The 105,361-nt window shown below is 43.9% G+C and overlaps 2 protein-coding genes across 10 annotated transcripts; one reads left to right on the top strand and one right to left on the bottom strand.

Annotated features, from left to right (window-relative positions):
• Positions 1-6,178: 6,178 nt before the first annotated feature.
• Positions 6,179-18,108, bottom strand: ALDH6A1 (aldehyde dehydrogenase 6 family member A1). Of its 2 annotated transcripts, XM_055794161.1 has the most exons (12): positions 17,998-18,108; positions 17,672-17,737; positions 15,275-15,349; positions 13,724-13,885; positions 13,075-13,153; positions 12,212-12,514; positions 11,472-11,593; positions 11,033-11,222; positions 10,145-10,326; positions 8,473-8,652; positions 8,176-8,274; positions 6,179-7,724 (listed from the first exon to the last, which is right to left on the bottom strand). In XM_055794161.1, the coding sequence occupies exons 1-12, from the start codon at positions 18,052-18,054 to the stop codon at positions 7,620-7,622; spliced, it is 1,620 nt and encodes a 539-aa protein (XP_055650136.1). In that variant the 5' UTR covers positions 18,055-18,108; the 3' UTR covers positions 6,179-7,619. The 2 variants fall into 2 exon arrangements, with proteins under 2 accessions (XP_055650136.1, XP_013159912.2); XM_013304458.3 differs by lacking the exons at positions 15,275-15,349; positions 17,672-17,737; positions 17,998-18,108 and adding an exon at positions 14,861-14,972.
• Positions 18,109-18,315: 207 nt separating this feature from the next.
• On the top strand, positions 18,316-80,485 carry LIN52 (lin-52 DREAM MuvB core complex component). Of its 8 annotated transcripts, none has more exons than XM_055794316.1 (7): positions 18,324-18,517; positions 18,610-18,684; positions 18,840-18,877; positions 19,354-19,420; positions 20,677-20,760; positions 60,721-60,774; positions 62,085-65,079. In XM_055794316.1, exons 1-7 carry the CDS (start codon positions 18,499-18,501, stop codon positions 62,138-62,140), a joined length of 393 nt encoding a protein of 130 aa, XP_055650291.1. In that variant the 5' UTR covers positions 18,324-18,498; the 3' UTR covers positions 62,141-65,079. The 8 variants fall into 8 exon arrangements, 7 of the variants coding, with proteins under 7 accessions (XP_055650362.1, XP_055650421.1, XP_055650291.1 ...); XR_008745592.1 differs by lacking the exon at positions 60,721-60,774 and adding an exon at positions 22,647-24,289 and having other exon boundaries at positions 18,328-18,517; positions 62,085-62,133; XM_055794760.1 differs by lacking the exon at positions 60,721-60,774 and adding an exon at positions 28,659-28,693 and having other exon boundaries at positions 18,329-18,517.
• The last annotated feature ends 24,876 nt before the right edge of the window (positions 80,486-105,361 follow it).

Here is a 105,361-nt window from a genome sequence, read left to right as displayed (position 1 = left end):
CGCACCGGTCGGGCCGCCCTCCCCGCCGCCAGACACAGCGACATACGGAGCGGCAGGTCCTGCCCGCGCCCCGCCCCGTGGCCCGGTGCCCGCGGCCCAAGATGGAGGCAGGCGAGCTCCCGGCTGGCCTGAGGCAGCAGTGCAGCCCTGCGGCGGGGACGGGCCGTGCCGCTGGTGCCCTTCCGCCCGGGGCCTGCCCCTCCCCGCCCCCCCCCCCCCCCCCCCCAGGAATACTGGACGGTCCCGTGGGGGAGAGCGATATCCCGCAACGAATAGCGCGGAGGAGGCACTGACGTGGTCGGCGGCTCCAGCGCACGGTGTCCGAGAAGAGGCCGAGGCATTTGTTCAGCCTGGGAAAAAAAAAAAAAAACCCAAAAAAGCTAAGCGGAAACCCGCGGGTGTTGGCTACCTGGAGAAGGCTTTAGAGAAAATAGAGCCAAACTGTTTTCAGAAAACAATGAAGAGAAAGAAGCTTTAGAGTGTGGCTTCCATTTCCTCTGTTGCAGGTTATTTCACTTTAGTCCTAGTCCTACTTTTCTAAATACAAGTACCAAGCAAACCCCTTTTTTAAGTTAGAAAAAACCGACTGAAAAATGGAGGCTAAAATTACTTTCCACATCCTATTGATTGAATAAGGAGATACAAAGCTCTGCTCCCCAGGTCATCAGTGAGGTCAAACGGTAGGAGACGATTTTCTTGCTCACATGCCACCATTTTTTTCCAGCCTATCCAGTATGGAAGATCTTACACCTTTTTCCAGCTGCCAGTTTTTCTCTCTGTATCTTTTTTTTTTTTCTCCTTCTTTTCTAAACTACTTCTCTAACACTGGACCGCTATCCAAAACACTAAGGAAGAAAGCCCTCTGTGCACATAGTTTTAATTCTTCAGTAGATACAAATAGATCTGTGACTAATATACTTAGGGTTTTATAGTTTAAGCTTATGTTATTTCCTATGCTTAACACAAATCAGTTTTAAACATGTTTTAATATTCCTGAACACTCTCAATGAAGGACTTCTCTTTCTGTGTGTTCTCATAATTAAATTTGAAGAGAAGCACACAGCAAGGATACTTCCCCCCCTCCAGCCCCAGTTACTGTTTCTTGATTTCTCTTTTCACAGATTGAGAAACTGAAGCAGAAGCTGATTGATTTGAAACAGTGAGTGCAAGAAGAGAAGCAGCAGCTGGTGAATTAACTTTTCTCTTTGTCCTCAGAACAGTGGGATCCTTGAAGCAGGCTGAATAGTTCCGTTTTTACTACGAGGAACAAGCTAGGGCAGTAAACAGTTACAGGTTTTGATGCAAAAATATTGCATTAAGAAGGCACTTGAAAAAGCCACTGGGTGATGTGGGAATTATCCCGTGACTCTCCAGTATTATTTCAAATAGTAGTACTAATATTTTATAGCATCTGAAATAGTATTAGGAACCAGCTGGGTAATGATGGGTGCGGCCAGAGGCACAGCAAATGTATGTTTCATTTTCACTCATAAACAGTAACTACTTTGAATATGTCTTCATTCATTACTGTTGAATCAAGAATTCTTGCAAAGAACTGAGAATCAGGCTTTAATAAGAAACAGAACTGTGCTCATCTGCACTTCAAGACAGTTATCTCCCATCAAGCAGACTCGACAAAGAACTTTGTCTTGCCCTCAGATCATAAGGAGCAGAAAAAGCTATAAGTGATAGATGTGTGTTGACCTTGGATGGACTCCAGGTGCCCACCAAGCCACTCTATCACTCCCCCCTTCCTCAGCTGGACATGGGGAGAGAAAATATCTCAACCCACAAGCCTTTTGTCATAAGGACAGGGAAATCACTCAGCAATTACCATCACAACAAAACAGATTCAACTTGGGGAAACAAATTTATTACCAATCAGAATAGGATAATAAGAAAACCAAATCTTAAAATACCTTTCTCCCACCCCTCCCCTCTTCCCCCAGGCTCAACTTCACTCCTGAATTCTCTACCTCCTCCCCCCTCACAGAAATGCAGAGGGAGAGAGAACAGGTGTTGTGGTTGTTTCGTCACACTTCTGCCTCCTCGCACCCTTCCCCTGCTAACAGCTCTTTACTATGCTGCTGATCTTTTTAACAGAAACATCCAGTAGATGGCAAATCCAGTCTTTTTTCAGTTGTTCTTCCATATGTCAGAAGCCCCTGCTTTGCATTGTGCTTTTCAAAGGCTGTTTTCCTCAAGCTTCATAATAATCTCAAAATTAAGTGTTTACATGAAATAGACTGACATATCAAAACTGAGATCACATGCAGCACATCACTGATTGACAGGATCACATTTTATAGTGACTAAAACAAAATCTCAGCTTTGTGAGTGAGTATCTTAGAATCCATATTAGAATGCAGCTTAATTTAAGTTAGGGCTACACACGCTGCAGTGGCCAGGACTACAGGTCTCCAACCTCCTGCTAGAAGTCAGTGCCTACAAACTGCAGCGGTGTCCAGGCACTTGGATTTTAAACCATAAGAGTTAAGGCCCCCTATAGCTGTAGCTTGCATACATCCTTGGTAAGAGGTCAAAATTGCCCTACTCCCAAGCAAAGTGTTTGCTTAGTATGCACTGGCTATTGAATAACTTGGCGACACAGTCAGAATGCTTTGTTCAGTTCAGGTTATCTTACCTCAAAAATGATAACAGCAGAAACATTTCATGAAAAATCAGAGCTGAAAGTAGTTACTGAGATCTAAGGAAGCTACTCCTTGGAGCAAGAGAAGGGGGAGACCGGAACTGAGAATAAAAATTGGTTATACATATTGACCCTTTTATGTATGAACAGGAGAAGCAAGGGAAGGACAATGTACTTGAAACTAATATGTTAGTATTACCCTCCCCCTCCCAGTATTCATTACACATGTAACAGAAACCAATGGTTTTGTTCTTCTTAGTTTAGAGAGCCATAGATTTAGAAGTTGACAAGACAGCACTGTGTGCTCAGATCTATTTTTTTAATTTACATGCTATGAACAGCTGAACAAGAGCAACGCAGAGCTAGAATTTAAAACCTGTTTTACATGTACAGAACCCAAGAGAGATGCTTTTGAAATTTTCATCATTGATCTTTTCTTTGTTTTCCAGAGAAAAAAAACCAGGTTGAAAAAGTGGTTATCAGTGAGTTGACATAGGAACAAAAATAATGTGTTCTGCAGTTGCTTTTTACCAAAATGAACGGCACAAATCCACGGTAATATTCTGTTTCCTCAGTAGGTGAATGCTGATTTTTCCCTGTTACAGGAGCTGGGCTGGTAACTCCAGTTCAGGCGATTCCAAGGAACTCTGAATCTAACTGCGTGGCTCGGTGTGAGATACATTAACCTTTGAAAAAGTTGATAGACTATATACTAATTTTGGACATACACCAGACTGTACTGTTAGATCTTTATGTGTATCAAAAGAAAAGCAAGTGGAAGTAAATTTCAGTAGTGATGAGGAAGGGAGGAGCGGGGTGGAGAATTAACTTTGCTCAGTGCAGTGGGATTAATTTTGTTCAGCCATTAATGAATCTCTATCCACCTTGACCAAACAACTAAATAACATATATTGTGACAGTAGCACTCCTCATATACGTAAGAGTACCGTAAAGCCATCTGCCTGGTATTAAAAAGTACAAATATCCACAACCAGATTATTAAAAGTGTGCTTTAGCTCATTGCTGTCTGCACAAGAAACTTGGGAGCATGACCTTAGAGATACCTAAAATACGCCTTACACCGGGAATTCAATGTTCAAACAGCATTAAATATATTATAAGCCATGAACTGGGACATAGGAGGGCCCAAAGGGAAACCTAGAATGCTATGATTTTTAATGTAGTTTGGGGAGACCTAAGGCTTGGGGTGGAATATCAGTTTCTCTCTGTTAAAAGTTTATTTTGGCAAATTTTATTGAGGTTATGACAATGGATATAAGAAATGTATAATTGAATGATTTACTCCTCAGTTTCTATGGTTCTAATTTATGCATGGATTTAACTCCTTTTATCAGTATTTGCCAACAAATAAGAGCACACATAAAGCTGCAGAGTATGAAAGTTTGAGGAATGGAATACAAACACAAGTTGACTTATGATTAAAATAAATCCTGTAAAAAATTGTTTCTCCTCATTCCCTTTTAATTGTAACGATTTTGCCACAAAATACAGAATTCCGTAGCAAACTGAACTCACGTTTGATTCCTAGTGCTGATTTTGGAGAGTGTACTGCAATAGCTCAGGTGCCCTGGCATTCTTGCTTGCTGTTAATTTTAGAAAACAAGTTTGGTGTGGAATTAGAAACCTGGCTGAGGGTAAATCACCATTAGATGAGGATTATGTTGCTCTTACGTCTTCCTCACAGGAAATACACCAGTTTTGGCTACTTCAGCTCCAGCTCCTGACAATACTAAAGAATAAAGCAAAACTTGGTAAAATACTAAATTACACCACACCATCTAACATCTCCTCAGTCCTGGTTGTATGTAACGGATGCCACTGTCATCCCTCCCACTTTAGAATACTTCAGAATATGCAGGGAGGGGTTCTGGCACACCATCAATGTCAGACACAAGGCAGTTAAGCACGCAAAACAAAATAATACTCAGACATCAAATAACCAGATAAAAAATAGTTATCAGGAGCCCTGGAGGGATTTATACAGAAAGATGAGAGACACCTCCTTTGGAGAGGCAGACCACCACTTGCAGAAACGGGGGTGGGAGTTGTAGCCTTTTTTTACACAGCCTTTTAAAAAACCCAGAAGTGAAAGTCACAGGGTCCAATTCTCAAAGATGGTTAAACTATTTTAACATAATTTTTGGACTTAAGAGTATCAAATAGCTTTGACAATCTAGATTTCAGTGCCTTCCAGGCAAGAAATAACTTAATAGGAGACAAATGGTTGACTATAAAATTGTATTTTAATATAGTCTAAGGAAATTTATTATGAGATACTTCATATTAGATTTGTATAATATAAAAGATTATTCTTTAGCTTAATTTTTATAGTGAATATTGAATAAAGAAGTGGAAAGCAGTAAGCAGTGAGATAAGGCAGGTACATCATGATCAGTCAATATCTGCAGCTTGAACTGAAGAGGTGTTTCATTAATTAAAAAAGGCAGATAAAAGGTTTGTATTTCTAGTACCATTACCTAAAACCATCTGTTCAAAAAATGCTGCTGGAAATGCAGATAATCAGAAAAGATGTCTGCACACAAATGAAAAGATTAAATGAGTGTCTGGATCAGGTGAGGAGAACGCGCAGGGATACTCCTGCAATTCTTCAGGGACCAGGTAAGCTTGATAATAGACTGCTTTTGTTATGGAAGCTGGATTTTAGAATTGCTAAAGGAAAGATATAATGGGTTTTAATAGGACAACAGAAAAGTCACAATAGCAATACTGATTAGTAAGAAAATTAAGGCATTTTGAAAGTGAATGACTGTAGACAATATTATAGACTGTTAATTAGTATTCCTTTCCCAGGTGCATGAATGAATGCCAGTGTCTTAATGGTGATTTACCTAGAAAATTTTACCTTTGCAGCACAGAAAATCCTTCTCCCAGCACAACATTCATTACACAGCAGGCCAAATTATCAGATGCATTGTCTTCTGTAGTAATACTTCCACATATTCAGATGTTAACACTACAGACAGAATAAGGCAGCTGTACATTTTGCATCAACAACAGCAACAGCAATTACTGACTCATCTGCACTTTTCATTTTGAAAGTTATCCTGTTAGCAAAGCTGTGAATTCTAAATCCCCTGTCTGCTGCACTGCTGCTTTGACTACATGTTTGGAATCCATCTGAAATATATTTTCTTCCTTAAAGATTTTATTCTTTCCCAAGCCAGGAGCTCAGATGACCCTGTACAAAGCACTAGGATTTGGACTAGTGCTTAGAACTCTGTATATATGTGTTGCTATAATTTGATGAAGATGGATTTTCAGTTTGTAATAAAGTCATTTACATGAAGCTTAAGAGTTTTCATGTGTATATGCAAACAGAAGTAAGGCATTCATTGAAATGCTGTATGAGGAAACTGGTACAGAGGTCCTTCAAATACTGTAAAAGGAGTATGTATACATGGGTTACAGAGGTCACAAACCAGCCTCTGCAAAGAAGGAAATAAAGTCAACATCACACCTATAACAACTTCACAAGGAACAGCCATATTCTGCAGAAACGTATTAGCATGTTTTTAATTTGTAATCAAATTGCAAGGTAAGAATTTCCCTCTAGGGTATAGCAGAGGAATAAAAGGATACAAACATTAGTGAATGCAGAGCAACTGCACTAATACATAACTGTCAGTTACAAGGCATCTTTACCAGAAGGCAGGATACAAAGTGTTCACATTCGGGCTGTTTAATGAGAACAAGTAATGGTTATAATCATTAGAATAATATTATTTTCCATGGGTGCTTGAATGAGTTCCCTGCAGATCCCTTGTTGGTTGCATCACCTTCCAGGAACCAGTTATAAAAATACAGGCTCTCCAGCTCCAAATGCACAGATTCTTAAAAACGGGGTATCCCAAGTCTTATCCTTCTCTAGTAATGGGACCTGCAGTCCCTAGAGAACATGACTGTGTTTGAGGAAACATGACGAGTCATCAATAAATCAACATAAGAAATACAGCTAGTCAGGAAAAAGAAGCCAACAGAACAGGCCTGGCTGCTTTGTGATTAAAAAACCTGCTCTTTCTTCCTACTGACCTGTCTACTTACTCTCCCTTCCACCCAGACCCACATGATTGCTGTGATGCAAAGATACATATACATGCTCATGTTTCTTCTTCCACAGTTTCATTATGTTACAGGACCTGTAGGCACATACCTGTTGGCACAGTAAAAAGGCACCAAACAGCTTTCAGGTATAACGGAATTGACAGCAAACTGGAGAATACAAGCCACATGCACAAGAACATTAAGTTTTCAAGCTGTCAGAGGCACAGTGAAGGTCACTGTACCATACAGGGATTTCTTTCACCCTCAGACAAGCAATCAAACATGATTTCCTGAAAAATCCTTAGAAAGCTATTTCCCAAGTGTTTTGGAAACTGCTCAACAGATGAAGACTGACATTTTCAACTCCCAAACTTGCTGTCTTCACTGTATGTAAAGTCACTTCTATGAGACACCCCAGGTGTCCCAGTTATGTCACTCAAAATGAGTACGCGTCTTTCAGTAAGGTGAAATCCAAATCTTAACATGGAAGATAAAGAGGTAAAGAAAACCGCTACAAGATGTAGCCAGGAGTGAGTCACTAAGGCTAAAAGATACTGAAGTGGAAGCAAGAGCGATGTTCATGTTCAGGGGGTCTGGAAAGAAACACACGCTAAGACCAATCTCACTGCCCTTTCAGTTAGATAAGGTCGTTTCATCTGTGATAGGTTGTAGGAGAAAAACCGAGTTCAGCTAGCCAAAAAACACTGACAGCAACAGAAAACCCAGACTGTGCGTTACATGAGCCTGCCTGATCTGCACAGAAACAGAGGTCCTTGAGAAAAATGGAGTTTTCTATTCATTCCCAAGGAAATGATGATAGTCAGGACAAAGCTGGAAAGTGCAGCATAGGAGAAGGGCACCAGGAACAGCGTCTGCAAAGGCTGACTTAGTTTCCCATGGTTGGCATAACCACAGCAGGCTTGGTAACGGTGGCATCTTCCTCTTTCCATTGAGAAATTATAGTTTTCAGCTGTGTGTAGAACTGCACTCCCTGGAGGAGAGACACACAGATCAGATGTCTGGCTTTATGAATTTTTCAGGTCTGCACTAGTGGCGTAACTAACTAGTGGTGTTTTTGCTTTATCTACAGAGGGCTGAGTGTTCCTCTGCAGGAACTGTTTCTGTTAGCCTGTTCTTTTTACCAGTTCCTCAAAGATTCTGGTTTTGTGAGAAAGCCTGCTACTTAGTTTTTGCTCCCTTCTCAGATCTCTGAAAAAAATACTTGATTTTTTTACGTTGGGGGGGGGGGGGGGAAGAAGGAGAAACTGGTTATTGTAATATGCATTATGGTGGCTGTGATCACCAGCTGGTCTTCAGTTTCCTGGTTCAGATGGCTTCAAAGTCTCCTTACTAATGAGGTCCGACGACCATCTCCCCATTGCCATTTATAATGTGATTTATCACAATTTAAGCCAACAGAGTACTCTGATTCAGTAAGTTACCTGCTTGCCATAGAAATTGGTGTCTCCTCTGAAAGAAGCACGGGAGCCGGTGAAAGAGAACATGGGCAGAGGTACTGGGATTGGAACGTTGACACCCACCTAAACCAAAGGAAAGCTGCCATATTAACCACCAGAAATAGCAGACTGCAAAGCACTCTCCAAAATCTACCACATTTTTGTTTCCTTAAATCTGAGGCTGGGTACTGTTGGCTGAGTAGTTACTAATTAGGCATGACAGCTGTATGGCTACCCACTATAAATGGTGAGTACTAAGCAACAATTCTAGCTTCAACATACCTGCCCCACATCTACTAAGTGAGAATATTTCCGAGCTGTGGCTCCATTGGTGGTGAAGATCGCAGTTCCATTTCCATAGGGGTTATTGTTCACCATCTCAATGGCATCGTCCAAAGTCTCTGCTTCCAGAACCACTAAAACAGGCCCAAAGATTTCCTCCTTGTAGCAGGTCATGTGTGGCTGTCAGGACAAACAGCAGAAAAAGCAGCTTATATATACGATACAATGAAGAGGATATAATAAAAAATATCCTAGTAAACAGGATATAATAAAAACACACATGCTGCTGATGCTCAGGGTATTCCTAGGATCACCCACCACACTGCATTGCCACAGGCCATCCTTCAGTCCTCTTTGCCTTTCCGCATTTCCCATGCCCTGCCATCTATCTAGCCCACTAAAGAGGGCACCACTTTTCATCTCTGGAGTGCTTTCTGCTTTTACTGCCTGCCAAACCTCACTTACAGGTCTACTCTGACCAAGGGTGATTAAGACTGGCGTTGATTTAAGATAATTTACTTCAGTTCTCCTTGACAAAGTGACTAGAACATGCTACCCTTTCCAACTCAGTGTCCAGGACTTATTATATATATACTGTCTGATAATTAGCAACATCTGACAAATAGAACCATCAGTTGGTAAGTACTTTAATCACTAACAGCTAATGCAGCAAACTACAAAACATTCATTTGACAAGTAGTAAGTTTTAAGCAGCTCACAATATTATTAACCACTGTACAACAAAACTTAAGAATCACAAAATCTCAGTGAAACTTTTACTTTTGCATACCTAACAATATTTATGACATATCAAAGGAATACTGAAATATTTCAAATGTTTAATAAAAATAAGGCAAGAAAATTCTGTGATAGATTAAAAGCCTGAATTATATAACAGTATAAATGCAACAAAATTAAAAGAATACAAAGTACAGGAATAGAATTACCAAGATTGGTTTACTGTCATGTATTCAACTCACCAAAAAGCCCAACAAGGAATTGCATACTTAAATATTAAGGAAATCATACCAGCTAATTGTATAAACATAACAGAATGAATTTAGGTATAAAAAGTCACGTGGATGTGTACGTGGTAAAGAATATGCCTCTGTAGTGGTGTCCATCTGTTGCACACCATGCACTATATCGAGAGGCTGATTCAATTAAGTTGTGAATATATTCAACAACAAAGAGATTTTGTACCACACCCTATACCATTTTTGTGAAGATTTCCTCAAACATTGAACTTCTGTTCTGCAAGTCCTTAAATTGCAAACCGCAGTAATATATAATGAAGGAAGGAAAATCACAAGTTTGTTCATCATACTCTTCCTCAGGCATCTGCTGCTGGCCATTACTACAGACAGCACACTATGCTCGATGGACATTCAGTTTAACACAGTACAAACTGTCCGTATCTTCTTTTAATTGGCTGCGCTCCATTCACATTAAGGTCATTAACCTTGTTCAGTGTATGCTGCACTACGGCAAATTCTTTTATCACCTCCACAACAGCATTACAATGAGCACTTCATTGGAATGGTGCAAGGGAAGACTGAGCCATTTATGAGCTTTCTACCTGGTGATTATTGATTGCTGACTGATTTGGGTAACCTATTTTTCAACCGACCCTGCAATACACACTGCCAAGCACTGGTTTTGGTCACCTTACCTTGACATTGCCAAGGATCGTTGGCCCAACAAAATTGCCATTTTCATAGCCCTTCACTTTGATACTACGTCCATCCAGAAGAAGGCTGGCACCTTCTTTTACTCCTTTCTCAATCAGATGGCAAACCCGTTCCTTAGCTTGGGGACTGATTAGAGGCCCTAGATCTGCTCCAGGCTGGTCTCCTGTGAAGAGGCAGAGACGCCAAATTTTTAACCCTGACAGCTTCCTCTTCACAGGCATCATAGAGATAACTACACCGGCAGGAAAAATCTGAAAATCCTGATGTTTCTGAGATGCAGAAAATGGTTTGGGAAATTAATGAACAGGAATGATAGCCTGCAAATCTCACAATCAACAAATAAGAGAAGTTGTAAGCATAAGCGTAATTTTAGACCACAGGGAAACCAAAATTCAACAACAGATTCTTCTCAGAGAGGAAACTTTTCCCCTTTGCAGGACTTTATTGAACATAAACAAAAGTTAGTTCTCCTAGAATTAATAATAGTCCAGTTCTTCAAAAGTACTTATTTCCATTTTTCCTTTTTATTGCATGCTTGCCACAAATTGGAAGGATCTTGTCAGTGAGGTTGCTGTATATAAATGGCACATTTGAGTTAAACATAGAACATAACCTCGAAGTTCCAGTTAAAACAAGACTGATCCTGTAAAGCTTATATCACAGTCATACAGCCAAGCCTTCCTACATATTCCTAACTCCAAGTCTAGGGCCGTGTTTCCCAATCCAGACAATCTGCCAGCTCCTACCCCTACACATCAAATCTATGGTGCCAATAGCTCCAAGGGACACACTGTTGTATGGCAGATACACTGACCTAAAAAGCTACAGTTGTACAGAAATACCTTGTAAGAAATTATCATAGTCTGTACCTGCATTTACACGTAGATTTTTGGCTCTGTCCACAAGCTCTGGCAGCCATTTCTGAGCTTCTCCCACCAGAATTGCTGTAGACAGGGCCATGCAGCGTTGGCCAGCTGCTCCAAAAGCAGCTCCAACCAGCTGGTTCAATGTGTTCTCTTTATTGGCATCAGGCATCACCACGCCATGGTTCTTGGCTCCCTGAAATATAACACATACACGGTCTCCTGTTATTAACCATCCCAGTGCTGCTCTTCTCTAGCTCTCTGACAGTATCCTCATATAGCAGCTATGACTCTGCTACCAACAGGCTGGCAAGAAGGGCAGCCTCATCACTTAACTATCAGTAGCAAAGTCAGCTTCTGCTGCTGGGTGGTGCGGTCTCTCTTAACATTCACAGGAGACAGAGGCAGTCTATGTGCTGAAGTGTGCTCCATTCAGAGGCATTACCATGTTGGCCTGGACTCTCTTGCCATTCCGGGATCCTCTCTCATAGATGTACTCTCCAGCCTGATTAGATCCCACAAAGCTGATTGCTCTGATATCCGGATGGTCACAAATGAAATTCACAGCTTCAAATAGGAAATAATACATTATAACTGTGGTGCATAAATGCTTCCCTCTGCTCCCATCCCCACAGTGCTGAATCTGTGTCTCTTTCTTCTGACCAAAATTCTTGCCTCTGCTTCCTACATCCGAGTTCCCCCACTGCCTGTCTGTGTACCTCTCCACCGATTTCTCAGCATGTGTACTCCTTCCTGTCCCTGTCCTCATACACCTGGCCCTCTGCCATCCCTCCACACTTTGGGCGTCGCCTGGGCGATGCTGAAGTGGAGTTACTGTTGTGTATTTGTATCCTGATGCTCTGAAGCTACTTGTGTACTGTAAAAAATACCATGTTAGGAGCTAGAATACTGGCATCCACTGCATATTCAGTGAGGCATTTGAGCACCTACATGTCTCGGGAACTCTAGCCCTAGCCCAACAAATTCTGTCCACCGTATCTCCTGAAAGATTTGGTGCAAGATGGCAAAGAATCTCCCAGTCACCTCCCTTCACCTCCACAGAGGGGTGATATACCTGTCCAGAACTATCTAACAGCAGCAGTATCACACTCTCCAAGGGTACCTCCACTGAGCATATACAACCCTTACACACTCCAGTCATCTCTCAAGAAGGGCTATTATTACCTTCATGTTGTCCATGGATGATATTCAGGGTCCCATCGGGAGCACCAGCATCCTGAAACAGCTTGGCAAGGAACATGAGTGCTCCTGGTACACGCTCAGATGGTTTCATCAAGAAGGTGTTTCCACAGACCATAGCCATGGGGAACATCCAAAGAGGAATCATGGCTGGGAAATTGAATGGTGCAATTCCAGCACACACGCCCAGAGGCAGACGGTAGGTGTAAGTGTCCATGTCTTTAGTGATGGAGGGCATGGTCTCTCCCAGTATGAGGGATGTCACACTGCAAGCATGTTCAACCACCTCTGCAGCAGAAAGGGCAATATGCCACTGGATGATCTGTTAACAATTAGTCCCCAAACTCCCTTCTCACCACTGCCTTGACCCAAGTCTTTTTCTTCCAGACTCTTTTCCCACACCTTAAAACTCATTGTGCTCCAGAAAATCCCTTTGCTAAGCACTGCGAGCCCATCGTGAATGGATTCTCTCTTGAGTGCATTATATGTCATTGCAACAGGAGCAGAGACACAACAGCCCCAGTAAAAGAAGCACAGGTATAGTAGTATCGTACCACCTGGGACTCAACCTCAGACAGCTAAGCCCAAGCAAGAAGGTCTTACCCCTTTACAGCAATTCGTAGTCACTCCTAGGAAAAGGAAGGATCTAACAACTTGGAAGTGTTTTAAGGAAACTCTATCTAAGGGAACTTTCCAGGTTATGGTCACAATTGCCCCTTTTCTTTCAGGAGGAGGCTATGAAAGGAGCTACATATACAGATTCCCAGAGCAATCAGTTGCTCAAGAGACCTCCTCCCTTCCTATGGATTCTCGAAGTCCCTTTTTAACAGGAGGAGCCAGCAGCTTACGGAGGCCTCGGAACACATCTCCCTCAGCATCAGCCAGGGTCTTCCCTTGCTCAAAGGTGATGAGTTTTGAAATTTCTTTCTGAAAATGGAAAACACAACGTTTACAAATGTTAGAAAAGTGCCTGCACATGAAACAGGATGCAGTTTAATAGAGAGATGAATATCACAATGAGCAGACTGAGCAGAATCTGGAAAAGCCTATGCTGACTGATTTGCTCCTTTTTAGACAAGAAACTAATACACCACGCAGGTGACATTTTAGAAAAAATAACTGTGGATTCAGCTTGTACTCTACAGCTTTCAGGTGTCACACCACAAACAAAACAAAACAGCAATCACGGAGATCCAAACACATGGTAACATACTTTTTGCACTTGTCTTTTTCAATAGGCACATTCTCCATCAAGGGTGAAAGTTCCTCTTGTGGTCTTTTGGTAAAGAGACAAATGCAGAACAATATTCCCTAAGAAGCACTGCCTCCCTGTCCGCATTTGATGGAGAGAGCTTTGCTGCACCTCTCAATGACAGTGTCTCAGGTGGCTCCTCAATCATGGCAATGCCTCATCAAGAACTCTGTAAACCCCAAGTCTCTCACTTTAACTCCTACAGTCAACTGCAACAGCCATCACACACAGCCGTGGTGTCTCACCAGATTGTCTTTGATGAGTTGTTGATAACGCAGGAAAATTTGCTGGCGACTCAGAACAGAAGTTTCTGACCAGTTCCAAAAAGCCTTCTTGCAAGAAGCCACAGCTGCTTCCATCTCACTGGCTGTAGCTTTTGGTACACGGCCGACTACTTCATTTGTGGCCTGAAGGAAAAAAAAATACACCCCTGCATCAAAACTCAACTTCTTCCACCTAACCCCGCCACCCATTCAATGGTCCTTCCACACCACACACCTAATATCCCTCTTCTGCAAAGAGCTGTATTTCTGAGGGGAGAGCACAAAAGAGACTCCTTCCTTGGTGCACACAAAAGGCCTGGGCTACAACTGGAATAGTTCTGAAAACCTGCAATCTACACATCTCAAATGAAGCATCCAGAAAACTACAAAAGCATTGCTGATTTCCAACTTGAAGTGATTTGTCTACCTTGAAGCTTCTAGAGCGTATAAGGCAAAGGTTTCTGTGGACTGTGGTCTTTTCCCTCTGCATCCTCTCAGCTCATCTGCTGTCCTTGCGCATTACAGGAGGCAAGGTTCCTTTGGAAAAAGCAGTACATGACTGTGCAATTGGCACTGAAGTTAGTTTACCTAGACCAGTAGGCCAAAGTAAGATTGTTTTACAAGCAACCTTAGTTCTGCAGTATTTTACCTTTAAAAACTTGTATTTGCAGTTTAACCTCCTTCTAATGCACTCTTAAAAATTACGCCTGCTCTGACATGACAAAAACATCAGGTACATCACTAAGAGAGAAACAACCCAAAACAAGAGAAGAAAATTAAACATGAACATTGGATGCCACATAGAGACCAAATGAGCTTCATAAACATGGCCCACTGTTCTGATCACTTCCACAAAGCGTATCAAAGTAGAATTTTATAGAGAAAAGTTTTTAGAAACTGCTGTGCAAGTGCTTACTAGCAGGAGGGTCAGAATTCTGAGCACGATGTCATTTCCATTCATCTTTGGTGGAGGACTCAGACGAGTACAAGTGCTACTAATCTAAGATTATTTTGCACTGCATAGCGTCCAACCTCTAAATCCACTGTGAATATTATGGCTTATTATAGATAGAAGCTCTCTGAAACAACAGGAGCTTCAGAGCTGTCAGGAATTTTTACCTTGGTCTGAGTGAAATCAGTTTCTATCAGGACTTCACATTCAGCTGGCATCAAATCACACCTGGTTGATTTCAATACAGGGTGAAAGAAACCCTTCAGAAATTTGACATACTGATCACAGAGCCTTTCTATGAGCAAAAAAAAAATGTAAGCAGAGTTTAAGCTTCCTTTTCAGGAGATCAGGGTTTTACTACACAGGGGAGATAAAGGAGGTCATTGCTTTCCTAAGACTGACATTTCACGCAAAAAGGAAATTGAAAAGCAATTACACAGTGCTAAATCCATCTTAAGCTCCAAGTTTAAGCCTTTCTCAGGAAATGCATGTACTTTCCCTTCTGCCAAATGCTTGAACAGAGGTGCATACCTGTGCTGCACAGCGATCACTAATATATAAATTAAGACCATTTCACTTACCGGGTTGTGGATATCAATCCATTCGGTAGTTTTGGACTCAACAAACTTCCCATCAATGAAGAGTTTGGTGGTTGGCTGTGGAGGACAAAACACTGGACGGTAAGCCATCTTTATCCAAAGGTGCCTAGATACCAGTGAGCCTTATTACATGCAAATCTTCACCATTTACCACTATGCTGCCCACTGAAGAGTCTAGATCTAGTATTTAGAGGAAGACCCAGCTAAATGCTTAAGCTGAAATTTTTCACGCTCTCTGCCCCGTTTTTCTCTTGCTTCACACTAAAGTGGCCAAAATTATTTCTAAAAGCAGTTATACAAAAAATAAGTTGCTATACTTATGTTCACAACTATTTCAATCTACTTAATCACCCAGTGTTTACTAAGTTAGAAAACTTAAAACCAGCAATTCATAAATGTTCAGAACAAACAGTTAATAATTCACCTTGTGACAATTCCATGTACCCAGTGCACACTGTACTATGTGCTTTCTTCCCGTCAAGCCACTAAGTCTGTCTCTCCAGCTCACTGCTGCGGGCATAAAATTGGACTTTCCCCACTCCCCACTTGATCCTGCAACTAAGAGCAAGGAACCTGCATCTGCCGAGTTCAGTGACTGTCCTGGCAGGCAGCACAGAAAACAGAACTTTCCAACTCAGATGCAGAGGAGAGAAAAGGAAAATTCGGGATAAGGAGTGTTCAGGTAAACAGAGGGCAGAAGGAAAAGTGAGGTAGAAGCTGTAACTAGCACTGGATAGGCAATAGAACTGTACCAGGCAGGAAAACAGATTGAGACTGTATAAATTAAGAAGCCAGAAACTAGGAGTTGATATTGGGAGGTAAGGAGAGAACTAGGAGAGAGCAAGAACCAGTTAATCATGTCACAAACCAGTGGCTTGGGGAGAACAGACAAAAGGAAGGGGAAATGGATCTGCTGTGTAAAGAATAGAAATGGGACACATTCACAGAATGGGATATAACCCCAAATATATCAGGAAACTCTGTGAAGAAATTAGGATGTAGAATTATGAGAGCGAGATGAGGACTGTGATGCTATCCAAGGTATAACGAAGTGAAAGATCAGAGGAAGAATCAGGAATATAAATGGTGTTGCCTGGATAAGTGAGGATAATTGAAAGTGGAAGAGAGTCAAAAAAGTGAATAGCAATGAGAGCTGGGAGATGACAAAACTAGGATAGCAAGTGTAAACTAAGTGTTAATGAATAAGCAAGACCTAGTGATTTGGGAGGTAACACCTGATGTGAATAAAGAATAAAAAGTTGCAGATGATTACATAGCTGGAATTACCCTTGGGAAAGAGAGACAGAAGTCTGTGCCTATGAAAACACAATACCCTCCAGAACCTGCAAGAAAGCGCAGGAAAGCTGAGTCCCTTGACTGAGTTTCCTGACAGAAAAGGCCTTCTAGTGCTGGTCTAAAGAATTACAAAGTCCTACCACTATCAAGTCACTCTGTTAACCCAAGTGCCAGTTATCTGCAGCGGACCTACAAGCTCCAGTGCTCTATAACCCACGTTGACTTTAGTGCAATGGAATTTATGGGGTTTTTTTTTCAAAGTGCTTAAAAGGGATATCTAGAAAACCGCACATACAACGAAAAAATATTTTAAGCAAGTCATGAAATGCTGAATTAAGATTGATTACTCTTTTTCCATAAGATTAACCCTGTTTTTTTCTGCAGAGAAAGAAGCTGCTGCAGGAAAGCAGTCTATTTGGAGATTGATGATTTAGCTGTTCAGGACTTGGAGAGTGTACAGCCATGGATACTAGAAGAAAAAAGGCACTGTAACAGTTCAAGCTGATCGGTATTACCCAAAGGAAATCAGATCCTCTCTCTGCCACAAACAGATGATATGAGGTCAGTCCACACAGCTTGAAACAATCTTTTTTCACACATTAGCATTCGTCATAAATACCATATTAATTCTGCTTATCTTATTGAAGAGCTATTAAATGAAATCGAAAGATCAGGGGAAAAAACGGGCTGGTGTAGCCGTAGCGCTGGAGAAAGCAGCTCGGGACGCGATTAACTGAACACACGCGTCGCCCTCGGGCGCACCCGCCGAGCCAGGGCAGACCCACAAACCTGACGCTGACCTTTCCTTCCTTCCTTTCCCCCCGTGGAGCACGGCGGCCCCCGAGCTCCAGGCACGGGCACTCCCAAGTGTTTGCTCCAGAAATATCACCGCGGAGCCACGGGGAGGGGAGGGGAGCCGGGCGGGCAGAAACGACCCGACAAGAGGAGACCCGAGGGCAACCTTCGGCCGGTTGCAGAGGGCGGCGGCGGCGCCCGGGGCCCCCGCGGCCTCCCCCCAGCCCCGGGCTCCCCCGCGCACCCCCCGCCCGCCCGCCGGTCCCGCTCCGCGGGACGGCCACTCACCACCGAGGACGAAGAGAAGGAGGCGGCGGCTGAGGCGATCCGGGAGGCAGGGGCAATCCGAGGCAGCTGGACAGGAGGGGAAGCACAGACCAGCCCAGTTCCTCAGGGCTCCCGACCGCCCCCACCCCGCGCCACGGGCCCGGCGGGCACCGAACCTCCCCGCCCGTCACCGCCGGGGCGCCGTCAGCTACCCCCTGCCCGGCACCGCCTCACCCGCGGGACCCCGGTGGGCCGCGGGACCCCGGTGGGCCGCGACCCCCCCGCCCCCACGGCCTCCGCCCCCCCGCCCTGAGGGAGCCGCCGCGGCGCCGGGCCCGCCGCCTCACCCTGAGCACCGCGCGCCGCCGCCCGCCCCAGGCGCCGCGCGCCACCGCCGCCGCCATGCCCGCCCCAGGGTCGCTGCAGCCACGGCCCCCGGCGGCGCCCCTCGCCCCGCCCCCGCCCGCCCGGGGCCCCGCCCCCGCGCGCTCATTGGCCTCCCGCTCACCAGCCCCGCGGCTCCGCTCTCCCCTCCGGTGGGGGCCTCGCGGCCCGCAACCAATCGCCGTCAGCAAAGCCCTCCCCCGCCCCCTCCCGCGCCGGGCCGTGGATTGGCCGCCAGAGCTCAGCCGCCCACCGAGCGTCAGAGCCCGGATTGGCCGAGCGGCGCCCGGCGGCGACGCCTCCTGGCGGTGGCGGCGAGAGCGACGCGTGGGGGTCGTGGGCGGGCGGGGGGTTTGTCCCTCCTCTGCCGCGTGGGCGCGGCCGCGAGGGTGGGATCACGTGCTGAGGCGGGGGGGGTCGCGTGTCCCGCGGGCGGCGGCGGCGTGTCACGTGAGGCGGGCGCGATGGCGGCTCCCGCGGACGGTAAGGCGCCGGTAGGCCGCGCCGCTCCCGCTGCCGGTCCCGCTGCCGCCGGCGGGGCCTGGGCCGGGCCTCACACCCCGTCTCTGTTGCAGGCGCCGACCTGGAGGCCTCGCTGCTGAGCTTCGAGAAGCTGGACCGCGCCTCGCCGGACCTGTGGCCCGAGCAGCGTAAGCGCGGCGGGGCCGCGGCCGCTCTGACGGGGGCGGGGGGGGGGAGGCAGCTGCGCAGGCTGGGCCCGCAGGGGCTGGGCCAGGCCGGGGCGGGGGCTGAGTGCTGCCACCCGAGGCCCTCACCCCCCTCACCGTTCGTTTTCTCTCCCCAGTGCCCGGCGTCGCCGAGTTCGCCGCCTCCTTCAAAAGCGTGAGTGAGCGCCGCTGGGCCCCGGCCTCCCCCTGCCCCGGGTGGCAGGGCTGCCCTCGCCTCTTGTGGGCTTTAAGTCTCTGCTCTGTAAAACCTATCTCAGTTATAACGTCAGTATATGCTAGCATGATCCTTTTGGGTTTAGCGTGTCTCTTACATATATATGTATCTCATACCTGGTGCAACTTAATGTGGGAGTTACACCTTGGAAGAAATACATTTTAATCTGTAGGAAATTCCGCTTTTCATCCTGATTTTGGCTTGTGGGTGGGAGCATGTTGTTTTTAACTCAAAAAGTCCAGGGAAAGCTAGAAAACAAGTCTAAACATAAGAACACCTCTACAGAGCACCTGTAACTCTCATATTTTTGCTGTCAGTGTAATGCCATTTGTAGTTTTCAATATGAGATCACACTTCTTTATCTAATTCTAAAAATACACTTGTCTCTGTATGAACATTTGTTTTTTCCAAAACAGCCTATTACAAGTTCTCCTCCCAAGTGGATGGCTGAATTAGAAAATGATGATATCGATATGTTAAAGGGTGAGTGTGGACATTGTGGGTGGGAAGTTTAGTTGCCAATGCAGATGGGAATTTAGTACTCGCTTAAGAGGTTTAAAACACTTCCTCTTTAAACGTCTTGAAGGTGGCCGTGCGGCCTCAGATCTTTAGCCCTCACATTTGCAGAATCTCCAGCTCAGGAGTCTCTTTATCTTGCTAATTTTACACATTTTTCATTAATCCAGTTATCTCCAAGAGAATATTCAAATATCAGTGGCTGGTTGATTTTTCGAGACAAGTATGCAAGAATTAGTTGAGGCAGTGTAACCTTACATATAGTTCAGTTACCTCACTTACCCCTCTCTTGACTGTCGTGGTTTAACCTGGCTGGCAACCAAGCACCACGCAGCTGCTCGCTTGGTGTCCCCCCCACCCAGAGGGATGGGGAGGAGAATCGAAACGGAATATAAAACTTGAGGGTTGAGATAAGAACAATTTAATAATACAAACAGAATAAAAATGAAAGAACAATAATAACAAAAATGACAGTAAAGGTTATAATGAAAGGGTGGGGGAAAAGGATAATAAATGATGTACAATACAACTGCTCATTTTGAGCATAAGTGCAGTGGGTGTCTCCTGTATTTTGAGAAGTGGCATGAGTTTTTTGGTGGCCCTCAGCTGGTCGAACTTGGTGAGCAGCTAGACATATTGATTGACTTGTTCAGAGACTCTCTATGCATGCCTGTTCACTCATACATCCAAGATCGCTAATTGAATGTTAAGGCTGTACGATCAAGTTACAGGAGGGCTAGCTAGCATGCATAATTGCTGCATGTTACAACGAGTAGTTTGCAGTAAACATCCTTGAGCATGCTCTGCCTCTCATGTGAATTCCAGATAAATTGTTACAAAGTGAAAGTGAGACAAATTGACTTGCTACAAGAAATGTGCTTAAACGCGCATTATTCATGTATAGCAAGTCCATTCCTTTGCATACTCTTTTGTTCACATAGCAATGTGAACTTACAAGAGGTTACAAAATATGGGGCAAGTTGCTCATTGCAGTGGTGGCGGGTGACAGTATGGACCAGGTCTGTGGCTGTCTGTTTTAGTAGAGAACACTGGTCTTCTCTTGGTATGTTAAAATTGGGGGTGGCGTCAGTTTGAATTTCAAACATCAAAATAGATCTTGTCAGAAGTATGACTTGAAAGTGCTCTGTGAAGTAGTAAACAGGTAAGCAGTCACTAGAGGGCTGTAGACAGTGTTAAAATTGACACTTTTTCTTTCTTCTTAGAGTTGGGGAGCCTCACTACAGCTAATCTGATGGAAAAAGTTCGTGGTCTGCAGAATCTGGCTTATCAGCTGGGACTGGATGAATGTGAGTGCTGTACATAGATGTAACTGACTGCATTGCAAATCTTCACACTAAAGCGTGTGATCATAGTACATTTGTAGCTGGAAAAGTGTGTTGGTAGATTTGGCAAGTGTCTGACAGTCACAGTTAGTGGCCTTCCAAAACCTGATGAGAGAGCAAGCTTACATCTCCAATTTACAGTTTACCTGCGTGGGGGAAGCATCTTAGCAGAAATAACGAGTGGTCATACGTCAGACTGGTGTTGCCTAATGGCACATAGACTTCTGTTCCTGGCTTAACGTTGCCTTAGATAAATCAGGTCACTTTGCTTAATTTCCCACTCAGACGCTAAATCTATTTCTCAGAATACTTGCGGCAGTACTTCAGCTGAACTTCATGCCCCTGCAGTGAAACTCTCACTTGTATATAGGATTGTCCTGTCACTTAGTGTTCATACTGTTTTCTGCTTATGTAGCTGTTATTTTTTCCATACTCAGTTGTGGCAGAAGGTGAGTACTAAACTTGACCTTCATCCCACTTAAAACCAGCCAGTTTTTATCAGTTTTCTTTGAAGAAGGAGCTGCTTTAATCATGGGATTTAGGACTCTGTTAACAGGTTGATCCAGCTTTGAGGATTTCAAGAGTATTCTGTTTCTTTTAAATGCTACCTGTACATACTGATGTGTAACTTTTCCTGCTTAATTTTACTCTAGCATAGAACTTAGTTGCAGTTGCTCTTGGGCTGCACAGAGCACCAGAAGTTTTAAAACTTACAGGTCTTCCACATTCTTTTCGGTGGATAAGGAAAAGCAGTAATAGACCTTTACAATCTTCCTGACTGTAAACCTAGGATATCCTAATGCTTTCTTTGTTAACAGATCGTTAAGCCTCTTTAATTTTACTAAATTTAGCAAAGTAGAAGTTAAAAGTATAACAATGTAAAACTGTGTCAAATACAAAGATTGGCTGATGACTGGCTTTGTCAGTTAAGTTGTAGGCTTAAATGCCAGACAGCTTTGTCCTGCTAAGTGGGAGTTCGAGCAGAGCCCGAGTTACGTTAAAGCTAACAAAATGGTCGTTTGCTTAGCAATATTTGTTGCCTACATTTCTGTTTATTTTTACTGAGAACAAATAAATAGGGAAAGAAGACAAAGTAAGCGAACAATGAAATAATCTGAGGTCTAACGGTTACAACCTTTAGTCTATAGTAGCAGAAACCTTGAGTTTTCAAGCTTTATGAAAGCTCTCCATGTTTGTAACTTCTTGTTGCTGAAGTGCATTTTCCTTTAAGCAGTAATACATTGAATGCTTTGTCTGTCATAATATAACTTTATCTTAGGAAAATTTTCACAGAAAATTAGGTGCGGAGTTTGAACAGAGCTTCTGAGGACTGGTTTTCCTAATACGGTCTTTAAGTTCTTTTCTTTTACAGACTTAGGTAAGTGAGAGAACAAGAAGAAAAACCCAAAAGATCTGTTCATTAAAGTTAAGGGAAGCTGTGATTTTAGTCCAGAGGTATTGGATTTGATTATGTCTTTGTGTGTAGAAATTTAATAAGTCCCCTTTTGACTCGACTGTTAATTGAAGTCATGATTACAGCGCTGCTGCCCGTCCCCTTCAGGTGGCAGCATGAGGCTTCCCGCAGCAGCCTTGCTGCTTCATAATGAAACCATACCGGTTCAGTCATGGCCTGAAGTTCTTCCTGAGATTGTTTTTGGTGACATAGTTCCTGTTCTGAACGTGCACTGTCTTTTTTAACAGTATTTCCAAACGTTTCAATACGTTTCAAACTGTATTGAGAGTGAGAAACAATTCTGCCTCATTGTGTTAGCAACTTTTCCTTCCAGCTCTCCTCTTCTACATCCTGTCTCAAATCCTTTATATTTTCAAAGACTTCTGTTTTCATCTAGGTTACTGATGAAATGCTGTGCAGGACCAGAGTGATTCCTGGGTGCTCCATGGCAAAACGTATCTATCGAGTGACTTTGTAATTTTGGTGCCAGTCTGTTACTGAACCACGTCACAGCACACTTCATGTTAATTTTGCATTAGAATTCATTAGGCAAAGTGACGTGTGGGACTGGGTACCTTTTGAAAAGTTTTTTCATCAAAGTACTATTTCAACACTGCAGCTGAAATCTAAGCAATGGATTTGATATGATGTAGTTTGATAAATTAATATACTGAATTCAGGCCCTGTTCCTTAAATTCATGTGAACTGTCTTACTATTTTCTCTATATAAGCAGGCCCTTGACAAACTTGGAACAAATGTGTTGAATGCTCTGTCCATCTTTGCTGCTTTCATCTAGGAATGGTTGAATACTATTACCTGGATTCCACATTCTTATTGTATATAATTCCTGAAGTCCCTAACTTTTTGGCCATGGATTTCTCAGTTCCTGTTCTAGTTGCTTGCTTCTCACAGATTTATGTTCTTTACAACTGACTTCTTCCCTCTTTTTTCCATAGGGTTATCTTTACTTTCTATAACCCTGGCTATTTTGTTGAACATCCCATGGCTTCTGTGAATTAAATTAAATTGTTAACATATAACTTAGATTTTCTTTCCAGCTTGTTTGACACCTGGTTTGATTTACAGTTGTCCTCCACTTTTAAAAATAGCCAGTTTTAGGGTCGCTGCTATTTACTGGTCTGCACTTTTGAGCATTATATTCCTGTGTGATTTAAATAATTGTATCTTAGTACAGAGTTCTGTGAAAGTGTTTCTTTATCAGGTGAAACTGGATAGACTTGCACTGCTTGGATTGTAACAATAAGTTCAAAAAACAGTGAACTAGAAACTTCAGAGGTGACTTTTACTGCTAAAAGTCTGAGCTTCCAGCCTGAATGACATTCACTGTATAATGCTAACAGAGCTGGTATTTTATATGGGCATCTGAGGAGTCAGGGTTCTTACCCTCTGTTACGATTTCTGTGCAGTATAGCACATACCTGTTTAGACTGCAGTAGCATTATCTGGTAACACATCAGCCTGAGAATGTGGGATGATAATATCAAAGGAGGCCTTTGACAACTGAAGTGGTTAATGCCATTTTTGATAATGCCAGTTCCCTCCTCCCTGCCTGAGGGTTCAGTCACTTCTTTTTGAATAAGGTAACTGTTGAGCTGTCCAGGCGTGTGTCCAATTCTTCTGGCTTCAGTAGTACCTAATACATTTAGTGTCTATTCAGACAAAATAAATTGCATATTTTTGGTGTTGTTTTACCTTTGCAGTTTAAGAAGGCTTCTGTTTGGTGGATATTTTGCAACTTTGTTATTTCTATTTTTTTTTTAACTAAATGGATAATGCTTTTTAGAAAATATATTTCTGACTGGTGGCTGTATGGTCTCCTGTATTTCCACTTCCCTTTTACTAAGGTGCAGGCCATTAAACTGCCAATAAAAGATGGGGTAGATCACATAAATCAGCATTTCTTATTTGCACCTGTTAATTTGCTGATGACTTTGAACACCTTTGTTGTGGATCAGAAAGCATCTCCAAGGTGATTGTGGGGACTCTCTTCTTCAGCTGTCATCCTAGCATGCTAGTAGGTGGGTATCTTGCTCACTCATGTCTGTTCCTTGCAGAATATTCTTCCGTTCCTTAGCACAGAATTCATCTCAAGGATAGCCTTCCCTGAATGAAGCAGGATTTTTGTAGCATGAGCCAATGATTTAATTTTTTATTTTTTATTTTTACTCTCCTCTTAAAGGATAGGCTATCTTAGATCTCCGGTTTGTGTATTTATTCTTTGCTACAGGGTGGTTCTGGAGTTCTCCAGCAGCTTCCATGCTCAGGACCTCATATCGATAATAATAACAATAATCATAGTAAAATCTTTTAAAAATAAATTGGTTTCAACATCTCTTCCGAGGTCTCAGCTTGTGTTTCCTTGCCTCCTTTTTAAGCTATGCAAAATTCTACCTTGCCCTCTTGCTTGTTACTGCTTTTCTCTTTGCTTTAGTGCTCTTGGAAGAGCTTCTATTTTCCTTCTGTTAAAGAGTTATTTTATTGGTTAAAATACATCAAAACCATGTTTAGTATTAAAGTCCTTCCTTGTGTGGATTTTTTTGTCCCTGTTAATGTGGGTGGGTATTGTAAGGGTGGGAGAAGAGACAGGGCTCAATGAACACACCTACTTTTGGTTCATGTAGTTAGGGTGACTTTGGGAGGTATAGTATCACTGCTGAATGTGAGCTACAGCCAGTGAGTCTCATCTCTGCTGTTGGCAGAAGTCTAGAAAAAGAAAAGGTGTAGGCATATTGCCTTGTTACGGGCTCTTTCACTCCCCATGTCCCTCCAGCTTTGCCTGGAGCAGGGTAGTAAGCACTGCAGAATGAGAAGACCCCAGCTGATGTGGCAAGCAGGTGGGAGGTAGTTGTTACCTGGGAACCCAGTCACAGATCCTGACTCAATGTTTGTGGCCCACAAAGCAGCAAGTTTCAAAACAGTTCGTGTAAATAACTGCAAATCTAGATACCCAGCTCAGTTTTTCCACTTCTATGACCCATTCACAGCAACTGAGTCAAAGCTGACTTTAGGAGATTGTTAAACTCTTGGTTTCATGAGCTAACAGCTCTGGGAAGTACATACGTTGCTAGTAAGCAAACTTAACTTGGTGTTAAGAGGTTTTTATTATCCTTGACTGCGGTTACTTTTAAAGATCTGCTGTGTCATCCCTTTGAGCATACATAGAGAGGTGTATCTGAACTACAGAGAAAAATACATTTTCTTAAAAAAAACCCCAACTGTTTTTTTCCTAAACTTTGGAACAAACCTGTGTGTAAAAGTAACAGATGGGTAGGATGGGGAAGCAGGTAAAGCACCATGTCACCGAAGGAATATGGTTGTCCAGGGACTTTCTAAAGGCCTTGCTATCACCTCCCTGTGAATCTCTGTTATTATTCAGATAACACCTGCTATGACCTGCTATGCTGGTTCAGAAGTCCTAAAATGTGTGTGGGTGTGTGTTTATATCTGGTATCACAACCATGCTTACAAACTCTCTGGCATCAGTGAGATTTTATCTGGCTGCTAAGTTATCGCATTATAGCTTTGATGATATCACTAGTGCAAGACCTCCTGAAAAGCCTGGTCTTTTTAAGCACATATGTTTGTGGAGGTGATGGGACTTTGTGCAGTATCTGCCTTAAATGTTAGAAAATTTGGGATAACTGACCCCATATACGTGAATGCCATTTGTAATTTCCTGGTCAGTGACTTTTGCTAGTCTGCTCTCTTATGTTAAAGTGAATTTTTATTTGGAGTTGAAGCTGTTTTGTGCTTTTCCTCCTGTAAAATTAGGATCGTAAGAATGGCTGTTATCCAGCGTCAAATCCTCACGCTCAAGAGCAACGCGACAGTTACTGAACATGCTCAACCAAGTCTCCCTATTTATAGCCTCCCATAGTTTTGTGTGCCCTGGCTTTCACTGGACTCTAGCCTTTGCTTCTGTTTTCTTTGTGATGCTGATTTGTTTTCCTTATGTTTTCAAGCAAATTAAATACTAAGGGTACAGTGAAAGAGCTATTTGATGCTAGCTATCAAGGGCCCAAGAATTAGACCTGGATGATCTGGGAGGTGTCAGGTGAGCAGCAAAAAGTTGCCCATCTTTTAGCAGCACAGACTGATAAAGGAAAAGTCAGTCAGGGTTTAGTCCGTTAGTGATAATTTTTGTTAATAGGAAGAATGAGTAAATGACTAGGAGTTTTTAGCCTGGAGAGAGACAACTGGTGCAGTATGTGAAAAAGATCTGTAAAACTGATTAATGCAGAGAAAGTGTGAACAGGGAATGGCTCTTCGCTGTTTCTCATAGTACGGGAGTCAGGACAGACATGGGGAGATACTTGCACTGTGCATTAAATTCTGAACTCATCGCCACTGGAGGTTGTGGGCATGGAGTTTATCTCGCTTAATAAATGAGATAAATTATTGGAAGATAAATCCATCAAGAGTGTCCAACTAAGAAAAGTCACCAGTGGTTTGGAAATCTTGGAGATGCAGAAAACTGGGAAAGATTACGAGACAGGTACAGCTATGTGCTTCCCTGCTCTTGTGCTTTCCTATATGCGTTTGCCATTGGCATGTCAGAGTCAAGGTGGTGGACCTTTTGTTTGACAGTGGCTTTTTTTGTTTGTTTATTTATTTTAGTAATAGGCTATACTGCATGGTAGTTAAGCAAACTGCTACCAGAAATCACTGAGGTGTCCCTGTAATGCAGAGACCCTTCCAGAGACAGCAGGAGACAGATAGGTGCGTGAATGAGGAACAGCTACCTTGCTCCCAAGTTAAGCTGTCCTTGGTTGTGAATTGTAGTCCTCTGCAGCCTCAGCAGCCTCTGAAATTTCTGGAAAATCATAAAGGAGTCCTTCTGAACTCCAACCTATTTACAGATTGCCATTCTTTCTCAGATTGGTAGTCTTTGGTTTTTCATTTCTCTCTATGCTGTCTATCGTGATCTCTTGCCTGCAAGTTCAGCTTTTTGTAGGTTCGGAGGGGCAGAGCAGTTCATCTTTTTCCTTAAGCAGGATTTAACTGTAGCATATTTTGAAAAACACATACTAGTTCTGCCTATGATCCTTGCAGGTTACTCTTGACATGGATAATTTCAAAGCTAGGCTATCTCTTCCCTACATGGTAGAATGTGAACTCACTCATTGGGTTGTTGGTTTTTTTGGGGTTGGTTTTTTTTTTAAAATTTTTTGCCTTCCTTTTTTGATGCTGATTGTAGGCAGGTTATGTTTAAATCAGGGGCTCCATCTTTGGTGGACTGAACTTGTATTGCCTATTAAACTGAAAAACAGGGCCTGACAGTTACTAAACTTGAACTTTGTGTAAGTTGTTGAATTGGAATCAAAGTAAGTAAAGGAGGGAGGACAATGTATCTATCCACTTACGGAAACGTCTCTCTTCTGTAGTGGATTGTCTTTTCTAGGGAGTGTCTACAGGTAATGCCGAGAGGCAGCCTTTAGGCTCCATGCAAAACACCTGGACTTCGTACCCAAATAAGCTTGCATCAAAGATGTAATTGATCAGATAAAAATATATCCTGACTGTTAACTACTTTTTCTTTAGTCCTGAGTCAATCAGCAAATGCTTTTTTAAGCTCAGAACCTTTACTTTATGTTTGTGAACATGCCCCCTCCCGCCTCCCCCCCTTCCTGCAGTACAGTTGCCTAGTGCCTTTTCTGATCTGTATATACACTTGTTTGTAACAAAATGTTTCAGATTCTTATATTTGTAGTAAATCAACATATCAACAGGTGTGTGTAAGTAAAGAGTTGTTTAATATTCAGGGTGTCAGTGGGGTGTCTGTCTCAAGGTATCTTCTGAAACCTCTTGGTCCATTTTAGTAAAAGTTGTATGTCCACCCCACAGTCTGGGAAGCTGCTTGAAAAAGTGAACTGGATTGTTTTGGTTTGTGGTTTCTTGTTAGCCAAAATGGTGGTTTAGAATCTATGTAGAAGAGCAGACCCTTTCCTGAACATTAACTCTTTTTCCTTATTTCCTTGGTGAAATAGACTACCTAAAGTGTTGTGGTGGAGCTGGAGAACTGACTTTTAGAGAGGGAAGAAGAAAATAAAGAGGATCATGTAATGTGGATCCAGATCTAGATCCCACAGCAGTAAGATCTCAGTGCCAGTTATTAGAAGGATATAGCAGTGTTCTTAACATCTTGACTGCTGACAAACGAGTAAGGAGGATGCTCACTTTGCCTTTTCTAAAAGCCGGCACCTCCAGAATTATAGTGCTTCTAGCACTAGTATATCTTTATTACTTTGAAACAAGAAGAAAGAAAATATGTTTTGGAGTCACCTACATTGTTCTAAATATGCTTGGCTTGGAAGAGAACATTGTATGCTGAGTCTAGTGCTCTCTATGTCCTTAAACTTAAAATACACGGTTTATTTACTCTTGCAGGATGAGCTGTCCTGCATAGGGGGAAGCAGATTGAGGTACGTGTACTTCAGTTATTTTTGCTCTGCTTAGAATTTTCTTTGTAGCAACTGGTTTTTTTTCTTGTTTCGTTTCTACATTCCCTGCCTTGCTGAATGAATCTTCATCGTGCTTCAGTTTTGCCTGAAAGCATATTTCTCCCTTATTTTGTTATTTAGTACTGTGTTTGGCAAGGACTTTATGCGCAACAGTATACTTCATGTGCTTCAAAGCTTGAAGGCAGAGTTTTATAGCTGGACAACAAAATTATGCTCTTTGGACACTGGATTTCTGTAATATGAAGTTAGCTTAAGGAGTTACTTAGCAGAGTTAGTATCTCCAAGAAAATGTGTCAAATTTTGGTTTGTTCATTTGTGGATTAGGAGATGATCACGGAGTTTTTCAGGAACTACACAATCAGTTGAAATGGTTGTGTTTGTTTCCTTAGTAGGAAAAAATATGGAGGCTCTTTTCAGTTTTCATTCATAGTAATTCTTGGTCCTTATTTGATTGCTTCAGAGAGGTGAAAAGACTGTTTACGTTGTCTGTTCAGGTGTTTATATGGCCCTGTCACTGTGATGTCCAAGCTGCCATGATTCCTAGGTGAAACCTTGGCCTTTCTCCTGATTCTCTTTATACCCTCCTCCCACACTGTACATCTGCTTCTTCATTTTAATGCACAGCGCTATGGTAAGAGATACTCTGCATCTGCAGAGGGACGATGAAATCACCTTACCTTATCCTGCTCACTGGGCGGCTTATTTACAGGCAGGATTCTTCTGGGGCAGCTCCTGTTGGAAGAGCGAGACATCAGAATGCCGGCTTGAAATTGCCATTCATATGTGATCTGTGAATTGGCTAATTTTGACATGTAGGTAGTTAAGAAATGATTACAGTCAGAGGAGTCATGACCTCAACTTTTCATCATCTCCATTGGCTTGTGCCCTGGTTTGGAAGTGAAGAAGGTATAGGAAGTTTTAATTGTACCTGTGTGATTTATCCTCAGTCAGCTCTTTAATTTCTTCTGGCTGTCTGAGGTTTCCGACACGCTGTAAATTTCTCCAACTTTTTCATTATCTGCAATTTCTTTATGACTCATGAATCGGAGTGGAGAGAGAGTGTGGATTTACAGCAGAGATAAACATGTCCATAAAGTCTGTATCTGTGTCAGTAATTGTACTGCTGTCAGTGACTGTCCTGTTTTACAGGTCTCTCTTGGGAGAGGAACACGCTTTGCTACCAGTGTCAGAGAAGTGTTCACTTTGATTTGCATTAACTTGCCAGGAGATTAGGTTGTGATGGTGAGGGTAGAAATTGAGTCTGGACCTTGGCTGCTATTGTTTTTTTTTAAATAAGTGGGTGTGTGGTTGTGTTGCCCTCTCTGTGAAGGAAAAAAAAAAGGAGGTCCAGACTGTTCTTAAATACAAAATCAGGGAGATGCAGTCTACTGATGATATCAAATGTGATACTACCCATATGCATAAATTGTGCATTCTTACCATAAAACAAATGCTGTATCTAGGTAACTGTCATATATGGAAAAAATACTGCATGGATCCTTAGGGTGTTTTCTGTCTGCTGGTGAAGTAGAATAAATATTTCTCTAAGCTTCAAGAAATTTCTGCATCTTCACCTTCTTCCCCCTCCCTTACTCTGAGGGGAAAGTGCTGTTGTGGATTTCGATGGCGAGTACTAATACAGCATCCTAGCCTCCAGGCACTGATGACTCTGCTTGCTGCAGGAGGTATATACTATTGGAGTTTGAGAAAGGGGGAAAAAACCTCTAAAACTCTCCTAAATGTGTCAAAAGTTCAAACTTCTGCAATTTCTCTTTGCTTTTATTTTCTGTTTGATGCCTGTTGTTGATATTTGTGTACGTGGAATCTCCTTTCTTTAGATGATATAGTTTGGGGGTTTGTTTGTGGTTTTTTTTCCTGTGACTTACTAATTTTTTGTCACAGTAATAAGGTAATTATTTTCTCACAGAATTATTTCCGTTATGTCAGGTATGCATTGAGACCACCAAATGCAGTTGATTGAATTTTTCTAAGTCTGCTGGACACCTTTTACAGAAGGGAGATTATCGTAAAAAATGTAAACACCGTGATTGTATAGATAGCTTTTAAATGTGCATAGATGTATGAGTGTTAGAAATGCTAAGATGACATCTGCCATTGCATGGTTGTTAATTCTGGAGCCTGATGTTGGAAATAGCTTTTCAAATGTTAGGCAGCATCCATCTAGCTGGGGTAACGGAGTTTCCAAAGTTAAGTATAAGGTCCATGTGCTAAGTGGCCCAATAGCTGGCAGATTAACTGTGCCCTTAAAACTGCTGTTGATCTTAATGAGTGATGCTCAACACAACAGCCAAATAAAAGCTGAGTTACCATGAGATGCTTTTTACCTGATCTTTATTGAAAGGTCTGTCTTTTTTCCTTTTCTCTTATCTTCCTCCTCTCTTTTTCTATATCCCCATGCCTAGTTTGTGGATCCAATTTTGTTAAAACAAAGGTGACCTGAGTACTTCAACCAGGATGTATGACTTACTTTATTAAAATCAAACCAAACCAAACACACACACACACACCCCCCCAAAAAAGAGAGAAACCCACGCAAAACATTTGTGTTATACCCTAGTATTCCTTCCATAAAAATGTCTTTTCTGAAAGTCCTCTTTGACTCCTATACTTTGTTCAGTAGTAGGAAGAAATGCTGCAATAATTTGATCCTTTCTGGAAAAGAGGAGCTGAATTTATATTGATAAGAGTGAAGGCTGATATAGCTACTTACTAGCTAAGAGAAGGGAGCCTTTTCAGTGTCAGTGGAGAAGAGGAAGAGATCTGATTAATCTGGAGACTAACTGACCAAACTACTTTGAAGACTGAAATCATTCATCTGATCCATCACCGTTAGCTTTTGCAGGATTTTTGCTATGCTACTCAAAGCAGTAATTTGTGCTTTGTGAGGACATCTGGAATATTAGCATTGGTCAGTCAAGCAGTGTAACATGTGCAGCCACCAGGGTGGTTGTGCAGTCTCTGTTGGAAGTTTTCCAGACCTCACTGAATAAATAACTTGAGCAACGTGATCTGACCCCATAATCAATGCTGCTTTGAGTAGGAGACCTCCTGAGCTGTTGTAACCCAAATCATCCAGTGATTTGATGATTCTGTGGTCTAAGATCATTTCTAGAAGTAAGTTCATTCAAAGCTTGCATTCCCCAACCTCAGCTGAACACAGCACCGAACAGCTGGTTCAGCTCATGGGCTTTAAGCAGGAGACCTCAGGTACAACTCCATGGTCTGCCTAAATGTGAGCTACCTGATGAGGAGCTAGAAACACAAGGATTCTTGTATTGCAGTGATGGCTTTCGTGTTTCTTGGGGTTGATGAATGGACTGACTTCTAAATACTTCCATCCACAGAGGTGATGAGTCTATGCAACTTGGGCTGGGGAACCTGTTTTTCTGTGTAGGGAAATGTAGTCCATTCAGTGTCATTCTTTAGGCAGAGGAAGAGAATAGTCCTCAACATACACAGAGGTTCTTGTGTGTCTTGGCTGAAATGAACAGTGAAACCACCATCATCTGTCTAGACAAGCAGGGGGTCAGTGGGGCTTGACGGAGGAGCTTTTAGCCATGAGAGTAAAGGAATGGGCTGTCACATTAAAGCATTTCTACCTGCCACATGCTTGGCACAGAAAGAAACATGACTACAAACAAAATGTTCTTACATTATACTGTCAGAAGCCTATTTTTTGCTACTCTCATTCTGACAGGATAACTTGTAGACTACTGTCAGTGGAGGAATTGAGGATGGGGAAAAGTTTGATCAAGCATAAGGTTATGTGCATTTTTCCATTACGGTTTAAAAACACAGAAATGCCAAACAAATCTCAGGAGATGCTCTGGTAGGGACTCTCAAACCTTTGCAACTGGTCTGTACTTAATATTTAAACTTCTTTCGCCATCTATACTAACCTTTATCCAATTAAAACTTTCTCACTTGTTCTGTGTTAATAGACTGTTTCCTCTGTATTTACAAATATTGGAAAGATGTGTGTATCACCTCTGTCTGAAATGTTTTCCTGTAAATTTTGGCTTGTGGCAGGAGTGAAGAGAGCATTTTCTTCCACAGTGTGGGTAGCTGGACCTATTTGCAGAGCCGCAGCTGATTCTACTGACAATCGCACTAGATTATGGAGACCTTGGATCAGTTTCTGGCACTACCACTGTTCTGCTTGATTGGTTTATTTGCCTTCTCGTGTGTCCCTCCCTATTTCCCTAATTGCGTGGTGGAGTTCACGTTAACTTTCTTTTACAAGACATTGGAAAAAATCACAGATTTTTAAAAAACAGCATATAAAGCCTTTATCGTTAAGTATCCTATCCTGTATGCTGTTTGTTGTTGTCCCCTGCTTGCAGCTATTACATGCCACAGGAAGGCATCATTAGAATATTGTGTATGTCGTCAGTAGAAGTAAAATGAGAATGTGGTGATGAAACAAACAGATCTCAATATCAAGTGCTTTTCAGCCTGGGACCCAAGCAGGGTAACTAAAAAAAAGAAAAGCAAGGTTCGTCTCGGCTGTTTACAGACTTTATATATAAAAATATCTTTATTTGCAAGCAGTGTAAAGGTTAAAAATTACTAGTATGTATCCATACTAATACCAGGGATTATCTGCCTGTTTGGTGGCATGTTTGCACTGCTAGCTCAGAGTCAGTGGAATTACTCAGTATGTAAGGATCAATGTCACTGTTTCATTCAGCAAGCGTTTGTGCTTTGAGAAAGGAAATACACTGTATTTGTCAAATAGACTGAATGTAGGTCGGTGGGTTATTGCTATATTCCTTTTCAGTTATCTGTTTTGAAGCAGGTGATAATGCATACAAGGCTATATGAAAAAATCATCTGGTATTTTGTTGATTTGAGTGGTTTCAGTTGTTCTGAGCATGAAGTCTTCTGGAAGATCAGTAACAGACTTGCCACCTTACCTCTTGCATCCCCAATAAATGCAGCTCTGAACATCCCGGCTGTATAATGTTGCTAGACCAGGTCTGATAGTATCTGTCTCTTATTGCCTCATTAACTTGTGAGCATTAGAACAAGATAAAAATGCCCTAAAGCCTCTTATCTGATGATTGTTGTAACCTTCTGAGTGCCATTAGTTTAAGTTTGCAATCAAATGCTTCCCCTGAGTATAAGGAGCACTGATTAAACCTGAAGTGTCCCCAGAGGCTTTTACAGCTGTCATGGGGGCGGTGGCAGCCCCTCTCCAAAAGGAAGAGGGGGGCTGGAGGTCCCGGTGGGGCGGCCACTCTGCAGACCTCCACGTGGCTGCCCCAGCTGTTCCGCTTTGCCTAATGAATTGTTTTACAAGGAGAGGCTGGATATTGTCATCACAAGCTGCCTTCCCCAGGGACTGAAGCCAGCCTGATAATGACTAATGTTAGTGATAGTAATTGAAGTGTGATGGCTCTCCAGGGACCTGCACACGCGTAGAGCTGTCAGGCACTTGTGGCTGGTACAGTCCCATGAATACCTCAGAAATGCTTTTTAATTGCTTGACTTTCATAACTAGTTCCCATATATCTCCTGCAGAAATACACATTTTATGGGGGAAGGGAAAAAGCTGAGAACTCTGCTATGACCCTGGTTTACACATGTAGTTTACTGCCCTGATGTGTTTCTAATGAGGATGGCTGTGTGTTCTTGCTCCCCTCTGAGGGTCTTGGTGGGGGTCTGCTCAGTGTCTCTGCACAGGCACGTACAACTGATGTCACCTGCACATACCTTTTGTTTTATGTCTAAGCCCCGTCTTCTATAATAACGATCCTTGATGCATGGACATTGTACTTGATTATAAAAGAAGGCAATAGCTTTATTTCAGAATATCAAAGATTTACTGGTATTAATAGCATGGAGGTAATGATAGCTATTTGCAGTTTGTTAGGCACTGAAAACTGGATGTAAGATAGAATAAAACTCTTACAAAAACGTAGCATATCCATGTGTCCCAACAGGACTGGAGTTTACAGCCATGGGCTTTTGGGGGTTTAGGACAGAGAAGTGACTGATCTATATAAAACAGTGATGTTTTTTTTCTCTGAGAATTTTCTGCATTAAAATGGCATTGGTGAATATAGCGGTGAGCTTGATATAAAAATAGCTGGAACAGGGAACTGCACTCCTGACTTCAAGGATAGCATGTTGTGTAGGGGGAGTGTTTTTTGTTGGGTTTTGTTTTGGTTTGGCTTAAGTGCTGTGTTGGGATTGGCAGATGAAGCAACTAATTGAGTTAAATTAATGTTTTCGGCCAGTAATAGCATAGATCATAACATTATATCAATTCAGGAAGCAGCTTTTAACAGGACCATGAGAACTGCCATACTCAGACCAGTACTCTTGTAGTATGTTGCCCCCGACAGCGGACTTTGCCAGGGTGAGAGGTACTTGCTGTCCTGCACAATTGCAGAGGAGCAGGCAAAGGGAGGTTTCTTGCCAACCCTCCCCAACTGCAGTTGGTGTATTCCCAGAAACCTGAAGCTTCTATAGCTCTGTCTATTGAAAATATACCTATTTCTACATTTCTGTGTAATACTTTTCAGGATCTTGTTAAATTTAACAATATAATGTCATATGTTTTTTAATTAAAGAGCTACTAACTTGAGTGCATGGAAGCTTGCATTTCCTCCCCAGCTATATCTATTAGTCTAATAATGTAAGACTTTGTCTCCTTGCAATGTTGCTTTGCCTTTATTTCCTCTTACAGATTTCTTTAGGTCAATTTCATTGTTGCTCTGGGGTTGATGTTTTTTTTTAATTATTATTTCGTTTTCATTAAACAAATCTAACTTTAATGGCTATAAAAGGGCTTCTCATGTATTAGTTGGACCTAGTGTGATACTGTACTGGACTGAGAGCTCTTGTGGCTTACTTTGCTACTTATAAGGCTGGTCTTTTCTAAGAGTCTATAGAGTAAAAATAACAGGTCTCCTCCTCTGGCTTGGTGCTGGCTTGGACAGAGTAAGGGTGAAATTCATGTTGTTGCTACTGCTTGAGGAAGCTGTGAGGGGGAAATGGATTTATTCACAGAGCTGAGTGACCAACACAGGGAGCTTGGAAAAGAGATAGGAAAGAGGAGACCTTGTCAAATGGAAAACATTTTGTTCATCCTAGTTTTTAAGGGTGCTTGGAAGTATATATTTACCAGATACGTAGCAATTGCATAATACTGTGAGATAAAAGGATAGACTGGCTGAAGGTAGGGGTTTTAATACTGGGTTGATCATGAGACTATGGAACAGGTAAGAGATAGGGAACAGAGGTCAGATGGTAGGACAGAAATGTGCAGGGAGGGAAAGGGAACAAACCTCATTTTTTGATACTAAGTCTGATTTTTGTTTCAGCTCTGTATTTAGATGACTCAGTTCAGGCCCCTCTGAAGTCAACATAAAATATCTTAGTAAGTTCAGGATAAGTTAAAATGGATCCTACTAATTAGTTCCAGCCACTTTATAGATCTGAGTGTTGAAAACAGTGTTTTGTTGCTCTTATTCATATGTTACTCTGTAAGTATAAGTCTATTTGGTTTCAGGCCTAAGGGCAATCTTCTGAGAAGACTAGAATTTAAAGAGATCAGTTATTTCCAACGCTTTCAGAGCATCCTAAAAGGCCACTCTAGGAAATGGAGCCAGTAAATGAGACCTAGCCTGAGCTGTGGGAAAGAACTACAGTTTCGAAAGTCACAAGAAAAATTTTGATCATGTGGCTAGGAGGCTGCTTTGAATCAATTTCTGGCCTGAATTCCCTTGTTTAAAAACTGTCTTTTTTAGAAAAAAAAAATAATCCTGCCTCACTAAACCAAATCAATAGTGATGGAGAATTTACTACATACCTATTGCTTACTTCACTATTAAAAATCCTAATTGTGAATTGTTAATCCTAATGTGAATTTGGCCAGGTGCTGAGACATTTTGGATTGTCTCCATCTGTACAGGAGCGTTTTGCTGTGGTTTTTGAGTTCTAGCTGGAGATCAAAAAAGGGTGCTTAATGCCGTTGCCAGCAGAGTAAACATACTACCTCTTCTCATCATATTCATTGCAAGTTTGTTCTTCACCTCCCCCCTCTAGTGAAGTGCTGGCTCTTAGAAATTTATTTTGGTAATAAAACATTACTTTATACTTGCCCATGAAAGCATGTTTGAAGGCTGTTTGTGGGTTCTTTAAAGTGTCCAAGAGATTGTTGTTCCCTGAGCACGCTGCAAACTGGTATCATAATTAAGCCTGATGAATTAACATACAGAAAGTTAAGCTCATAACTTTCAGTGGTTAACTTAAGCTCTTAAAATGTGGAACCAAACCTGTGGTTGGCATGCTGTAATTCAGTTGTCAGTCCCAAAATGTTATGTATTGATGGGTTTTGGTTCTGAGAAAATGGGTGGGTTTATTCTTTCAGAAATTTTATTCTTGCAGAAATTTTTGATCACAATGAGGAGAGAATAAAGTTGTGCTTACTGCTTCTCACAGTTGTAAGTCTTGACAGTAGAGCTAAAGGATACAGTTCAGTTATTTTCCTGTGATTTATGTTACAACTCTTTACTGTAATTGGGGAGAGGGGAATAGGAAACTCCGTGCTGCATAAGTAGAGATTGTCAGTTCATAATTTAATTTTAAGGAGGTATTTTTACTGATGGGTTGCTACAGTGCAGGCGCAGGAGTGGTGGCAACTGAGAAGTGTCTAATAACCAGTTAAACAGATTTTGCTTGGGTTCTGTTTTGAGCACTTGTAGTGAAAGCTGGTGAAGCTTATTGTGATAAAGTTCAGCAGAATATATCTTCTGTGTCGAAATTATTTTACACTGATAGAGCATTTCCTTATGCAGAGCTTTCTGTGCTAGGAGACATATATCCAAATAGCGTTTAAACTGCACAAAGTGCCAATTATTTTGGTGTGAGTATACACTGTCATGTAAAATCTGGCTTTCCAGATATTTGGTGATTTTACAAAGATCTGTTTCATAACTAATACAAGTCTGTCTTTTAAGACCTTGCACAATGTCTCTGAAACCTATCGTTACATTTTAGTTTTTTAGGTTCAGTGGCAATTCAACAGACGTTAGTCCGAAATTGTGACTGTAGGGTTTAATCTCTGTTCTACTGAACCTGGTAAAATCTGATAGCTGGAGGGGAATCTGTGAAGAGCCCAAGTGTTGCAATAAAGTGGTGTTGGTGCCCTTCTCCCGGTGGTCTGCTGAACTGTTATCCTGTGGTAGCTCTAGAGGGCTCTCTGCAGTTGGAAATGTTACGTTTACAATGAATTGCATGACAAAGGTCTTAACAACCTGTTGGTCGTTAAAGAACTCGTAATACTTTTTTTTGGCAAATACTATCCTATTGTCATCAGCAAAATACAGCAAATGCAATTAGTGTCTAATTTTCTCCAGTGTCAATTAGAGATTCTCATTTTTTTTTCTGAATTGTGTTCTGATCTGGGTGTAAATGATTGTCACTTAAGTTACAGCATTTAAGTAGCGTAGGAAATTATTTTTGTGTGTGTGGTTTGTGAAGTTCGTTGTGTAAGTCACTAGAAGTGTGATGTTATCAGCACTGCATGTGTGTGCAAGAAAGACAGGAAATAATTATCCCAGCCTTTATTGTAGCCATGCAGTTGGTTACTGTAGTAACCTTAGAAGTATATGGGCATTGTTGCAGGAGCATTAGAAATAAATGTGTAAGATGGATGACTAGATGAAATGTATTGAAATGGAGAGGATGAAAGTATGAACAGTAATTTTCAGCAGAGTAATAGGCATTTGTCATCAAGTTGTATCAAGTGGCATTTAGAAAGGAAAGAATACCTATATGATACTTCAGGGTTTTATTTCCAAACCCTTCCTTTGGGTGTTACACAGGAACACCAGTCTCAGTTCTGCCTTGGCGCATGTGCAGTATCATGCTGAGTTCAACTGGGAATTCTGTATCAGGCTTGGTTATATTAAAATGCCCTTTAAAATGGTTAGTTTGAAAGTGAGTCAAGTAGTTAAAAGATTGTAATGATGCGTTCTCTGTTATAGTACTAAATTCTATTCTTGTACTGTTTTGTAGTTTTGCTTTTCCAAATGTGTGGTTTTGTACTGACAGTGCATTGCATGAGGGAAGCCGATGGCTTGGGAGGCTGATGGCTTGGGAAGCTAGCGGGTGACATGTGGGGAGTTGACATGTGGATATGAATGCAAGGCAGTTGAGTAGGTAAGCTCTTTCATTGGGTGTGTGTGCTGACATAAGCAGCGTTGTGTAATAATTTCAGTGCAAAACTCTGATGTCTTAAACAGAACCAGAGAAGGAACATCTACTGACATGAATGACAACAGTTTGCATCACCTGGAGGAATTGTCTTTGGTTTCAGAAAGCCAGTGCTGCATTGCTTTCACTTGGTTGTGTTTTGAAAGCTGTGAAGACTAGAAATAACTAGAAATACCACCTGTGAAGACTAGAAATAAGTGCAATGTGATTACAGTTTATATTCTCCAATACTTTTGGGCAGCATGGGTTGGATGTCCATTACGGATGGTGCTGTAGTCTTCTGTATGGTAAGGAACTTATGTATTGAGGGAGTGAAAATAATGTTGAGTTTGGTGCTCAGTGTGCTCCCCAGTAAGGACATGCACGAGTGTCCTGGTCTGTGATGAGTTCTGTCTTGTGTACTCTGCAAAGCCCTCACTTGAAATCAGTTGTGAATTTACAGCTGAAGGGGGAAAAGGTGAGGTATGGCTAGATTGAGGAGGGGAACAGGTGGTTTTACTTTCATTGGTAGCATTTGCAGTTCCCTGAGCAATGAGGGTTGGAGAAACTGCCTGTTGAGAGCTACATCTTGATTAGGTGTTTGGGCCTGTTGTAAAATTCTGTGATGTCTGCCGGCTGTGCCAGTGTGGAAGTCCTTGTGCAATGGAGGAAAGGTACTGAGAAATCTTTCCTGTAAGTTCTTTTTTCCCCTTCTTCTTGGAGCTACTTTTTGTAGTAGGAAAAATTTGCTGAATTACCCTTGTCTGCATAAAACACAAACTAATAACGATTAAGCTATTGATTACTTTTTCAGGCACTGAAAAGATGCTTCTTCCAGGAATTGTTTCCCCATGCCATCCCTGACTGCAAACACCTGCAACACACAAGTTCTGGTCATAGATGAATTTGAACACTCATTCCTCCTAGCATTTTGGATGTATTTATTGCACGTACTATATCTTTTCATGTCTGACCACTGTCATCTGAGAGGAAATCATATCTTTTTTATTTAAGGATATGGGTTGTGCTAGTTTAGTCGAAATGGGGATTTTATATGGGTTTTTATACACTAGTGAAATTTCTGTGTAATGAGATCTTAAGTGAATTAAACCCTTGTATGCAACTATTGAGCTTGTGCTTGCAAATTCAGAGGGTAAACATAGGTGTAGCCAGTTTTAAACTACATAAGATTTTTGTTTGCTTTTTGAAATAATTTTTCAAGTAATTCTGATTGAAGTGAAATAATTTCCGTTAGATACAATATTATGGAGTGGCATACTGAATTAGTGTGACAGAAGTGCTCTCAGTATGTTTAAACATGTTTATGTCTATATTCCATATAACGCTGTACGTTGTTAAACCCTGTCAGTTTTGAGATACAAGTAATGTAGGAAAAAATGAATTAAAAATACTCTTCTGGCTTTGCATCTGCCTGAGGGACATCCTGCTTGCTTGGAGGCTTCAAAAATACAATCCCTATGTTTACTTCCCAGTTGAGCAGTTCAGAAAAGTCACTAAACATAGAGGGGGGGATACAGTGAAAGTTACTTGGCACAAATTTGTGTGGAGAAAAAAAGGAAACAAACATTTTCTATAATCTTTCCTAGTTGTTACATGGTGAAGTAGCTATGGTGGGTAGAATTCAGGTGAACATGAGTTTCAGAGATCTCTGTGCAGCTGAAAGGGATAAAAAGAAAGTGATTTTTCACCAGTGATAGCCTTGAACCTTCAGAGGCCTGTATATAAGCTTTATGTTATCTGAAGCTGTATCTTAATTACCTTAAGATGTATTAAGTGCATGTATAAGTCTTTTCACTTCAAGGTCTGTTTTTTACTGGGTGCTCCATTTCTCTGTTTAAAACAATGGAAAAGTGACTTTTTCATTTGTTTGCTGTTTTCACTTTCTGGTAATCCAGCAGTATCACTGAGCTTCCGTGTCTCAGTTTGAAAGTACAGTGACAGTGTCTGTTGTATTTTAAAATCAGTTGAAATGATTATAGCAAAAGGTTGTAACAGTCTGCAGTTTTCAAAAAGCTGAGCTTCATATGCAAATGCATATATTAGTGTTACCTGGCAGTTGTTTTCATCACTGTTCCGAATGTTTTATTCGGACTTTTAAAAATGCTTCTGTTTTTTTTTTATTGTTATTTTGACCCAGTTTCACCACATGACCTGCTCTGTTTAGAGAACTTTTTTTCAGCCCGTCCACACCCTGAGCCATCAGGATGGTAATTCTCTAGTTGCAAGGGATGGCAATTCCTGCTCTCTGAAGAGCTGGCTTCTGAATGCTCGTGTGAGGTTCTGGCCCTGAATCTATCTATCACGCCAGGGTCACCATAGTGCATTTCCCGGGCTGAAGCTGCAAAGTCCTCAGTCTCCGGGTTGCCTGCTGCTTCCCTGCTAGAATTCACTGTGCCAGACCCATGGCACCCCTGTCTTTCATGAATGGAATTCAAAAAGACACTTACATTTCCATAAATAAATTAGGAATTCAGTGGCTTCTTCCGGCTAATCAGGGCAGGCTGATAAACCTTGCTAGCTGTTTAATAAATGAATTGTGACTGATTACCTATTAATATGGACGCCTCAGGAATTCACCCTGGGGGAAGCAGAGCAGTGAAATAGAGAGGGGCATGGCCCCCTGGGAAATCAGGGCTTCATGTTTGCAGCTTAAATATCTCTGTGAAGTATCAATAAGGAGGTAATTGAATTTTGAACACAAACATGAGCGCCGGATGGATGAAGGAGAGGGGGGCTCTGATCATCTCCTCATGCCCCTTCATACTCCCCTCCCCTTTCCCTTAGAGACCACTCTAGTGAAGATAGATGCTAAATCCATTAAATAAAGATTAGACTCTATCGTGGTAGAAAATGGCAGCTTAGCTAGATCCGTGGGCAAATTGGGACCTTTAGCAATACAGAAAATTGAAATATACATTTTTAACAAGTGTGCTGTCGACACAGTAATAATGACTGTGTGGCTTGTGGGGTTTGCTCACCTTTCAGATCTGCTTTTGTCTGCTTATATCACTTGCTCTTGTTTTGAAAGCAGGCTGCTTGGTCTCTCTGAAGCAGAGAAGACTTAGGGGAAGGAAGGTTTTATTTCCCGCCTTGCTTTCTGCCTTAGGCACTTCTTCTTAGGGTTTTAATAGTATAGAAGATCAGTACTCTTGTATTTCAATATGGAAATAATTAACTTTGGCTCCAGCATGCTCAGTCACACGTCCTGAGAAGTAGTTGGAAATAGTCTAGAGGAAGCATAGAGATGATACTGGAGAGCGAAATGTAAATGTGATTGGGCTTTTTTAAAATGGGGTTTATTCTCTAAGCACATGGCTTTGTTTTTTATTTACTCCAGATCAATTTTTCTGAGTTCTACCATTATAGGAAAGATTAGTATAGGGGTGTGCATTGTAAAATGTCAATGTTTGTTCTTGTCATGCAATAAGCTGTAGAAACACAGTTGAAGTGGCCTTTAATGTGTGACAGTCTTCCTTTATAATGCTGTGCTAGATGCAGAACGCAATCAGGCTTTCATCATAGCCTCCTCGCATGCCCTATCCTCTGCTGCAGAAAGTCAACCGATCCTCCTGGGTTTTGCAGGTAAAACTTCACCTACCTGTACAAGTCGGGGACCAACTGCCATATAAGAGAGGCTACTCCTCTTTTTCCAAGGAAGATGATCATTCTGCATGACAAAATCCAAAATTGTTTCTGTTTAGCGTTTCTTAACAAGAAATGAACCTAAACTAATGTGTTCCTAGGGAAAATTTCTGTTCTTTCCTTCTTGAAATTTTTCTCTTTACTCTAGATATTTTTGAGAATGCAAAAAGGAAAAAAGGATTTATGCTTTGCTGAATTATAGTGGACTGAGATAGTAGTGTAACATGAGGACTTCTGTCTGCTCTTCTGGGACAGTTCCCTGATAACACCACTTAATTTTTTCAGACTCCTCAACTTTTAGCAGTCATGCCTGGAAAACCCTTGATGCTGCATCCTCAGCTTCAGCTGCTAACAACTAAGCCAGCATCGTCTTTTTTGGTTTAGGAAAAACAAAAGTAGATATTAAGTGTAAGAAAATTAATATACATGGGTCCATTCCAGAGACAGTAATGAATGTCCTGGGAATGTCTTGGGTTTCATTAACACAGAGCTGCTACAGATGTGGAAAAGGTTTTCTATCTGTTTCCCAAACTTATCATCTGCTTTCACGTCCCAGAAGTTTACTCACTTGTCTCCTGTCAGAGGTTTTTTTGGTTGGGAATATCTGTATTCTTTCATCCAGCCATGCTTCTAGCAAGGAAAAAAATTTCTAAGCTGGCTCAGCCGCAAGGATTCTCTTTCATGGCGTCGGCACCAAATTGAAAATGAACAGGTACCACCCCTTAGCTAAATTGCAGTAATTGATTCTGTATGTGCTGTAGGCAGTCTCGATTTAAGAAGCAGTCAGATCTCAAGGCTCCCTTGGTAAGGGTATATTACAGCATTGGGTTTACCTTTGGCCAAGCATGTTGATCATGGGCTCCTTCTCTCTTGGGATTTCCTGGCCTTTGTCCCCTTGCAAGAGGACAGTTCCTCTCCTGAACCTCAGACCTCTTTCTCCATTTCTGTCTAACTATTTATAACCCATCTAGTTTTCTTTAACCTTGGCTGACCCCTTTCAAAGAAGTCACCAGTACCTTAACAGCCTATGTTCTTGTTTCTCTCATGCTACTGACATCCTTAGCCTTATTGTATCACCTATCCCTCTGCCTATTTTGGAGATTTTTCTGCTCTCCCTGCATGTAAGCTTAGACTGATTTTCTAGCTCAGGAGTCCTCCTTTTGTATATCCTGAATTAAAAAGGAGACTCTTGCTAATTTGTTCTGTAGCTTCTTCTGAAAGCAGGCATGTGCCAGGAACCTCACAAGCTTATGGCTTTCCACATATTAAGGCACTTAGTGATGCAGCATTTTAATTAAATTAACCAGAATTCGTAAATTGTAGATAGACAGATTTTCCAGATCATCTCAATATGAGCTTTTAGAGTGATCAACACTCTGCTGGTGTTTAATCCATCAGACTGCCATATGGAGCGTTGAAGAGCAGAATATCTGTTTATTAACAATTGTTGTTTTTTCACGTCAGCAAGTACAATTTTCATATTTGAGGACCTGGGAGTGCAATCTGTTGCTGCATCTCATATATGAATTCTATCAGCCTCATGCCAGACTCCGTTTCATGTTTATCCCTGAATTTTTACTGAATCCACGTGACCCAATAGCTGTCTAAATGGCAGGATAGACCTGGAGACTCTGGTGGAATGACCCTCATGAAGTTCCTTGGTTATACTATCACAGGAGGAATGTGTCCAGATGTGCTTTGTGAGAAATTATGGATATCTGTATCATCAGTGGTTTCTGCAGTCAGTTGAGACACATTTAATGAAGCTTTGCAATTTGAATGACCAGAATATAAGTTATAATTCACAGAAGTCAGAATGTTCTTCCTCATCTTCAGGATGAATCCAACCTTTTATTCACCTTGTATTAATAAATACCTGTTCTCAAATTCTAGGGTATTTTCTGCGTTGGACTTGTTATCAGTAGAAGTTACCTGTCTGTTAAAGAGTAGTGGTCTGTTCCATTTTATTGTGACGTACAAGTCTGTTTCTACTCCTTTAGCTGAGTGAACTCTGCCAGTTGTTGGTCTTTCCAATGGGAAAAATACTCTTTAGGCAAGAGGCAAAAAACCTTCTTGTTTTGTGACTTTGTCACTGCTGCTTTCAGAAAGAAGTAGTAGCTGTTCTAGGATGAGAAATGAGATGGGCCCAGTGCAGAAATATGTTTTGCAACCTAGGCATCAGGTATTCTCATCAAATTTAAGATATTTTCCATTGTCAGAACCCCTTGAATTCTCAGCAGGAGTAACATGTAGTAATTTTTATTCATCCAGATGTTTTCATAACTATTAGCTTATTTGTTTTCTTGGATGCTTTGGCAGACTGTGGGGAATAAAATGTTCTTATTAAGACAACTTCATTTTTATCTCTGTTTAGGTAAGGTATGAAGAGGAGGGAACTGTTGGTATGTGCGGATGACGATAGATGGAAAGCAGTGGTTTCTCCCCTATTAAAGTTGTCCATCTTATCCAGCAGATGGCATTGAAAATGTACCTACTGCTCTGTCTTCTTGCTAGGCAATGCCTTAGCTGAAATCTGAAATCCTACAGGCTGTACTCTTCTCTGGTGCATAGCTGCAGATCACTTCCTAATGAGGATTTTGAGTGCCCCCTGCCTAGTGGGTAAAACAAAAGCCAACACACCCATGGATTAATGAGAAAGGAATTTAAGGCTGGTGTGGTGTACGCTGCAACAAAATTCCTTTTCAGTGTTTCAAAGTATTCCTCGAAACATTTAGCATTTGGGCAAGCCCTATTAGTAGTCTTCTCTTTCCTGACTTATATTGTTTGTCCATCTGCTTGTCTGCCAGTCATCGTGGTATTTGTGTCATGTGGGCAAATAAGCAGTGATCTTTCAATAAGCTCAGCACCAAAAGCAACGTGAAGCACTCATCCTTTGGAGCAGTCCTACTGTACTCGCTAGCTCAGACCTGCTGCTGGATTCCTAGAGAAGGCACAAGTTCCGCAAGCCAGTGACAGCATCTGTCCCAGTGATGGGTGTTTCTTTGGCTGCTGACAGGAGGGGTTTGTGGGCCCCTTGCATGTGGGTCACTGGGAGGAGGCGGTACTGTGGGTGCTGGTGATGTTTAGAGTGGGTATCACTTAGCTTCTAATTAAATTGTGAGGATAGTGGGATGTAGATGTCGTGTAATGATTCAAATGGTAACTGGCTATGGCAACTAAGCTGAGAAGTGAAAAATCTTTACTATGCATGATGAAAACGTCAGTTCTGTACCACTTTATCTTTGTTTCCTGTCTTTTCTGTATTCTTGAATCTTCTTTCTTTTCAGTAAATATGCTGTTTAATATAATTTCTGTACAAGCATTACTGTACTAAGGTAGTGTTTTATTCTTCCTGAGCAGCCAAATAATTTGAAAGAAATTATAGAAGTTGTGTACATGAAACAGCTGTCATGTGGAGTCAGCATGAATGCCTACATCACGACTATGTAGCATGGCTTTGTTTGCCTCGTATTGTTTATGTATTGCTCTGTATTGTGACTAAGTTAGCAACATACCCATTTCAGAGTATTTAAACGGCATTGAGAGCTAAGGAACATTGTTACCTGTCTAGAACCTACTGGATTAAAAATGTCTTCTACCAGCACCTTAATTTCTTTTATATCTGAGGACCTGAGTAGATGTGGAAAACTGGAGCTTTTTACACTCTCCTCCTCCAAATCCAGACAAATTGTCTGTGGTTCGTGTTTTGATGACCGTGAACACTGCTGCTGTTCTGTCCCTCACTTAGCCTTGTGACCAAGTATAATGCTTGACTCTCCAGTAAGTCCAGGCATCCAAGCTATAATCTAAATATTCTTCCTTTTTTCTGTATAACACCTGTGGAATAACATCTTTCCTATCTGTCCACACAGCTCTTATCCAAGTTCTTGTAATATTACACCTTTCCCTGAATCTTTTACTCTGATCTTAGCAAACCTTAATCCACTCGCAAAGATGAGCTCATTGTTTTGACTGATCAAGATCTCCATACATTTCTCCACATACACTTTTCTTTCTCTTCATGGTTTTATTTGTGCTTTAACTAATATACTGCCTCCAGTAACAGGAAGAAAGCAGACACTTCTAGTCTGTCAAGAATACAAGTTACTATGAGCCGTTGCTGTGGTTTCTAAGAACCTGGTTTCCCTGCACACTTTTGAGGCATACTCTGTAAACATGCAGGGAGCTAGCTCACCCTCCTTCCAGCTGCTGTACAGCATGTGTAGAAATCTTGATAACTGTTAAGATGATGTGTTGTAAGTATGATACTTTTCAGTGTTGTCTCATTTAACTGTGTACCTCTATTGTCTGTCTGTATTTATATAGTGTCTCTCCTAAGCTCCCTGGGGCAGAAATAACTTGTCCTCTGTTTGTACACCATGTAGCAGAGTGTGTACTTGATCAACAACAAGAACTTCCAGGCATCAAAATAATTATTCAAGACATACATCAGCACTGCTAGCTAGCTGTATTTCTTTAAAGGTATTTGTCAAGTTAGCACCCTGGCTGTTTTCTTCTCTTTTTATTGACACTGTTGAACATGTTGGCTTCCTCCACTTTAGCATGATATGTCCTAATAACAGATATGTTTGAAATAAACTTTGCGGAGTATTCCTTGAAGGGCTTTGATGATATAAAACCAGTGTTCTGCAGGAGTGTTCAAGGCTTTTTTGACCAACTGCTTAAGAAAGCTGTTCTAGGAAATGCCACAAAAAGATATGCCTGACGTTTGGGACCAGTGTCTGTAGCTGTTACATTTTGACACCTACCTGGACCCCCCAAATCAGAAATAGAATCACCCCAAACTGTGGAGGCAGTCAGATCTTAAATAAGATGAGCTGCTGTTTTGGAGGCATTTATATCTTTCTGTAGATTTATATGAGGTTCTCAATTTAAGACACTTCAGTCTGGAACCTTAATTTAGTTGGCATGGATCTAAACCTTGGATATAAAACACTATTCATGAGATTAAAATGGGATTTCCTTGTTTCATAATAATTCTGTTCCCTCAATCTTGGAACTTGACAGAGAAGGATATATAACAATTTGTGTGTATGGGAACCTGAGGGATGGATGGAGATGTTGCATAGCAGGAGGGAATGCATCAGGCCTAGAAACGAAGTTTCCATTTGCACGTTAAAGTGCTGTCTTCTAGGGAATGCTGTCATTCTAGCCCAGTAATTGTATATATTGAAGAAAACTTTACCTTAAGTGACACAACTTTTGCTGTATTTGAGATAATGCTTTCTGAAAACAAATAATATCGTCCAGAACTATTATCAGAAACAGAAGAGGACATACTTGGAGATCAAACATGGCAGCAGTTAGTCACAGCGTTGCTTTTTTCATCTGTTATAAAATGGAAGGGAAGGAGTAGAGGAAAATTCGTTCTCTCGCTTTCTGTATATATTGCAGGCTGCTTGAGGGGCTGTAATATCTGTAAATGTTTTATGTCATGTACGTAAATAGCAAACCCTTTTTTTTCAAGAAGTTGTAAAGTAATTGTAATTTGCTTTTACTTCTGGTTAGGTAAGTCTGAGAAAGTTAACAAACTAAGTATGATCTTTGTATGCATTTGTAATCACAAAGTTTTAGTTAAACTACACTGATGCAGGTTTTTTCCTTAACAAAGGTTTGTCACTTTGATAGGTTTGGAAAGCATAGATTTTAAGATAATTGGCATAAGTTGGCTAGAAGGTGGTGACACAAGGATCTGTACTTGGGCCAATTTCACTTGATAGCTCTTTATACTTGAACTGCTAAGTATAGGGTTTTTTATAATATTGTGATGCTTCTGAGCTCAAAACTTGCGGTTTGGCAGAATCGTCATGACAAATCTATCTGAACTTGCTGGAGAATATAGCTACACAAAGTAATTGAAGTTTGTGTGCAGCTGGTGAATGTGGCAGCATTTAACCATGTTTTGCGCGAGCCCCCCAAGCCTCCTGAGCTCCTGGGATGGTCCGGAACAGCCAGGTGGAAGCACAGTGCCCAGCATGGTGAAGCAGAGCAGATTGCTTTGCCCCTGTACGTCTTCAGGCTTGAGTGTATCCCAAGACACAACGAATTATTGTGCTGTTTGCCACCTCTTCTGCTTGACATTAATAGTTGTTTGTGCTTCATCACCTATATTTCTGCATAAGGTTCCATAATCTTTCCCCAGAAAGGAAGTAAGTCTCGTTCTCTCTTTTGTAACTTCAGATACTCTGTCACTTCAGGCAGTCTTTGGGTGGGAATAATTTTGAGATAGTGTGAAATACACCATTCACTTCAAGAGCTGCTTTTAAATCAAGAGATTTCTTCATGAGAATGTGAAAAAAAGTGAATCTCTTTGATTTTGAAAGGTAGCGCAGTTGTTATTTTACATCTCTACAATCGAGGAGATAAATTGAAAATTCCTATTGACTCCCAACCATGAAAAGAAAGTGGGGGAGAATGCAGGAAAAAAGTAATGGAAGCTCGTCAGATTAAAAGTAGCAAAAAGGAATGCTTCTTATACGATGAATGATTTGATGCAGAACTTTCTGCCACATAGGGAATTTTATTTTTTTTCCCCAGGCCAAGTACTTAGCAGCTATGGAAAAGGAATCAGGCAATTAAATGGATGATGAGAACATTTCTAGTTAGAGCAGTATAAAATCCAAAATTAATAGGAAATATCAACTGCTTCAGGGTACAAAACAAGCGCTTAGGAAGAGAAGTCTTTCGAAGGCGATTATTCCATATGTCTTTATAATGGGGTTCCTTGGGGGTTGTGGTTTTGGGGTTTTTTTTGGGGGGTGGTGTTGGTTTTTTTGTTTTGTTTCTGTGATGCTTCTGATATTTAGTATAGTCAGACAGGATACCTGCTTGGGTAAATCACTGATCTGCCCTGCTTTTTCAATTCCTGTGTTCATTTACAGTTTTTATGACTACAGACCTGACAGATCTTGTTTAATAGGGAATAACGTTTCTACAATCTTTTTTTAGTGACTAGTCTTAGATCCTATCAATTGATAGAATTTTATGTACAAGATTTTAGTCAGTGATAGAGAATGTAAATGCAGAGCATGATCTGAGTTACATCTCTGGAGAGAACATCATTATTAAACCTTTTTGAGGGTGTCCATGGTGGCAGCTCCATAGAGCAGGTGGCCTGCATGGCACAAGCACACAGTGAGTCAGGAGCCTGTATCTTATCAGAGCATATAATCTAAAAATCACTCAGCCTGTTTCTGTCTCCTGGGGAGATGATGACGATGACACAGGACCCTTATGCTAAAAACTAATTGTTAACCTGCAGAAGACGTCATTCAACACAGATCCCAACAGAAAAAGGCTGGGTGATGGATGTTTCTGGGTAGCAGGCCAAACTGTCGTTTGGTTTTCCACAGATAGTTCTCTGGGTTGCCTCAAGATTTTCAAGCCTAGTACCTGGCTTGCTTGAGAATAGAGAACATATACATTTAAAAAAATGCTGACAAATTTTGTTTACTAATGTATGCATAGAAAACTTGGAGGAGCAAACAGTTCCTCTCCCGTCTAAGGGTATGAAATGCACAGCTTTTTGACTGTGGTGCTCCAGTTTCCTGGAACAGTAGGCAAAGCAGTGGCTAGGTGGAGGTTCAAAGGCTAGGAAACAGCGTTGAACAGGAATATAGCAAGTAGGTAGAATTTGGGAAAGGAATGTAGGATTGCATACACATCTGTTGACAGGGGAATAGCCAGCAGATCAAAGGAGGTGATGGTTCACCTCTACTCAGCAGCCATTAGATTGCATCTGCAGTGCCACATCCAGTGGTGTCCTCCATGCCCCAGCATGAGGAAGACGTTGGTTAACTGGAGTGAGTTCAATGGAGGACCACCAAGGCATTCAGGGGGCTGGAGCACTTGCCCTTTGAATAGAGGCTGAGGGAATGGGGCTTGTTCAGCATGGAGCAGAGGTGACTTCACAGGGACCTGATAGCTGTCTGCTAGTACCTGGGAGGAGGTTACTGAGAAGATGGAGTCAGGCTCTGCACAGTGCTGCATGGCGGGAGGACAAGAGAGAACAGTCATAAATTGAAGCAAGAAAGTTGCTGACTGGATTTAAGAGAAAACATTTTTGGCATGGAGCAGTCAGGTATTGAAAGGATTGCCCAGAGACGTTGTGCAGTCTCCATCCACAGTTGTTTTTAAGGCTTGACTGGCTAAAGCCCTGAGCAGCCTGTCTTCCACAGAAGGCTGACTGGAGACTTGCCAAGGTCCTTCCAAATCTGAATGTTTCTCTGATTCTGTATGTTTTCCCTTGTTTGGTATTGTACTGTATGCCTTCTCATGTGATCTGTTTTCTTCTTGTAGATTAAATTTTCTTCACTTACCACTTTTTCCTTATATCTTCTTTTTCCTTACACCTCTTCTACTCCACTGCACCTTCCTCTCTCCAGATACATCTGATAATCCCACTGTCACTGGGTCATGGAGTCTTCTGGGTTCTCTTGGCTTCCAGAGTTTCTTCACTGCCCCTCAACCCTCAGAATAATCTCACCAGTCACTAAGTCGAAGGAGATCCCCATGGCCATCACCACCTTCTGCTTTACTTGCTGAGCTGTCTTGTAGGTGGTTTGCCATCTGCTTTGCCGCAGTGCCTCTGTTCTTCATTTCCAGTAACGGATGACGAACACTAGTCAGCTCATTAAAGCATAATAGCTATGTCACTGTATTCAGTTTTCATAAGAGAAGAAAGTAGTGGTAGACATGGCCTCAGACCACTGGCATACGGACTGAGAATAAACGTGGCAGGCTTTTTGGAAGCAAAAGAGTAGCAAAGCTTGCTGGGCTGCTCTCAGTAGACCTTCTGGAGTGGAGAATAATGTTGTTTTCTTTGTTTTGGCTTCTTTTTTCAGGAATGACGATTGACTAGTATGCTTCATTTCTGGGTTTCAAGAAACTGGAGTTTCTTCTGGCCGCTCCTCTCTTGAGATCTCTGCAGAGTCCAATACCTCTGTACTTCTTGTATTCGAATCATGTCTTTACGTTTTTCTTCCAAGTCCATGGATACTAGAAGCATGAGGGTGTTTATGAAAAATGTTCCCATGTTTTTTCACGGGTCTGGAAGGGTTTATTTTTGAGTGCATCTTTTACATCTGCTTTTACAGCTGGGCCTTGCCTAGTTGACTTTGAGCTCATGAACAGCTGAATTGTGGTAATTGTAGCAGAGCCGGCATTGTTTAGATTTAATATCTATTCCAAACAGCCCAAAGTGGTACTACAATTCTGTTATCAAGTAGGTCAGGTTAAAACTAGTGATAGGTTCTCTTGAGTAACAACAATTTTCCTGTGATTCTTAACTCTTCCATATATATTTTTTTCTCTATATTCATTTGAACTTGACTCTAGTAGCATTTGGGTGCTGTAAAAGCTGTAACATTTCTAAATCAGTGTGTTTCCTCAGATGTCTTGTGACCAGCCTGGAGTTAGTAAAGATGGTTTTGGATCCCCTGAGCCCTCTTCTGGACTTGGAAGTATTCCTCAGCTCAGGGTATTGGTTCCAGGAGAAGAGGATTGTGGCAGGCAGAGTGCATGAAACTGGTCGGTAATACAACTGAAAAAGCTGGACTAAAGCAAGCAGTGAATATACTGGGAAGGATGAGAATAGGGATAAGGGCAGTCGTTAAAGAAAGTGCCTTTGATTCATGTGGAGGAAAGAATAAAATTATGGGGGCAATTGTGAAGGTATTTTCTTAGCCCATAAACTGCACATTGCTGCTTTTTTATAATTCTGGTTTAACTAAGGTTGAGACTTTGGCCTTGAAGCACTGAGATTTCTGTCTTTTACTTGTATTTGGTCATACAATTGGTTTTGGATTTTTGGAAATTATGGGAGTCCTTTATGTAATTTAATGTGTTCTATTGTTGTACTGATGGCAAAAGGAACCTTGGTTGACTTCACATGTCAGTCAAGTAATATTGTTCGGTCATAAAAAGTGTGAATCTTTTTTTCATAGACATCTTCAATATTGGTAATTCGTTGTTGTGTCAAGGGCTGCATTTATCTACATGGAAAAATGTTTCAATAAGGAATCTTGGGATTAGAAACATTTTAAAAATTTAGACTGCTTTTTAAAGTAAAGACATATCTCTGGACAAATAAATACAGACTACCATAGTATCACCTTCTTTCACTCAGATACCTCTTCTTGAAGCTCGTTGACAGAAGTTAAGCTTAAAAATTCAGTTTTGCTTCACAGCTCAAGCCATTAGCTAACCTACTGACGGAGGCTTTGGAGGTCAAGGAAGCCATACCATTCCCGAACCAGAGAACCAGAGCTGCGAGCCTCCCTGTAAACATGCCTTGATGTCTGTGATTGGATTTGTGTGCCCAGGCTTGCATAACGATACAGCTTGTATCCCAACATTATTAGCCAAAAGGAATATAGGGACTTACATAATCATTACACGATTATTTTCAGTAACTGCACTGTAAATATGTAATTCTCTCTACTCCTAATAACTCTTAATCTCTCTGTTCCTGTTGGCTCCAGGGCTCAGATTTTGCCATGGCCTGTGCGCCCTGGCCACCGGTAAGACTTGAAAAAATGGTTAATTTCAAGGTTCGCCTGTTTTGCTCCCAACCAGTAAATACGTGCTCCCCAGCACAGGCAGGGGCACACTGTTCTGTGGGAGCCTGGGCAGCACTGCTGCCTCTGTGCCTTCTGAGAAGGTGCTGGTCACCCCCAGAGACCTTTCATACCCGGCTTTATATTCATTGTAGAGCGTGCCCTCCCAGCTTCTTCATGTGTTTTATGCTCAAGAGTTCTTGAGCAGTTTTGATCTCCTTTCTCTGCGTTGCTCAATAAAGAAGATTCTTCTTTGAGATACTGTCATGGGAAAACCTAAATTATCAAGAGATCTTGGTCCGCTGCAGGGGTTGGGAGGCCAGGAAGAGATTATTTTCCTTTTGGTACAAGCAGGTAGGAAAAAAAAATAACATTTAGGGTGCTTCTTGTTAAAACGTGCCCCCTTTTCTATCCTGCTACTTGCCCCCAGCATCTGTGGATTTTGGTGGTCAGAGCTCTCCCAAGCTGTAGCTGTTCCAGTGACAGCTTACACTAGTAAATTACCTTTCAGGTATACTTGAAAATATCCTCAACTTTGATATAAAATTGCCTTTCATACTGCTTTTAATATTAGAAGCATAACTTAAATTTCTTTAAGCCTTACGAAATACTCAAACATCATTTTTCTGTTTAATTAGCTTCATGAGTCAGCACCTGGTCTTAGGTCTTGACATTTTTGGCATGTGAAATTTTTGTGTGTATTTGACCTTGGCTTTATTCCAGAATAAATATTTTAAGCTGCTAGTTGTGTGTGGGTTTTTTTGTCTTTGGTCTGAGACTAGGGGGCAGACATAAGCAGCACTGAGAGAAGTGAACTGTATAAACCACAATTAGAATTGCAGTGCACAGGTGTCTGAAGATCTCATACAATTGCCAAGCTATTTGTTTCTCAAATGAGAGGAGCTTTGGGAGTATATTTTGGAGAATAAAAGGAGCAGAAGGCCTTTGGTTTTGATGTTAGGGTTGTGGGTTTGGTTTGGTTGTTGTTGGTTGGGGTTTTTTTCCCCCCTCTCTGTTTTTTTAAATTTAATTTATTTCCGAATCCTAGTTTAAATTCTTCCAGACTTGATACATTTGATATCTTTACAGAACCAGCATAATGAATGGTTGGAAGTGATCTGCTGCAGCTGGTGTTGGAATTTATAACTGCCTTCAGATAGGAATCAGCATTTAAGAAGAAAAACTACTTGCACGCTAGCTTTTCTTTGAGCATCAAGTTAGATCTTGCGGTTTTAAAATCTGAAAGCTAGTGTTCGAAGTAATGATATTAAAGGAGAATGGCTTTAGCATCAGGGTTATGGGCGAGTTCTGTTGCAGATAGTTGAGGATCTTTTGGGGAATGTAGGCATCTTAAATCTCTGTGCTAGTCATATACAAAGTATTATTGCAATGAAAAAATAGTGAAGTGAATAAACAGCAGCTTGCAGTGTCAGACACTTGATGTACCTAGAGTCCCAGTGTTCGCTGTATTTTGCAATTTAATGCACAGTAATTTTTTAGTTCTGTATTTCTGTATGCTCCACTGTGTCAGATCTGTATTCTTGGGATGTGAGGTTCCATTAAAAAATAAATAATAATCGCAGCCCCCGCTCCCCCCACATACACTCATTTTCTATAATATGGTAATGATATCACCGTAGCAGTAATTACGGGTCATCTTCATTTCTTTCATCTCTGCTGGTTCTGATGGCTTCATTCCTTTGACGGAGAAGATTTGGCTCTGGGTGCTGTGATTATTTTGTTAAGCATTATTCGAATAGACAGGAGTGAGAGAAATTAATCAATCCAAATGCAATTAGCATCATGTTTAACCCAGTGATGGACGTCTCAAGGTGAAACAGCCAGGGGAGTTTCAGACATTATTATTCAATCCAGTGGCTCTTATCTAAATTATAATCAAGAGAGGTTTTTATTGGCTTCGCAGAGGGAAGATGTAACTCTTTCCTTGCTTTGGGGGTCAAAGGGATCAGGTTTTTGGCCCCACAGGATGTTGGCTGCAGTCAGCTCCTAGAAGTGGGAGGTACTGTATGAATTTCCTTTAATATGGGGGGTCACTCAGGACAAAATATCTGCGGGTCCTAATATCCATGACCTGGAACATGAGTTTAGTAGCTCCCTGGGCATTGGCAGGGATGTCCTTGCCCCTTGTTTCAAGTGTTTTCATTGACTGGCTTTGCCCATCTGTGTGTGAATGAATATGGTTTGTAGTTTTTGCATTCGAAGCTCTGTGAACATCATTGTGTGCAACCGAATGCAAACAGAATGGTACTGCCTTTGGCAAGGCAGGGAAATCTGATTAGGAGAACAAGGTAAATTATTCTGCAGAGAAGGATTCTAATTTTTTTTGAGCGGATATAATTTTAGTATTTATTGATAGCTACAATAACATTTTTTTGAGGATCTCTTAATCTGCATCAGATCTGTTATCACCATTCTGGATAATCCTGAATGATCTCTGAGATCTCTTATCAGGTATATGATAAAACACCACTACTGTGGGTGGAAAAAAACGGTGGAAAGAGGTCACATGAGGATTTCATGACTCAGGAAAGCATTAGGTATTTGCTTCCGATTCTTAAGGCTCTAGCTGACGCTCGCTAACCTGTTTCAGTGGTTTAAAACTTTGTCAGCCTCAGCTGTTTACCACTTCTCTGTCAGAGATGCCTGTTTTCCTAGCACGCTGGGAGGAGCGGTCCATGTGCCTCACCTGCTCTGATTCACAGCCTGGCTTTGTGCAAGCCTCCACCTTCTTTGGCATTGCAAAGCAAGTCATGCCAGACTCCTGAACTACAGCTGAAGTAAGGGCAGATTCTGCTGTCTCATTCACCAAGGGAAGGACCGTGATGTTTTGTACCGAGGGTGGTGTTAATATTTTAAAATGCTGCAGCAAGACTTGACAGAGCTCATCTTTCAGAGCCTGAATTCTAGCGTGGTTGCTGACTCCTTTAGTATACATCTGTACATCACTCCTCACTAAGGCTGTGACCCCATCTGTAAGATGGGAATTAAATCACTGTATGTCTCAAGAATATTGTGAAGCTTGATAAACTTTGCAAGTGCTTTGATATTGATTATTGAAACATGCCACAGCAATGCAAGCTTATTCCACACGGAGGTTTGTGCTGATTCTGTCATCTTACCTGAAAAAATGTGTTTCAGGAATGCTAGATGGTTACGCTGGTCTTCAGTGTAAATGTAACCATTCCTGAAGTACGCATCTGAGTATCTGCATGTGCCAGTTCTACCTTCAGTAAAGGTGACCGACATTGCTTTCACTAATGGCTGCTCTCCCGAGATGGCGCTTGGTGTAGCATTCACTGATAAGTATTTGTCAAAGACCCACAGACAATTCATTTGACAATTACGTCACAGAAATAGGCCATTAGCAGAGTAATTGGAGCCCTTTTTATGAAGGAAGAGGAATGAGCCGGTGCTAGCAGCTATCGAGGCGGTGGTAGGATTTTGGGGTCTGGTCTCAAGACAGAAAGTGGGCCATACAGATCTCTTTCTCTCTGATAGAAGTTCACATTATGTTGGCTGATTAATAATAATCTGTTGGTCTTGTCTGACATAAGCCTCTTTTTTTTTTCTTTGAGGGCTGTTCAGTAATAATGTCAATCTTAAATATTTTTGCTTGGTTTAGATTGCCTTTTTGCCTTCACTCTCCCCCACTCCTGTCACTGATTTTTCTTTTTATTTCCCTTCCAAATGCAATAGTAGTTGAGCCCCTCCAAAAGATGTGGCTTTGCCATTGGCTTTCACAAGTCTAGTCAAGCCAGACTCCCACAGTCCCTCACAGGCAGATTCCTCTAGGCCTTTATGTCCTACCAACTAAGAAAAAGAACGGTTTGGTCGTCTTATCCTAACATTGTGTCTGGGGACAAAAGAAATAATTTTTGATGCAACAGACCTTTGTGACAGAAGGGTTAAAAACCAGAGTAGTGTTCTACTGTCTGTCTGCAATTCCTGCTCTTTGCTCTGAACTGGTAATTTCCACTGATAGTCCTTCAGAAATAAACCCTTTCTAGTTTTGTTTTCTGTGTAGTCCTAAAACAGCAGTAGTTTGAGGGTGCATGATTAGTACTTTAAAGGAATCCTTCCATGTTGAAAACCAAGTTCTTTAGTTACCGTAAATACAGCTGAATGGGAGGAATAACTGATAAGCTAACAAAGTATGACAGTGCCTAAAATAACCTTTTGTAGTCAAGAATGTACCATGCAAAGTGTGATACTATAAGGTATTTCAGGGTAAACCCATGTTCTGTTTGTAGAACATTAATTGTATTTCCAGGGTTTTTTAGTAGTAAGACCTTTATATTTCAACAAGGCTACATTTTCGGGTCAGAGGAGGAGAACAGTCAAATTTATCCCGTAAGTTGTACATCTTGGGGAAAGGCAGAGAAATGCTTCTGTAGTGGGTGGCTTCATTTAAAAATATCTGTGATTTGAAGATGCTCACAGGCTTTGTTTCGAGGCTTTTAGATAAGCCCAGAAATAGTAAGCAGTGAAGGTATAATGTTTATGATAAATGCGTGATAAATACAGTTTGTCACATGCATCTTTTGCGTAGACTATATCACCAAGTGTGTTGTGCTTTTGCATTGAAGTGTATATTGTGTTAAAAAAGTGTTTACATATGTGTGTTGCTTAGGGATTCTCCTGGATGAAAGTTGCTTATGTAAGTGTAAATCACTGTTTTCGTTGCTGATTTTATAGCAGTAAATCCTTCCATTATTTCCTGGCTATCCAGACCTTATGACACAGTATGTCCTGTGCTGTCATACGTGTGAGAAGGCTTTTTATGGGGAGCAATCAGGCTGGACCCCAATCTCCAGTCCAGTGTTTTTTTCTAATTAAATTGTCACCAGAAGGAATATCCGGAACAGCAGTTTTCATTTTCAATCGAGGAAAAAACATTATGAGTCTTTGTCATTTGATTAAAAGTTACTTAACCTTTAAATTGCTACAGATGTAAAGATAGCTCTGAGTTTCCAATGTAATCGCCTCCAAGTTAAAATCGGGAAAATCTTTGTGTAATGAAACCCATATGTCATAGTGAAAGGATGCAAAGCATTGGCAGAGTGGGCTGCTCTAGCAGGAGATTCTGCACCCAATCTTGTTAACCAGGACTGCTTTTGGTAATCCCTCATCTCCTCACTTGTAGGAAATCAATCTGTACTACTGAATCTTTTCAACCAGCAACCACAAAATTTACTGCGGAGGGGCAGCTTGGGGACAATTGTAGTAGAAAAGGAGCCCCAGGCAACAAGGCTAAATGCGGGATTGAGGGATTGAAGTTCTAAAGAGGAGATTATATTAAACCTTATTCTGCTCCCCTATCAAGTAGAAGTGTTTCCTTCTCCTTTCAGCCCCAGCCTCTCCTACCCAATACCTGTTCTTGAGATCGGCTTGGCTGATCTTGCCAGGCAGCAAACTTAATTCATGTTAATTATAATAGCCTGATATCATTTTTCAATACGTTTCTCTGAAAGAGTCTATTCAAGCACTCAATTTCCACTGTAACCAGTGCCGATAACATTTTAAAGTGGTTTTTCTAGGGGCTGCGGTATCGTCTTCCTCCTCCCTGGTAGGTGAGATTAATTTGTATCCAAGCTATTGCGATCGTATCCATTGTTGATTTTTCTATTGTAGTAGATGCTCGGCGTAGGCAAGGTTGTAAATCGTGACTTGACGTGGAGATTCATGTTTCTGTTTCGTGCTGCACAGCCTCTGTAGCGTCTGTTTGCCGGTACAATGAAACCTACACTCAAGCCCTCTCTTCACTTGAAGTCCGTGGTTTAAGCAACCATTTTAAAGAAAAAAAATCCCTAAGGTTTTCACTACAGTTTTGTCCAACCTTTTAATTAAAAAATCCACCTCTGTCTGCTACGCAACTGGCTTCTGCTGATCCCTTGGGTAGTTGTTTAAGGCAGGTTTTACTGTCTCTCTTAGACTGCAATCATATTTAGAATGTGGGTGATGGTTTCTTCATTCACAAGCTCTTCCCTCACTCCAGCAACCTCCAAAAGGCCCCATTGGAAATGATCTTCCCATTATTAAGAATTCATTTATCAGAAGCAATGCTGAGCAGAGGAGTCAGTTTCTAATATTAGAGCCTTTTCTGTGCGAAACCCAAGCTCAAATCATACTCCAGTGCAGATTAAAGAGGAACAAAGGGGAGGGAATAGCCAAGACGTTTGAATGCAATACCATGTAATACATATTTGGCCTGTGTTTACCAGGAACACATTGAACTGTGGTTCTTAGCAGATAAGACAAGCAGCTGAAGCAAGGAAAACAAGATTGTTAATGTTTGTGGAAAGTTGCCTTTAGTTTGGCTGTGATTTTGTTGTTGTTGATGTTGTTGTGATATCACGATGTTATTTCCTGGCCATTTTCATACATATACAAAGATGTAAGGTCCTTTTTTTAGTTTGGCATATCTTTAAAAATAAAGCCCCAATGCAAGCCTGAGTATGTTGGGAGAAGAGGAATACAGAATAGCAGAAGGCTGTCTCTTGCTCCTAATGGGATTTTGTAGCAGCATGTGCGAGTTTGTTTCAGAAGTCAGAAATGAACAGATGTTGGTATAAATTACCTCTGTGTCTGATGTCTTGCAAATTAAAAGCGCGGTTGGCATCACTAAACAATTTCACCGGGTTGGGGGGGGAAACGGGCGGTGATTATTGTAGCAGGTCGGTAAGAATCTTTAAGCTGCAGCAGAACAGGATAGCAAGGATAAAGGAATGAAGAATAAAATGAGAGGTCTGTGAATTAATCAGAAATGTTAACATCTCCGATGACAAGTGAACAGGAGGGCACGTGCTCTGGAGCAACCCCCAACCCACAGTAATTTCACTCAGCGCACAGAAGGAGTCTATGCTCTGCCTGATTTATAGGGTGCAGCCCTCTTTGTGGGAACAGAATTGTCATGCATTCGTATATCTCCTATATGGGACTTGCACTCCAGAAAACTTTCCACTCTATAAACTGCAGTTCAGCTTTGTGCTTTCTCCAATAAGAGTGTTTTAAAACCACGCATTGTTGATGGTGCAAGGTAGGGAGGTGTCAAAGAACCGGCGCTGAAAATCTATTCCTAGCCGAAAATTTTTAAAAATTGCTTTTTTATTTAATAGTGTTCTTTGTGCTAAATTTAGTTCACAAATGAACTAAACAACTTAGTTCCTGGCAAAATAACAATCCCATCCTGCCCTTCTGCAGCATCTTCTATCCATGTGGCACTTCAGCAGCACTGGAAAGATGCAAGCTACCTTGTGTATGGGGAAGTAGAGGTACAAATGAGTACTTTGTGGTGGTTCATGCTGTGAATCAGAAGCAGAGTTGGGAATGGATCCCAGATGATACAGCTCACAGCTGGAGGCACGAACCAAGCGAGTAAAGGAGTGAGCTGCTTGAATTTGCAGCCAGTCTGAAACATGTTCCGCTTACAGCAGTGGACTTTGCAGCCTATGAATATCAATATGTACCAGACAGTTCATAATACCGTTAATTGTTTTACAGGGATCTTGTTGATGACAATACCTTGTGGTACAATTTTGGAAGACAAATTAGAAGGTACTAATTTAAAGAGGCTTTAAGGCACAAATTTCTAACCTTTAGGTAAAGAATAACCCTCTTTACCTGAGGGTGTGTATTGAGTATTTTAAGCTGAACATTTTTATTCCTTTTCAGTTCTGTTCTAACAGATCATCAGTAATGTCAAAAGAAAACCCAACATCAGCAACAAACCCACCTCCAGTTTTTATGCTAATTGTCATTTCTGTTGTTCCTCTCAGTAGAGAGGTCAGGAATTGAATGGATAAAGTAGAAAATGAATTCCCATCTCCTTCCAGAGTCTCTCTAGGCTAGGTGTGGGAAGCATGCATGCCTTCATCAATCCTGTGAATAAAAGCCTCCATGTTTTGATGCCTGTCAGTCCAGCACAAAGCTTACACCTTTATTTAAAAAAAAAAAAAAACAAATGAAGGAGAGCACTGGTGGGAAGGTTGTTTTTCTCTAGGGTTCAATTGCTAATCATGTTGTCTTTGATGCATTGTATTGCTATTGCAAGACAAAGCTACTATTAGGGCTGCTCTGCCAGCCTGTGAGCTTATGGGCTCACAAGTCAGAAGTGTCTCGTGCAGAAAAGTGGCTGTGTAAACCCTGCTGTAATACAGCTACCAGAGATTGATGGTGCCAAGAGTGAGAGAGAGACATATAAACCTTGCCTCGCTGTATTAAACATCGCAGGACTGACAATGCAGAGAGAGAGAGAAGACCAAAGCTCTATAAACTTTACTTTATTACACCATCCATAGATGAACTGCATTGAAGGAATATAAACCCCATTATATTACAGCATCCAGGGACTGACACTGCTCAGAGAGAGAAAATGCTGTCTAATTTCTGTTGAAGATCATAGCATCCAGGGACCAATAATCCTGAAATGGAGAGAGTTCCATAATCTCTGACGGATTATAACATCCAGGAACAATTGCTGTGAGATAGAGTGATGGAAATCTAGATTACATGATTCAGAGATGGATAGTACAGAGAAAAAGAGATGCTCTGAGAGCGTAACACAGTAGGAATAGAAAGCATAGATTGTATGGAATGAGTCAGCCTATGGGAACTGTTGCTGAGTTTAGAGGATTCCAGGCCCTGCCTGCATTTCTGGGATGTCAGGAATTCAGGATGGAATGCAGTTTTATTTATTTTTTGCCTTAAAAACCAAATAAATAAAATAATTCTTACTCACTATTGGTATAAGCACAAATCTAAACTAATTTTTTATCCCCTGGTTAAAATCCATAAATTATACAACTGTTTGCATTTCTTGGCTTTTTAAAAAATACTAATTTCTTTTTTCTCCCTTGTGATTTCAGCTAGAGAGATGACTCGAGGGAAATTCCTGAACATCCTAGAGAAACCCAAAAAATAGCTGCTACATCTGGAGTTTGGACAAAAATACCCCAACTAGATCATTTTCCATACCACGGATCCAGATGAACCCCAGAACTGCTAAGAAGTACAAAGCTCTTGCTCTAGACCTTCAGAAGCAAAGACCTCTTTGTGTTTCCACAGCTCACCCCTCTACGGGGGAGACGTTGCATACACAGGTCACAAGGACCGCAGTGGGCTGCGTTGGAATTCAGATTTCATCTGACCAAAGGTGTCCAACAGGGAGACTTGGCCCTGACACGCTGTGACAGAATTACCTGTTTCAATCAGCTGTTCAAAGCGAACAGCCATAGTGCCCTTAATTCGATGGCTCTCAGTGGCAGCACCTGTGTGAAGCACACAGCAGATCTGACACTGGCCAGTGTGCATCATGAAGCACGTTTTGTGTGTCTTTTGCCTTAGATGCAAGTTTTCTACTTGCAGCTCCTGTGCTAAAAGATTTGAGCATCGTTTGGGCTGTGGATTGACCAGTAACTGTGGTTCAGCAGGAGCATGTGCTTCTAGTGTAGAAGCTGAGTGTGGTCTGAGCATTAAAGCCCAGTTCCTCGCTGCCTTCAGAGAAGCGTGTCTGGTACTCCAAGGAGGACCTCCAGACCTTTGATGTACCAGGAGCTTCATCTCACCGCTAAATGGTTCTCTAGTGAAATAGAGACTGACAGACCGTAAGGAATAAAGAGATGTTACTGTGTCAGGAAGGAAAATGTCCCTGCAGAAACTTTGGCTGGTACACAAAGAAGGAGCTTTGTCAGTCCGCTGCAGTTCTCAGCTTCTTACAGAGCTAGAAACAGGAAGGTTACAGAGTTGAAAGGCAGTAATATTTTCAGTTGGTGCTACAAGAAGGGGCAAGAGGATTGTTAGCCCCATTGCAAGGACGGTCTGCTTATACAGAATCTTAACATTTCTGAAAATAACATTGTGTCATGTTTTTAATTACAAAACACCAACAAACCCAGAATTTTTAAGATAGAATTTTCTGTGACCTGGTATCTTTCAGCACAGTTTTGGGCTTTATTCATCTTACGGTTTAATGGCTTTTCCTTCTGTTAATGTACTTCTGTATCTTCACCCCAGAGAAGAGGTAAGGAGCATGTTTAGACTGCTTGTTTTATTTAAGAGATTAATTATTTTTCATTTCATCCTCTTTCCTTTTCCTAGAAAACAACATTTTAAGCATAAGTAAATACGTTCCTTTCAGAGCACAACATAGTATCGAAACATTGGGTGAAGAGCAGGGTTTTTTCTCTGTTTAGGAATGTTATTTTTAGCATGCAGGCTTTTCAAAACTTGTCGTTTACCAGCGTGCCATCACATCTGGGAGGAGAAATGGCTTGGAAATACTATGTGTAACAGGCTGTCCTTAGAGCATTGCATTTTTCTGTCTTTGCAGAGAGGAGACTCTTTTTAAGGTGCGTGTGCAATAAAGAGGAGGAGATTTTTTTAATCAAACGTACGTCTCTAATTTTTTACTGACATGCTGGTGACCTTTTGGTTTGCAATCTGTGGTCTTGGTTATTACCGGTCAGAACTAGGCTTGTTATGGACAGCTCCTGTTAACTAAGTTTAAGGAGTTAAATTCTGCATCCTGGAAAGACCCTGCACAAATACTGAATATTTAGGAATGTCAGGAGTCTCATTTTAAAGTTAATGGATTTATTTCTGTGCTTCACAGTTTATGCAGGGCTGAGCTTAACAGGAACTCTATCCCTTGAGAACATGAGGGTTAAGACAGATGAATGTGAAGAGAAGCTGAAAGTGGTAATTCAGAGACAGAGGAAAAAACCTGCTGGTGCAAACTGACGTTGATGTAGCTTTAGGTATTGAATTACACATTTTGAATGCAATTTTAAGTTTGTATCCTATGTATATAATATGTATATACATATATAACGTAATGGTATACTTCATCTGTGTCACTGATATGAGTTTGTGCATTTTATAGAGGTTTGTTGGTCCAACACATTAAGGAATTAGGATCTGAAAGGAGAAGGAATATAGGAGAAGATGCAAAAGCCTGGCATGGAAGTATATGTATATTTTCTGACATTTTCAGTAAGGGATTTCAAATTTTAGGTAGTTTTTAGTAACATATATATTTTAAAAACAAACAAAAAACCCCTTTTACCACATGCCTATTACTTTTATTCTATAGGGCAGCCAGTAACACGTGTTATAGAATTGTGATATTTATTGGCTTTGTATTTGTCATCTGTAGAGATTAGTCAGTGACGCATTTTTTATTGGTAATATTTATATGTATTTTTGTGTGTTAGCCAGAGAATTGTAGTCATATCTGTTACTCTTTTCTGGTTTGATAATAAACAAATGGAAAGCTTGCAAATTCATCTGGGTTTCCAAAGTAGTCCTCTGAGATGCAAAAGCTTTTGCTTAGCCACTTAGGTAACGCTCTTCACGCTTCTGCACGCCACCACCTCAGGGTGTTTGGCCTGTGGATGCTCCATTCTCATCAGTAAATAAATATTTGGCAATATCCAAATGATACTAAGGGCTTTCATACCCCATTGAACCCTGTTTTTTTCCTTTAGTGATGTCCTTCTTGACATCTTTGCAGTATATTATCTATACAGGAAATTCTAGGTGACTTTTTGTTGCTGATAACCTTCTGTATTTTCAAACAAAAAAAACCAAAACTTGATTTGGTAATATTAATCAAGCTAATGTATTGCTTTATAAAGTGTTTTCATGTGTTGGTATGTTAAATGGTACTGTGAGGTTCTTGGAAAGAAACCCAGTATGTATTTAGTTCCTTTTAAATGCCAGTGTTAAATGTATTCAGTTGTTAAAGCCTATTTGCTCTTCAGTCTTGGAGTATCAAATGCTTTTCTATTTAATCCAGCTAAGAAGAAATTCTTGTTTGTCATGTTAATCATTATAAAAATAAAACTCTAGTTGCACTGGCAATTGAAGAATGTGATCCTCCATTTAACTCGGTGTTTTGCCATTAATGAAATTAACAATTTCAGAACAATCCTATAACCCACAGTTCACAACTATTGTTCACATTTCCCCACAACAAATCACCTAGAAGTAGCAGATCAGTGAAAACTGACTAATCCAACTTGGAGGTAATGTTTGAACCTTATTCTGGTTTATTTTAGTGATTTTGATGTTACATAAAAATGGAAGGTGCTATTACAAGTCAAAATTGCAAGCCCATCTTATCTGTAATCTTCGCTTTGATTACAAACAGTTGTAGAAGGATAGGTAAGGATATAAACAAAAGGCTTACATGGACTGATTTTGCTTTAGGGTAACTTACACAGCATCCAGCAATCTGTTTTAGTTGAATCTGGTCCACAGTAGATCCTACCCTCCATAAATTTGTCTTAGTCCTAATTTAGTCTGTACTTAGTCTTAGTCTGTACTTCTGGCCTCTCAAATGCCCCTGGACAGTGAGTTCTATAATTCAGTTATACAAAGGATTTAAAAAAAAAAAGGTGGGGGTGGGTGGGTGTAATTGTTTGTTTTAAACCTGCTTACCTGATAATGCCATTTTGAACCTTTAATTTCTTTTATCGTCAGAAACAGTTGTTTGGGCTTTTTTTCTTTGCTGTCTGTGCACTACTCACGATTTTTCAGCTCCTGCTATGTTTTCGGTATCATGGTTATGTTTCACCTTCCTTACATTCACAATGTTCAGCTGTCTTCTGTTACAGCCTGAGATGGCATAACCAAAACTGCAGCGTGTGAGCATACTGTAGAAGTGTCTAAGTCCTAATTACAGCTTGTATTTTTTCCTCTGCTGTTTTGTCCCTCATCATCATGGGCTCAATCATGGTTTGAATATCTCTAAGAATAGGATCGTCACTTATATTTGCAGCCTGGGCATGCAGCTGATCTCTTCCACTCCATCTTCAACCACAGTAATTTGTTTTAGGCAAACAACACTTTTTCCAAATCATGACAACAATTATGCCAACCACTTCATGTTGAGGAAGTGATACCAGATAGTTCCATCATCAACCTATGCAGCATGTAAAAAAGGTAAATTAAATCTTTGTCATATGGCCTGAAATCCTGGACTGTTATTCTGCCACAAGTTCAGTAACACTTCATAAACATTTCTGTAATACTTATAAGCTGATACCGATTTTTAGACATAATGCAATCAAAAGAAAAAGACAACTTGCAAATTACTGTTGCAGAAAATCCACACAGTGATACATACACTCTGCTAGAGCCAGCAGTCGTTCAAAACGCCAGAGGTCCAGTCTTGATAGAGGCGTTTCAGGCATCCTCATGGCTGAGTTCCTCCTAAGCAAGAACTCCAGCCACCAGGGGTACTCGTGATGGGGAAATGCGTCATGTCTTTGAGTGAACTATCTGAACACGGCATGCAAACTTCATGTAACGTGAAAAGAATCCTCGCTTCTTAGTGTTGCACCTCCATTTTCATATGCCATTCTGTAGTGACACTTTTTTAAAAGTCAGTAAATAATCAGTCTTTAGTGATAATTCATTGCAAGACAATTTTCCAGAAGGTCCTCTGTATTTTCAGCCCAGCATGATCACAGTTGGACAGAAACTTCCCGTGAACCAACACTCTGAACTGAACAAATGTGATTAGAACAACAAATGCAAACGTTGTGAACACATTTCTGTAATCACTATAGTAAAAACTTCCCACCACAGAAATACTAGACCCCATGGTTCCTATGTGCACATCCCAGCATATACATCAGCTAGCATACCAAATACTTCCAAACCTGTTGTATGTGTGATGCCAAATATGCATTGCCCTGAGAAGAGTTGAACCTTGATATTTAAAAAGGCAAGAAAATAAAAAAAAAAAAAAAAAAAAAAAGGAAAAAGAAAAGAGAGGAAAAGGAAAGGAAAAAAGAGCTGGATCCTTTTGGTTTGATGTAATACTGTGATTCTTGGAACTGAAGCTGTTCTAGAGATGCATTACCTCTGCGAGCCAATCCTTACATCAGTGCTTTGGGTTTCTTTCAGGAGGATGTGAAATGCAAAATCCTGAAGTCAATTGTGACTAATGATTTGAAGTCCACATAAAGATATTTAAAAGCTTAAGTGAAGTATGGGCTGATCCAGTTTATTCTATAGAGTGTAATCCACACTGAATATGTGCAATAATGCCATTTTTATTTAGATTGTGCTAGATTTTCAGCATGACAGGGTCTCTTCACATTTTGACTTTATCATTCACTGAAACTACCGATTTTTAGACTTGACCTTTTCTGTCATGTCCCTTTGAGCAGGACGACTGACTCCAGGCAGCTGATGCATGTACAGAACAGGCGTTTTCTTGTTGGGTTTGTGTGGCTGACCTCTGGCCTGCCTGCTGATTCCTATAATACAGATCAGTGACCAGTGAAGCCAGAACGCTCCCTGCCTGTCTCTGTTATAGACACCTCAGTAAGGAACAGAAAAGAGGAAGAGGGCTGAGCTTGAAAGCCCTTACTTAATTGCTAGTAGAAAAAATGGGTAATAAGAATGACCTTGCACCTTATTTATTGACCAGATCTCTGGGGGGACAAAGTACTTGACTTGGTTCTGTATCACTTGAAAGGCCGGCTCTGTGGCCAATAGCTGATGAGTAGGTGTAATTATATAGGGTAATTAAATTTTGAGCTTGCAGGCATTTGGATGCCAGGGAGGATTCCCCTCCCCAAAATACAACTTTCCTCGTAATCACAGAATTTGAAAGCTAATTCTGAAGCACCAGGCATTTGCCATTTGGCATCTTTCACTTACTACAACAGCCCGGACGGCAGCAGGTGATGTACGGAAAGGTGGGAAGGGGCTCCTCAGCTGCGTGAGGATGGGGGACGAGACCAGCAAAGTGACCCGAGCGGGCACGGATGCTCAGGTGCTGGGTTCTGTGGCCTTCATTTTGTTTTCCTCCCCCTCTATTAAAATAGCTTATTGGTGATAGCTAGTTTTAATTGGCTTATTTTTATATATAAATATATCGATCATCCTAAGTTGCCTTTCAGGGCATGGCCGGTGCCTGTCTCTCTCTAGTACTGTGCATGGATCAGTTTGTCACCCTGTCTTTGGTCTCTGCCCCTGCTTAGCACACCGAAGCCAAAGAGCACGTGTGATAGCAGGGGACCGGTCCCTTCTGGCGAGGCCCGTTGCAGGAGGGGTCAGCGTGTAATTAGCTGCACGGCGGCAAAGGGGTCTGCAGGCCCTCAGCATCCTTAATGGGATCAGCTGGGATGTTTTGCTCAGAATCAGCTTGTCGTCAAAAATTAGGGGAAATGTTTTGCTGAAAAAATAATTTGGTTGATGGTGGTTTCTCAAGTGTCGGGTTGAAAGTTGGAGGGAGTGTGTGTCTGTCTGCCTTGTTCTGCTCAGGGATTTGAGCTGGGGTCTCCTGCCCACCCCACAACTTCTGGAAGTTCTCATGTTTTCAGTCGTTTCGTGGGTATCTTTGGAAAGCTGTCTGGTGAGACCTAGCACGTATCCTCTTCCAGGGTCTCCTTTATACCCGTGCTCCTTCCTAGCCTGAACTCGGAGCCAGAGGATTGCCACGGCCTCGCTGGAGCAAAGCCCATGCCAGGTGCGTTTCTCCAAGGGCAGCCCCCGGTGAACCTCAGCAGAGACTTAGGGCACATCTTGGCCATCACATGCTGGGTCTGGGTGGTGCGTTTCTGCAGGGAAGCACAGGAACCCGTGTCCCACCGGAGGCGAGGGCAGAGAAGGCGGGCAGAGAGCTGGACTCCTGCTTTCCACCATGCAGGAGGTGGGCGGCGGTGATGGAGAGAGGGTGGACGAGGTCCGTGTCCCCAGCCCCGGGTGGCTGCCGCCCCACCACCAGCCCCGTGCCGCAGCGCTGGGCCCCAGCGCCTGGGCTGCTTTTCTGGCTGTTTCTCCCCGTCCCCCTTCTCCGGCCGGTGCCCGGGAGGCGGCTCCCCGTCCGTCTGCAGCGCGGGGAGCGCTGGCTGCCGCTCGTTAGAAGAATTCCCCCAAGTCAGACCTATGGTATGAGCCGTGTGAAGCGGAAGACAATTAGGGGCTTATTAGTGTCCTGGGGAGACGTGTAACTTGTGTTGCTGGGACTTACCAAAACAGCGAGAGTCTTACCGGCAAGCTCCAGCCGAGAAAAGACTGAGGGATTGTCTCACCTAATTACAGGGAATGGGCCTCTTTGTGTTTGTGATTCGGTACGGTTGTCCGATCGCTTTTCTCTGGCTGCTGGCTCAGGCTGAGCTGGAAGTGTGCTAATTAGAAGAGAAATGGACGTAGTGATCCTGTCAGCTCTCGTTACCGGCGCGGACAAAGCCGAATATTATTCTGAGGCAGTGTTTTGTGAGTGTCCCCCTTCCAGCTCTCATTAAGGGCAAGGTTGGTGGACGGGGAGGGGACTTGACCACATGGGTTGGCTAATGGAGCACAGTTACCGTTACTGTGCTAATTAACGGGCTCAGGAGGCAAATGTTTCTCCAACCAGCAGTCCCAGCAGCTGCACCTGGTGCTTCCAAAACCCAACCACCTCGCTGGGCAAGCCAGGCAAACGCCATGCGTACGAGGGGCAGGGGGTTTACATGTGATGCATCCATCAGCCATCCAAAAGTGCAGAACCATGAAAATGGTCAGCAAGGCGAGGGAAAGGGCAGCACGCTGCAGCGGCGGTGGGTCAAGCTCCGGCAGCCCTTCTCCCCAGTGCCCTTCCACGCAGAATGCAAAGCATGGACTTGTGTCCAGCAGAGGTGGGGAGTGGGCAGTAGGGAGAGACCTGAGGAGTCACCATGGCTCTGGGTGCCATCCAGAGGTGTAGCTCCTGTGGCTTGTTGTGATTGTCACAGGTCCTGGTGGAGCCAGGAGGGGGAGAGCTAGAAAGACGGGAGGTGATGTGGAGGTAAATCAGACTATCCCTCTCTACGCTGATGGTGGGACGCTTGTGGTCTGAGGTGAGGAGCAAGATGTGCATACATACTAGGATGTTTCTTTTGCTCCAGGAGGGCAGCTAGGCAAAATTGAAACGATTCACATTGGTTAAGGCAGGTGAAGATGATGACCAAAGGAGCCATAGAAAACACTAAAGAAACAAACAAACAAACAAAAAATAATTAAAAAAATAATGCACTTTCATGCCTGCTACAGGGAGGGTAAAGAGAGTGATGGGAGAGATGGAAAACAAGAAAGAGCCAGAGCAGGTCTGTAGTGTCACAGTGGCCAGATAGCCTCAGCAGCAGGGAAGCGCAGTGGGTGCTGAGGAGGGTCAGTGGCAGTGAGCTGTTTTATTTGTTTGTCACACAGACTTCCATTCTAATGCATAAGTGTTTTTGTAAACAGACATAGTAACTTGCAGAAGTAATTGCTGGTTGATGTTTCCAAAGTTATGGGAATGTATTGGTGATTAAGTCTGATTTGGATGTTACGGTCCTTCTAAGGGTCCTTAATTAATCCGTGTCTTTGGGCTAGATGTAGTAAAACATATGATTATGTCTTAAAGCTGTCGATTTGCTTTCTCTGTTTTAACAGCGTGCTCATTGCGTGCACTCATGCATGCTTGGGTACTGTTTTCAAACATCTTTGGTCAAGTGTTAAAGTTACAGGAGATTTCCTCTTTTCTTTCTTGGGTTACGTGTCCCTGCTGGTGAAGCTGTTTCAGCAGGAGGGTTAGCTGCGTCTCTCCAAGGCTCCAGCAAGTCTCCTGTCATCTTGGATGGAGCTTGAACTCTGCTCTGTGCTTGCGCCTCCTTAATTTTCTGTCCGCGACAGCCATGAACCCAGCAAGGACCCTTCCGCCGTGGCAGCACGTATACCATGCTATACCGTGTCCTAGCCCCGCAGTCCTGCAGAGCTGTAAAAGCCTTTCCCTTTTAACGGGGGTTCATTTCCTACTGGCGGCTGTGATATGGCTTGAATCTTAGGAGTCTTGATGCAGGGACTGATCTCCAAAGAGGGCTTGAGAAGTATCTTCCTTGCAAAGAGGTTTATTCTAGAAGGAGGAGATGTGTAATCCTCTTACTAAAACCCAGAGAGAAAAGGCAAAAAGCTTTATTGCTCCTGCCTTGCCCCAGTGAGCTGGCAGCTTTTATGCTGCCTCACGAATAGAAAGAGGCAGAGAGAGAAACATCCAAATGCGGTGACTCCACCTGGCCTGAGGCTCTCTGGTGGATGCTTGGTGAAACCCACACCACCACTGCTTGCAAGTGTTCCGTAACACCAGCTTCTGAAGAGGGAAAACTACGGTCACTGCCTGTTACAGCGAGTGGCTGCTTGCCTTGCCTTCCAGATGCTTCAGTCTGGAGGAGTCCTGCATCAATGGCAGAAAGCTACAGACCATCATACCCACCTCCATTTTTACTTCCATACCTTCCACTTCCATTTTCCTGGAAGCTCGGGAGCTGAGTGATCTCCCTGAGTGAGGGTTGCTGACGCTTCCCATATCAAGCCTCCCTCCAGAGACTGGACCTCACCGGCAGACACCAGGAGAAAAGTCTCCAAGAGGACACACGGCTGGTTTTCCTGCTTTATCTTGGTTTCTTTGCCCAAGGAAGTATTAGGATCCTAGCTTGTTATGCCTCTATTTTGCTGGCCGGTCATCTTGCTGTATTAATAATATCATGCCAAATTTCTGGCTTCCAAATGCAGATATGGATCGACTGAGTATAAAAAAAGTGTCAGTTTTGTGTCCTTGTGAAGAGGACGTTGTGAAGAGCATCCTTCATACGGATTAGCGGCACTGGAGAATATTGTGAAGACAGGTGAAAAATATGCACCTGGGGAAGGTGGTGCATGGCCCCTCGTGTCCTCCACTAAGGCCTTCAGCATTCCTGTGCTAAATAATCGTGTGGTACCCGGCCTGTGGGCTGGAGTGGTGTTTGGAGGGTCTCTCTTTAGCAATTTGAGTTATCCATTGCATTACAGTAGTCATTTAAGTCACAGTGACCTCAGCAAGTATCACAACCTTATTGTGCTGTGAATCATGGAAACACATAATTAGGTGAAAGTCTCTGTCCTCAAGAGCTTATGAGCAGATGAAGCAGTAAGAGAGTAGCAGGAGGAAAGGAGACACCACGATGGAAGGACACTTGTTAAGAGGTTATCCAGTAAACACAGCTCAAACCCTGTAACTTCTTAGCCACAGTCCAGTGGCCCTTCCACTGCTTGCCATCTGCCTTGTTTCATTAAATAGATGTGGCTTTAAAAAAAAAAACAAAAAACCCCCCACAAAACGCCTAAGCAACTGACAGGCATTAGTAATTTAAATAATAATAAATTACAGTGCAATACCAGGCATTTTAATCTTTTTTTAAGGACCTGTAAGAACTATTCAGAGAATTAAATTTTTTTAAAAGTCACTTTAATGCTGTGTTAAAGATTGAGAATTTAAAACAGAACACTAAAAATGAAGGTTTCTCTCAGTGCTATTAACTGCCACAGCGTGCACGGTGTACACATGCATTTAGGAGAGCTATGGCCATTACAGAGATCCTAATAATAATTATAACATCCTCACTGATGTAAAACACTTATTCTGACCTTCCCAAGCCTTTCACACTCATCCAGAGAGGGTGTTAAGCGCTGCTTTCCAGATTTCATGTAATTCTACACTTGCTCAGTCCAAACGTTTGCCGACAGGCAGACGAGGGCAGGAAAAGTGTAATTTTCCTGGTTCTGCCATGTTGAAAGCTTTCCTCTGGCTCTGATGCTCCATGGCTCTGATCCTGCCTTAAAGAGAACATTATTAAAATGATTGCTGCAGCTCTCTCTAGGGAGCTTGCAACTATTTGCTCTAGCAAAAGAGAGATCACTCCCCTCCTTCGTTTCAATAGTTTGGACAGGGAGGCACTTGCTACAATAAATGTTAGGGTACCCCATTAGTGTAACTCATCTGGGTAAGGTTCGCAGGAGTTTCACTAGCAAGTGTCAAAATATGATTAGCAAGCTATTTTGGTGGGACAGGACTGTGAAAATGGAGTGATATGGAAGTCAGGAAGAAAAATGCAGGGACATGAGAAGAATTCAAAAATAGGGCCTTAAAACCAGAGGAGAGGAGACCAAGGGAGGTAAGAAAGCACAGCTGGGAGGATGGCAAGGCACGGGCAGGAGGCTGGGGAGAATGCAAGAGAGCAAGGAACGCAGGCTGTTACAAATGCAGTTTGAGAAGAAAAATACTGAAAAAAAACCCAAAACAAAAGGGGAGCGAATAGGAATAAGTAGTGGTTTTCAGCAAGAAGGAGGTCAGAGCAAAGCCGAAGTTTCCTGAGCAGTGGGACCAGCCAGGGAAGCATGATTTTCCTTGCGGATGTGTCTCTCAAGATTGCATCATGTGTGGATTCTCTGATGCCTAACGGAGGCAGTGAGGTGCTTAACAGTGAGGGCACTAATTGGATTTCTTTCTTTTGTCAGCCAATTAACGGAACAAAATGTACAGGACTGTATTACCTGCCCTCTGCAAAGCTGCCTGGAACTGGCCTACAGGTTCCAAAGTCCCTGGGACACCCACATACACCTGTGGGTGGGCGGGAGGATGAGGTGGGGAATAGCTGAAATTGCAAATGGACTGAGCGATAGAGAAGGGGAAAACATTAGGAAAATGGGGATTTATGCCTGCTATTAATGCATTTAATTTGCTTTACTGCCATTTTCTTTCCTGGATTTACATTTAAAAAAAATAAAATTAATGAGGATCTATTTAAAGCCCTTCTCCCAAATCAGGTTGCCTTCACTGTGAGTGTCCGCACTGGTTGTTTCTGGGAAGAAAAATCTCCTGCTGCAGTTTTGTCTCCAGCACGCGATAGGAGAGACTCCGGGAGGTCCCCTGCCAGCTGCACCACCAAAACCTGCCTGGGACAGATACCGCAAAAGCCTTCTGGTCCTTCCATACTGGGATGAATTGCTGCTCTGTTACCGAAACGCTCCAGCTGGGTTTCTGCTGTCCTTCACTGCAAATTCCCATCTTGGTTTCTGCTGCAGTCACTCTCCCCTGGTGGAGGATCTTTTCTAGGGACCTCCTCATGACGGGATACTGTGGTTTGGATAATACTTGAATTTTTCCTGACATCCCTTTTTATTTTCACCTGGTCTATCCCAGATACCCTTCTATATTTCACTCCCTTTCTCAACAAAATTTCCTGATTGCCAGGCTGAAGGTGTCGTGTCAGGAGGTGTTAAATAGGGCAGAACTGACTGCTGATCCCTGGGATGGAGGGAGACCTCTCCCTCCAACACAGTACCTTTTTATGCATCATTATCCTTTATTTGTGGGTCTCCAGCCAATTTTTCATTCCATGTGGTGGCATAGCCAAGCCAATTTGAATTAATTTTGAGTAGGATTTATGTATCAAATCTTTACTAAAATCCAAATGTATCAAATCCGCCATGTTCCCGTCATCCACTAATTTCATAATTCTATTAAAAAAAGCAATCAGGTCTCTCCAGCATGATTTGTTCTTTATAAATCCCTAGTGCTGATACTTGTTTTCTTGTACCTAGGTGGTTAGTGAATTTCCCCCCCCAATTTTAATTCTGTTACTGGCAATAGATATTCCTGATAACTCCAAATTTGCCACCCTCTTTTGTTTATGATCAATGGCATAATTCCTTTTCTTTAATCTATAGGCAGCATCCTAGTTTTTGTAACTTAACAAAATTATTATCCATGGTAAAAAAAAGTAATGTTTGTAATTTTCTTTGTAGCGGGTGGGTAGATGTCTCTTTGTCCTAAGTCCCCATCATGAAAACTTCAACGTACAGGCGGAGTGCTGTGTATTCCATGAGCCAAATGTGCTGTCAGTGAAACAAATGTGTGGAAATCATTAACTTCTTAAGTGAATCCAGTCAGGCTTTTTGCCTGGTAATATCCATTCTGGGCAATTGTTATTGCCTACTGAAGAAGTATCAGGAGAGTATTTGTACATGTATTTTATTATAGTGTTCATGAAAGTCTTAAACTGAAATGAAATAAAAATAGCATCCAAATAAGCTACATACAATTTATATACATATGCAAACTATAAGTATTATTGGGGAAGCTAACAAAAAGAACACTATCTTATCAGATCACTACATTAATTTAATCTCGGCATTGGCTTGGAGATCAGTCATGCCAAAATAATCAACCTCTATATATTCTGAGAATCCGTCCTGCTAAATTGGTTATAAATCCCAGCTTGGAGTTATACCAAAGTAAACAGAATCTGTACTTTGAAGGGGTATCTGATGTCTTTTAATGTCTAGCACCGACACAATTTCAAAGTACCTTGATGTGGGGGAAGGTGTGGATAGATGCTCCGAACCAGCTGTCCCTGTACTCCTTTCCCCAGATCTGCAGGAGGTCCTGTTGGTGCGTTAGTTGAAAGACGGTGCTGAGGCAAACCTTTCGCTGCTTGTGCCTGACTTCTGCTGATGGATGGCAGATGGTTTGATACCTCCATGCCAGTCCCACATTTACCGAAGCGCCTTCTTCACTCTGGACTGACAGTCCTGCCTTGGAGGTACAGAGAGGTGGATCCTATGAAGGAGAAATTACTCTTTCCGAGGTAACCGGCTGCTCTCAGGGACTTGAGGAGACTAGTCCTGCTGGTGGCTTGCTGGTCTAAAAAGAAAGGTTTCCATCTCTTTGGTTCTTGTGGTTCTTGCTGTCTTGCAGCACCTTCAGTCAAATGAGGTATGAGGTCCCCCTTTGGACCCTTCAGTTTAATTTAAACAAGTTTGCAACAGGTCAGCACCGCTGCATGTGAACATGAACAGTCTCACGTAAGCTAAGTGTTCAGAAATATTCTTTATTTTCTACAGCATGGAACCTGATGGCTTTCGGGTCTCCTCTTATCTCAAAATGTGAAAAGGCAGGACACATAAGAATAAGGTGGTTTGTTCTTATTTGGGTCAAATGTCTTGAAAAATTCCAGCATTTTATGGAAAATTTCATCTCAAATTCCTACATAAATAATGGGAAAAATACTAACACAAAGGTCAGTCATTCAACATTTATTCATCAGCAAAATAAAAATACACTTAGGCTAATGATAAATTTTACAATTGCTATTTCTTCTGCTAGCCTAAAATGAGATAAATATTCTTATTTTTCTTGCAAACAAGATAATTACAATAACCCTCTTAGTCCTGAGCAAGGCAGTTGATCAGGCAGCTTCTCTCCCAAAACCCAGGTACTGATAGAGAATAGTTACTGAAAAGCTCTTCAAGTCCAACTATGTTCAAAATTCTATAAAAAATCCGCACACCTGTGTACACTCTTCTGCTAACTGGCTTCTCAGGCACATTAAGTTAAGCACGTGCATCAGTAATTTGTGCATCATGTACTGCATTTGGGTTGAAAGTGTAGGATTTTGATCCTGAGGTCTCATTTAAGCTTAAAATACGGGCTGGTTTGCTGGTGGTTGGGAGCTGTGTTGCTTATGCGGGCAGCGCCTGAAAAATAACCTTCTTTGAACTTCAGAACTGGGAAGTTGACCTGGTTGGTCTAACCGTGGGCTAAGAATATTTGTGGCAGACCCTGTGAATCTGGAAAAAAATTACTTCTGGAGCCAGACTTAATAGAAAGAGCTTATTTTTGGTGGCCACTCCCTCTATATGTTACAGAAAAAAATCATCCTGGGTATGAAGAAGAGCTGGGAGTCTTTCAGAAAACTCAGACCTAAGAAACCCTCCCTCAGATATGGGGTATCCATACTGTTTGGGCTCAGAGCAGTCCTCTTGGCCCGTTGTATTATCCCGCTCCACAAAGGTACCCAGGTGAAATGAAGACACTGGCGAATCAGCGGGTGGCTTTTTAAAAAGTCACTGGTTGCAGGCAGTGCTGTGAAGGGGTTCAGACGTAGCTTCTGCCGCACATGCAGTTATAAGGTAGGGGTCTGTGGCTGGGCCAGGGATGTTGGTGTTGAACAACAGCTCCTCTCTGCCAAATTGGAAGAGAACAGATGAAGATTCAAGAAAAAATTAGTATTTTAGATCAAACGCTCTTCCTCCTGAAATGGCCTGAGCTATGTCCAAAAAGGAAGGCAATGGAAAGGGCATCCCAAAAGAGCAAGCCGTGTCACCAGACTACACCGGAGCACAGTTCTCATCCAGGCAACACCAATGACTGCTTCACGTGATGGCTGGTGCAGCGTCTTACACCAGCATGGGCATCGGCCGCTGCATCCTTGCAACTACTTCGGTAATGCTCTGAAGTAGGAATAGCTTACCCTCTTCCTTGAAATCTGGAGACTTACTAAAGCACTCCCACCTGCTGGAATTCCAGGTTGCTTTTTCAAAAATGGTAGAGTTGCCTCCCATGGACAAATGGTTTGCTGAGACCTTCCCCTCCTCTTTGAATTCCCAAGAGCCAGAGGATTCCAAAGCCAAAAAATCGGACATAAAAAACAAATTAAATTCAGACAGGTTAGCCTGTCTTTGATCTCGGCAATAGTTTCCATTCTGTTAACTTATTTAGAAAGCCTGCGTGTGGTTTGTGGGGGGAATACTTGCACTCCTACTGCTGTAAAACAGGCTACTGGTATTTTATACTTCTCTTTGAGAACTGGTGTCTTTCCCAAAATTTTATCTCCAGCACTCACAGACTTAGTACAGAAAGGAGATGGCCTATATCTAATTAAATTCTGGATGTCCAAGAGACCCGTATTCAAATACCCGTAACTATCCATGAACATACACCAATAACCAGTCTTCCCGGCTGAAGTGACATCAGTTGAAGTCATAATATACTGCTGTGGGGTGGATCGCTCTGAAAAACCGCCTCTCAAATGAATGATCCTACAGTATCCCGTTTCATAGATCTGATAAAACAGTCCTAGCAAGGCTACTTACCCCTCCCTCAAGGATCCTACCTGTTGCTGCCTACCCAGAGCTTTACAGCTGTGTAAAATTCCCGGCTGTTAGAACTGACCCCCAAAGCCCGGAGTCAGCAATTTCCTTACAGACAGAAGGAGTGGGGAAGTCCTTATAGACTTGGTGGAGTGGGGCTTCTGGCTTCTAGTAATGACTTGGGAATTTAGGCAAATATTAAATATCAAAAAGGAAGTTTTCCTAAAGCTTAGGCCTTGGAAGGATCACAGTCCCCGTGAAACATTCCTCCTTCAGAAAGGCACTCAGCATCACAGTGTGGTGCTTGGTGGGAGAGGCTCTCTAAAGCAAGAGAGAGCTGTAAAGGTTCAGTGAGTTAAAACACAGAGAATGTACTTTTCCTGTCCGGGTCTAACTCAGACATCCCCTTAAAGATGGGCAACCACTTAATCTACCTGGGTCCTAGTGCTCCATCTGTAAACTGGTGATAACTTTAAGCAATCTCACAGAAAATGTATATGGTTAAATGTATCCCGGTTCATAAGACTCTCATGCACTATTGAGGGAATCTGTGTCAACACAGAAAAGAGGAAGAAATTCACTACTAGGTAGCCCGGTGCTATACCTAATGCTTAATATCATCGCACCAATGTATAGTCTTTGTATTTATGCTAGAAGGCAACAGCCTTGCAATAGTCAAGATGAGAAATGGCCAAGGTTTAGCCAATTTCAACAATGGATCTAGAGAGAAAGAGGAAACTACCTGTCTGGGCTCCTCCAAATAACTCCTCTCCTGGGTTCTAAGTGATAAATGCCATAATAAAAGTTGTCGGGGTGTTCTCCTCTCAAATACAACTGAAATTATGGGCACCTTCTCCGGAAAGAGACAGACACGGGAGAGGTTCTGAGCAGGTGAGCAAAATTTATTCGTCACATGGGTCCATTTGGCCTCCATACCGTGAATCATCACCAAGCCTGGGTGTCTTTAGGGTAGAAAGAAGGAACAACAAATGGGAGAAGGGTATTAAATAATGATTGCCATAGAGAGCAGTCAGCTTTACCCAACTCCATGAAATTTAAACAAGAGAGCATAGAAAATGAAACACCAGTACATTTCAAAAGGGATAAAGGGCAGTGGATAAGTTAGCTGTGGAATGTAATAGCAGGATATTGAAGCAAGTTGTTTAGCCGGGTTCCTAAAATCCACTGTCAGCAATAGGCAGATGAGACACCTCTAACTAATTTTCATCCCTTCTGATGGCACCAAGAACGTGAGGAGGGCACAGTGCTGTCAGAGGAGCCACGGGCAGAAGTAAGGCCAAAGCAAGGCAGAGGGATGATGCCAACAGGCGAAGGGAAGTATCCAAGAAGGCTGCAGTTACGATGCAGCTTCCTTTGCCTGAAGAGCCCCAGTGGTCAGGTCAGACAGTGGTTTATGATGATTTGGAGGATTCTTCACAGGGCTTCCATATGGGCACCCAGGAAGAGCTGCCTGCCATTTTGCCAGGAGGTGCCATTCCTTCCACTTGGGTTGTCCAAGCCTTCACTGCCAGTAGCAGTGCAAAGTACCTTGGTATGACGCCTGTGGCTGCTGGGACAGTCCAGCTGTTACAGTCTCCTGCAGTCAGCCTGCTCATGGCCGTGGCTTACTTTTAATTCAGCCTCTCTGCCCCTTTCTGTACTGGCTTACCACCAAATCCTGAACCAAGCTTAACAATCAGTTGTTACATCCTGGGGCAAGACTTCCAAAAGAGAAGATGAAGCCTAAGGATGGTGAGCACTTCCACAGCAACAAGAAACCACCACAAAACTTGGCCACCGCTTTGTGACCTTCACATCCTGCCTGACACAATTAGACAGCAGCAAGATATACAGTTTAAAAAGACCTCCACCTCCTTTTCTCCTCTCCTCAGCATTGCTAGGAACGTCCCAGACCTGCCAGCCCTCCGCTGGGGCTGCCTGTCCCCCAGGAGAAGAGTGGCTTCAAGGCCAGACCTCTGGCAGGTGGCAGCCACGTTTGGGTAACCTGCCTCGTGCTTGAGGAATATGGCGATGCTGGTTTTATGGTCAGGGCCCTGGGTTTAGGGCTCGGCTCTTCGATTTTCAGCATGGCCTTGCTGAGGTCATTCAGCCTCCCTGTGCAGGGATCCCGCCTGCTCCAGAAGGGAGGGAAAAGGGGAAATCTGTAAATCCAGAGGACATGCCCGCGGTCTGCAGTGAGGGAGATCGTACAGAATGTTAGGTGAACATCTCTCTGGCTGTCTCATCATCTGTAACAAACAACTGAGAAAAATCTTACTGAAAAAAATAATTCCCTGTTTTCAACCAGGATTTGTATTCTCTATTGTAAATACGAAGGGACTAAGGGTGCCTTGCAATGGCACAGCGAGCGGGGGCACCTGCAGCCTGCCGGCAGCCACGACGGGCTCCTGCTGGGGTGACAGACCCGTGGCACCGCGCTGCCACCGCAGACCCCTGCCGGGGCCACGGGCACGGTGGGGACTGCTGGCTGAGCCAGTGGCGAGCTGCAGCCTTGGGAGCCCTCGTGCCACCCACGTCCCCCTTGTGCCACCCATGTCCCCCTTGTGCCACCCACATCCAACTCCCCTCCTACCTGCATGCTTGGCCATCTGCTCCGTGAGCCCCCACCCCAACATCCACCCCCAAACCCCTCTCCACCCGGAGCCTGCTTTATCACCGCGGGGACCCCCCAGCCCCACAGCATCCCTCCCACCCTCTGGGCTGTCCGTGGTCCCCAAGCGCCTGCGGCCACGGCCCCGCTGTCCCATTGCGCAGCCCCACTTGTCCCCACCGCCCAGGTGAGCGGGCAGCGAGCGGGTGCCCGAGGGGGGCTGCACATCACCTGACCCCCTCCAGCCGATTCCCTCAGACAGGACGTCAAGTTAATGAGCCCTCAGGCCTGTAATTAGCTGTCAATTACCTCAAATTAATCAACTCCTCGCCTAATTAAGCATAATCGGCAGGTGGGCAGAAAACGGGCCATTGTGCGGGAGCCATGAGAAAAGCATGGCTGGCAAACTTGGTTAGGATCAGCGGCGCATTCCCGGACGCCGCGCCACCGACACCCGGGCGCCCGCCCCACTCGCGGGCACCCTGGCCCCTCTGTCCCCCCCTCGGGCCCGAGCCCGCCGCGGCGGGGCAGCGTGGTGGCGGGGGGACGGGGCCACCGGAGCAAGGGCTGGGGGCTCCCCTGCGCCCCACGGCGTGGGGCAGCCCCTGGGCACTGCCTGGGGGGCCCAGCCAGCGGAAAGCTGTGGCGTGGGTTTAGGGTGGTGGGTTTTCCTTGCTTGGTATTTGCACTGCCGTGCCTTAATGGATCATCTCGCCCTCCCCATTTTCTCTCCTTGTTGCCTGCTTTTAGTGTCTCTCTGAGAAGGGGGGGCTGAAACACACCCCGCGTTCACTGACCCAGGCCCACCCCCGTTACAAGCACACCCGCTCAACGGCGTGAAGATACGTGCAGGTGGAAAACAGGTGTTTGTTACTACCTGTAAAAATGAGTCACGTTGCATTAATTTTCCTGTGGAATTAATACAACCTAGCAAAACCCACCCCCACCCTCCAGAGCCCTGTTTGGCGGAGGAGAGGCATTCCCTGCCAGGGCCGGGGTGGGAGCAGGGCTCCTGCCAGCTCTCAGATGTCACCGGAGCGCAGGATGGGATCTGCTCGGCCTCCATGTCCCGCACCCTGCCCGCCGAACCCCAGCCTGACTTAAACACAAACAGTATCTTCCTGAGCCATGGAGAAAGTCTGAGGGAAATGCAATTTCATGGTAAAAGTATTGTGCTCAATATTAAAGTGAAAGGTTTTGATCATGCCAGGAAAGTCCTTTCTTTTTTTCTTTTTTTTTCTTTTTTTTTTTTTTTTTTTTTTTTATGTAGCCAGATTATCACCCAGCGCGCTGGATTTACGCTGCATTAGTGATCGTCGAGATTAAAGCAGAATCCCTGGATAACAAACAGGAACACAAGACGTCAATTTATGACATAATAGCAATAGTAATGCAACAATAATCATAGTCCAGAGAAGAGGGATGCGGCGGCGAGTGAGTCAGATCTCTCGGCTCTGAAGAGACTAGCTGCCTGCACCGGAGCGGCTCTGATTAAAAATCCTCTGCTGTGTCCAGAAGGATGATTTTATACTTTGTTCCTGACAGAGAGGAAAAGCAACAGCCCAGCACAGGTCTGGCAGATCTGCTGCATGAAACAACCAGCAAGTAGAGGGGCAGGTTAGGAGATGCAACCTGCCCCCTTGACCCTGCTAAGCGTCTGTGCCGGTCCCAAAAGCCCCCTGGACCTCTCGAGAGAAGGTGCACATCAAATGTGGCATGTCTATGCCTGTAGCTATGTGGAGCACAAGCCCCGAGAAGAGAGGCTGCAGCAGCCCCTGCCCTGCAAAGGGTGTCATCAGGTGCCGAGAGAGGGGCTGCGGTCCGGCCATGCTGGAGAACCAGCCGGATCCTGGCAGCTGGCCTGGCCCCAGGGATTAGAGGCTCCCCCACCTTCCCGGCTCACACGGTGGCACATGCTGCAGCCAGGGCCACGAGGCCCCTCTGTTTTTTTCTGCCTGCCCTGTTCTCAGTCGAGTGCTTATTACTGCAGCAGGAGGTTTGGGCAGGGACCCCTCTGCACACATAATGCAGGAGCCCGTGAGATGCTGGGGGATGCATGTCCCCTCTGTCCCTTTGGCAAAACCACCACTTTCCAGAGCTTCTCCTGCACCTGCCATCTCAGGGTGATCTCTCGTCCCTCCTGGGGGAACAGCTCTTTTCTGGGGAATTAGGAACCACACCAGTATCCTCACTTCCCTCGATTTATGAGTGCTGTTCTTCCAGGCCCCCCTCTCCATCATATGTCTTCCTTTGGCTGAAGCACTGGCCCCGCTCTTTGGGGTCCATCAGCACATTCCTGAGGACCAGGTTGGGAGGGACGTGCTGCACAGTGGTGTCATGGATGATGACATGAGCTGTAGGTGAACAGCACTTTCCTGCAGCTCCCTCTTTATTTATGGGCATGCTGCAGATGCACATTGATTTCACCGGCTCATTCCCATTTAGAGCTGGAGCACTCAAATGACTTACATCAAGGTTGACTAAGCATTTCTATTATCAGCTGCCTTCTTAATCACTCATAACTCTTTCAGTCTGGGAGTGTGAAGTTCTCCAGATCTGATCTCCTTCCAAAGAAGCGGTGGTTGCTTTAACTGTGCTGTGTTTGAGCAAAAAGAGCTCAGGTGTTTATGAGGTTAAGTGCCCAAGCCACAAACCCCTCATCCCATTATAAACCCAAACTCTTATCTTTGTGGAAATTACAAAAAAACCAAACCAAAACAAAACCCAACAAAAAAACCAACAGAGAAGCAGGCGGTAGAAATCTGTTAGGGCTGGACTGATGGAGCAGCTTTCAATGATCCACTGAAAATCAATTGCACCAGGGCTGAGTTGTTACAGGTCGAAAAATTGTGCTGAGAGAGGCAGTGTTAATGCTGGTGGGGCGCTGCTGCCGCTGCCGCTGCTGCTGCTGCTGCTGAGGCTGCTGCGGCTGCTGCTGCTCCCTTGAGACCTCCCTGCCGATGGGGCTGCATGGCAAGCAAACGTGCAAGGCACTTTATAGCCGAGCGCTGCCTTGCTGGGGAAGCCAAGGGCCTGGGTGGGACACACATGGCCACCTCTTAGGGGAGCACACCTGGAGCCTGGCCACGGGCCGGGGAGGTACCTCCTGGAGAAGAGGAGGAAGGGTACAGGGGCAGCACCGGCGTAGATCAGAGGAATCCAGTGGCTATTCAGGTAAGAGGCAGAAAAAGAAAAATTTATTCCTGTCCCTGCCATTGTTCGAACCTTACTGGCCACTCCAGTGGTACCAGACTCTGCTGTCCTGCAGGCAGTGCCCCAGCTGGGAAAATGCTCTTCTCCTCACTACCGTCATAACAAACACACAAAAAAAAGCTGGGTAAGCAATGAAGCTGTGCCATTTTCTGAGTTTGAAAAAGCAAAACCTGTAACTATTTCATTAATTGTTTTGGCCAATGAACCAGAAACAACAGTAGGGAATTCACAACAACCCACATGGCTTTCTGTCTGTACGCAGTACTGGGTGTTCGTCAGGACCATGACCACCACCACCTCGTTTACTTTGAGCAATGCCATAACATTGAGGCTGGCCACATTTTGGTGCCATAACATCGAGGCTGGCCACGTTTTGGTTTGGTTGTTTCTTGCTGCATTGTCCTGGCAAGTAGCAGAAGTGGTTTGAGGGGAAGACACTGCTGCTCTAACCAGCCGATCCTAGGAAAGCCATGAGCTTGTCTGGACTTGACAGCTGATCAGACCAAGGTGAAGAGTGAGCTCTTCCTGACCAACGCTCTGTGCAGCTCTACCCCGAAGTTATAAAAATAAAGCACTCGGGTTAGAAAGAACTTACAATGTGCATCATGAGTCTCCTATGCCTGTTGATTACAATGCAATCTTCAGTCACGTATCTACAGTGCCGCAGTCTCTCCCCGGTCATGCGTGAAACTAACTTCAGCGATAACTGGGTAAGCTCACTGAAAACAATGGCCAGCCTGCCCTGGCCAAGGGTTTTGGGCTTGCCTAGAGCCGGCTGCCTGTACTCAGCTCCTGCTGGCCCTGGGCCCCATGGAAAGGTGCACAGCAGCCTGTCAGCATCAGGCACTTAAGAAAACCATGAAAAAAGGTCACAAATTTCATAACCATTCAGTGCCATGTGGCAGCACCTGGTGAACAGCCTCATCCAGGCACTGAGGGTATGCGCACACGTGTGCATGCAAGTCTGCTTAGCAAGGTGCAAGCATGCCGTGCTGCTGGGAGGGAGCCACCACCTGGGATCCGGGAGCAGCTGTGCCTGAGCCAGGAGCCCTGAGGGTGACCAAGACATGAGGCTGGCTGTGGAGATGCTCCCGCAGAGCTCCACGCTGCCAGGCTGGAGCCGGCTGCCAGCCAGAGCAAACCTGCATCTGTCCCTGCTTGTCTGTGTAGACACGCACTTAATAACCAATTACTGCTTCCCAGAGCAAGTTTCTAGGCTTCATTATATTTTCACTTGTCTTGCAGGGGATACAGCAAAGCGCTCTGATAAATGAAGAGAAAGGGCGGCTCGCTTTGCAGGGGATTTATGTGACAGTCTCTCTCTCTGCCCAGGAAATCCTTCATGCCGTTCCTCATGGTTAGCATCCCCAGCCAGCTGTGGACAGGGTGCACTGCACCCACCCGGGGAGCTGGCAGAGGAGTGCACCATCGCTGTCCCTGCGCTCTCACCAGCAGCCTTCGCCCGGGGCGGCGGCAGAGTTACCCAGCCGGATCTGAGTGCTACTGAAAGACAGACACCGCGCTGGTTTGTTCCCAGTGTTGCTCCAGTGACCTCAACTACCCTTCCCAACCGGGGTGGCCTCCAGGAGACCCTTGCATGAGGAGCCGTCAGCGCATCACTGCCCAGGTCCCTGCGTGTGGGCGCTGCACAGCCCCTGTGCATCCCAGTCCCTCACCCACCGCAGATGCTGAAGGCGGCGGGGTCTGTCGGTGGGGCCATGATGCTGGATGGAGACACCATTGCTAAGGGAGCAGAGGCCATGGATGGCCCCAGGCTAGAAGCCACGCACTTGAAGGCAGCAGCCGGTGTGGGGCACGCTGGCGTCCCGAGGCCATGGCGGGGAGCGAGCAGGCACCATATGGAAGGTGCCGCCAAACGAGGCCGTTGAAGCAAAGGCTGCAAATGAGTTTAGTAGACAGCCAGACATTTTGAGGAGGGGGGAGGTAGAGGGGGGGGGCAGAGGAGAGCAGGAGGAAGGGAGAGCCCGGCGCTGTGGCTGAGAGGGACCCTCCAGGGTACACAGCCATGGTGGGCAGTGCTCCCTTTCCCCGCCACCCCGCACCTTCTTCTGATGCCCTAACTTTAAGATCCCTCAAAGGGAAGAGGGGACCAAGGTGTCGCGGCCCCTTCTTTGTTTTTAATTACTTCCCATTTTAATCTTGATTTGCACGTCGATCTCTCAGAACTGGGCCAGGGACTCTACAAAGCCCTCGTCAGCAACTCCCCCAATAATAAACAGGAAAAGGCTTAAGGGGCAAATCACTTGCATGTTAATGAGACTGTTTGCTGGAGTCAAGAGAGAAAACAGCAAACAAACAAATGGACTGAATTCCAGCGGCAGCTGTTTGCTCCTTAATCTCGGCTCGTCAGAGCTGCCCTTTGATGGGACACAATCTACACAAACGATTGTGCTAAATCTTCTAATCTACGTCCTCATTATTACATCCCTTCTTACGCATGTAAATCAGGGACAAACTCATTTTAATATGTAGATAGATTATGGAAGGGAAGGGGAGGGGATTGGAGGGGAAAGGAGCTGCTGGTGGTGTCTGCGCCTGCCGGTTTCGGGTTTGGAGGGGTGTTAATGAGGAGCGCAGGGAGGGGAGCTGTCTGCTCAGACCCCCAGGGTACCAGGAGGAGAGGAGGAGGAAGAGGAGGACCTGTTGTCAGGGCAAAATGGGGGTATAAAGAGGCAGGGACAGTGGTGCTGGGATGCTGGAGACGACAGGGGTGTGGGGCAGCATTGGCAAGGCGATGTAACGAGGCGCTGGGGAGGACCTCACCCTGGCATCCTCCCAAGCCCTCTGCCCGTGCACTCAGCCCTTGGCTGTGTGGAGGTGGGATGCTGGAGGAGGGCTTGGTGGTGCACAGGAGGGTTTGGCTGCGGTATAGCGAGGTGCCAGGGCCACACTGCAGGGACATGCCAGGGCACAGGTCCCACATCTCCTCAACCTGCCCATTCCTGGCACTGATAGTGGACTGAGGATCAGAGTAACCAGCTTCACCCAGCCTGGAGTAGCAGGCTAACAACTCAGGCTGCAGAGTCCAGGGATGCAGCCTATGCTGCCTTCAAATGAATGACGTTAGAGCTACGGTTGTGATCTTTAATAATAGAGTTGCTTTTACACCAAACACAACTGTGGCAAAAAGAGCTCTCCTGCATTTCCCTGCCTCTGGCATCTCCTAAGCCAACTGCCAACTTGCAACCTACCCTTTAACTTTCTTCTCCCACCGGAACAAGGTGGAAGAACAGCAAGATTGTGAAGCACCAGCCTTATTTATTTACTTGAGCCACCTCATCCTCCTCTGCTCCAGGAGTGGCAGCCTCCTGGTAAAATAGGAAAAGATATTTTAAAAACAACCTGGTTAGTTCATTATTTTTTTTCCCCCATTGACCTCACACCTGTGAGGGAAAGATGCAGAAGATAAGCAGTGGGTCGGAGTACAAAAAGCGAGTCTAGAAGAACAGCAGAGGTATGCAGGAACATAATCAGGAAGGCCAAGCATAAAATAAGTTTGCAAGTAGCAGGATAATCAAAGGGAACAAGAAATCATTCTGTAAATTCATTAGTAGCAAGAGGGAGACTAAGCAAAATATTGGATCACTGCTCAATAGGGAGTGAGGATTATTGACAGAGGATGGTATTAGAGAAACTAAGTGATAAAGAGGTAAGATCTTGGCATAGAATAAGGAAAGAGTATGGTAGAGGAAATGTTATTGAGTTAGATGGATTCAGATTTATTGGGTGTAATGAGCTTCATTGTGGGTACTTAGAGATTTATTTGGCTACAGCAGCCTCAGAGTCAGTAGTGGCTGTCTTCCAGAACATGTAGAGATGTGGTGGAGTGCAGGAAAACCACAGGCATTGCTCTTTAAAAAGTGAAGGAAAGGGCGATGGGTAATTATGGACTGATCAGCTTAATTCCCATTCCCATTAAAATTCTAGAATAAATCACCAAGTTATCTCTAAATATCAAAGGCAAAATGAGGCAATCAATTGCATTCAGTGTGGATTTGTTGAGGATCAGTCCCTTCCAGTCACACTAATTTCTTGCTGTCACAAGGCAACAGGTCTTGTAGATAAAGAAGGAACAGAAGATGTTGCATATCTTTATTTCAAATAAGCTGTTCAGGCTTCATTTTAAAAGCTATCCTTATGAGTAAACTAGGGAAATATAAATTAGCAGAAACTACTGTTAGATAGATAAAAAAATCATTTGAACAACTGTGCTCAGCGAATAGTCCTCAGTGGTTTACTATCAAAATAATGGATGTATTGAAAATAGCTCCACAGAGATCTTCTGGGTCTGGTTCTGCTCACTGATTTAATTAACAGCATGGGTGACAAAAGAGAGAGTGGGCACATCAGGAAGACACAGACCTGGCACTTTAAGTACACCGGAGGACAGGCTTAGCATTCAAAATAATCCTGGCAAATTGGGAAAATGGTTGAAAAAACATAGATGAAAGTCAGTAAGAAACCATGCAAAGAACGTCGGTGATGCAGAAAAAATGAAATGCATAAACAGGGACTGGAAAACAACTTGTTAGGCGCAATCCTTCCAAAAAAGCACTAGGGGTTAGAATGGATTACAAGCCCTGTCAAAAATAGTATGCTGCTGCAAAAAAGCAAACCTCCTAGTGCAAGGAATAAATATGACTACAGCTGTCAAGACCTCTGGAAATTGTCTCTCCTTCAAATCAGCATTGGTGAGACTTTAGGTGGTGGTTTGAGCCCAGTTTTGGCGTTGTCTTTTGATGTGGACCCCTTGGAGGGTGTCCAAAGGAGGGCAGCGAGAATGGTCGCAGACCTGAGACATGTACTGCAAAGAAAAACTGAAAGCAGTGTGTCGTGTACCTTGAAGAGGGAAGACCAAGAGAGGATAAAAGAAAATCCCCAGGCAGGAAAATTGTAAAGGGAGAGGGGAAAATCTGTCCTCTGTGCCCACAGCAGGCAGGTAAGTCCACAGGAGATTGTATCAAGAAAGGTCTGTGTTAGACATTAGGAGAAAAATTAAGAAAAAGGAGGGAGAGGCCAGAGAAAGACTGCAAGGGAGGCACTGGAAGAGGTTGCTTAGTGCTTGTCCATCTGCCAAGAATGAGACAGGCATAGCTGCTCACGCCGCGAGGCAGAGACGGCCTCTCCAGGTCGCTTCCAGTCCCAGTTTTCTCACAACTGCATCTCCTCATTTCTGACATCCACCACCTAACCTTCAGCAACACTGGAGATGGAAGCACACAGGGAGAGATGAGGCACAAGGAAGTGCTGCTGGTTCACTGAACACATCGCTGCTGTCCTCGCTCGCACCCCAGCGTATGCTTACCAACCAGGAACAGTGACAGGATGGAGACCTGAGAGATGACGGAAACCTGAGAGATGACTGAACCCTTGAGATGGACAAAGTGTTGGCCTCAACCACCTTCTGGGATCTGGCTAAAAGGAAAGGGCAGGTGCATGCCACCCGGCTCACTGCCATGCCAGCCCATGACTGACTGAGCATTGCGGTGAGAGTTAAAACAGTGGTGTGAGCATCTGCCTCTGCATCACCACCAGATGACCCACCTGCCTGCTGGTACTGTTCCAACCTGCTAGAAAATCTAAATCAAGCAATGGCTTGAAGACTTACTATAAACTGCCTATATACCTGCATAGAAGTATATATTTCTGCAACATTTCCCTGGGGAAATCTTGGGAGGTTGGAAATATATAAGGCTGGAATGAGTATCCACCTCAAGTCACAGAGTTTCAGGCAAAGGCTGGAAATTTTTTCCTTGCTCCTTTCTCTTTGCACCCAGCTGTTTTCATTCTGTATGTTCATCCTCTGTCACCTTCTTTCCTTGCCCCCAGGCAAGCTGTTCATAAAGAGAATTGTAGAATCATAGAATCATTTAGGTTGGAAAAGACCTTTAAGATCACCCAGTCCAACCACTAACCCAGCACTGCCAAGGCCACCACTAAACCATGTCCCTAAGCGCCACATCTGCATGTCTTTTAAACACCTCCAGGGATGGTGACACAACCACCTCCCTGGGCAGCCTGTCCCAATGCCTGACCACCCTTTCAGTGAAGATTTTTCCTAATATCCAATCTGAACCTCCCCTGGTGCAACTTGGGGCTGTTTCCTCTTGTCCTGTCACTTGTTACTCGGGAAGAGACCGAACCCCCCCTGCCTACAGCCCGTCAGGCAGCCATGGGGAGCGATCAGGTCCCCCCTCAGCCTCCTGCTCTCCAGGCTACATGACGCCAGTTCCCTCAGCCGCCCCTCACAGGACTTGTGCCCCAGCCCCTTCCCCAGCCCCGCTGCCCGTCTCTGGACACGCTCCGGCACCTCAATGTCCCTCTTGCAGTGAGGGCCCAAAACCAAACACAGGATTCGAGGTGCAGCCTCACCAGTGCCGAGCACAGGGCGCCGAGCACTGCCCTGGTCCTGCTGGCCACACTGTTTCAAGCACAAGCCAGGATGCTTGTATCACACTTGATGTTCCACACACCCTTGTTGACTGAGGAGCACAAAGCCCTTCATGCTTGTTTTTGAGATGAGAGACAGACCGTGAGAGGTTCACAGTCCCTTGGCCACATGGACCTTGGACTTAAATTCACTGTATCTGGGATTAAAGGCAGACTCATTCCCAGGCTCCATCTTTCTTTCAGGCCACTATGAGCAGCTTACCATTGTGTTCCAGCAGTTGTGTGATCCTCACATTGCATTGTCTGCCAAGCCAGGATATTAGCTCTGGTCTTCAAAGCTCTCTCAGAGTCAGTTACGCCTGAGTCTGCATTTTCATCACAGCCCACCTGCTCCTTGGGGAAAATGCAGTTGACTAAGTCCATGATGAAGTGAGGGAAACTGGAGATGAAACAGAGATAAATGTCAAGGAGGTTTGGCTACTGAAAAAGTTTGCAGAGGAAATACACTGCTCCAAACTGAATACATTTAGGACACACAACGATGCTCCCTTTCTTAAGAAGCCTTTCCACTATAACAGAAAAGAGAGCTTAATAGTATAAAGTATGATTAAAACAAAAGCACTAGCCCCTTATTAACATACTATATTAGCAGTTATCAAAACAGTTCAGTGGCCATGAGGAAAAACGGTTTGAGACCCTGATATTCAGCAGCCCGCAGCATGCTTAAGGAAAAGCAATATTGGGAAAGACATAGGGTATACAGAATATTGCAGGAGAATATGTCAAAGATGTTGGGGAGTGAGGTAGGGAGGGTTGGGACAGATGTGGTATGTGGTGTAGGAGTTCCCTGCAATGCAGATGGCTTCAGCAGGACCCGTATGGGCCAAGCACGCAGGATGCCAGGGGTCAGCAGCCTTGCACAGCTCCTTGTCTAGCACTGGTGGCTGCCACCAGTAAGAAGGCAAGTGTGTGAGAGAGAAAACATTTAATCTATTAAATGTTCCCCATGCCAGAGCTCCTACAGACCTACCAGTTATGCTGGGGAAACACCTACATTCTAACATCATCCATTCCCTCTCAGTGCTCACCTTTATCCTGTGCGTAGGTGATCTGTGATCTGCATTTCACTTCATGGCTACCGCCTGCTCCTGGTGCTAGCCCAAATCTTTACTCTTCCTCGTCAAATTTTGTATTGTTCTAGTAGCTGAGGGATTACTACCCCCCTCCTTTTAGTTATCACTTAAGCACACTTATGCATGGCTTGCAGACCAAATCCACAAGTTCCCAGTCATTTTCTTTCCTCTTCTCTAGCCTCTGTCCAGTTTGCCAGTATTTCCTTAAACGCAAATGCACAAAACTGCACAGAAAATTTAAGTTGTAACTCAACATTAGAGCAATATTGCTTCACAATGTCATGCTTCTGAACGTGGAACTGTTTCAATCCTTTTTAGAGCTTTGTCATATTGCAAGTGTACATTGTGATCACACCAAACTATGATTTCCAGCTGTTCTCACTGTCCCACTGTCTGTCTCTCGGGCATATTTTTGGCTCTGGGGTTTTTCCCTACGACCCGGTGCTGAGTTGACTCCCACCTACGTTCTTTTCATTGCAACATTCTGCTTCTCTCCCCTTGATGGGCACAAATTCTTCCAGCTCGGTATTATCTGCAAACGGCATTAATATGCAGCTTGATCTGCTTCCTCCATCATTTATGAAGACTTGAAGAAGGGCAGATTTAAACTCTCCTTGCTGGAGAACTTCTGTCCCAGCCCGACAGTTACACTTAGAGCCTATGATTTACAGTCACCTGGCAACATTCACATTCTCATTGATAACTTCTATCTGAAAATTCACAATAATTTTCCCAGTGGCATTTTCACATTTTTCTAATTAGAACCTCAAGAACAGATCTGAAAAGGGAATTTTTTTTTAATCAACAAAATAAACCACAATGCTGAGCAAAGCCCAGTGTATTTCTGACACCAGGCAAGAAGGTCACTCGAACTAGTTTCATTTCATTTGGATTGTGTCCTTGGCAATTCAACCTGAATTTATTTTGACAAACAAATCTTGTGAGTACTTTTCCCACACACTGAATGCATCTGTGGTGTTCCCTTCCTCTAACAGTTCCATGATGCTAAGACCATTCAGTATGCACAGCAAAATTCCTCCTGTTGTGATAGAGTGATGGAAATTAGATTTTTGCCATAGCAATTGAGTCTAGCATTCTTTCCCCCTTTGGAAGATAAATTTATTTATCATGCTTCTTTCTTCAGCACCTAGCTCTGTGGCATCCAAATGTAGCAGAAAATAATACAACCACAGCCCAGAACAAGAACTTCTTTTTAATCTTCGCCCCTTGTTCTGAAGCAGAGGAATATGTATTTGTGCCGTTCTGTTAGTGCAAAAACAGAATAACAACTTGTTTCCCTTAGAGTGGGATCCATCTCGCCTAACTTGAGATGCCTATACCTGAGCAAGTCGTGGGCGACTTTTGTAGTCAATATCAATCTTGTCAATAAAGTCAATGGAGACGCAATTCCTCTAATACAGTGTGGACAACTGTTTCAAGATAAGATGAACTTGTGCCCTAGGCTCTATTGAGCCTATTGACCAGAGCCCTCCGGCTGGAATGGGAATGTGCTCAGTGTAGACTCCCTGCGCTGTAGGTGTTCACGCTGGGTCCCATGGATCCCATTGCCACATCGCATTCCCTCCCTGGACATTGTTTGATTCCAGCTGCCCATTCGCTCATTCTGATAGTTCCCATATAGATGACAATAAGCAGGAATTTTAGGGAACTTTTTCCTGTTGCTGCCCACACAATGCTTTAGTCTGGATCCTCTGTGGTGCTCAGCTATTGCTGAGCATGAAAGCTCTCTTTGAAGGCTACCTGTGTAAGTTTGTCCTGATTCACAAATTCAGGGTTCGGGACAAGCAATGCGGGATTAGATCACATCCATCAAAGAGCACAGATGCATTTTGAGGAGTGAGAAATAGTCGCTGGGTGAAGGTCAAGTCTGCACAAGGTACTAGACTCAGCAGCTGGCTGGTGTTCATCTACCCAGCAGCACCGGTGGCAGGTGGCTCTCTGCTGAGAGATTTTAATTTTGAAAGAGAGCAGCCCCTGCTCGCAGGGAAATGACACTCAGTCACTTGTGAAGCCTGGTGTGCTTGCAACTGAGCCAAGCCTGCTCTATCCCCCAGCCCTGGATCAGGGCACCCAGCTCGTCTGAGCAGGCAGAGCTGGGGCCTCACTCCCTGGGAGGGACCATCATCACTCAGGACCTTTCCCTGGGCTGCTTGGCTCCACCTGGGATAACTGAGATGGGATAGCTCCTGCGCTGCTGCCCCAGCCCCATGGATGGGTCAGTGCGGAGCTGGGGCATCACCCTGGAAAATAGGGTGGTGAAAAGGTCTGGGTTAGAAACAACCTCTTCCTGGGAGGCAAGGGGTGTCCTCAGATGCTGATTTGGCCGGTGTCTTCAGCCTTGGGAGAAATGATGTTCAATACAGGTTGGTCCCTCGGGTCAAGTGAGACAGCTTGGGCTTGATGGCCTCTTGTATGTGTGTTAATATCCAGCACACAATACCCAAATATCCCTAGCATCTCCCCTCGCACCTGAGTCCTCCCAGGGAGCAAGGGCAGCTTTTGGAGACTCCTCATTAGGTCACCGGCCTCAGGAGCCGAAATCTCCCCTCCCCCACTTCTGTACACAACTGTTCCTCATTTACATAAATTATCCCTATTCAATTATCTGTCCAGATGTCCGAATTGTGCCACCAATGATCTGTGAATGAATTAAAAATGGAATATAATTTAATAATAACTGATTAGAAGGAGATTAGTTGTTATATAAAAAGGAAAAACCAAGAGATAGCTAGTTGCCCTTAATCCGAGCCAATCCACAGTAATTATAGAAATACAGTCTTGCTTGCTCGCCTTCCCCATTTCCCTTCTCCCCCCTCCCCCTTTTCTCTCTTTCTCCTTTTCCCTTTTCTCTCTGCCCTTTCTTTCCTCTCTCTCCCCCCTCTCTCTTCTTTCTTTCTTGTTTCTTGGTCTCCATCCATCCTTCTCTCCACTTTCTCCTCCTGATTATACGTGCCTACGTCAACAGAGTCCAAGCCCCTCTGGCTGCTGATGCACCCGCATAGCTGGGGATGTCCTGGCAGGTCTGACCAGCAAGAGCTTTCAGCTGCATTAACGTCCTGTCTTTCCAGCCATGTTAACGATGGTGTCTTTATACTCTCACTTTTCTGTTAAACGTTTCTGGAATCATTGCCTTTTCTCTGGGTTCCTAAGCCAGTCTTTTTCAGGTCTCCCTCCTTGTGTCTTTTGGAGTCAGGCAGATTTCCATGTTGTGCTGGATGTAATAAAATCATAAGCAGCACAGAGGCTCTGGCTTCTCCTCTTGCAGCAGGAAAAACCAGCAGCAAGTCCCTGTGCCCCCATGGTGTCTCTTCCCAGCAAAGGGTGCCTAGACATTTCCAGGAAACTTGTAACGGATTTTTTTTTTTTTGTGATATTTTCTCCTCTCCCAAGCACACAGCTGCAATACCCCAAAGCCTGGCTGAAAGAGTGCAGCACTTGTCTAGGTATTGGAGGCAGAAAAAATGGGAAAGAAAAACACAGCAACCTGCTACCTGAATACTCTGTGGGGCCCCCCACTTTTCCTAACAGAGCTCCCCTCCTCCCTCCCAGCTGTCACCCACCTGTGTCATCTGGGACTCCTGGTGCAAACCTCCATCACTCGCTGTGATTTGCAACGGCGTGAAGCTGAATAACTAAAAACTACCATTAGTCCATTTTCACTCCTCTTGTAAATTAGAACAAGGAAAAGAAATCATTTGCTGATGTTCACTGCCGAGCTGGGGTGGGCTGTTTATTTCAGGTAATTTCATAGCATGATTTGGAAATTATCAGTTAACACCCTAAGTCAGATTTACTCCCTAGTTCAACATGGAGCTTGTCAGATGTGGGTGGTGATGATTAGGGATATGGCTCAGACAAATACTCTTTTACAAGAAAAATGAAGCTGAAAACCCAAACATATTCACCGTCATAGACCCATCTACCTGTACTAAGGTATCAGATATTTAAAACCTTCCCTGGCTTGGCTTACTGTGTGAATGCTCTCTTCCCTGACAAGCTGTTTCTGAGTTAAAAGCTCTAGTCCCCCTTCAAATGTAACCCTCCTTAAGGGCTCACAGCAGCCGGTCCACCTTTCCCTCTTCTAAGCACTAAGCCATCTGCAGTCCATATCCCTTCCCACAAAACTAGCCCATAAATGGCTTCTGCATCTCTCAGGGACAACTGCAGCGTTTGGAAAGTCAACTGAACCAGCTCCTGTGTTCCTCCAGCATCAGTTTAAATCCACATTCCCAACCTCCGGTTGTTCTAAGGTTTATCCTGTGTCATTGACATTGGTGAGATCAGATCAGGCTCAACACCTGCACAGCAATTTGAAGCTGGGCTCTTGGCTTTGCTGCAGAGAAGTCCAAGTTAACAGGGAGGGGAGAAGGACCAATCATGGCTCAGGCTCCAAAAATTTCAGGTGCAGCAGTGTTGTACATGGAAGTATTTGTATATAATATTATTCACAAACATCTATTTGAAGTATCTAATCTAGACTTCTATGCTGCATTCATTACCACAGCATCTGAGCATCCTATGAATGCAATTCAGTACAAAGAATTTCATATAAATAACTTTTATGTTGGTGCTTTTGTTATCTTCTACACTGCTTAGTCCACAAAAACTTTGAGGAGATTATTTTAATGGTATGCTGCCTTTGTAATTACTACAGCCTTCCTCAGCTCAGGTGAAGGCTACACTGCCAGCTTTACAGGAGCTGCTGCATTTTGAGGTGCCCAGCCTGGCGCTCTGCAGCTGGAGAGCATAGCCCTGGTTGGCTCCACCAAGGAGGAACAGAGATCAGAGAGACTGAAGGTCTAAAGCCCAAAGAGAAAACATAACATACGCTTTAATGGGCTGCAGACCATTTTGCCAAGGTCACTGATGACATTGTGGTGGCAGTTGGCAGTTATTTTACCCTTTCCAGAATCACAGGATCATGGAATGGGCATGGTCAGAAGGCACCTCTGGAGATCATCTAGCCCAGCCCCCTGCTAAAGCAGGTACACCCAGAGCAGGCTGCACAGAGACGTGTCCAGGTGGGCTTTGAATGTCTCCAGAGAAGGAGACCCCACAGCCTCTCTGGGCAGCCAGTCCCAGGGCTCAGCCACCCTCAAAGAAGTTTTTCCCCATATTCAGTTAGAACCTCCTTGTCACCATGCAGACAAACTAGCAAGCTGCAACAAGGCTTTACTATTGGGTCAGATTCTACTGTCCGTAAGTCCAGCTGCTGCCACTACAGGTTACTCTCCGCTGTCCATATTACTTCTCCAGCCTCCAGAGGTCACACCACACTCCATCTCTTTGCTTCTTCCAGGACCCCCTTCATCCAGGTCCCCTCATCCTCCTTAGTGTTATTTAACCATTTTGTGGGAACAAGCTACAGCTGCACATCATCCATGTTAATTAACCCACTGCCGTTAAAGCCAGGCCACAGCTGTATATTATCAATGTCAATCTACCCACCTTCATTCCTCTACACCTCCACAGTTGCAGTTTGTGCTCACTGCCCCTTGTCCTGTCACTGGGCACTGAAAAGACCCTGGTCCCATCCTCTTGGCACTCACCCTTAAGGAATTTGTAGGCATTGACAAGATCCCCTCTCCATCTTCTCCAGGCTGTACAGTCCCAGTTCTCTCAGCCTTTCCTCGTTAGGGAGGTGTTCCGGGCCCCCCAGCATCTTCATAGCCCTCCACTGGACCCCCTCCAGTACTTCTCTGTCCCTGTTGAACTGGGGAGCCCAGCACTGGACACACAGCACTCCAGATGCACCTCCCCAGGGCAGAGCAGAGGGGCAGGATCACCTCCCTCGACCTGCTGGCCACGGTCCTCCTAATGCCCCCCAGGGACCCGTTGGCCTTCTTGGCCACCAGGGCACACTGCTGGCTCGTGGGCAACTTGCTGCCCACCAGAGCTCCCAGGTCCTTCCCCGCAGAGCTGCCCCCCAGCAGGTCCCCCCCAGCCCGTACTGGTGCACGGGGCTGTCCCTCCCCAGGGGCAGGACCCTGCACTGGCCTCTGCTGAACTCCATCAGGTCCCTCTCCGCCCAGCTCTCCAGCCTGCCCAGGTCTCGCTGAATGGCAGCGCAGCCTCTGGGGTACCAGCCACTCCTCCCAGTTCTGTATCATCAGCAAACTGGCTGAGGGCACCCTCTGCCCCTTCATCCAGGCCACTGGTGAGTGAGTTGAATGAGAGTGGACCCATCACTGACCGCTGGGGCACCCACTAGCTACAGGCCTCCAGCCAGAATCTGTGTCACTGGCCACAGCCCCCTGAGCTCCGCCAGCCAGCCAGCTCTCAGCCCACCTCACTGCCCACTCACCTAATCCACGCTTCCTCAGCTTACCTGTGAGGGTATTATGCACCTTTAATACACCTTGTATTTCTTTAAAATAGAAAGGACATAGAGGAATTTAATGTTAGAATTAGGTAATGCTACAGCTGCGCCAACAACCAGCAAATGTTTCACAAAATAAGCTTCAAGAATGTTAGCATCAAAAAACCTCAACTGTTTAAAAAGTAATAGAAATTAATTACTATGAAATGTGTAAAGGTTTGATTACCCTGTCATTCATCCCCTTTCATTAACGCAAATGTAAATGTGAAGATATACTTTGTAATTCCAGTAACAACATTCAGTCTGGATCAACGATCGTGTTTTTCTCGTGGAAAGCCCACCCTGCCGTTCAAAAACATCTGCAAAGGTTTATTCTGGTGAGCTAGTTTGTATAAGTGCTGGAAGCACAGGATATCTATTTATTCCCTGTTTAGTTGGTAACTCCAGGATGGACTGTCAGTTCCGAAGGAAGCCGATGAAGACCTTGTTGAGGTATTGTGTCCTTTACAGGTCACTGCAAGAAAAATAATTAATTAATTGCAATTTCTATGCTGTTGCCGAATTTGACAATGTTGCCTTGCACCTCGCTGTATTTGTGGTTTCCATGAAGACCTCTAAGAATCAAGAAATTACAAGAAAATTTCAACTTTTATTAAAAACTGTTTCCACCACCAATGCTGCAAAGTGTTTGACAACACCAGCTGGAGCCATTCTCATGCTCAAAAAAAGAAACCTAATACATTATTTAAAGCCTTCCATAATTTCCAACCTAATATACTTATTTTTCATGGACTTAATTAAAAAACTTTGGACTCTTGGGCTTTTGCAGTGAGCATTTTTATATTTTGATAATTAAAATATTAGCGTTCTGTGGCTAGAAGACATGTTCAGCAGACTTTGAAGGATATTATTTACATATGATTTGGCTTTGATAGTCTTACCTTTTTGAGTAATATTTTACTCGCAAGTAGTTCTATTGGCTTCTATGAGTATTATTCAATATGGTAATATGAGAAGAGGTAGCAAATCTGCCCCTTAGGTTAATGCAAGACTAGCCATAGTTACTGAAGGTATATTAATGCTTTATGTTTTGAAAAAAGTGTTTTGTTCTGTTTTATAAATCCACCTCTGAAGCCCACATGAAAGCCTTATGCACCTTGGCATTTCTGTTGCAGAGATTCAAAGTTAAAGGGATTACTGAAATGTTTCTCCACCGTTAATTTTCCCAGGTTTAGATTTATGTTAGGAATGTGTGAAGTGGAAGCATAATCAAACCCTTAACACATGTTGCCTTTTCGTTCTGCTTTTTCTTGCATTGTTTCCATCAGGGGTCTGGTATCTTCTTTTCTAATGGTTATTAACCTCTGGAGGAACCTCAGTTTGAAGCTGGTTTTGCTGATGGTTGTTATGGAGGTTTGAAGGGAAGGGATGTTCATTTACAACAGATCTAAGAACATACTGCAGTGTCCTGAGCAATGTTTAACTTTACTTTTCAGTGTAGGTTTTGTTAGGAGTCTGAGGACAAAGGGATCAGGAGCATTGCAGTCCAGCCCCACCCTTTGTGAGAAGACAGTGGCTTTCAGCACATCAAAGCCAGGTGACTTCTCCAGGCCACCCCATGTGCAGGACCTTCTCCAGCTGACAGTCCTGCATGCTGCCCAGGAGAGACAGTGGCACCATCCTGCACCATCGGCTTCGCCCAGCCTTAGCCCTGAGGAGCAAGCACCGCTTTCCTGCCAGGGCCCCCAAACACCGCAGTTCAGCTCAAAGTACTGCCTTGTCTCCTCAACCCAGTCCCATCTAACAGACATGCCTGTGTCCTGGCTCGTTCCCCTGGGCTCCACCTCTGCCAGCCCAGCCGCTGGTGGGTGGCTGTGAGCCAGCTTTGCCCGCACTCCACAGCTCCAGAGCAGCAGCACTGACAGAGGCTTCCCCCATCCCAGACTGTCAAAATGCTCTTTTAAGTCTTCCAGGTTGGGTTGTAAAATGCCTGGGGAGTGAGACTGCGGCATTTCAGCAGCCCATGCTGACCTGGAGGTGGGCTGCTCAGCTCCACACAAGGATGAAGGCGGAGATGCATTGCTAAATAAAGGCTATTTTCCCACAGAACGGGACACATTTTCCAATAGAGTGAGATAGATGTTGGAAGATATTATGCAAGGATATAAGATGAGAAAGACACCTGTGAGCATTCATAAACCATGGACCTATCCCCAGTAATCCAAATTTGGGATAGACTTGAGATATCCCCGCTGCTGATACTGAGTCTGAGGAAACACAAGGGCACCCCGGGCTCGTTTTGCCATCTCAGTCCTTTGGATCACCAAGGGGGAAGCTGACGGGCTGATGACACCCCAGTGATTCAAACCAAAGCGGCGTAAGCGACACCTGCTGCTAGACGCCTGGGCAGCAAGAGCATGGCCTTCCTCCCTGCCGTAGGAGCAAGGCTACCACCGGCTCACGGTGAGCCTCCCTCCACGCAGCCCTGTTTCGGGGATATCACCTGTTACCACCCTCCAGGGTTTGCCCAAATAAGGGATCTTTTGACTCCCTCCCTCCACCCTGATTCCCCATGACCGGGTTCTCTGTGGGCTCCGTGGCTTTGGTGAGACATTTCATGGCTCTGCCTGCCCTGCAGGTTATTAATTCATTAGGGGAGGCCACGAGGCACTAATGACAGTGGGTGCTGAAGACTTGGCACCTCCACTGTAGATGTTTGGGGTGATTTCTTCAGATTAGCTCTTCTCTGGTGCCATGGCCTGAGGACCCGCTAGCAGCTGGAGTGTGTTGGAAGGGGTGCTCGTATCACATCATCTTCCCATCACATTTCATCCGCGAGGACCCCAGGTTGTGTCTCCTGTGACCTCTGCGCAACACAAAGCACAGCAACGGAGGCGATCGGGAGCTTCGCATCTGGAGCATGCTCTGGGTCCAAAAACCATGTTCGGTGTAGACATACTCATTAATCACCGAGTCCGACCTGTGTCAAGGCTTTGCCAATGCTCCATCACCTATTTCAGAAGGTCTAAGTGGGAAAGACCATTCCTCAGGTAAACAGTGTTAACACTGGAATATTAGAGGTGGCTGTAAATTGGGTTTTCTCACACTGTGAGAAATTCTAGCATTTAAAAGTATTTCCTTTCTATGGAGGGTTAACATTATCGTTTTAAAATGCTGGTTTGTAACTTCGTTTCATTTTTTTTTCCTCCTAGTCTTCCAGGTCATCAGCAACAGCCGCCAGCAAGCGCTGCCTGCAGCGTGCACACACCTATTGCTGGCACCACCCTGGGACTGATAACCGAGATAGTGAATCCCATTTTGTGTTTTAAAATCATTAAGGTCATCAGAAACTTCATGGCACGTGAAATATTTCACACTTCTGGCAGCATGAAGATTCTCTGCTGTGTTATAATGAAAGAATTTTCCATCAATTTAGCATTCACTCAGTACTATGTAGCAAATGTACTTAACAGCTTGAAAATTAAAATGAAAATAGATTTCAACGATTTTTCATGATATAATGTGATAATAGCACAATAATATAAAATGAAAATGCATAAATTAACATGAGAAAATACATTTCAGAACAATTTGGTAAAACAAACTGTTTCAAAATATATTGCTGTAGGAATTTCTGTAAGCAGCTATCTGTTTTTCTGATGTTCGGAAATGTTTTTCCAAACATTCCCATCAAAACAGCTTTTTTACGAGAAGCTCTTTTAAAAATGTCTCACCTACTTTACTAATTATCCTCACTGTGAAAAATCCAGGCCTTATATTAATACTTATATTTAATTAAATTAATTAATTAAATTATGAATTTGTTAGCTTGACCTTCTGGTGCTGAATCCTGTTATGCCTTTGCCTAATAAATTAAAGGGCCTTCCACCCTCCAAAAGTGTTTCTCCCAACTACTTACAGGGGGTGACCAAGCCACCTCCTAATTTTCTCCCTAATGAGCCAAATAGATTGAGCTGCTTCATTCGCACTGTACAGCAGGTTTTCCAGCTCACAGGTGTTGTCCCTGAAGCTCCTGTCGGAATAGTTTCCAGTTCTTTGGTGTTATTTTCATAAATGTAGGCACCAGAAGTGGACACAACATGAATCTGTTATGGTCTCGGGATGTCAAGACCACCCTCATCCTGCTAGGGAATATTTTCTTGCCCATGCATCTGAAAATCGCATAGCTCCGATAAAAGCAGATTACACCAAAAAATCCACGTTTAGTTTTTATTATCTGTCACACCTCCTCCATCCTCCTCAGAGCCCCTGCTTCCCATGACAGCATCCTGTGACCTTCATTTTCTGTTCTGAGATATATGATCTTGCATTTGGCTATATTAAAATCACATATTGTTCAAATGAGCAGAGCCTGCCAAGCGATCCAGATTGCTTGGTATAACTGACCTACTCCCATCATTGTTTATCACTCCACCAATTTTTATGTCAAGCAGAAATCATTACCAGCATTGATTTCATATTTTCTTCCAAGTCGTCACAAAGATATTACACAGTACGGACCAAGAACCCATCCCTGGGCAACCCATCTTCAAAACTTCTCTGCCAGTGGATGATGCCCCGCTGAATTTTTCAGAACCACTAATTAGCTTTTAATTAATTTTATGCGTGTAATTGCAATTTCACCTCAAGCTAATTTTTTACCAAGGAAGTCATGGGTTGCCAAGCAAAGCCCTAACCCAACACCTAAATGCACCGTGACAACAGCCACCTCCGCACCGCTTTATGTCTCCCGCTCCAGGAAAACACGGTGCGCTCCCCAGCAGCGGCCCCTGGGCACCCACCGCCGGGACCACCGGGATGGTGGATTTGGGCACCTGCACCCCTCCGTGCCAGGCGGCAGCGCGGCAGCCGGGAGCCGGGAGCCGGGCCGGCTGCACCGGGCCTCGCCCGGGGGTCACCGCCACGGAAAGGGGGCCACCGCCTCGGGAAGATGCTCGCCCGGGGACCACCGCTGCGGGCAGGTGCTCGCCGAGGGACCACCGCTGCGGGAAGGGGACCACCGCCTCGGGAAGATGCTCGCCCGGGGACCACCGCTGCGAGCAGGTGCTCGCCGAGGGACCACCGCTGCGGGAAGGGGACCACCGCTCCGGGACGGCGCTCGCCCGGGGGCGCAGGCAGAGCTGCGGGCGCCCGGCCCTGCAGGGGGCGAGGGGGGTCCTACCGGCGGCACCCGGTACCGGGGGTCCCCGCACCTGGGGTCCCTCCCGGCCGACGCCGGAGCTGCCGCCGGTAATTAGCGGCATTAGCGGAAGGAAAGTTGCCGGCTCTGATCTGCCGTCCCGAGGCCACAAGGTCCCCGGGTGTCTCCGTCCCTTCCCAGCCCGCACTGCTCCATTGCACGCCGGGGCGGCCGCCCCCTCCCGCGGCCGCGGCCGCGGCCGCGGCCGCCCCCTCCCCTCCCCTCCCCTCCCCTCCCCTCCCCTCCCCTCCCCTCCCCTCCCTCCCTCCCTTCCCGCCGGCCGGGGGGGGCTCCCGCTCGTATTTACCAGCAAATGATTAATTGTTGCTCGGCGCTGGCCGCTAATGCTGCTAATCCGGGCGGCTGCGTGTTCGGCCGCTCGGCCGGTGCCAGGCCCCGCGGCGGAGGGGGCGCCGGGCCGGGGGCTCCGGGCTGCGCCCCCGCCTGTAATTACTCCCCAGACAAATCTGCGCCAGCAGAGGAGCGGGGAAATCGCTGCCCATATTGCAAGGGGTTGCGGCCCCCACCCGCGGGATAATTTTGAGACTCAAATCCCAGCAAAGACCTGCTACAAATTGCTGCAAATTAAGCTGATTTTGCCCCGAATGAGGGATTTTCTGCTGCAGATCAGCCCTTCCCGGAGCTGATGAGGTGGGGATTAGGGAAGGGACTGAAATCAAAGGGACAGGATGGTGCGGGAGGGGGGAGCCCGACAGGGGAGCCCAGCAGTGAAAGTCCTGGAGCATTAACACTTATTGATTTCTACTTTGCTGACATTTTATTCTATTACCAAGTTTCCGATTAGCCTAAACTAGGATCCATGACAGCCGAGGCAGGGTGCAGAGCCCCGAGGGGCGAGGGGCGCCCGCTCTTTGGCTTCGCACCCGCTCAGCCCTGCGAGCATCTGCTGCGAGCAAATGCCACCTTCCAGGGGCTGCCTGGCCGCTGGCACGGGGGGGCTGTGGGGCGAGCTGGCCTGGTGGCCCTGGGGGGGCTGCGAGCTCCAGAGATGTTGGTGCTTTTGAGGGGAGGAAGGGCGCTTTTTCCAAATTCCATCTCCTTATAAACCCCACGATCTTTAATGTTACATGTGAGGGGGGTAGCCAGCTCACCCCCTTCTCAACATCCGTCTGTCTGTCCATCTCTCCATCCCTTCTCTCCCTCCCCCCTCCCTCTGGAGCCTCATTTCCATCTGTTTAAACAGCAACAGCACTGTGCGTTGCAGGTATTTCAAATTGCACCATTAAAGATTTTATGTTGTGGATGTTAAAATTAAAAAGATATATGTGCAAATAGTCACTATGAATTTAATCAACTTGATTTAATACTAATAGGAAACAGCAAATGGAATTTATGACTCAAAAAGAAGTGAATTTTTTTAAATGAATACGAGTACTTTGTGCAAAACAGAAAAAAAATCCCAATCTGAAGAGTTTATTAGAGTCTAATCCCCCAACAACAACCAAAACCGGGGCTGCCCACCCAATAATCCTGGCTGCCATTAAAATATTAAAGATAAATCTAATCGTCTCTTTATCCAAAATAAGCGACTTTTATGTGGAGAGAAAATGTCTAACCCTTTGGGAAGAGAATTACTCCTAATGCATCAAATGGAATTCAGTCAGGATGGCAAAACTAGGTTTAAAAGCAAATGAGATGGTAATAGAGATAAAGGCCAGTATAACAAATTAAAAATACTCATTTACACGAATTAAAATCCCTTCTAAAAGGGGTCTGAATAAGGAGGCCGCTGGATGGTCTTGGTCCTTCTTGGTACACAAGTGGCTTACGCAGCCTCTCTGGATGCAGGGGAAGGCAGGATGTGGTGCTGAGTACCTGTGAGGAAGAAGTTTTGCTCCTGACCGCACCTCCCAAGGTGGTTTTTACCCATGTCCTGCATCCCCAAACCCAGGCATATCTGAGGTTACACCAGCTCAGGTCTTCTGGATAATTGCCTCTGGCCTCTGCATCCCTGCCCCATCTGATGCCATGTGCCTGGGATGTCTCTATTCCACCCACAATCTCCAGCTGGAATGCTGGATTCCTTTATGCTCCTGGACTTCTTAACATGGCACAGCAGCTCCCAGTGTCACCCTGAGCTGACGGTGGGCATTGCAGGGTACCCAGCCTGGGACCTGAGTGATGGCCATCTACGGGAAAAGCCTGTTGAGGAGGAGGATCCCCAAGGAGCTCAGCCAGCTGGTCTCCCTGAGCAAAGTCACCTCTGGGACCTGGAAACCCTGCTTGCCCCCAGGGTGGTTATGTTGAGCACAGAAACCCTGAGCAGAGCTCTAGAAGCTGTGAGTTTCCCCTCCCTCCCTGCTACCCAAGCAGCGTAAAAGGAGCAGGGCAAGGCAGAGAGCAAACCTGTCCCTGCTGCTGGGGCACCTGCATTCCCAAGTCCCCTGCCTGGGCAGACCCAATGTCCTGGCCACAGTGCCCCTTGCACCGCTCTGTGGGGCTTCTCACCCTGTGGATGGGACAGGCATGACCTGTGCTCTGGACCCGCAGGAGGGGACAGGAATCCCTTG

The sequence above is a fragment of the Falco peregrinus genome, chromosome 1 (genome assembly GCF_023634155.1).
Source record: "Falco peregrinus isolate bFalPer1 chromosome 1, bFalPer1.pri, whole genome shotgun sequence".
NCBI classification, from domain to species: Eukaryota; Metazoa; Chordata; class Aves; order Falconiformes; family Falconidae; genus Falco; species Falco peregrinus.
This window is presented reverse-complemented; position numbering and strand designations above follow the sequence as displayed.

Excerpts from the sequence above, each read along its gene's own strand:
- ALDH6A1 (XM_055794161.1), bottom strand. The coding sequence starts at position 18,054 with ATGGCGGCGGCGGTGGCGCGCGGCGCCTGGGGCGGGCGGCGGCGCGCG. Across the intron at positions 17,738-17,997 it reads GGCGGCGCGCGGTGCTCAGG|CTGCCTCGGATTGCCCCTGC; the intron begins GTGAGGCGGCGG and ends CCTCCTGTCCAG. Across the intron at positions 13,886-15,274 it reads GGATTGATATCCACAACCCG|GCCACAAATGAAGTAGTCGG; the intron begins GTAAGTGAAATG and ends TTTTTCCTTCAG.
- LIN52 (XM_055794316.1), top strand. Across the intron at positions 18,878-19,353 it reads TCGCCGCCTCCTTCAAAAGC|CCTATTACAAGTTCTCCTCC; the intron begins GTGAGTGAGCGC and ends TTTCCAAAACAG. Across the intron at positions 60,775-62,084 it reads TTTGGAAGACAAATTAGAAG|CTAGAGAGATGACTCGAGGG; the intron begins GTACTAATTTAA and ends TTGTGATTTCAG.